Genomic DNA, 125,926 nt, shown 5'->3' with positions numbered 1-125,926 from the left:
GCTGCAGGACATAACAGAAGTCTATCGCAAAGCGCATCTAACCCAGGAAAGTTGCAGATGCATCGTTTTGAAAGAAGCCTTATCGGTGGCTCAGAACAGTAAGGTTTCATGTATATTTGCAGTTTTGGGGGGTGGTAAAACCCCATAGTTAAGAGGTTTTGTTACCACACCTGCCCCAACTGCAGCCCCCAAAGCAGGGATAAGAAACAAAGAGATCTTTAGTAAAAAGCAGCACACATTACACACTGTAAAGCCCCATACACAGAGATGTATAGTAACTAAGTAGAACTACTTCACTACTGTACTTAAGTCCCGAAAGGCGGTATCTGTACTTTCCTAGAGTATAATGTTTTTCTCCTACTTCCACTTTTACTTCACTACATTTTTTCGATGATTTCAATACTTCTACTCCGATATTTTTTTTTTGTGCTGCATAGTTACTAGTTACAATTATAAAAATTACCACTGCCAGAACAGTAGATGGCAGGTTTCATGAAGCTCAAAACATGTGTATTATCAGCGCATACGAAAATAAATGCTACTGTATGTATAAATAAAAGCTGCATTTGAAATAATAAAAAACAATATGATGTTCAAACTTTTGACTTCTTTCTTTAATAACTACATAACACAGTACTTGTACTTTTACTTTCAGTACTTGAGTAGCAATTTTTTTTTCAAAACTACTGGTACTTTTACTTTCAGTACTTGAGTAGCAAAATTTAAAAAAAAAAACTACTTGCAATACTTAAGTACAAAAAATGTTGAATACTTTAGTACTTCTACTCAAGTCACTTTTTGATTGAGCACTTCCACTTCTACTCAAGTCACTTTTTGATCGAGCACTTGTACTTTTACTCAAGTATGGGTTTCGAGTACTTTATACAACTCTGCCCGTACACACGCACAGATTGTTGGCCAACTGATCGGCCAACTTTTGTCCAGTGTTGTTTGTTGGTTGAAATGTGCTCTAGACTTGCACTGGACTTTTGTTGGCCAACAAAAACCAACTTCAGAAGTGATGTCATGTTCTGGTTGACTTTCAGTGTGTTTTTTCTTCTTTGAGCATGCCCAGTCTTGCTCATCTGATTTTTGTCTGCCGAAATCTGTACTGACTGAGGAACAATCAGCCGTTCTTTGTTGGCCAACAAAAATTTTATAGCATGCACACCAGATTATTTTCGGCCGAAAATTCGCAGTTGGTTGTCGGAAGCATCATACTAACAAGCCTACAATCGGCAGATCGGACGCTGGCCAACAATTTACGGCCAACAATCTGTGCGTGTGTACGGGGCTTTAGGCACACATTTAACCCCTTGCTCGCCCTAGATGTTAACCCCTTCCCAGCCAGTGTCATTAGAAAAGTGACAGTGTATAGTATTATCACAGTATTAGTCAATGGTGATGTCAGTGTCAGATTGCTTGCTGCACTATCACAGTCCTACTATATGTCGCTGATCACTGCCATTAGTACTATGTAAAAAAATAAATAAATAAATCCAATATATCTACAATAGTTTGATGATGCAATAGTAGACGCTTTCATGCATACCAATCAATATACACTTACTGGAATTTTTTTTACCGAATACATGTAGCAGTATTATCAAAAAAATTGTGTTGCGCTGTGAATGTACTCAAACAAACATGTATTCAAATAATCAAAATCATTTAGTGCTCATACACTAATGATGCTTTGTCCCAAAAGACGTTGTCACAGGGGCAATCATCTCCATTGTCCCTGTGGCAATGTCTATTGAGACTAAACGTACGTCGGGTTGGAGGACATAGCGGTGACATCAGAACGCCCACCGTGGCGCAGAATGATAATTTCTGAATGCCTGATGTATTTACCTTTTACTTGTGAGTAGAATACTGTTCTTTTAATACATTTCTTATGCTGGTAAATTGCGCAATGAGTGATTGTGTTCCTTTTTGCTTGGTTAATAAATTATGACAACTAACAAGCCGCATTATCGGGTGATCTTTTTGATGACACATCTAACATTAAGGTTCTGTAAAGGAAGTGTTACCTACATACCCACATTGGGGATTGTTGCCCACTAATGAGTTGCTAGACCTCGTTTGGGGTCTCCTCATGTGGTAAGCGTCTATTTATTATTATATATGTTGGAGTACAGACAAGGGATAACTTGGAGCACTTTTGGATTGTAATCAAGCACATGGGGAGCACCTGTGTCACCACCAGTATTTGGAATTGGGATTCCTTTGTCTATATCATTCACTAATTGTATGCCACATTTGAAAGTTTGTCATTTTGAATGAACATTATTTGAAGGTTTTTTTTTTTTTATACTTTGCACAGAATAAATTGTCACTTTAATTGAAAATATTCAATCTGTATACCTTACTTCGCATTTTATTGAATAACATAATTTATGAATGCACATGTTTACAGCTTTACATGTATATATGGATGAATTTTCTTTTTCGCATTTATAGCACTTTATTTTCATCAGTTTATGAGCACTACGTGATTTTAATTATTTGAATACATATTTGTTTGAGTATATTAACAGCACAACACCATTTTTTTTGATTGTTATATTTTAGTATTGGGGTGTACACTGAGTGCAGCTGTTTATTATGCCCCATACACACGTGCAGATTATCTGCAGACTTTTGTCTGCAGACTTACCTTTTCTATGTAGTGCAAGGGCCTGCCGGATTGCATACAAATTGAAAGTGTTTAGGTTTGACCTCATATTATATGGTTTTGGTAAGTCTGCAGACAAAAGTCTGCAGATAATCTGCACGTGTGTATGGGGCATTAATCATTAATCACTGATTCTAGAGCACGACACTTGGCACAGATTTTTTTTTTTTTGTTTAGTTTTGCATGTAACCGAATACATTTTGACCAAAATGTATGAAGACATTTGATTTTTTACATTTTTTTTTTTTTTTTTTATTATTGGATATGTTTTATAGCAGAAAGTAAAGAAAAATGTTTTTAATTTTTAGCCTTTTTCATTTATATAAAAAAACAGCGGTGATCAAATGCCACCAAAAGAAAGATTTACTTATGTGAAAAGAATTATATAAATTTTGTTTGGGTACAGCATTGTATGATTGCGCAAATACCAGTAAAGTAGCACAGTGCTAAGTAGCAAAAAATGGCCTGGTCATATGAAGTAGCGAAAACCTTCTGGAGCTGAAGTGGTTAATTGAACAAGCCTAAATTAGAAGCTGATTGTCTAACATGCACAGCTGCACCAGATCTTGCACTCTCCAGTTTTAGTAAAATCAACCCCACATTGTGGTTCTGGTATACATTTATTTAAATGTGATATGCCACAAAAGTGACTACTGTGGCATATCTCTACTGTACAGCAGCTGTCAGCAATGCAAACGACCAGTTTAACAAGGTGTGATGTATGCAAGTCCCTGGTCATTTTCTCGCTCCCTGCTTGCTTTTTGACCTCCGAGGGCCGATAGCAGTGAGAGAAGAGTAAGGGCTCTTTCACACGGTCCGCCTCCGTAGGCGGATCCGTGTTGCTCAGCGGGGATCGATCCGCGATCCCCGCTGAGCCGGCGGATGACAGCTCCGTCTCCGCTTGCAGAGCGAAGAGGGAGGTGTCTCAGCCCCCGCTGCCCTCGATGGGGGATCGGATGAGAGCGGACCGCTTGTCCGCTCTCATCAGATCCGATCCGATCCTATTACTGAATGGATGGAAAAATAGGGTTTCCATCTGTCCAGATTTCACGCACAGGATCGGATGCTGATGGCAGCGGGTGTCAGCGGAGGTGTCTCCGCTGCCCCATAGAGCTGCATGGAGGATCCGATCAGATCCACCTAAAAAACTGAGAGGCGGATCTGATCGGATCGCCCGTGTGAAAGAGCCCTAAAACAGCTGTGATGCGATGATAAAGCAGGTGTATTATGTACAGGTATATACAGAATGAATCCCCCTATTCTCACATTCCAGCCATTTCCCTCTTCTTCTAGTCATGTGATACAGATATATAAATCAAATCACAATTAACCAGCTCCCGACCGCTCGTCACCGATTTAGTGCGGCCCTCCTGCGCGAAACGACGTAGACCTACGCCGGTTGCACCTGCAGCTAGGGGACTCGGCAGCGGGGACTCCGATGCACGGGGCAGGCGGCTCCAATTGCCGCTTGACACCCGCAATCGCTCCCCGCTGAGAGAAGAACGGTCGGCTGTTGTAAACACAGCCGACCGTTCTTCTCTCTGGAATGATCACAGAGCTCCTGTGATCCTTCTATATAGGATCACAGGTCTCTATGATCATTTCACAAGCCATGCCCCCCCACAGTTAGAATCACTCCCCTAGGCTCACATTTAACCCCTTGATCACCCACAGTGTTAACCCCTTCCCTGCCAGTGTCACTATTACAGTAACAGTGCATATTTTTAGCACTGATTACTGTAGTAATGTCACTGGTCCCCCAAAAGTGTAAAAAATGTCAGTTAGGGGTCCGATCTGTCCGCCACAATGTCGCAGTCCCGCTAAAAATCGCAGATCGCCGCCATTACTAGTAAAAAAAAAAAAAACCCAATAAAAATGACATAAATCTTTCCCGTAGTTAGTAGACGCAATAACTTTTGCCCAAACCAATCAAAATACGCTTATTGCAATTTTTTTTTTTTTTTTTTTACCAAAAATATGTAGCAGAAAAAAAAATTGGCCTAAAATGTTAAAAAAAAATTAGATTTTAAAATGTTTGTTTTTTGAGAATGTTATATAGCAGAAAGTGAACAAATTTTATTATTTTTTTTTTTCAGAATTGTCGTGCTTTGTTAATAGCACAAAAAATAAAAATCGCAGAGGTGATCAAATACCACCAAAAAGAAAGCTCTATTTGTGGGAAAAAAGGACATCAATTTTATTTGGGTACAGCGTTGTATGACCGCGCAATTGTCCATTAAAGTAACGCAGTGCAGAATCCCAAAATATGGCCTGGTCATTAAGGGGGAAAATTTTCCGGTCCAGGTTTCCTGGTTAATGAATATAACATTAAAAAGTATAAAAAGTTTTTGGCACTAGTGGCAGCCAGTATAATATACAACAATCATATCCTTTTACGCCTACAGTTTTTCTAAGAAAAAAATGTCCGCATTAGTAGCGCTCTTCAGAAGAAATACAACCCCAGTGCATTTAAGAGTCCTTTACAACCCCATATGGGTGTCAGTGATGATTAAACATTTAAAAAGCAGGAGTGAACTCCAAACAAAATGCACTGGACCTGTCACCACACCTCGTGAGACCTCTCCCTAAAGCCCCGTACACACGTAGCGATTGTCGGCCGTAAATATTCGGCCGCCGAACGATCGGCCGATTGTCGGCTTGTTAGTATGATGCTTCCGACAACCGACAGCGACTTTTCGGCCGAACATAATCTGTTGTGCAGGCATTAAAATTTTTGTTGGCCAACACCAGAACGGCCGATTGCTCGCCAGTCAGTACAGAATTCGGCCGACAAACAGCCGATTAGCAAGACTGGGCATGCTCAGAAAAGAAAAAACACACGGAAAGTTAACCATCACATGACATCACTTCTGCAGTCGGCTGTTGTTGGCCGACAAAATTCATGTGCAGTCTTTTGCAGTTTTCAGCCGACAGGACAGCACCGGACAAAAGACGGCCGATCGTTCGGCCGACATTCGGTACGTGTGTACGGGGCTTTAGGCAGTCAATACTCACCAGAGCACTGATATAACAAAACCTTGAACTATCATCAAGATGGATCAGGAAGCCTTCTCTCTGCCTAAGATCTCTTATCACCACATTGGCTCCCACATGAAAACAAAAGGACTCAAAGCGTAATGTCGCAGTCCTGCTAAAATCACTGATCGCTGCCATTAATGTAAAAGCCTTCCTTGTGCTTTACCATCAAATTTTTTTAAGGTGGTGATACAGTCTCTTTAAAACCCCACATGGCATATGCAGTAGTATGCACCTAAATCTTTTCCCGAGGAGACAGATGTCGGTCACTTCTCCCCTTTTTCTCTTCTTAGCTCTATAGAGAGTGAAGTGTTCACTTCTTAGGCCTAAAAGTGAACACTTCACTGTCTATAAAACATTTGCTAGTAAAGCACACACAAGGAAGGCATTTACAGTAATGCTGGCGATCAGTGATTTTTAGCAGGACTGAGACATTACGCTTCGAGTCCTTTTGTTTTCATGTGGGAGCCAATGCGGTGAGAAGAGATTGTAAGCAGAAAGGAGGCTTCCTGATCCGTCTGGACGATAGTTCAAGGTTTTGTTTTATCAGTGCTCTGGTGAGTGTTGACTGCCTAAAGGAGAGGTCTCACAAGGTGTGGTGATGGGTTTGGTGCATTTCGCTTGGACTTCTGCTTTTTAAATTTTAAATCATCACTGACACCCATATGGGGTTGTAAAGGACTCTTAAAGGCACAGGAGGTGTTTTTCATCTGAAGAGCGCTGCTAATGCGGACATTTTTTTTTAAAAGTGTAGCCATAATAGGATATATATATATATTTACTATTTATATCAAAACATTTCTTGACACTTGTAACTGAGTGTATTTATGGTTATATACTGTAAATACATTCAGTTACAAGCATCATAGAGATGTCTTGCTATAAATAAAAACACAATTATTTATGAATGGCCCCACTCACATACAGTATTTCTTTTATTCACTTTCTTTTGTCATCTGTTATATTTTATTTTTCATTCAAGATTATTTAAGACCCTTTTCTTGCAACATGATGGGCTCAAATCTCACTGCTCCATCTGAAAAGAAAAAAAGGGAATAAAATACATAGTAAATGGTAGTGATGTGTAGAAGAGAAGTGAAAATGTTAATAACCTTCATGATGCCGCACCACTGACTGAAGAGTATCACTCTTATATGCGTAAGTGGTCTGGGATACCGGATCGACCCATCACATTACCCATGTGGAATAAAATTTGGACTTCTGCTTTTAAGTCTTCTAGATGTGTGGCGCAGAAAGAGACCGCCCTCAAGATTCTTTTGTTTTAATATAGGACTCCGGTCCGCCTTCCAAGATGAACCCATCCTGCTCCGCACTGTGCTGGCGTTGTGGGGTGGAGGGGGGTACCCTCTTCCACATTTTCTGGAAATGTTCCCTCATACAGCCTTTTTGGTCTATGGTCATGGACTTGCCTCTGTCAATTACGGGTCTACTCTTGCCGCTTGATTCCTTGCATTATTTGTTGGGCCTACCATTCCCTGGGATCTCCAGACCTGCGAACAAATTGATTTCATTTCTCCTGTTGGCAGCTAGGAGGGCTATTCCGCTTTGTTGGCTACAGCGTTCACCTCCTAATAAATCTCTTTTGTTGCGTCTGGTCTCGGACATTCGGGAGATGGAATCCCTGACGGCAACTGTACATGATGAACTTAATACATTTAATGCAGTTTGGGGTGACTGGGACTTACATGCTTCAGATTCTACCTGATCCCTGTTTTCTCTTGGATACATGCTCCTCTGTGTTGGGGTGTTGCTTTTTATCCACTTAAGCCCCGGAAGATTTTACCCCCTTCCTGACCAGGGCCTATTTTGCGATTCGGCACTGCGTGACTTTAACAGACAATTGCGCAGTCGTGCGACGCTGTACCTAAACTAATTTGACGTCCTTTTTTTCCCACAAACAGAGCTTTCTTTTGGTGCTATTTGATCACCTGTGCGATTTTTTGATCATGCGCTATAAACAAAAAAAGAGCGTCAATTTTGCAAAAATAACAATATTTTTCACATTTTTTTTATATGAAATTCTCCAAAAAAAATGTAAAAATTAAAATTTTTTAACATTTTCGGCCAATTTGTTTTATGCTACATATGTTTGGTAAAAAAAATCGCAGAAAGCGTATTTTGATTGGTTTGCGCAAAAGTTATCGCGTTTACTAACAAAGGGAAAGATTTTTGACATTTTTGTTGGTTTTTTTTTTTATCGCGTAATGGCGGCGATCTGCGGTTTTTTTTTGCGGTACTGCGACATTGTGGCGGACAGATCGGACCCTTGACTGACATTTTTGACACTTTTGGGGTTACCAGTGACATTTCTACAGTAATCAGTGCTATACATATGCACTATTACTGTAAAATTTCACTGGCAGTGAAGGGGTTAACTTTTTTTTGAGAGGGAGGGGTTATGTGTGTCCATAGGGGCGTGATTCTAACTGTGATTAGCTGTGGCTTGAGGTGTAGGAACAGTGATCAACGGTCCTAAATAGTAGAACCGTTTGATCACTATTTCTACACAGGGGAGAATGACAGGTGGCTTGTTTACATCAGCCGCCTGCCTTTCTCCCTCTCCACCGACGATTGTGAGTGACCGGCGGACGATCAGGTCCACCGGTCACACACGCGGGGGAGACCGTGACCGCGCGGGAGCGCGCCTCCAGCGGCGCGCGCTCGCTCCCGAGACCCTTACAGGCTAGCGACGTAGACCTACGTCGCTCTGCCTGTGAGTGGCTGACTGCCGTAGTAAATATACTGTGAGCAGTCGGCAAGCGGTTAAACGCTGTATTGCAGTTCTGTGCTTCATTGGACTCTGTTCTATGATGTTATCTAACTTCATACCTTTCTGTTCCCTCCGGGGGCACCATTCCCCTCAAATGCGTGTTATTGCATTGTTTGTTTCCTGTAATGTGTTCATAACGCAGCTTTCCTGGGCAGCATAGTGGCTAAGTGGTTAGCAATTCTGCCTAGTAGCATTAGGGTTGTCGGTTCAAATCCCAACCACGCCACTACCTGCTTGGAGTGTGCATGTTCTCCCTATGCAGGTTTCCTCTGGTTAATCCTGTTTCATTCCAAAGACATGGCGGTAGGTTAATTGGCTCCGATCTAATTTTGCCCTAGTATGTGTATGAATGTGAGTAAGGGATCTTAGATTGTAGGCTCCTTGAGGGCAGAGACTGATGTGAATGTACAATTTAATAAACATACACCTCAGTCTGAATCCAGACTGAACACTCGTATGAAAGGACTATAAAGTTAAAGCTTTGTTAAGCTAACAGGACAATAAAAAACTAGGTTGTTATACTTGGAAATTTTAGAAGCTTTCCATAAGCTTTGGTCAAAGAAATTTAATAAAAATAGGCAGCCCAGAGCACTCTATATAGTTAGCAACTTTTCAAAATAAACAGGGATACTTTTGTCATCTGTCAAGATTAATGTACTCCCATTCATGCGCAGGAATGACGTAATCTTGGCTGGCCAATCAAAATGATCAAATATGTCTGCACTGGTGAGGAAGTACTGGGACACCACATCACTTAAGTGGAGGTGACTATAGTTCTACAGGTACATCGCCTGGCCTGTAGCAGTTACCTGCCCACAGTAAAACTACTGTGGATGAGCGGAAAGTGGTTAAGAAGAAAGGGGTGAGTGACACTGTAAAATCTACCACCCACTTGAACCCATGGAGAAGTGACCAAATACAGATGTAGGCAAAAGCGGTAGATGCATCTTGGGGGTGTAGTACATACAATTACCACCCTTTTTCCATACATTTTTCTCTTTAGTGTACTCACAGACCCCTGTTGTGTCTAAAAAATAGCAAAGTATTGCACTGAATATTGGCCATAATTAAAGTGTACCTACAGTGGTGATCAAAAGTTTGGGCACCCCAGGTAAAAATTTGTATTAATGTGCATAAAGAAGCCAAAGAAAGATGGAAAAATCTCCAAAAGGCATCAAATTACAGATTAGACATTCTTATAATATGTCAACAAAAGTTAGATTTTATTTCCATCATTGACACTTTCAAAATTACAGAAAACAAAAAAATGGCGTCTGCAAATGTTTGGGCACCCTGCAGAATTTATAGCATGCACTGCCCCCTTTGCAAGGCTGAGACCTTCCAGTGTCATTGATTGTTCTCAATCATCGTCTAGGAAGACCAGGTGATGTCAATCTCAAAGGTTTTAAATGCCCACACTCATCTGACCTTGCCCCAACAATCAGCACCATGGGATCTTCTAAGCAGTTGTCTAGAAAACTGAAACTGAAAATAGTTTATGCTCACAGAGCTGGAGAAGGCTATAAGAAGATAGCAAAGCATTTTCAGATGTCAATATCCTCTGTTCGGAATGTAATTAAGAAATGGCAGTCATCAGGAACAGTGGAAGTTAAAGCAAGATCTGGAAGACCAAGAAAAATATCAGACAGAACAGCTCGCAGAAAAACAATTCAAAACCCACATTTGACTGCACAATCCCTCCAGACAGATCTGGCAGACACTGGAGTTGTGGCACACTATTCCACTATAAAGAGATACTTGTACAAATATGGTCTTCATGGAAGAGTCATCAGAAGAAAACCTCTTCTATGTCCTCACCACAAAAATCAGCGTTTGAACTTTGCAAATGAACATATAGACAAGCCTGATGCATTTTGGAAACAAGTTCTGTGGACCGATGAGGTTAAAATTGAACTTTTTGGCCGGAATGAGCAAAGGTACTTTGGAGAAGAAGGGGCACAGAATTTAATGAAAAGAACCTCTGTCCAACTGTCCAACTGTTAAGCATGGGGGTGGATCAATCATGATTTGGGGTTGTTTTTCAGCCAGTGGCACAGGGAACATCTCACGAGTAGAAGGAAAAATGGATTCAATAAAATTTCAGCAAATTTTGGATGGTAACTTGATGCCATCTGTGAAAAAGCTGAAGTTAAAGAGAGGATGGCTTCTACAAATGGAAAATGATCCTAAACACACCTCGAAATCCATTACATCAAGAGGCGTAAACTGAAGGTTTTGCCATGGCCTTCACAATCTCCTGAACTCAACATAATTGAAAATCTATGGATAGACCTTAAAAGAGCAGTGCGTGACAGACAGCCCAGAAATCTCAAAGAACTGGAAGACTTTTGTAAGGAAGAATGGGCAAAGATACCTCAAACAAGAATTGAAAGACTCTTGGCGGAGGTTCCGGCGCTCATGAGGCAGGAGTGAGCGAACCAGGCTCCCGCACCGCCCGTAGAAAAACCAGCTTATAAAGCCGCCCTGGGGGACTACGACAGCCGCTTCCATCACCCACTACATATGGGGAGAAGTGCCGATAGATGGACCACTTTGTAGAACGGACCCGCTCCCATAGTAGAGCCGCAGCCGCCGCCACAGCATCCACTGTTCGCTCCCTGGCGGATTCCAACATGGCCCCCAAATCACAGGCAGATGCAGCCATTCCAACATAGGAGAGAGAGGTGAGAGAACATGTGGTTATGCAACACCCTGCTCAGCCTAGCACTCCTGCGATCCCTCCAGATGATTCTTCCTATGGTCGGATAGCAGAGGCAGTAGCTGCATTATTGGCACCCACGATTAAACATGCAGTGAAATCGGCTATTATGCAGGGACTTGCACAAATACAAAAGGACATACAAACTCATAAACAACAGATACAGGAAGCAGAAATGAGAATTTCATACTTGGAAGACGAATTGTCAGATAACAATAGAGACATTTCTGCACATGATCGTGCTTTGCAGATGCTGCAGGATAAAATAGAGGACCTGGAAAATCATTCCAGACGGAACAATCTCCATATTATAGGGGTCCCAGAATCCTATCAACCTTAGGCGCTTTCCCATTTCTGCTCTGTAACAGTACCGAATGCACTGGGAATAACCTCCATATGCACAGTGGAACGGGCACATAGGATTGGCCGGCTTATGGAAGGCAGAAATAACCCCAGACCCGTCATAGTACGATATTTAAACTATGCGGACAAAAATCACATTCTCCTGCGATTTAGGCAACAGCGCCAGTTGCAGATTGATAGCTATTCCGTGCTTATATTTGCGGACTACTCAGCGGAAGTATCAAGGAAGCGTAAAGCATTCTCTACTATCTGCTCAACTTTGCACCATCAGAAGATTAAATTCACTCTGGCATATCCTGCGGTGCTGCATGTCACTTCGCCAGAGGGTGAACGCATATCCTTTCAATCTCCCGCTGATGCGTAATCGTATCTTCTTTCAATTAACTTACCTATGGAAGAAGGCCCATCATCAGCTAGAAAAGCTGCCCTGTCCAGGAAGGCTCAGATTACTCTTACTAAGGAGTCTATCAAAAAGGCCAAGTATGGTACAACCAGCTCCCATCGACTACCAACATGAGGGACCTTTAACTTTAATTTCCATCATATCATTCGCCCATGCTAAAGGCGATTGAGCAGCAGTTCCTATGTTAGTTATGCAGAAATTAATTTTGGTAACTAGGTACTAGTTTGAGCTCATTTATGGGCCCCCTTTTTTTTTTTTTTTCTGGCCCTGTTACCATGTTATTATATTGGTATATGTGGTGAGTCCTGCGCTGTCTGGAGAAATATGTAATTAAATGGGCCTATCTCAGATGCTGCATGTATCAGTACTGGAAACCATGCAGTGTGAAGCTAAAGATAAAGGGTGGGGGATACTGCGCTTCTGGGACGTGAGTAACTAGTTTTCTAATATACATATACTCAAAATCGAGTGTATAGAATGTGAATTAAATGATATAGATATATTAAAATATGCTACAAGTGGTAAAATATTAAATAATCTTAATACAATAATGTGTGTTCGTGTAAATAATTAAATAAATAAATAAATCAAGGTGCTATAATAGATGTATACAACCATCAAGCATAAATGAATAAAGTGTGGTCTATAGTAAAACAAAAGTAGTAAAATATACAACACCACTTAAAATGCCATAAATTCATTCAGTGACAGGTAAAAGTGCTCAGTGCATAAAAGAGTGCATAAGTTCATTCAAAAATAAGTAAAGTGTCCTGAGTGCTCCAAAAAATCACAAGGGATCAAGCAAATAGTCCAAAAGTGTATCCAAGTAGGGAGATCTCAAAGGTAATGGCCCTTCACCTAACACCGTGCTTAAATCGTGGGGTGCTTCTTCTATACCCCTGTGTGTGTGTGCTAGTATTAATCACCATCTAAAATGACTGAAGGCAGATGTGGCACTGCTGCAAGAAACACACTTAACGACAGATACATTTCATTTCATGAAAAAGCTATGGGTTGGTGACGTGGTGGGCTCGGCTGCGATTCATCGTAAGGCAGGTACGCTGATTCTTATAAGTAAGACTCTTCCATGCACTATTAATTCCATACACATTGATTCTTTGGGTAGGAAGGTATCAGTAGTTCTTCAATTTGTTGAGCACTCCCTTCAAATTTTGAACATTTATGCACCTAACTCCCCCACTAAGACTTTCTTTGCGGAGACAGCACCATGGCTCCTTCATGACCCAGCTACGTATTACATAGTAGGTGGGGATTTCAATTCAGTTATGTCTCCTCAAGAAGATCTCAAAACAGGGTCCTCCCCCTCTGTTCCCCCATTGCTGTCCCCCCACGGGCAACCTACTGCCCTTTCTGATATGACGGATTCCCTGAATTTAATTGACTATTGGCACATTAGTCATCCCATTGATAGGGAATACACTTTCTTTTCGCACCCCCACAATTCCATGGCCCGACTTGATTACTTATTCTGTACTCAAAATCTGGTCCCATATATTAACTCCTCGACCATTCATGACATAGCAATTTCTGATCACACCCCCATATCGCTTTCTCTAACTTTGACACATAACCAAAACCTACCTAGATTGTGGAAATTCCCAAATTACCTCCCTGACTACCTCTTATATAACGGGGACGAGGGCATTGACCCCGTTTTGTTGTGGGAAGCGGGCAAAACGGTTTTGCGGGGTAACATCATATCGTATACTACTCAATATAAAAATACCCTATTGTCCACCTACACAAAACTCAGTGATCAACTACGAGCTGCCCAACAAAACATGACAATTTCTAATACTCCAGAAAATATTAGGCAGTGGCACACGGCCAAACAACACTTGTGGGCTGAAAGGGTGGAACAAACAAAACGCTCATACTTAGATGCTAAACTCCATCGGTTTGGCAACAAATCTAGCAAGTTAATGTCGAGACTAATAAAGAGGCACACACTCCAACTCAAATAACCTCCCTTCGCGATCATCAAGGCCATGTCACTCACTCTCCTGCAGTCATTACTGCCATCCTGGAAAAATATTATACAGATTTATATGCCACGGGTCCTATAGATCTGGAAGCGTTGACTAAATTATTAAATAATTTAAATCTCCCTTCACTGTCGGAAGACCAACTGGCTCTTCATAATGCCCCCATATCCTAAGTCGAAATAATTAATTCCATCAAAACTTCGGTGAACCAAAAAGGCCCTGGACCCGACGGTTATATGAATGTCGGACAACCTGTTACTCTCCCTCACCTCCCTTTTTAACACGCTATGGATGAAGTGTATCTACCTTCCAACTGGTTACCAGGCTTACATTAAACTCATCACCAAAAAGGATAAGGATGTCTTGTTGCCTGGCTCATATCACCCAATCTCACTATTAAATATTGATGCCAAATTACTAGCTAAGCTGATAGCTACTAGATTTGCCACGATTTTACCATCCCTTATACATGAAACACAATCAGGTTTTGTCAAAGGCCGATCTGCAACTTTAAACATTCGCAAAGTCATTGCGGCCCTTGAATATGCGAAGGCAAATCCATCTAAACTTATTGCTATTGTCTCTCTCGATGCAGAAAAAGCCTTTGACAATATTAACTTGGATTGGCTTTTTCTCACCCTGGAGAGATTGGGCTTTACGGGCCACGCCCTAAGCTTCAGCCGAGCCATGTATGCTCGCCCAACAGCCAAAATTGTTTCCTCTGCGGGGATCTCTGCCTCTATTCCCCTTCACAAGGGTACGAGGCAGGGATGCCCGCTTTCCCCGATTCTTTTTAATCTTGCCCTGGAACCCCTGTCCAGGTTTTTCCTGGAACAAGCACCTATTCATGGCATTCAAATAGGGAAGGAAGAAATACGATCGGCATTGTTTGCCGACGATATGCTGCTTTTTACGTCTAACCCCTGTGCTGATTTAATAACTATACAACACACCCTAAATGACTTTAAAAAACTTACAGGCCTTAAGGTAAATCACCCCATCTACCATATCCGAATGGGACACATCCTCCCCTTTTCCCCTTGCACATTCACATATTACATATTTAGGTATTAAGATTAGTAGAAATCCGTCCTCATACACGTTAAATTTTACCCCACTGCTTGAAAAGATTAGGAAAGAATTGATTATGTGGCATAATTTACCCTTGTCATTCTACGGGAGATGCCATTTAATTAAGATGGTTAGCTTCCCTCACTTGCTTTATCCGTTACAAACCATACTGCTTCTATTGAAGCATAAAGACGTTCAACTTCTGAACCGTGCTTTTTCAAAATTCATCTGGCAAGGGAAACGCTCTCGCATTTTGCTGGCCAAGCTGCATCTCCCGAAGAACACAGGGGGGGCTGGTCTTCCGGATGTTAGATTGTATAATCTGGCCTGTTTATTGAGATATAGTCTGGATTGGCTCGCGGAAGGAAACCGCTATACTAACACCACCTTGGAGGAGCAAATAGCCGTCCTTTGAGTTTGGCGGGCATTCTGCACAGCAAGTTTCCATCCCTACCGAAAATAATTCAACAACACGCCCTCTTAAGAGACACATTCATAGCCTGGAGAGAAGTTCGTAAGAAATTACACCTACCACTTGGTATTTCCAAATACCTTCCTTTAGACAATGTAATAGAGCAGCACAAAATGCCAGCAGAATGCTTGGATGTATAGGGAGAGGTATAAGCAGTAGAAAGAGAGAAGTGCTTATGCCGCTGTACAGAACACTGGTGAGACCTCACTTGGAGTATTGTGCGCAGTACTGGAGGCCATATCTCCAGAAGGATATAGATACTCTAGAGAGAGTTCAGAGAAGAGCTACTAAACTAGTACATGGATTGCAGGAAAAAACTTACCAGGAAAGGTTAAAGGACCTTAACATGTATAGCTTGGAAGAAAGAAGAGACAGAGGGGATATGATAGAAACTTTTAAATACATAAAGGGAATAAACTCGGTAAAGGAGGAGAGCATATTTAAAAGAAGAAAAACTACCACAAGAGGACACAGTTTTAAATTAGAGGGGCAAAGGTTTAAAAGTAATATGAGGAAGTATTACTTTACTGAGAGAGTAGTGGATGCATGGAATAACCTTCCTGCAGAAGTGATAGCTGCAAATACAGTGAAGGAGTTTAAGCATGCATGGGATAGGCATAAGGCTATCCTTCATATAAGATGGGGCCAGGGACTATTCATAGGATTCAGATATATTGGGCAGACTAGATGGGCCAAATGGTTCTTATCTGCCGACACATTCTATGTTTCTATGTTTCTTTCCGTTGTTGGGTAATCCAATGTTCCTTCAGGCAATGGATCAATCTGCCTTTGACTATTGGAAATCCAAGGGCCTTGTTAAGGCATACTCTTTAATCCAAACGGACACCGAGTCCTTCAAACCCTTCCACGCCCTTGCTGCAGACTTTGACCTTCCTAAATCACACTTTATTGCCTACTACAAAGCAACTTCGTACATATCTTCATGTTCATCAAGCTTGTCGGAGGGCTTTCAACACTTAGTGCTAGACACTTTGGTGCAGCAACGGTCATATTCAATATCCCTGGTTTAAAAAACCTTACTAGGCGAGCTGCTTCCTTCTCTTACAGATAAACTCTTTGATAAATGGCATACGGATTTTCCCGGACCAGAACTCTCTCATCACATTCTACAAGGATATATGCATGTCAGGGCACTTACTGTGAATGAGCTATGGAGAGAAACTCAATTCAAATTTATCCACAAAGCCTACATCCCGGCTCTCTTTACTAGAGATACCAGAACTAAAGCAGTATGCCCTCTCTGTGCGTCAACTAACCCTATATTGGCCCACAGATTTTGGTTCTGCCCCAGAATGGTTCCATTTTGGCATAAGGTGGTTTATTATGCCAATACAGTCATGAATACTCGTTTACGGAAGTCGCCACACCTTATGCTCTTTGGAATCAACTTTGTGTACTCCCAGGGCCGGTGCTTCCACTAGGAAAACTAGGCAGCCGCCTAGGGCGCATTGCAACCTAGGGGCGCAGCCATGAGTCGGCACTCTCTGTCCATCATTAATGATCCTTGTGAGCTGAGGGGAGGGGGCCGCAGTAGGGGAGGAAGAATAAACAGTGGAACATGCCAGGTGTCTGGGACAGTGGCTGAAATACCAGGCCCTGGCTTTCCACCACTGTTGGGGGGGGGGCCCAAGAGGCAGGAAGGGAGCCCATAGGAGTGCTGCCTGCATGATGATCCTCTTCGGCTGGAGCTGAGGGGTGTAAACCCTGGGCAGGAAGTTACTCTCTGCACTGAGCTGGTGGGAAGCCGTTCATTTCCCTGGGTCGGTATTAAGCAGGGAGCAGAGGAGAGCTGAACCTGACCCCAAGCTTGGCACTGGAGGGCGGCACCTGTGGGGCGCGAGTAGCTGGTCTTGCCTAGGGCGTAAAATAGTCTAGCACCGGCCCTGTGTACTCCTTTGCTCAGGCGAGCCCTCCAGCCACAATCCCCCCCCTGGACACACTTGTGTTTCTTGGCAGCCAAGAAAGCCATCTTGAAATCTTGGATTCAATCTATCCCCCCTACTCTTTTTGCTCTCAAATCGGAATTAAAATCTTTATTGTATAAGGAGCGTATGGACACAGTTTTACAACATTACATCTCCACAAAGAGGTTTTTTGACAAATGGCGATCCTTTATAGAGCATGAACTCTCTGCTATGGATATCCAACGCTTCATGAAGCCCTTCAGCCATATGGACTGGTATCTAAAGGCAGATGTAGCACAAACTTTGGGCAAACTAAAAATAAATATTTTGCAGGCCCTTCCCTCCCCTTCCGACTTTGCCTTTATTTAGGCCTCATATCTTCAATAGTGACATGTCAATCTCTTAGGGTATAGATGAGAATAGTTCATATAGCTGCGATTGTTAGTTGGCGGACCAGCCCATGTTAGGTTGTTGAGAAATTGTGATTACCTCTGGTTACTTATTTTTTATTTTTTCTAGTCCTTAACAACCAGTTGACATGAGTAGATGTTATGCATATGATATTTTATGCTATTTTATCCCTTTTTTCAACTCCCTCCCCCTCTCCCCCCTTTCTTTCCTCCTCTATTTTCTCTCGCTCCCCTTCACTTTTTTTTTCTTCTTCAGCTAGTCGATTTTGACTATGTTGATATTGTGTTTGTTTTCTTGGATCTTTTTTTGTATGTCTTGTTATAAAATTCAATAAAAAAAAAGAAAGACTCTTGGCTGGCTACAAAAAGCGTTTAAATATCTGTCTGGTAAGTGGGCTGAATACTCGGTGACGGATTCCCCTCCCTGATCTTGCATGTGGACATTTATCTGCACTGAGCACCAAGCACCTTAAAAACCATCACTCAGAAATTTTTTGCTGCACTTTTTGCACCAGCACCTTCAAAAGTACAAGGACTATATATATATATATATATATATATATATATATATATATATATAAATTGTTGTCATTAAGCACAGACACCTTATAAGTTGAGCACTTTAAGGCTCCATTCACACCTGGGCGTTTTTGTTTCAGGCGTTTTTTCAGGCGTTTTTATGGGCGTTTTTGCAGGCGTTTTTTGTGCAGGCGTTTTTAGATGGACTAGAAACCAATAGAAAACACCTGAAATCTGCCCAAAAAGAAGCTCATGTACTTTTTTGAGCGTTGGGCGTTTTGCTTCCGGCGTTAAAAAAAAACGCTCAGATGTGAACAGGGGCCATTTAAATGAATGGGGTTTTACTTGTTGGGCGTTTTGGAAACCTTTTCTTTTGAGCGTTTTTGGAGCTAAAAACGCCCAGGTGTGAATGGAGCCTTAGGGTAACCCTCTGGTTCACCAGATAGTGGTTCTAGAGTATGTTCAACAAGTGATTTGTTATATTAAATCCCCATAAGTCATTTGTCACTATTACTAATATTTTCACTTAGAGTGTTTGTTTATTGATTCACATATTTAAATATATATATTTTTGAGCGCTGTCTCCCCTTTAATGCACCCAACAGGCTCACAGAGCTAAGGGCTTGGCTCCTTTGGAGGTGGCGACCGTCACTCGACCAGGAGTGTGTCTATATCTTGGGCGGCTTTGCAACATGTGTGTAAGAATTCCGGATCTCCTCTTCCTGGTTGCGTTCCACCTCTCGGTCAGGTGGAACGCATGTGGGCGTGGTGAAGCTTGATGACGCCGTGACGTCATTCTCGGGCACCGCTCACGGCGCCTATTTCAACTAGCGGTTTGCACGGACAGATTGTTTGTGCAACCGCTCATAGCAGTCGCCTTACCGGACGCTACTGTGCCTACCCTGCGACCCCGCACCGCTGACTACTGTCTCGACCGGAGCCTCTTCCATCAGCTTTCTGCCAGCCTATCCCTCCTGAACCCTGCTTGCCGCTGCCTCTGCAAGATTACAACCTGTGATAAGTACCCCACAGGGGATCCTCTCCAGATACAATTAATTCTAGCATTACTACACCTCTACCCTGCTTACATGCATTTTGCACTCAAGAAGGATACCTTCCCCTTGTAATGTCTGCTTGCTAATTGTGTGCATATCCACCATTACTACCAGTTACTCATACTGCTGTGTATTATCAACTATTGCTACCTGCTAATCACACTGCTGCATATTATCTACCATTGCTACCAGTTACTCATACTGCTGTGTATTATCAATTATTGCTACCTGCTGCTCACACTGCTACATACTTTCACTGTGCTGTGCTTCCGCTAGCATTTGTACTTGTGTGTCCCTAAACTGTTCCCAACCACTATGATGAGTAAAGAGAGTTAAGTCGGGTGATTTAACATAATCTCTGCAATACTACTGAGTGGTTTTCTGCAGCTGAAGATCCAACTGTAATTATAAATAGCAGAGCGTTACAGATTGCACGAACCTAAAATGGATCCAGCAGATATGGCCACTCATGTTATGCACTTAACTCAAAAAGTGGAGGCACTTGTACATACTGTTACTGAAGTACAAAAAGAGAACCAGACCCTAAGACAACTTGCCCGGGTTTCACAGCTTACTGCTGCTCAACCCCGTGAACCTAAAATAAATCCTCCTCAAGTGTTCACTGGTGATCGGAAGAAATTCCATGAATTTATAAATGCATGTCAGTTATTGTACAGCCTGAAACCCCGCACTTATAACACAGACCGCATTAAAGTCTGTACTACTATTTCTTACATGTCGGGTGAACCACGTGCTTGGGCAGACTCCTTCCTTGAAAATGATGATCCAGTACTTAATTCATACACTGCATTTTTAGCAGAATTTTCTCAGTTATATGAAGACCCTAATAAACAAAGTACTGCTGATAGTCATCTCAGAGCATTAAAACAGGGTAGGAGACCTGTTGAGGACTTTGTTGTGGAGTTCAAAAGATGGACCCTTGACTCAGGGTGGAACGACGCATCTTTACGAACCCAATTCAGGCTTGGATTGTCTGAGGCTGTTAAAGATGAGCTCTCCCGGACACCCTGGATGCATTAATTCAGCTTAGTATTAACATTGATAGACGATTGCGAGAAAGGAAGGCTGAAAAGACTGGGGTTTCACCACGTAATCCACCTCGCTATACAACATCTGAACCTACTCCTATGGAGGTTGGCATTATACGCTCTCCATTAACATCTACTGAACGGGCTAGGCGGAAGTCTTTAAATCTCTGCATGTATTGTGCCTCTGCTGAACACCTAATAACTGCCTGTCCCCTTGTCCGCAAAAAAGAGAGTGAGTCTTTACATACTTTGGTGGGGGGCTTAACGATTCCATCATCTAACCCATACCTTTTCGTTCATTTAACTTTGCAGTGGGACCAAAATAGGATCACAGCCAAGGCTATGATTGATTCCGGCTCTTGTGGAAATTATATTGATAGTAATTTTGTTTCTTTAAATAAAATACCTGTTACTGCAAAACCTACTCCAGTTTCTGTTAGTTTAATTACTGGAGTTCCATTATCCTCTGGTCCAATAACAAAACAGACCCAAGCACTCCTAATCACTGCAAACGACATTCATACTGAGACAAACACTTTTGATGTGCTCCCTTCACCACACTTTCCAATCATCCTAGGACTCCCTTGGTTACACCTGCAGCAACCCAAGATTGACCGGAACAAACAAACACTATCATTCCCTTCCCACTACTGTGAAACCACATGTAAATTCCAGTCTTATCCTAAAAACCTCTTTATGGTATCTAACCAAATTACACCACCCCCATGTTACCAAGATTTGTCTGAGGTCTTCCTAGAGAAAAATGCTCAGGTATTACCTCCACATAGAAATTATGATTGTGCTATTGATTTAATTCCAAACAGTAAATTACCATTTGGTCATGTGTACCCCCTGTCTCAGGATGAACTTTCTCATCTTAAACAATACTTGGAGGAAAACCTAGCAAAGGGTTTCATCAGACCCTCTACATCTCCAACAGCTGCAGGACTTTTCTTTGTCCGCAACAAGGATCAAAGCCTCAGGCCTATCATTGATTATAGGCAATTAAATAATATCACTGTGAAGGATCGTTATCCTTTACCCTTAATACCTGAATTAATTGAACAGGTGCGTGGAGCCAGCTACTTCTCCAAACTGTATTTAAAAGGTGCATATAATCTCATCCGTATTCGTAACGGGGATGAATGGAAGACGGCCATTAGAACCAGGTATGGGTTGTTTGAATATTTGGTAATGCCATTCGGATTGTGCAATGCCCCCGCAGCGTTCCAGCGATTCATTAATGATATTTTCAGAGATTTGTTGGATGTCTGTGTAGTGGTATATTTGGACGACATACTTATATATTCTCAATCCTTGCCTGAATATGTGAAACATGTACGCATAGTCCTTTTCAGATTACTGACTCACAACCTTTACGCAAAATTGGGGAAGTGCCTGTTCCATATGGAAGAAGTTCCATTTCTGGGATATATCATATCCAAAAATGGCATCAAGATGGATAAAAGTAAAATCTCCTGCATATTGGATTGGCCTACACCTACTACACGTAAAGCATTACAACGGTTCCTTGGCTTCTCAAATTTCTACAGGAAATTCATTAAACGACTTTTCTACCATAGTAAGACCATTACATCAACTTACTAGTATGAAGAAAACTTACAGCTGGACTGAAGAAGCTAATCGAGCTTTCTGCTTGTTAAAGTCAAGATTTACCTCTGCTCCCATACTGCGTCACCCTGACCCAGCTCTGCAATACATCTTGGAGGTGGATGCTTCTAACACGGCTGTTGTGGCAGTCCTCTCTCAAAGGCCAACAAGCACATCTCCTCTCCATCCAGTGGCATTCTTCTCTAAAGCACTAAGTGCTCCTGAGGTCAACTATCCAGTGGGTGAGAAAGAATTACTGGCCATAAAATTGGCCCTTGAAAATTGGCGACATCTACTTGAAGGTACTCAATTACCAGTGATTATATATACTGACCATAAAAATGTTCAATATCTACAAACCAACAAAACCCTTTCTCATCGTCAAGTTCGCTGGTCCTTGTTCTTCCTACGATTCAATTTCCTAGAAACATACAAACCAGCAGAGAAAAATAAAAAAGCTGATGCATTATCCCGTTTGGCTGAAAATAGCTGTGTAGATTTCCCTCCTCGGTCTATAATACCTCAAGATCGCATTGTTGGTGTCGTTCGATCTTTGAAGGAAGAAATCTTACACAGCCTAAAATTGGATTCACCACCACCTCAATTACACCCTGATTCAGAGGGGTTTCTTTATTTTGGTACTAAGCTCTACATACCCCCCAATGTTCGTACAAGAATTTTAGAGTTGACACATGATGTACCCATGGCAGGACATATGGGGATGACCAAGACATTAAACCTTCTCACCAGACAATTTTGGTGGCCTGGTATGAAAGCAACAGTGCAAAAGTTTGTTTCCTCTTGTGAAACCTGTGCTAGATCCAAGTCTGACACTACAAAACCATTCGGACTACTTTGTAGTCTACCCACACCTACGGTTCCATGGGAAGTATTATCCCTCGATTTTATAGTCGAGTTACCTCCTTCTAAAGGGTTCACTACAATATTAGTGTCTGTAGACCATTTAACCAAAATGGCACATTTTGTTCCTGTTTGGAGATTACCCTCCTCTTAGGAGACAGCCGAATTACTCGTAAAGCGTGTATTCAAATTACATGGTATTCCTAAGACTCTTATTTCAGATCGAGGGTCACAATTCATTTCAAAATTCTGGCAATCTTTATGTCGTATCTTACGCATTGAACGGAAATTAACTTCACCATACCATCCACAAACTAATGGCCAAACTGAGCGAGTTAACCAATGCATAGAACAGTATCTGCGTTGTTATACCTCATACTTACAAGATGATTGGGCAGATCTTCTCCCTTTGGCAGAATTTGCCTATAACAATGCAATTCATAGTACTACCAAACAAAGCCCTTTCTTCCTCAACTATGGTTTCCATCCAACGCTTCTCCCTCCTCGTATTCTACCTTCTAGTAATCAGGTAACCACTGATTACCTCACACAAATCAAAGTAGAAGACCTTCTCCTCAATATACAATTTGTGACCTTGTTTGGTTATCCACAAAAAATTTAAGATTACGAATTCCCAGTAAGAAACTTGGACCTTAATATTTGGGACCTTTTCCTATTGAGAAACTTATTGGAACATCTGCAGTCCGTCTTACCCTACCAACAGACTTAAAAATACATCCCATATTTCATGTATCATTACTGAAACCACATGTTCCAAATCAGGGTATTAGAAATACAACCATACCTCCACCACCTGTGCAGGTAGATGGAGGTGAAGAATATGAAGTACAAGAGATTTTAGACTCTCGAAATTAGAGAGGGAAATTACAATATTTACTAAGATGGAAAAATTATGGTCCCCAAGATGACACCTGGTTGGAAGCCTCGGAAGTTCATGCACCTAGGCTTATTCAGGGCTTATTCAGAGGTTCCATACCAAACACCCTGAGAAACCGAGCTTATAGGCCTTCTGGAGCCGGCCTTATGGGGGGGGGGGGGGTACTGTAAGAATTCCGGATCTCCTCTTCCTGGTTGCGTTCCACCTCTCGGTCAGGTGGAACGCATGTGGGCGTGGTGAAGCTTGACGACGCCATGATGTCATTCTCGGGCGCCGCTCACGGTGCCTATTTCAACTAGCGGTTTGCGTGGACAGATTGTTCGTGCAACCGCTCATAGCAGTCGCCTTACCGGACGCTACTGTGCCTACCCTGCGACCCCGCACCGCTGACTACTGTCTCGACCTGAGCCTCCTCCATCAGCTTTCTGCCAGCCTATCCCTCCTGAACCCTGCTTGCCGCTGCCGCTGCAAGATTACAACCTGTGATAAGTACCCCACAGGGGATCCTCTCCAGATGCAATTAATTCTAGCATTACTACACCTCTACCCTGCTTACATGCATTTTTCACTCAAGAAGGATACCTTCCCCTTGTAATGTCTGCTTGCTAATTGTGTGCATATCCACCATTACTACCAGTTACTCATACTGCTGTGTATTATCAACTATTGCTACCTGCTAATCACACTGCTGCATATTATCTACCATTGCTACCAGTTACTCATACTGCTGTGTATTATCAATTATTGCTACCTGCTGCTCACACTGCTACATACTTTCACTGTGCTGTGCTTCCGCTAGCATTTGTACTTGTGTGTCCCTAAACTGTTCCCAACCACTATGATGAGTAAAGAGAGTTAAGTCGGGTGATTTAACATAATCTCTGCAATACTACTGAGTGGTTTTCTGCAGCTGAAGATCCAACTGTAATTATAAATAGCAGAGCGTTACAATGTGATTCCCAATGTAATCTGTAGGGCGGCCTTGTGGTCCTTGATCAATATATTTCTCGGATGTTCATTGACGGACACATCTCCATATCTTCTTGACCCTTAGGTTTATGCTACCCCCTACAGGAGTAGGACACTAGGTGGAAAAAAGTTTGGCTATGCCTATAGGGCAGTCTCTGGAGGTATACTCCCACTTCCTGCTATAGGTCTTCAGTTTTGTAACCAGCAGTGTCAGAAGAACATATAACCCAACTCAAATCAGGGGTAAGACAAAAATCCAGTTTTCTCTTTCGTTCATTGACAGACACTGCTCCATATCTTCTTGACCCTTGGGACACCCCAAAGCAGTGTCAACATGAGGGATGGGAAGAACACAGCAATAAACATACTTCCCAAAGACTAAACGCAGCCAACCAGGTAAAACAGGAGCTCAACCAGCAACCAGCTCAACAACTGGAACTCACCTGACAAAAAAGTACACCCTCAAAGAGGACTAATCCTCTCCAACAGTGGCCTGCAGAACCTTCCGGCTAAAGGAAGCATCCACAGATGCCAACACATCCACCTTATAAAATATTGTGAAAGTCTGCACGGACGACCAGGTGGCCGTCTTGCAAACCTGCACCACTGAGGCTTGATGACGGAAGACCCAAGAGGCACTAAACGCCCTCGTAGAATGTGCCTAAACAGGGAAAGGAGGATCCTGACCCTTAATGGAATAGGCCTACACGCTCTGTCTGCCTGATCCATCTGGAAATGGTTGCAGGAGACCCCGGCAGTCCCTTACGGGGTCCATACATAAGGACAAACAGGGAATCTGATTGTCGGAACGACACATTTGCCACCAGGTACACCCTGATTGCCCAAACCACATCCAAAGTTGTAAGGTAATCTCTTCAGGGTGCTTAGGCTTAGGACACATGGAAGGCAACACAATGTCTTTATTTAAATGGAAACCAGAGACGACCTTAGGAAGTCAGGGATGAAGCACCACTTTATCTCTGTGAACCACCAAGTAGTAAAGTGAACGACAAGACAAGCTACCAACTCCGACAACCTCCGTGCAGAAGAAAAAGCCACCAAGAAGGCCACCTTCTGGGACAATGTAAGTGGAGGAAACTCACAAATATTTTCGGCGGTTACTGAAGAACTGACAGCACCAAGCGGAGATCCCACGAGGGCAATGGAGACTGCACTGGGGGAGCAAAATGGCAAACCCCCTGAACAAAGGTGCGAACCACAGAAAGCGTAGCCAAAAGATGAAGAAAGCAAACCACCAAGGCCGAACCGGACCCTTGATGGTACCCGAGGCCAGACGCTGCTCAACACCTTGTTGGAGGAAGCCAAACTCCGAGTCACTGAAAAGGAGCGGTGATGAACCCCAAGAGATTCACATCCGCAAAGTACGCTCTTCAGACGCAATGGTAAATCTACCTAGAAGTAGATTTACTAGCTTGCAGCAGCGTGGGAATCACTGATTCAGACAACCCTCTAGCCTTTAGCACCTGGCTTCCAATAGCCAAGCCATTAAAGCCAGCAACTATAAAGCAAGATGGAAGATTGGCCCTTGAGCCAACAGATCTCCTCTAAGAGGAAGTCTCCAAGGAGCATCGATGAGCAACCGTATCATATCTGCGTACCAAGACCGGCTAGGCCAGTCTGGAGCCACTAGGATGGCCATAATCCATTCTGCCTCTAGCCTACGCAGGAGTCTTGTCAGAAGTTCTAGAAGAGGAAAGACGTATATCAGATGATACCGGCCCCAAAGGAGCGACCAGTGTATCTGTGGCATCGGCTAGAGGATTCCAAGACCATGCCACAAACCCAAGCACCTTCCTGTTGAGACGAGAGGTCAACAAGACCAACTTGGGAGTTCCCCACTAGAGACAAAACTGATGAAACACCTCAGGAGGAAATGTCCGGTTTATAGATCGGTAGTCTGGATTCTTCTAGAGTGCAGACCCCCTAAACACAATCCATGCCAAAAATGGCCACCCCACTCAGACAGGCTGGCATCCGTGTCCAGTACAGGGGAAGGAAGATTTACTCTGTCGAAACCACCAAATCAGGGACCCTCTCGTACCCTGGCTCAACAGGATCAGATTGTCTAGAGACTGTGGATTCTTGCCCCACATGGCAAGAATCTCTCTTTGCAGAGGTCTTATTTGAAAATATTTTTGGAACATGTCCCATGGGAGGAACACCCTGGCTGAGGCAGAGTCCAGAACAGACCCAGAAGTCCAACTAGGTGGATAGAACCAGAGCAAATACCTGGAAATGTAATTTCCAACCGAGCTCCTGCACACAGAAATCTCCCGGTTGTCCGTCAGAGCAGTCGGAGACTCTGCTCGCAGAAGAAGATCATCCAGGTATTCCAGTAACGCAATCCCCCGCTGGCGCAACAATGCCAACACCGGGGCCAACACTTGTGAAAACCTGAGGGGCTGAGGTGAGACCTCTTGATAATGCTCCTTGCCCACAGCAAGTGGAGGGAGCGCAGATGACCGACAAAGAAGAATATAACAGAATATGTAAAAAGGAAATCAAGGACGCAAAAATTCAAAATGAACGACAGATTGCAAAAGATAGTAGGACAAACCCCAAAAAATTATTAAAATATATTAACAGTAAAAAGGTTAGGTCTGAGCATGCAGGCCCTTTACAAAATGATCAGGAGTGGGTGACTGGGGACAAAGAGAAGGCAAATGTATTAAATACTTTCTTCAGCTCTGTATATACAAAGGAGCATGGGGGAGCTCATGACCATAATGAGGATGGTATTGACACAGCCCCAAATGATCCACAATGGCTCAAAAGTGATATGATCCATAAAGATTTAGACAGAATAAGGGTGGATAAAGCACCTGGACCAGATGGCATCCACCCACGCATCCTAAAAGAATTGAGCGCTGTAATTTCAAAGCCTTTGTTTCTAATTTTTAGGGACTCATTAAGGACTGGAATAGTACCACTGGATTGGCGTAGGGCCAATGTGGTGTCTATATTTAAAAAGGGATCAAAGTCTTTGCCAAGTAACTATAGACCTGTTAGTTTAACTTCTATAGTCAGGAAGATACTGGAGAGTTTAATGAAAAGACCACATAGATGAGTTCTTGCTGGAAAAAAATATTTTAAGCAGCAGACAGCATGGATTCATGAAAGACAGAAGTTGTCAAACAAACCTGATTTCTTTTTATGAGGAGGTAAGTAAAACCTTGGACAGAGGGGTGGCTGTGGACGTAGTATACTTGGATTTTGCAAAAGCGTTTGACACAGTTCCCCACACACGGCTAATGTGTAAGGTAAAGTCTACCGGCTTGGAAATATCAGTTTGTAATTGGATAGAAAATTGGCTAAAAGATAGAATTCAGAGAGTAGTGGTTAATGATTCTTACTCTGAATGGTCTAAGGTTATCAGTGGTGTACCCCAAGGTTCAGTGTTGGGACCCTTACTTTTTAATATCTTTATAAATGATATAGGATCTGGGATTAAAAGTACCATTTCAGTCTTTGCAGTTGACGCCAAGCTTTGCAGTGGAATAACTTCCTTACAGGATGTCTCCAACTTATAAGCTGATCTCAATGCACTATTTCATCGGGCAACTGTGTGGCAAATGAGGTTTAATGTTGATAAATGTAAAGTTATGCACCTTGGGGCTTAGAATATGCATGCATCATACATACTAGGTGGAGTAGAACTGGGGGAATCCATAGCGGAGAAGGATCTTGGTGTTCTGGTAGATCATAAGCTTAATAATAGCATGCAATGCCAAGCTGCGGTTTCCAAAGCAAGCAAAATCCTTTCTTGTATTAACAGAGCCATGGACTCCAGAGAGTGAGATATAATTTTGCCCCTGTATAAATCATTAGTAAGACCTCATCTGGAATATGCAGTTCAGTTTTGGGAACCAGTTCTTAAAAAGGATATCGGGGAACTGGAGAAAGTGCAGAGAAGGGCAACCAAACTGATAAGAGGCATGGAGGATCTCAGCTATGAGAAAAGATTAGAGGAACTGAATTTATTCTCTCTTGAGAAGAGGAGATTAAGGGGGGGATATGATCAACATGTATAAATACATAAGGGGTCCATATAGTGAACTTGGTGTTGAGTTGTTCACTTTAAGGTCAACACAGAGGACAAGGGGGCACTCTTTATGTCTAGAGGAAAACAGATTTCGTCTCCAAATACGGAAAGGTTTCTTCACCATAAGAGCTGTGAAAATGCGGAATAGACTCCCTCCAGAGGTGGTTCTAGCTAGTTCACTAGATTGCTTTAAAAAAGGTCTGGGTTCTTTCCTGGGTGTACTTAATATACAGTAAGTGGATACCAAAAAAAAATTTTGGGCAAAGTTGATCCAGGGAATATCCGATTGCCTATCTGGGGATTAGGAAGGAATTTTTTTCCCCTCCTGTAGCAAATTGGATCATGCTTTGCTGATTTTTTCGCCTTCCTCTGGATCAACTGCAGGTATAGGATTGTGTATATAGGATTGTATGGTTAGGTTTTCAATACTGTTTTTTTTTCTTTTTGTTGGTTGAACCAGATGGACTTGTGTCTTTTTTCAACCTGACTAACTATGTAACTATATACACTACAGTACGAATGGACTCCATTCCAAACATCTGTACAAAGCGGTTATGACCTTAAGGTCCAAGATTGGACGTACCTCGCTTTCCTTCCTGCGACCTGCAAACATGTTTAAATAAAACCCATGAAACAAATGCTCAGATTCTGGGACCGAATCAATCACCCCTTGTAGTAGCAAATTTTGCACCGCCCCGAAAAGACCTCGCAGGTGGTCTGGGGATAAATGCCAGTTAGAAGGAAAGAACCCCTCTGGAGGAGAAGACCGAAAACTCAATCTTGTAGCCAGACAAAATCAGCTTGTCTTGAATCGGGGAGGTCCATGGGTCTGAAAGGAAGTGAAGAAGTCCCCCACCCCAAATACGAGTGATGACGCCCCTTCAGGCAGAAGAGGGCTTGTCTGCAGGTCTGGAAGGACCCGCTCTCCACATACCAGACCAGGTCCTCATGGAACCTCTGGAGAAGGTCCTTCCAGGGAGGCTCTGAACAGGCGATTCCCCACAAAGGGAAGATCACATAAGGCCTTCTGGAAAGTCTGGTCCACAGACCAGTATATTAGCCATATCAGGCAACAAAGGATCATTGCTGTTACGGAACAGAAAATAATATGGGAACAGAAAATAATAAAAGAAAAAAATTACATTTAAAAAGGAAAAAGAGAGATACCAGCAAGGAACTAGGTCCTTACTTACTTGACCTATAGCAGGAAGTGGAAGTATACCTCCTGGGACTGACCTATAGGCATAGTGAAACTTTTTTCCACCTAGTGTCCTTCTCCTGTAGGGGGCAGCATAAACCCAAAGGTCAAGAAGATAAGGAGCTGTGTCCGTCAATGAACGAAAGAGAAAAATGGGTAGCAGTCGAGCTCAATTCTTGAACGTCCAATAATCATCTTTTGATGGGTCAGTTGAGATGTGTGTAGCTCCTTACATTATAATTTGCTATTTTTTTTTTCAGAATCTTCATGTTGCTATGAGCAGTTTCTTATGCCATGAGTTAGCATTATTTAGTCTACGGATTTTTGAAAGCACATAGCTTACAGTGGTTGTAAAGGTTAAACTGGTCAGACGTGTTATCCACTAGCTCTAAAATACCTGGCCCTCTCTATCACATTTGGACTATCGAGACCTGGCCTGCTAACTATAATTACCCTTTGGGTGCCTTTATGTAGCACCCTCCTAGATAGGTGCTAGATGGGTAGCGTATTTTATTCTGCCTGCTTATCAGGAGAGTGACCAGTAAAACTTTGTGGCTCTTCTGCTTATCAGGGAGCAGGATTCATAGTTAGGCTTGTTGCATGTGTCCAGGGTGTGACCTGTTCGGAAACCCAGCCAGTGACACACAGCCTTTTGTGGCTGTCCCAGTGGGTTGGCACAAACAGTGGTGCATCCTGGGATAGGCTATAAAAGCCAAGGGCACATGTGACAGGGGGTCTTTGGGCAGGAAGCCAAGTCCCAGAAGGAGGGCAACGGCTGTCTCCTCTTCTGAAGGTATGGAGTGTGGTCACGAGCAGTTGGCCTCCTGGACCAGAAAGTGTGGCTGAACCCAGAGGTCCAGTGGAAGCTGACTGTGGAGGTGAAGGCAGAGCAACTCTGGAAAAACAGTGTCTGTGAGTACAGGGAAGCTTGCCAAGGGGTCTGCCCAGGAAGGGGACCACTCCAGTGGCTAGAGTCAGCGAACAGGTATCAGCGCACAGGCAGTGAGAGTAAGGAGGTGCCAAGTTATTAACCCTGAAGAGAGTATTCAAGCGTGAACACACTGAACAGTAATCTTATCTTCACTTCAGTGGCAAGGTGAAGCAGCGGCCTTGCCGCATTCTACAATCAGTTTTCCTCAGAATCGTGCATAGTTACTAGTTGGAGTATCCCACTCATCCCTTCTCCTATCCAAGTTCTAAATAAAATACAAAAAAAAACAAAATCCCCTGGATTGATTATTGACTGATCAAGAACTTTCAATGCCGTTTATCTGCTGTCAGTTGCTAAGGGTAACCCAGGGGAATCCAGAAAGTGTAATTCTCAGCAGTCCTCTAGGGGGCAGTGCTACATTTACATAATTTCAGCCATGTGCAGATTGTTTGAGCTTTAGCCCCCATTCACACCAGTGCGGGTTTTCATGCCATTTGATATGACAAGTTGCACCCTATTGTCAGCAATAGAACTGTTTTAAATCGGTGTGGTGCCACACAGATTTGACAAACGTTCCTGCACTATTTTTGGCGATTTTAGGTGCAACTTGCACAGATGTCAGCCAAGTCGCACTTACATGCAGCTTTGAAATTGTACGATTTCAAGTGAAGTCGCTTGATTTCAAAGTCAGATTCAGTGTGAATGGGGCTTTGCCTTGTATAGATTGCCTAGACAATAGCCCATATGTAGCTATGGCACTGCATCCTACTTGGAGCCTTATTTTATGCATTGATTTAAGGTAGGTTTGAATAGGACAGTCACATGGAGAGCCTCCACTTCGTAAATGCCATGCATACATAATCGATCAGAGAGTTGGTCTTGGTGATGAATAGTGGGATTCAAGAATAATCCTCCAGGACATACAGTGGGGAAAATTAATTATTTGATCCCCTGCAGATTTTGTAAGTTTGTCCACTTGCAAAGAAATGAAGGGTCTATAATTGTTATCATAGGTGTATTTTAAATGATAGAGACAGAATATCAACCAAAAATCCAGGAAAAAACACGATACATGTGTTATAAATTGAGTTGCAATTCAGTGAGTAAAATAAGTATTTGATCCCCCACCACCCAACAAAAATTCTTGCTCCCACAGACTGGCTACATTATGTGCTCATGTAGTACACAGATTAGCCCTGTCAATTTAAGAAGGTGCTCCTAACCACAACTTGTTATGTGTATAAAAGACACCTGTCCACAGAATCCTCTTCCATTCAAACCTCACCATCATGGGCAAGACTAAAGAGCTGTCAAAGGACGTCATGTACAAGATTGTAGACCTGCACAAGGCTGGAATGGGATACAAGGCCATCAGCAAGAAACTTGGTGAGAAGTAGACAACTGTTAGAGCAATTAATCGCAAATGGAAGAAATACAAAATAACCATCAATCGTCCTCGGTCAGGAGCTCCATGCAAGATTTTGCCTCATGGGGTAAGGGTGACCATGAGAAAAGTGAGGGATCAGCTCAGAACTACATTGGAGGAGCTTGTGATTATTCTCAAGGCAGTTGGGACCACAGTCTCCAAACAAACCATTAGTAACACAATACGCTACCATGAATTGAAATTCTGCAGCCCCCGCAACCGCAAGGTCCTCCTCCTTAAGAAGGCACATATACAGGCCCTCTGAAGTTTGACAATGAACATCTAAATGATTCAGATAAGGATTGGGAGAAAGTGCTATGGTAAGATGAGACCAAAATTGAGCTCGTTGCACATAACTCTCTGTGTTTGGAGGAAGAAAAAAGCTGACGAGGGCCGAACTGGCCTACCGGGATACCGGGAAATTTCCCGGTGGGCCGCCGACCCTGGGGCCGCTTTAAGATAGGGCCGCCCGCAGCCGCAGCGCCACTTTAAGCATTGGGGCCGGGCCGGCCGCTGTGAGGATGGCCGTGGCGCTACAGCCCCGGCCCCCTATCCCGCTGCGCTCCAGAGAGAGAGTGACTATGTGACGCTGTGAGCGGCATGATGTCACAACTGGCGGGGGCGGCTGCGCGCGGTGGATCAAGTCTGAGTGACTGGAGTGGCTGCCTGCAAGACTGTCACGTTGCCGACTCTGCATAACATGGCACATGGGATCATCATCAGGACTCGGAGGAAGGTATGTGAGCACCATACCGCTGGAGGGGGGCACGCAACTTACACTGCAACTGTACTGGGGAGTGAAGGTAGGGGGGCTTACTGAGGGGTCTCTACTCGAAGGGGGTCTGTACTGGGAGGGGGGCTTACTGAGGGGTCTGTACTGGCAGGGGGCTTACTGAGGGGTCTGTACTGGAAGGGGGTCTGTACTGGGAGGGGGGCTTACTGAGGGGTCTGTACTGGCAGGGGGGCTTACTGAGGGGTCTGTACTGGGAGGGGGCTTACTGAGGGGTCTGTACTGGAAGGGGGTCTGTACTGGGAGGGGGGCTTACTGAGGGGTCTGTACTGGGAGGGGGCTTACTGAGTGGTCTGCACTGGAAGGGGGGCTTACTGAGGGGTCTGTACTAGGTGGGGGGGGGCTTACTGACGGGTGGCGCTTGTATAATGACGCAATGCTATGGGGTTGGTATGTCATTTTTTCCAGGGCTGGTTTTCATACCCAGTCCGGCCCTGATGCTGACTATGACCCTAAGAACACCATCTCTACAGTCAAGCACCGAGGTGGAAACCTACCTAATACTTTGGGGCTGTTTCTCTGCTAAAGGTACAGGCCGACTTTGCCGCATTGAAGGGGCATGTATTGTAAAATTTTAAATGAGAACCTTCTTCTCTCAGCCAGAACACTGAATATGGGTCATGGATTGGTCTTCCAGCATGACAATGACCCAAAATACTGCCAAGGCCACAAAGGAGTGGCTCAAGAAGCAGCATAATAAGGTCATGGAGGAGTAGCCTATGAACATTGTTCATGGAGTAGCCTAGCCTGTCTCCAGACATTATTTCTATAGAAAATGTATGGAGGGAGCTAAAACTGCAAGTTGTCAAGCGACAGCCAAGTAACCTTAAGGATTTAGAGAAGATCTGGAAAGATTTGACCAAAATTGCTTCTGAGATGTGTGCAAACCTGGTAACCAATTACAAGAAACATCTTACCTCTGTGCTTGCCAACAAGGGTTTCTCCACCAAGTACTAACTCATGTTTTGCTTGGGGATCAAATACTTATTTTACTCACTGAACTGAAACTCAGTTTATAACATTTGTTTTGTATGATGTGTTTTTTCTGGATTTTTGGTTGATATGTTGTCTATATTATTTAAAATACACCTATGATAAAAATTATAGACCCTTAACTTATATGTAAGTGGGCAAACTTACAAAATCTGCAGGAGATCATATACCGTATTTTTCGCCGTATAAGACGCACTTTTCTTCCCCAAAACTGGGGGGGAAAAGTTGGTGCGTCTTATACGACAAATACACATTTTGCCTGCTGACGTCGCAATGGGGGCGGTGCCGGTGCGTGCGTCAGTCACGCACCATCACCGCCCGATCTCCTTCCCGCCGGACCGATCGGAAGACCGAGAGAACCGCCGTCAAAGAAGACAGAAGAGGACGAGAGGAGCAGCGCCGTGGACGGTTCCCGGAATCCCGCCGCCGTCAGAAGAAGAGGACGAGAGGAGAGGAGCAGCGCCGTGGACGTCTCGCAGGCAGCCCAGGAGAGCAGGTAAGTGATTGAAGCCGACCTGTGCCATGCCTGTACCATCACCTGTGCCATGCCTGTACCATCACCTGTGCCATGCCTATACCATCACCTGTGCCATGCCTATACCCTCACCTGTGCCATGCCTGTACCATCACCTGTGCCATGCCTATACCCTCACCTGTGCCATGCCTGTACCATGCCTATACCATCACCTGTGCCATGCCTATACCCTCACCTGTTGATGTAAAATATTTTACTGCAGTATTTGGTTCAGAATCTTTTTTTTCTAGATTTTCCTCCTTTAAAATTGGGTGCGTCTTATACGGCGAAAAATACGGTAATTATTTTCCCCACTGTAGATGCTTTTAATCATAATCTTAGATGAATGTGGCTTATATTTGTGAGGAAGCCAAGGTCCATTACCGTGTCAGCAGGCACATTACAGGCATGTGCACAATTCTACAAACTATGACAAGCTGTGGCTGGAGCCATTTGTTTTTCTGATAGCACCCTCCCTTTTGTATGTTGTCACACTTGTAGTATCTCTGGATACCATAATTTTTGGTACCATATTTTCCGGCGTATAAGATGACTTTTTAACCCCTGGAAATCTTCTCAAAAGTTTGGGGTCGTCTTATACGCCGAGTGTCGTCTTATATGCCGAAACTGAAGCTGAATATGCGGTGGGGGCTCAAAAACATCTGCGGTATGCCTGGGGTATGGAAAAAAGAGAGAGAGAGGCGATGTGATGGAACAAAATGCCTCTTTCACCCGTCTGGCCCGCCCTTGTATAGAGAAGAAGGTACGGTAATAGGATACAATGGTGGGCCAGACGGGGGAAGAGGCATGTTTTTCTGGTCACATCGCTGCTCTCTCTCTCTCTTTTCCATACCCCAGGCATACAGTATTTTTAATCATAGATAGCATCTAGGTGCTGGATCACACTAAATAAACGTGGAAGGGCTGGTGTGTACAGAAAGCAAAAAATCTTTGCATTACAGACAGGATGCTGAAATAGTTATAAAAACTGAAAATTAAAGTGACCCAGTATCGTCTATGTCAAACATGCATTTAAAAATTAAAAAAACACTGTCACTGAGATCAGTGGCCATTTTTTATTTTGTTTCCTGAGTTAAAACTTGCCCATTATATTATCCTCTAACTATTGGGTCATGGATTACCATATTGAAATCAAATGTGAGGTTTTTTTAAATTTTTATTTGGTGTGCAATGGAAGAGGAGTAGTATATCCCAAACTCTTTTAACTGGAAAAGTTGGGGGTCGTCTTATACGCCGGAAAATACGGTACATTGACATCTTTTTCTTTTCACAGTACCCAATGTGGCGCATGAAAAATTGTTCTGAATTTACCATTAAGTCTATTAATATGAAGCTATTTCAATAAATTGGGGATTATACAAGTTTGTTTTCAAATTGGGTATATATGAACATTTTGAGAGAAAGATAGTTATCTTTCAATAACTATGGGATAATGAAAATAAAACTATATAATGTATTTTTCAGGATACACAGCAGATATTAATTATGCATATCAAAGATTTCTGTGCTATATGGGGGGAAAAAACAGAAGGAATAAGAAAAACCAGTAAACTGGATCTGTCCAGAGAGGGACTTTAAATCTGTAAGGCTACATACACATTGTACATAGCTTTCACAGCTTTCTATCCACTACTTTTAATATATAAACAGTGCAGTGCTAGAAACAAACTGTGAAATACTGTATGATAAATGAAAAATTGTGCCTCCTGTTAAGGCCCCTATCACATTTGTGCGACCTAAAAGTTGCGTGATTTTTTGCTGCGATTTTGATTGGACTTGAAGAAATGCCTGTGTAATCTTGATGTCTATGGACCTCAAAACACATCAAAGTCAGACCAAAGTAGTGCAGGGACTACTTTGAAGTCGCACAGATATGAACGGTACTCATTTGAAATCATGGAGTAAGACTTGTCCTGCGTCTTGAGACTGCAAAGTCGCATGACAAGTCGCACAAGTGTGAAAGGGCCTTAAGTAGAAAGGTCCAGAGATTTCCAGGATCTGAATGGTTAAATGAAGCTGACAAACCCGCAAGCCATGCTTAATGATGAACGTCCTAAGGATGCCAAGGTGTCACCCACACAAAAGCTCCTATCGCGCTTACCAGAACACTTGGGAACCCCTTGCTAAGAACTGTCAGGTGCAATTTATTAAAACACCCAGGTCAGCCTCGCACACAACGCGAAACTCCTCCAGGCAGCTTAATGCTTTGGGGGGGATCAAACACCAGCGGTTTCTAAAACCCACTAAGGCTCAGGCATCTCGGCTTGATGGCAATCCATTATGAATGTCATAAAAACAAAACAATGCTCCACATAGTGTATTACCATTGATAAAAGCAGTTTAATTAAAGAAGATTGCACTCACATAGGTAGACCACAAACAGGTATAATAAAGCTAAAACAGTACTTCCTCCAATGACCAGGATGGCTAACGATCAATCGCGCATGCGTGGTTGCATGTGTGTAGGGCTCCCCTCTACGCGTTTCATCAAACATGACATCATCAGGGGCACGGCCACACACAAGCGCCACACTATTATATACAGTGGGTACGGAAAGTATTCAGACCCCCTTAAATTTTTCACTCTTTGTTATATTGCAGCCATTTGCTAAAATCATTTAAGTTCATTCTTCTTCTTAATGAATGTACACATAGTACCCCATACTGACAGAAAAACACAGAATTGTTGACATTGTTGCAGATTTATTAAAAAGAAAAACTGAAATATCACATGGTCCTAAGTATTCAGACCCTTTGCTCAGTATTTAGTAGAAGCCCCCTTTTGATCTAATACAGCCAGGAGTCTTTTTAAGAAAGATGCAACAAGTCTTTCACACCTGGATTTGGGGATCCTCTGCCATTCCTCCTTGCAGATCCTCTCCAGTTCTGTCAGGTTGGATGGTAAACGTTGGTGGACAGCCATTTTTAGGTCTCTCCAGAGATGCTCAATTGGGTTTAAGTCAGGGCTCTGGCTGGGCCATTCAAGAACAGTCACGGAGTTGTGAAGCCACTCCTTTGTCATTTTAGCTGTGTGCTTAGGGTCATTGTCTTGTTGGAAGGTAAACCTTCGGCCCAGTCTGAGGTCCAGAGCACTCTGGAGAAGGTTTTTGTCCAGGATATCCCTGTACTTGGCCACATTCATCTTTCCCTCGATTGCAACCAGTCGTCCTGTCCCTGCAGCTGAAAAACACCCCCACAGCATGATGCTGCCACCACCATGCTTCACTGTTGGGACTGTATTGGACAGGTGATGAGCAGTGCCTGGTTTTCTCCACACATACCGCTTAGAATTAAGGCCAAAAAGTTCTATTTTGGTCTCATCAGACCAGAGAATCTTATTTCTCACCATCTTGGAGTCCTTCAGGTGTTTTTTAGCAAACTCCATGTGGGCTTTCATGTGTCTTACACTGAGGAGAGGCTTCCGTCGGGCCACTCTGCCATAAAGCCCCGACTGGTGGAGGGCTGCAGTGATGGTTGACTTTCTACAACTTTCTCCCATCTCCTGACTGCATCTCTGGAGCTCAGCCACAGTGATCTGTGGGTTCTTCTTTACCTCTCTCACCAAGGCTCTTCTCCCCCGATAGCTCAGTTTGGCCGGACGGCCAGCTCTAGGAAGGGTTCTGGTCGTCCCAAACGTCTTCCATTTGAGGATTATGGAGGCCACTGTGCTCTTAGGAACCTTAAGTGCAGCAGAAATCTTTTTGTAACCTTGGCCAGATCTGTGCCTTGCCACAATTCTGTCTCTGAGCTCTTCAGGCAGTTCCTTTGACCTCATGATTCTCATTTGCTCTGACATGCATTGTGATCTGGAAGGTCTTATATAGACAGGTGTGTGGCTTTCCTAATCAAGTCCAATCAGTATAATCAAACACAGCTGGACTCAAATGAAGGTGTAGAACCATCTCAAGGATGATCAGAAGAAATGGAAAGCACCTGAGTTAAATATATGAGTGTCACAGCAAAGGGTCTGAATACTTAGGACCATGTGATATTTCAGTTTTACTTTTTTAATAAATCTGCAACAATGTCAACAATTCTGTGTTTTTCCGTCAATATGGGGTGCTATGTGTACATTCATGAGGAAGAAGAATGAACTTAAATGATTTTAGCAAATGGCTGCAATATAACAAAGAGTGAAAAATTTAAGGGGGTCTGAATACTTTCCGTACCCACTGTATACCTGAGGACTGAGGAATTGGTCAATGAAAAGCCAATTATTTGGGACACATGATTAACTCGCAAACCGAGCCGAGCAACCTCATTGTAGCCTTGTGTCACCTTAGCCGGACCATCTTGTGTTAAAAAATATATAGCATTAAAAAACGTATATCACTGTTTGCCAGGCTGAACTGTGTGTTTTAATAAAGTGCATCTGACTGCTCTTAGCAAGGGGGTCACAAGAGTTTCGGTAAGCACAATAGGAGCCTTTTTGTGGGTGACACCTTGGCTTTCTTAGGCCCTTCATCTTTAAGCATGGCTTGCGGGACTGTCCTGGAAATCTCTGAACTTTTATTTTTCTCTTTAGTAGGCGGCACAATTTTTCACTTATCACACAGTATTTCACCATTTGTTTCTATTATTTTAGCACTGCACTGTTTATATATTGTTTGTAATGTCAATTATCAGGGCATAGTGCACAGTAGCTTTCAGCAATTTGCACCTGAGCGCAGATTTCCTCTTTCTATATATCCACTACATTTTTTTTTGTTTAATATTTGTTTATTGAAACACAAAAAAGGAGGTTACAATCATAAACGTAATTCAAACATGAAAGAAAAAAAAAGACAATGAAAGGAACAAGTACCAGTCGGGGTAACAGATCAAAAGACAAACAACGCAGGGCCGCTGGCCAACTCTGGTACAATGGAATACATAAGTGCAAATTCACCGAAAATACAGTGTTCCAGTGTTATTTTGGTTGAAAATAGAGGGAAGAAGTAGAGAAAGAAGAAGGGGGAAAAGGAGATCAGAGAGGGGAAATGCAGGCTGCAGGTGTAACCGATGACAGAGAAAGAATAGGCGAGAGAGGAGAGGCGAGAAAGACACTCCCAGTGTCATATACAATACAACAATAGAACATATGACCATAGGTAGCTCATATTGTTAAATGCCAGAGGCAGCATCGTTATGACCCTGAGTACAGTTGCTTGTGTCACCAGTCACCACCTGACATAATGCTTCTGAAGCTAGGGGTGGATTTAAATTCAAGCCAGGGTCCATATCTTGTTGTGCTGGTTCAGGTTGTCTTTGGATATGAAAGAATGCGCCTGTAGTAGACAAATTTATTCAAGTTTTTGCAACCATTGCTTTATGGAAGGTACTGTTATCTTACCCCAAAAAAATAGGGATGAGGGCCTTTGCCGTATTCAAAAGGTGAGCGTCTGTATTGACCCACTGGTTTGGGGGTGCAATGCAGTAGGACAATTCAGGGGTCCAATGCAAGATTTTCCTCGGTAATCAGGCGTATGAGGTTCAGAACTTCCATCCATAATGGTCGTATCAAGGGGCAGTTCCATCAAATATGAGCATGAGAGGCAGCGTTCCCAAAACTCCTCCAGCATAATGGGGAGCTGGAAGGGAACATTTTGTGAAGCTTCAGTGGAGTATAGTACCATCTGGTTAACAACTTGTAATTAGACTCAGCCATTTTAGAGAAAATAGAAGATGTATGGGCAAGAGAGAGAATTTTGTCCTTCTGCTTGTCAGAAATGGGGGATTGAAGGTCAGACTCCCAATTTATTAAGAAATCCGGATATTGCTGTCCTTGTAGCATGATGATCGCTTTATAGAATTGAGAAATAATATGCAGAGGGGGGTCTTTGTGATTAAAAATGTCTTCAATGGGATTCAGGTCAGAAAGATCTCTCAGAGGTTGGGGCAGGGAGTGAAGAAATCTGGTTATGTGTCGATGCCTCCAATGGTCCATAGCTGAAATGGGTTAAGAACCCAGAATATGTTGCAGAGTTCGCGGAGCATTAGAGTGAACGACATGGTGCAGCAACAGTGGTCCTCCGGGGGACCAGGCCTGAAAACCAGCATCCAGGGAGCCAGGTACGAAATAATCATGATTCAGGAGAGGCATGAGAGGGAAGTTGAAATCACATGAGTGTTTTTTATGTAGCATGTCCCAAACATCCAGGGTAGAGATGGTCAGGGGTGAGGCAGAAGGGGGGAGAGCCCTGGCAATGCGAGGAATCCAAGGTACTGTAGAAAGGTCAGCGCTACAAAGTTGATATTCCAGTTGAACCCAGAATTTATTGGCAACTGAGTACTTCCAGTCAGAAAGGCGGGCTAAAATTATCGCATGAAAGTAGGCTTTATTATTCGGGAGTGCAAGCCTCCCCAGAGTGCTTTGACCGATAAAGCGTTGATCTGGCAATTCTGAGGCGCCTTCCCTGCCATACAAATTTAGATATCAAGGACTGCAATAAGGAAAAGAATCCTACAGGCACACCCATCGGCAACATCTGCATTACAAAGAGGATATGTGGAATATTCATTTTCACAATGTTAATCTTACCTAACCTGGAGTGGGGCAAAAAAGACCATTTGCGTAAGTCTGATTTAATATTGTTTAAGAGGGGGATGTAGTTGCATTTAAAAAGTAAACGTAAGCGGGGAGTAAGAGAGATACCTAGGTATTTTAATTTGTCAGATTTCCATTGAAAGGGGAACAAGGGCTGGAGTGATTCAGCCTCCGAGGGGGGTACATTGAGGTTTAGAATTTCAGATTTGGCAAGATTTATCTTACACTTTGACAACAGTTGGAATTCTTGGAAGGCCTTCATTAGGTTCGGGAGGGAGATACGTGGTTGCTGAATGAAAAATAAAATATTGTCCGCGTAGGCTGCATATTTATGATTTCTGTGTCCTACTGTAATACCGTGTACGTTAGGGTTGCGTTTGACGGTAGCGAGGAAGGGTTCCAGCAAGATGGCAAAAAGTAGAGGAGATAGGGGGTATCCCTGCCTCATATCAATGTGCAGCTTAAAGGAATCGCTTAGTATGTCATTGATGCGTATCCGAGCAGTTCATTCAGAGTAAAGCAAGGCGATTCGGTGGAGAGCCTTCGGACCGAGACCAAAAAATCAAAGGGTGGTCAGCAGGTAGTCCCAGTCCACCCTGTCAAAAGCCTTTTCAGCATTGGTAGACTGGAGCAGGGTGGGCTGGGAGTGAGTACGCACTAAATGAATCAGGGAGAGAGAACAAAAGGAATTATCCCTGGCCTCCCTCTCTACTTAGGGAGAAGGGGTAAAAGTCTATTGGCTAAAACCTTTGAATACAGCTTAACATCCACGTTCAGCAGGGAAATAGGACGGTAACTGCTACAGCATGTGGGATCTTTATCGGGTTTGGGTATCACAGAGATATGGGCGGAGAGGGATTCAGGACGGAAACCCATCGTTTTGGAGATGGAATTAGCATAAGCTGTTATTTGGGGGAGTTGCATCTCCCTGAATGTCTTATAGTAAAGGACAGTATAACCGTCTGGGCCCAGGGCCTTGCCCGATGGCATGGCTTTCAGAGCATTTTGAAATTTCGCCATAGAAAAACCCGCTTCCAATTTTCTAAGCGAGTGTCTAGAAAGCCTTGGGAGTTTAGCCTGTTTCAGGTAGGCCAAGATTCGTAGGCAAATTGCCGTAGGTGGCAACGAGTATAGATCCCCCTGAGCATTGAACACTTTCTTGTAGAAGTCACAGAAAGCCAAGGCAATTTGGGGGGATGCGTGTATTAGGTCACCCGTCAGGGATTTAATCTTTGAAATAAACGAGGCAGCCTTTTTTTCCCATAGGGACCTGGCTAGTAGCCCATCCCGCTTGTTACACCACTCATAGTGTTTATGGGAAATCAGGTGAAATTTGCGTTCAAAAGCGTGGTCTACGAGCAATTTCAATTCTTTCCTCGTCTGCGTCAATGCCTCTAAGTGTGCCTTGTGCAGTGACAGTTTATGGGTCCTTTTTAAAGTAGCGACCAGGCGCAATTGCTCGTTAATTAATTGACCGTGCTCTCTCTTTTTCTATTTTCATTGGAGTGTTTAGACCCCTAACATTGTAGGAGAGTATTGTTAAGGTAGCCATTGGGGTCATGTTACACCTCTCCTTCCTCTGATCTTACACTTGGGCCTGCAGAATAGGAAAGGGGGGGAAAAAAAGGAAGGAGAAAAGAGAGCGAAGAAGAGAAGAAGCTGAGCAAAACAGAGAGAAATGAAAATAAATATGACAACAAGCAATTGGGATATAAATGGTATGCACGTATTAAACTGCAGTGTTCCCTGAGGGAATGAGGAGGCCAGGTGGCTAGGCCGAACATGAAGGCAGGTTCAGGCCGAAAAGAGCAGGTGCCGTTAGCACTCCCCACACCTAGAAGGAAGGGGGGAAGCATAACAAGTAGATAAAACGTGGCAAAAAGCCTAACCAAGCTAGACAGCATAGGCCCGGTCTAGAAAATAGAATGGAATTAACCAATAAACTACATTAACCACTGGCAGAGGTAAAGTCAGTGATAGGCTCACATCCTAGAGAAGCAGACAGGCAAGGTAATAACATGGTGACTCAACTGAGTGCTGCAAGCAAGGGAGAAGCCCTGTGATGATAAGCAAGCCCCACCGGTTGTGGGATCACGGAGGAGCAGTCCCGGATTTCTGTGAAGAAGACGGTGTTGTTTGTAAATATGAAGTGGTGGCGCTGCTTATAAAGTGCAAACAGGTATATATAAATATATAAAATGAAACAAATATAATGTAGAAACACAGATGTGATTGAGGAATAAAAATATAAATATAAATGGTGGATATGTAAATAATACCACAATATAGTGAAATTCCAACATAAAATGGTATCGGGAATGAGTTAATATGAAATATATGAAAAAATATAAAAATATAATAATAAAATGAAGTAAAATATAAATAACCACCAGAGTGCGTAGTATAAAGAGCAAAGTACTAAAATATATATATCTCTTAGTATATACCTAAAATAATAATATCAGCATGTTGCAATAAAAATACATAGGCAATGGTATAATATAAAAAGTGTGCAAAAAGTGCAACAATTAAATTGGGTGTGCGGGAAACTTTTCCAGAAAAAATGAATAAAGTGCGGGAAACTATTTTTACAAAGTGCAACAAGAAGTGATGTGATCTAAATTCATGTGATAAATAGTCCGTATAATAATAAAGGTGCAAACAATATTATAGGCAAGCTCAATGTGCAAAGAAATATGAACTCCAAGGTAGAAATAAGAAATGGTATTAGATCAGATCAGCTATTAAGATAAGTCCATATATAGATGGTTGTGCCCCGAGGAGTGGTGAATGGATAAGTATCCAGCGGTGACCCCCAAGGTGGGTGACTGGCGAGTGGCGGGGAAACCTCTAGTAGAAAAACCTACTCACCAGATGTACCCACCCCACACAGGGGTATAGGGCAGGTACTGTAGTAATATCCTGTTGGTCCTGGCTCTGGGTAGTGGTTCCCTTCCTGGGGGAGATGTAGTATAGGGTCCGCAGGGATATCCTAAAGTGAGATCCTATCCGATAGTAGGATATCCAACGATCCGTGGGGTGAACTGATATGGCCACTCAAAGGTATGTGGATGGAGGGATCATATAAATGGAAAAGAACTCGATAGTGTAATAACGTTTTTAAAGTTTATTCCGTCCAGCAGTAACATAAAAATGGGTACTCACATAGATAAAATCAGTAAACAGCGAGGTAGTGGCGTCCCGGAACGCAATGCGTTCCAACTGGAGACCGGAACCGGAAGTGACGTGACGGCGCTGTACGCGTTTCGTCATGTGACGTCTTCTGCAGCGTCCAGTCACTTCCAGCGTAAGCCCTTTTGTATATGGTGGTTGCTAAGCGACGGGGTTCGTTTGTGAAATACAACGAGAAGTAACAGGTGTTCAATATAGACTGATGCCGTAGGTCAATTGCGAAAACGTGTGGTGCAACTAATAAGAAAATACGACCATGGCTTTCTTCTTGGCAATTGCAAACCAAGTATGTGTATATTTCAATCAATATCCTATGATAAATCCAATAACCCACGCCCGCTTGGTTGAACCACCATATATACATACAGGGAGGTATACAACATATATATATATAATAATAAAAAATACTAAACATTTTATTTATTAACAAATATTATAAAAACAGAGGATGAGTGTAGAATATAGAATCTTATATAGTATGTCGTCTGGTGGAAGAAAGTATATAGAGGAGACAAGGAATGTGATCATATATAATGCGCCATCTGGTGGACGGACATATATATGGTATTAACTATATGATGTATATACTAAAAGTGTGTATATAATATAATTTAAATAATTAAAATAATTATAAAGCATGATAGTGATTTATAAAAATTATTATAAAATTAATATGTGGTAATTGGTGAAAGGCAATGTGAATAAAGGTATAAAAATTATACAATTGATAATATTGAATATCAGTAATTTTAAGTGCTTATATAACATGAAGATGTGATATAAAATAAAAATATATATATAAAATTAATATATAAAAGTGATAATTGGTGAAAAGTAATGTGGATTAAAATATAAAATAAATATGTAGTATATTATGAAAGACAAAGTAAGGTGGAATACTACGGAGGAGGACATCTAGTGGATGGTCAATATACTACACCGAGAGTATATATATAAGATGCTAAATGGATGAAGTAAAAAGGATTGAGTGTAATATATTCAAATGATATGATTAGACTAATAAATATAGATGTATATGGGATGTAGATTAATGGCATTAGATAAGATATAGGAGTGGAGGTTATGTAAAATTAAAATACATTTTATAGTGATAAAATAGGATAGTGAGGAATATGAATATAGAAAATAAAAGATAAAAATATTGGGATAATGGAAAAATTAAAATAAAAAAGGGGAATTAAAAATTGGAAATAAAACAGTTGAGGTCTATGTCCAAATTGAGTCCCCTAGGCTGAAGTGTATTAAGCCGGTAAATCCAGCTAGTTTCGTTTTTAGAGATTTTGATTCTTTTATTTTCGCCTCTCCAGTGTCCAGTAATGGAGTCGATTCCCACAAAAGTAAGGCACCTTGGGTCCTTATTATGTACCTCTGCGAAGTGTCTGGAGAGACTATGTTTCGTAAACCCCTTTTTTATGTTCTTAACATGCTCTCTGATGCGTACAAACAAAGGCCTGGTGGTCCTGCCCACATATTGGAGCCGACAAGGGCACTCTACTAGATAAGTCACATGGGTGGTCTGACAAGTTATTAGTTTGTTAATCTTGAACTCTTCCCCACTCCATCTGGATTTGAAATGTAGTGTCTTTCTAGGTTGTTTGCTGGTTGATCTACAGGGTAAACATCTATTACATCGAAAAAACCCTTTTAAATCAGGGAACAATTTTACTGGTTTGGGGGGATCAACTGCATTGTGAACCAGTTGGTTGCGTAGGTTAGGGGCTTTTCTGTATATAAATCTCGGTTGTCTGGGTAGCATTTTGGACAAAGTTTTATCAGACTTCAGAATAGGCCAGTATTTCTTCACAATTTTCTCTGTTTGTCTGAAGTTTTGATGAAAACCGGTAATAAAAGCTAGCTCATTCGATTTTTGTTCCGGCACGTTAGTTTTATGTAGTAATTCTTCTCTATCCGTTCTCAATATTTTATTTCTGAGAACGGATAGAGAAGAATTACTACATAAAACTAACGTGCCGGAACAAAAATCGAATGAGCTAGCTTTTATTACCGGTTTTCATCAAAACTTCAGACAAACAGAGAAAATTGTGAAGAAATACTGGCCTATTCTGAAGTCTGATAAAACTTTGTCCAAAATGCTACCCAGACAACCGAGATTTATATACAGAAAAGCCCCTAACCTACGCAACCAACTGGTTCACAATGCAGTTGATCCCCCCAAACCAGTAAAATTGTTCCCTGATTTAAAAGGGTTTTTTCGATGTAATAGATGTTTACCCTGTAGATCAACCAGCAAACAACCTAGAAAGACACTACATTTCAAATCCAGATGGAGTGGGGAAGAGTTCAAGATTAACAAACTAATAACTTGTCAGACCACCCATGTGACTTATCTAGTAGAGTGCCCTTGTCGGCTCCAATATGTGGGCAGGACCACCAGGCCTTTGTTTGTACGCATCAGAGAGCATGTTAAGAACATAAAAAAGGGGTTTACGAAACATAGTCTCTCCAGACACTTCGCAGAGGTACATAATAAGGACCCAAGGTGCCTTACTTTTGTGGGAATCGACTCCATTACTGGACACTGGAGAGGCGAAAATAAAAGAATCAAAATCTCTAAAAACGAAACTAGCTGGATTTACCGGCTTAATACACTTCAGCCTAGGGGACTCAATTTGGACATAGACCTCAACTGTTTTATTTCCAATTTTTAATTCCCCTTTTTTATTTTAATTTTTCCATTATCCCAATATTTTTATCTTTTATTTTCTATATTCATATTCCTCACTATCCTATTTTATCACTATAAAATGTATTTTAATTTTACATAACCTCCACTCCTATATCTTATCTAATGCCATTAATCTACATCCCATATACATCTATATTTATTAGTCTAATCATATCATTTGAATATATTACACTCAATCCTTTTTACTTCATCCATTTAGCATCTTATATATATACTCTCGGTGTAGTATATTGACCATCCACTAGATGTCCTCCTCCGTAGTATTCCACCTTACTTTGTCTTTCATAATATACTACATATTTATTTTATATTTTAATCCACATTACTTTTCACCAATTATCACTTTTATATATTAATTTTATATATATATTTTTATTTTATATCACATCTTCATGTTATATAAGCACTTAAAATTACTGATATTCAATATTATCAATTGTATAATTTTTATACCTTTATTCACATTGCCTTTCACCAATTACCACATATTAATTTTATAATAATTTTTATAAATCACTATCATGCTTTATAATTATTTTAATTATTTAAATTATATTATATACACACTTTTAGTATATACATCATATAGTTAATACCATATATATGTCCGTCCACCAGATGGCGCATTATATATGATCACATTCCTTGTCTCCTCTATATACTTTCTTCCACCAGACGACATACTATATAAGATTCTATATTCTACACTCATCCTCTGTTTTTATAATATTTGTTAATAAATAAAATGTTTAGTATTTTTTATTATTATATATATATATGTTGTATACCTCCCTGTATGTATATATGGTGGTTCAACCAAGCGGGCGTGGGTTATTGGATTTATCATAGGATATTGATTGAAATATACACATACTTGGTTTGCAATTGCCAAGAAGAAAGCCATGGTCGTATTTTCTTATTAGTTGCACCACACGTTTTCGCAATTGACCTACGGCATCAGTCTATATTGAACACCTGTTACTTCTCGTTGTATTTCACAAACGAACCCCGTCGCTTAGCAACCACCATATACAAAAGGGCTTACGCTGGAAGTGACTGGACGCTGCAGAAGACGTCACATGACGAAACGCGTACAGCGCCGTCACGTCACTTCCGGTTCCGGTCTCCAGTTGGAACGCATTGCGTTCCGGGACGCCACTACCTCGCTGTTTACTGATTTTATCTATGTGAGTACCCATTTTTATGTTACTGCTGGACGGAATAAACTTTAAAAACGTTATTACACTATCGAGTTCTTTTCCATTTATATGATCCCTCCATCCACATACCTTTGAGTGGCCATATCAGTTCACCCCACGGATCGTTGGATATCCTACTATCGGATAGGATCTCACTTTAGGATATCCCTGCGGACCCTATACTACATCTCCCCCAGGAAGGGAACCACTACCCAGAGCCAGGACCAACAGGATATTACTACAGTACCTGCCCTATACCCCTGTGTGGGGTGGGTACATCTGGTGAGTAGGTTTTTCTACTAGAGGTTTCCCCGCCACTCGCCAGTCACCCACCTTGGGGGTCACCGCTGGATACTTATCCATTCACCACTCCTCGGGGCACAACCATCTATATATGGACTTATCTTAATAGCTGATCTGATCTAATACCATTTCTTATTTCTACCTTGGAGTTCATATTTCTTTGCACATTGAGCTTGCCTATAATATTGTTTGCACCTTTATTATTATACGGACTATTTATCACATGAATTTAGATCACATCACTTCTTGTTGCACTTTGTAAAAATAGTTTCCCGCACTTTATTCATTTTTTCTGGAAAAGTTTCCCGCACACCCAATTTAATTGTTGCACTTTTTGCACACTTTTTATATTATACCATTGCCTATGTATTTTTATTGCAACATGCTGATATTATTATTTTAGGTATATACTAAGAGATATATATATTTTAGTACTTTGCTCTTTATACTACGCACTCTGGTGGTTATTTATATTTTACTTCATTTTATTATTATATTTTTATATTTTTTCATATATTTCATATTAACTCATTCCCGATACCATTTTATGTTGGAATTTCACTATATTGTGGTATTATTTACATATCCACCATTTATATTTATATTTTTATTCCTCAATCACATCTGTGTTTCTACATTATATTTGTTTCATTTTATATATTTATATATACCTGTTTGCACTTTATAAGCAGCGCCACCACTTCATATTTACATACATATTTATATAGCCTTTTTTTGGCTATATTTTAAGTGAGGCTGCAGCTTACTTGTGCACGCATTTAATTTATCCTCTGACATCCTTAGCGCGGATTTATTTATATTCTAAGACGGTGTTGTTGTTCACCTCTTCTTAAATGGTGTTTTGCGTCATGGAGACTCTGGGGTAAATGAGAACGTGGGGATGTGATCATGCCATCCGGGGAGATCCAAGGGGGCAATTCCGACATCTTGGAGAAAACTGGGGAGATCCTCAGGAAATCTCAGAGTAGAGGAGCGGCCATTCTTGGTCGCAATAAGACAAGAAGGGAAACCCTATCTGTAGGTAGCACCATCAGCTCTTAATTGCTCCAAAAGAGGTTTCAGCGCCCAGCGGCATTCTAGGGTTTCCTTGGAAAGATCTGGAAATATATTGAGGGAAGCACCGTCAAAGTCTATAACCTGGGTACCCTGGAGCTTGGGGATGATGGCGTTCTTCTCCTCAAAATAGTGCAACCTACAGATTACATCTCTAGGGAGATCCATAGACAAATTGCGTGGACGGAGGGCTCGGTGAGTACGGTCATATCTCAGGGCCTCGGTACCTGGCCTACCCAATATGGAGTTAAATATGCCCCTGACCGTATCCTCCAGATCATTATCTCTGGTTGCCTCAGGTAACCCCCGTATATGAAGATTGTTTCTGCGGTTTCTATTTTGCAAATCCTCTAGTTTATAGAGAGCCGTACGGTGTGCAATAGCCAGCTGTGTTACCTTGTCCTGCAGCTCTTTAATGGCGGCTTCCTGTGCATCCTGGCGTTTCTCATTCTCCTCCACCCTGGTAAGCAGGTGGAACATGTCGGATCAGACCGCAGTAATCGCTTTCTTAATACATTCTTCCAAACTGCAAAACATGCTGCCGAATTCTTGTTTGAGATTGTACAGGAGGGAGGACATGTCCGAGCCGGTAGGGGAGGCAGGATCCTCCATGTGGTCTGAGCAGTAGGAGGAGGTCGGCGAACACTACCGGGGTGATGCTGCGTGCATGGAGGAGGATCTACCTGACCTTGAAGCTCCAGCCTGTCTGCCGCATGTGTTGGGGCTAGCGCTGCCCATGGAGAGAAAGCGCTTTATGGAGCCAGGAGCAGCTTTTTTGATCGCTGATCCACTCCCGGATCTCTTGCCCAACAAGGGGCGTAAATTAGGAGCTTTGGAAGGCATTGCCAGAGGGTATATTACGGGGTTGCTGTCGGAGCTCAGCTCATCAGTGCCATGCGGAAACCACACCATGCATATATCCACTACATAGTTAGTGAGATTGAAAAAAAGACACCAGTCTATCCAGTTCAACCTATGATGTGTGTGTTTGCTGTTAACCATTCATTGTATACCCCTTTATGTTGTGATCTTTAAAGGTGCCCATCTGATAGTTTTTTGAAACTATTGATGCTCCCTGCTGATACAACTGCTTGTGCAAGACAATTCCACATCCTTACCGCTCTGACAGTAAAAATAAAAACAAAAAGCAGAGCGCCTCTAAGTGTTATCAGTTTAATTAAAAGGGTAATGCAGGTACAGGAAAACTGCTCACATTTAAAACAGTATAAAATAGCTCATCTGTTAGGTGGTCTGCAGGAACACAGGGGTCCACGGCTGGATGTTAGTAGCTCCAAGAGATGGTGCAGGGGATGCTGAAGGAGGGAGATGTCTGGAGAGCCAAGAGACCAGATAGTAGGATGGTCAGCAGCTTCAGGAAGGTGTTCTGTTCCTCAGGGAGACACCTGGTGAGCCGAGAGACCGTTAGGTAGAATGGCTGTCGGCTTCAGAAGGGCGCCCTGCTCCTCAGTACATCCGGCACCAACAGCTAGGGGAGCCCAGCGTGACAGAACCATCTCTTGGAGCTACTAACATCCAGCCGTGGACCCCTGTGTTCCTGCAGACCACCTAACAGATGAGCTATTTTATACTGTTTTAAATGTGAGCAGTTTTCCTGTACCTGCATTACCCTTTTAATTAAACTGATAACACTTAGAGGCGCTCTGCTTTTTGTTTTTATTTTCACTTTCAGAGCTGACTTCTCTCTGCAGCTGAGCTGGCCCTGAGTGTCATCTATTTCAGCCATCAACTACACCAGATTAATGACTATACATGAACTGCATACCCCTTGATGCTATATAGGTATGTGTGATGCGCCAACTCTTATCCTGCTTGCTCTGACAGTAAAGAACCCTTTACGCAGTTTAGGGTTAAACTGTTTTTCTTCAAGTTTTAGTGAGTGCCCCCATGTCTTAATTGTATTCTCTTTCTCTGAAAAGTTTGTTCCCTATACTAGGGTCACCAGTTCAGTATTTGTATATTGATATCATATCCCTTCTCAAGCGTTTCTTCTCCAGAGAGAATAAGTTCAATGCTTGTAGTTATTCCTCATAGCTGATGTCCTCCATTTCCCTAATTATCTTGGTGGCCCTTCTCTGAACTCTCTCTAGTTCCAGCACATCCTTTCGGAGGACCGGTGCCCAGAACTGGACAGCATACTCAAGATGTGCCCGGACCAGAGTCTTGTAGAGTGGGAGAATAGTCATTTTATCTCTGGAGTGAATTCCTTTTTTTTTTTTTTTATACATGCCAGTATTCGGTTGGCTTTGCTTGCAGCAGCTTGGCATTGCATGCCATTGCCAAGCCTATTGTCTACTAGTACCCCTAGGTCATTTTCTAGCTTAGATTCACCCAGAGATTCACCCCCTAGCAAGTAACTTGCGTTCATATTTCTGACACCCAAGTGCATTACCTTGCATTTTTCAATATTAAACCTCATCTGCCATGTAGTTGCTCACCCCATTATTTTGTTTAGGTCTGCTTGTAAGGTTACCACTTCCTGTATAGAAGCTATTGGCCTGCTTAGCTTATTATCGTCCACAAATAATGAGATTGTGCTGGTTATCACATCCTCTAGGTCGTTTATGAATAAATTAAACAGGATTGGTCCCAGGACAGATTTCAACAAGTACTCCCCATTTATCACCACCTTCTGGCCTCACTCCTGGAGCCAGTTTTCAATCCAGGTACTCACCCTATAGTCCATACCTTAGTTTGTACAGTAAGCATTTTGGGGGAACTGTATCAAATGCCTTTGCAAAGTCCAGATACACCACATGCACAGGCCTTCCGTTATCTAGGTGGCAGCTTACTTCTTCATAGAAGGTTAATATGTTGGTCTGGCAAGAACGATTCTTCATGAATCCCCGCTGATTAATACTAAAGTCCCCTCCAGTATTTTGCAGACTACTGATGTTAGGCTAACGGGGACATATAGCTTCCCAGCCTTTTTTAAATATTGGTACCATGTTGGCTTTTTTTCCAATCTGCTGGAACCATGCCCATCAGTAGACTATCCAATAAAATTAGGAACAATGGTCTGGCTATCACCTTGCTGAGTTCTTTAAAGACTCTCAGATGTATACCATCTGGTCCTGGAGACTTATTTATGTTTTTCAAGTCTAGTGCTGAGTCTGTCAACCATGAGGGTGCTTCTTAGGATGTATTATTAATTTTAATATTACAAGCTTGGTTAGTGTAGCCCCCCCCCCCCCCAATTCTTTTGTGAAGACTGATGAGAAGAATTTATTTAGCACCTTCTCTCTGCCTTTTGTAGCCAGATTTCCTTCCTCGTCTTTTATGGGGCCATGCTGATACTGAATTGAAGTGGTCAGATTTAAAAATCAGATCATTTCAACAATGTGATCCTTAAAGGCAATCCCTAGTAAAGTAGTATGGAGGCTGATATTGCTGACCTGTACTTTTAAGAATACCTGTGGCTGTCAAGCTTAGCTAGAGGCTTTATTACTATCTCAAGCACTAATCCAGGGCACAGTTTATTTCCACTTCACTTTTGAACTGTATGCTTGCTTGGGTCAGTGACTAACAAAATAATAAATCCAGAGTAAGGATGGAGCCAAGGTTCAGGGTGAACCGAGTTGAGCACAAACCCACAAGAATATGTCAAACCAAAACATTCCAGCATGACTTCTCTGCCCATAAACCAAATGTTACAAAGAGGCTGTGATGTTGGTGACATCGTTGACCCTTAAAAGGTAGCTATGGTCCATATTTGGGAAAGCAAGTCCTAGTCTCTAGGAGCAGCTGGTTCACCTTACAACAAAATTACATTTGTCCCTGTGAAGCACCAGGTAAGGTGACTGACAGGACAACACAGCCAGTTACAACACCCTGCATGCAGGAGTAATAGTCACAATAAAAGCTACCTTCTCTGACAGTAAGCAGAGGAAGTTCAAATATTTTCAAAGGGCGGTTTTTGAAGAACCAACAGTACCAAAATTGAGGTCCCACAGAGGTACCAGAGACCTTATCGGAGGAGCCAAATAATGGTGAACCCCCTGAACAAAAAAAAAAGTGTAAACTAAAGAATTTGCAGCCAACGGCCTTTGGGGAAAAAAGAATAAAAAATTACCAAGGCAGAAATCTGGCTCTTGATGGTGCCCAGGGCCAAAACGCTGATCTACACCCTGTTGTAGAAATTCCAGCAGATGAGACACCAAACAGGAACAGGGAGAGGGAGAAACACAGAAGTCTCCACAGACGCTGTAGGGCAGGAAAAAGCGTAAGACGATACCAACCCCAAGGGGCCACTAGGGCATCGGTGGTGTCAGCCAAAGGATCCTGAGATCTTGCCACAAACCTTCTGGTTGAGATGAGAGGCTAACAGGTCCACATGAGCAGGAGTCTCCCCAAGGAAGATTGGCCACCTACTGGATCCCCGTAAAAAAAAAAAAGGACAAGGGGGGGGTCACCCTCCGAGCCCCTTAAATCACCTGGTATTTTCAGGCAGTTTCCCATCCAGGTACTAACCAGGGCTGACCATGCTAAGCATTAAAGATCAGAGGAGATTGGGCACATTCAGGAAATGTGGCCGCAGGCCGCCTAACAGGAAATAGCCCCCTTAAAAAGGGGTCCTCCCGCCATGACATGGGTGCGCAGGCAAGGTACCCTGATGGTCCCGCAGCACTAAAAAGGGGTAGGTGGCCTACACAATGGGGGCAAGGCTGTCCTCAAAATGCACCACCCCCCACAGCGCCACCCTTTCCAAGGGACGCACCAAGCTGACCACATGGCCCAGCAGGCCACAAGCTGCAGCCTAAATTTTGGTGGAGACCCAGCCACAAGTGCGTGGTTCCCAGTTCGGTAGATGCCCAAAGGAAAAGAGGAGGCTTTAGCTAAACTCACTGGGGCTGCACCCCCAACGGAAGCGCCCATTTTGCCGCAGCTTAAATATTTGTGGGTGCCCAGCTGCCTAGACGTGAGCTCCAGTGAAGCCAGCCACCCAGGGGTGGATGCCCCGCTTAAGAGCATGTGGCATAAGCCAGCTCATAACCTCACCGGGGGAGGGGAAGGGCGAGGCCCCCCCCCCCCAGGACCCATATGGCACTTTTCCACTGCAAGTACCAACTCGGCTCCACTCGGCCCTGCTTGACTCGGTTTGGTTTTCCACTGCATGGTAGCGCAAAAGCAAGCTGAACCGTTCGGTTCCATGCAGTGGAAAAGCACCAATAGTTACCACCAAACTTTTAGAGGGGCTGGGGGGGAAGGAGGGGAAACCAGCAGTTCCACTGACCCATGGAGGGGCCCATGTCCACCAAAAAAAAACCCTCCAGGAGTAGAGGGGACACCTACTTACCATACCATGAACAGAGTGGGCACCACTCCGGACAGACCACCGCTCCATCGGAATGAGAGTGCTGTCGGGCAGGAACGCTGTGACTGAGGCCGAGTCGTATGCTCCCTCGCGAGACATTTAACTCGCAGGCCGGCCCGTCCAGTGGGGCTATGTTGCGGCCGACCTAGCGCAGAGCTGAGGCCTGCGTGCGCTGGCCAGACTGGATAATCTAGATCCAGTGGGTTTCCCCAGTCAGTCAGGCAACTGATTGTATATTCTCACAGGAACAAAAATTGGATTTTTGTAAGATCTTACCGTAAAATCATTTTCTCTTAGCTCATTGACAGACGTAGTCCTCTGATTCTCATCAATAGGGTTATGCTGCCTCCGCAGGACTAGGCAGAAAGAAAAACGTTCTGGCTCCACCCTAGGGGCAGTCCCAGAGGGCATATCCTCCCTCTCTCTGCTACAGGGAATCAGTTCTGTTACAAAGCAGTGTCAGAGAATTTAACCCAACTCAATGATAGAGGGGCGGGTACTACGTCTGTCAATGAGCTAAGAGAAAAGGATTTTACGGTAAGATCTTACAAAAATCCAATTTTCTCTGTCGCTCATTGACAGACATAGTCCTCTTTGATTCTCATCAATAGGGACGTCCCAAAGCAGTGCCACAAATGAGGGGTGGGATTGACAGAAATCAAAATCCAATCTAGAAGGCCCAACCGGAGCCAACCAGAAGTATCAAAGGACTCATCGAGCAAACAGATGAGACCTACCCAACAAACCCTCGAGGTAGACCAACAGTCTCCTCAAACAGCGGCCTGCAGGAACCTTGCGGCCAGAAGAGGCATCTGACGATGCCCTCACATAAACCTTATACAATCTTGTAAAGGTATGAACCGACGACTAGGTAGTCGCCTTGAAAACCTGAACCACTGACGCCTGATGGTGGAAGGTCCAGGAAACTCTAAGCGCCCGAGTAGAATGCGCCTTAACAGGGAACGGGGGATCCCGACCCTTAGATAGAATAAGCCTATACCACCGTCTGTCTGATCCATCTAAAGATGGTCGCGGCAGAAACAGGCAACCCCCTCTTAGGGCCATCCGTGATCACAAACAGTGAATCCGTCTTACAAAATGAATCCGTAGTATACAAATATATCCTGATCGCCCGAACTACATCCAAGGAATGCAACGCAATTCGAGGATGATAGGGCTTAGGACATAGGAAAGACAATACAATGTCCTCATTCAAATGAAACTTTGAAACCACCTTAGGAAGGAAGGATGGATTCGGATGAAGAACAACCTTATCCCTATGAACCACCAGATCTGGGGAACAACAGGAAAATGCAGCCAGTTCTGACACCCTGCGTGCAGAAGTGATAGCCACCAAGAAGGCCACCTTCTGGGATAAAGTAAGCAAGGGAATCTCCCTGATATTTTCAAAGGGAGGTGTCTGAAGAACCGACAGCACCAAATTAAGATCCCAGGATGGTAACGGCGCGCGCACTGGCGGAGCCAGGTGTCGCACCCCCTGGATGAAATTCCGCACCAAGGAATGAGTAGCCAAAAACTTCTGAAAGAAGATAGTTAATGCTGAAAACAGACCCTTGATAACACTCAAGGCCAGCTTCTGCTCAACTCCCTGTTGCAGAAAAACCAATATTCGGGCCACCGAATAAGAACGTGGAGGGAACCCAAGGGATTCACACCACGCAATATAAGACTTCCATGTGCGATGATAAATCTTTCTGGAAGTCGCTTTCCTTGCTTTAACTAGAGCAGGAATAACTGAAGCTGACAATCCCTTGTCCTTCAGCACCTGGGTCTCAATAGCCAGGCTGTTAAAGCCAGCGATCGTAAAGCAGGATGGAAGATCGGTCCCTGCGAAAGCAGATCCTCCCTAAGAGGAAGTCGCCAAGGAACGTCTGCGACCAGCCTGACCAGGTCGGCGTACTAGACCTGACTAGGACAGTCCTGATCTACCAGGATAACTGGGATTCCCTCCACCTCTATCCTGCGAAGAAGCTTCGGCAGTAACTTGAGAGGAGGGAAGGCATACAGTAGCTGATACTGCCCCCCCCCGGGGCCATCAGCATGTCTGCGGTGTCTGCTAGAGGATCGTGGGAGCGAGCCACAAACCTCTGCACTTTCCTGTTGAGCTGAGATGCCAACAGCTCCCATTCGGGGTGCCCCAACGGAGGCACAGTTGGTGGAATATCCCTGGATGAAGAGATCATTCCCCTTGATCCAGAATCTGACGGCTGAGATAATCTGCCTGCCAATTCACCCCCGGAATAAATAACGGAGAGAGCTGGAACAATCGTTCCGCCCAACGAAGAATGCTGGCCACTTCTATGGCCGCCAGGACACTCCTGGTGCCCCTTTGATGATTGACATAAGCTACTGGTGTGGCATTGTCCGACTGGATCCGAACCGGGCTGCCCTGGAGCTGCTCGGTCCAGTGAGTCAGACAAAGTCTGATCGCTCTCAGTTTCAATACATTTATCGGTAACCTGGACTTTTCCAGGGACCCAAGCCCCCGAGTCGAGAATTTCTCCTCACCCGGATAGACTGGCATCCGTGGTGATAAGCGTCCAAATATTGGTAGGAATGACCTCCCCTGGCTGAGCATCGGAGACCGAAGCCACCAGACCAGGAACTCCCTGGTCCGCTTGCTCAGCCGGATCCGATAGTCCTGGAATCTGGATTCCGGTTACACTTGAGAAGAATCTCTCCTTGAAGGATTCGGATATGGGACTGGACAAATGGTACTGCTTCAAAGGAAGCCACCATCAAACCCAGGACCCTCATGCAAGCCTGGATGTGTCTAAAATTAGACCCAAATATTCCAGTCTCTTGGTGGGAACCGAAGATGACTTCTGCAGGTTCACCAGCCACCCGAACTCTTGTAAAAGAGGTCATGGTGATCTCCAAGTTTAGTAATAGAGCCGCACGGAGCAGAAGATTGTCTAGGTGACCTAGAATCGATATGTCTCGTTGTCGTAACAACATCAAGACTGGGGCCATCACCTTTGTGAAGACCCGGAGAGTCGAGGCGAGACCAAAGAGTAACGCCAAACTGATAATACTCTTTCTACGGAAAAACGCAGGGAACGCTGATGTCCTGCATAAATAAGAAAGTGAAGATAGGCATCCTAGATGTCTATGGACGCCAGAAAATCCCCCTGATGCCGGGAGGACGCTACTGTGCGAATGGACTCCATCTTGAATTTTTGTACCCTGACAAAAAAGATTAAGTGCTCTTAAGTCCAGAATTGGACACACTTTGCCCTCTTTTCTGGGTATTGTGAAAAGGTTTGAATAGAACCCTGAAATGCTCTGTCCAAGGAATGTGGACCACCACTCCTTGTTGCATTAAATCCGTGACTGCCCCCCGTAAGCTCTTAAGTGATCCGGGGATAGTCGAATATTGGAAAGGAGGAATCGCACTGGGAGAGATTGACATACAATCTTGTAACCTGACCGTATGACCTCGCGAACTATTTGTCCGAGATTCTGGAAAGCCATGGATCCGGAAACCGGCGAAGACGTCCCCCCACCCCAGTTATGGGTGGGGGCGCACCTTCAGGCTTTAGTAGTCTTATCTTCAGGTCTGGAAGAATCGGACTTTTGCTTGCCTGACCAGCGTCCCCTGAAACCTCCCGAAGGAGCTTTGGAGGACTTTGTTTTCTCACCCGTGGACGAAAAAAATTTCTTATGAGCGGAGAAAGAAGGCCCCCGTCTTTGACGAGGTCCTTTACCCTTAGTACTTTGTGGTAAAAAAGTGCTCTTTCCCCCAGTGAGATCCTTGATGATCTCATCTAAGTTGGCTCCGAATAGACGCTCTCCTAGAAAAAAGAAGATTAGCAAATGCTTTTTTGGAACCTTGGTCAGCTGACCAACATTTTAGCCACAGTATGCCTGAGGACCACTGCTGAAACTGATGCTCGCGCCAATAATGGAGTGGCGTCTAACGCTGCGTCACAAACAAACTGTAACCCTTGTATCATCTGTTCCAACAAATCTGATACCGCCTGAGGGACATCTTCTAAGTCCCGGCGTAACCACTTGGTCCATTCAGTTACAGTCTGCGAAACCAGCCCAATAGCAATTATTGGTCTGAAAGCTGATCCAATCAAGGAAAACTTGGCGCGAGACATAGCTTCTATCTTGCGATCCACCGGATCCTTAAAAGACGGAGCGTCTTCCAATGGAATGACCGTGGCTTTATTTAATCTAGAAATTGGTGAATCCACCACTGGTGGTTCTGTCCATTTCTTAATGAGGGCTTCCTCAAACGGATAACGCCTGCTAATGCGTTTGGAAATAGCAGAAGTGCGTTTTGGCAGACTCCATTCTTCTTTGATTGGATTGCCAAAACATTTGGGCAATGGAAATACCTTCCCCACTTTGATGCGTTTTTTAGTACCAAAGGGAATTTCAGTCTCAGCTACTTCCGACGGTGTACCCTGTAATCTTAAGGTTTCTTGAACAGATACAATTAGTGCGTTTACCAACGCTTCCTCTCGGGCTATGGCTGATGCCGAAACATCCTCCTCACTGTCTGAAGAGACAGTACCCGAGACGCCAATCCCAGATGAGGTACCTGCAACTGCAGGAATAGGCTCAGATTCTGAATCCGAAGTTTCAGATAAAATGGGGGTAGGCGGGGGTCGCTTTCTTGCGCCCTGTCCCTGACAAGCCACTTCCACCCGGGATACAAAGGTCTCCATAATAGCTGACAATGATTCAATAGTAAGCGGGGTGCTGGAGGATCCTGCAGACACCTCGAGGGGATCAGGTGGAGATACATGTGTGGCAGGGTCCATGTTAATCCAGGACATTTGCCAGAAAAAAGCTTTTTTTTTTTTATCTGTATCCCCCTAGCACAATAGCGCCCCTCAGTGTACCTGCTTCTTGACCCCCACAGAGAGAGAGGGACCCCAAAGGCTCACCACCCGATGCAGAGAAGTTTCCTATCAACTGCAGTCAGCGTTTGTCTTGTGCAGACTGGGAAGTACTGTGCTCGTTTTCCCGGGTAGAAGGAAGTGGCTCCGCCCCCTGTGTACGCCTTCCGGCGTTCCCAGCTGCTCCTCGAGGTTAGCTGGGCACTTCAAACATGGCCGCCCCCATGCAGGAGATAGTAGACTCCAAAAAAATGGCGGCCGGCGTGACCTGCGGACGCTCGTGTACCTGGTCTACAGCAAAATGGCGGCGGATTGCCGAAGTAGCGTTTTCCCAGCACAGCAACCTGCATGCCAAGCTAATGGCGGCTTATCGACCTGCGGGAGGTCCACTACAGTCAAGGTAGGCTTATACCTCCTATGTATGCTGTAATACTGCAGTCAGTCACAAACCAAGCCTGCTGGTTTAGAATGTTAGCTCCCAAACCAAGTCCGCTTGCCCACCGAGCACATTATCACTGAGGATATGTGAACTTTAACATTACAAGGGGGACTTTTAGTGTCAGAAAGAATCTGACCATGTATGGAGGGGCCCGTATCCCAAAACGCCTCAGAGAGGAAAGGGAAACATTTACTCACCATACCGAACCGACAGGCACCCTCTCTTCACAGTACCCTCTCCACCGAAGTGGGGGGCTGTTGACCAATCCGGACGCCTTGACTCTCTGGTTCCTGGCGTCCAAGCGAGACCTTTAACTCGCAAGGTCAGTCCCTCCAATGGGACTCTGTCGCGGCCGACCCAGCGCGGAGCTCTGGTCTGCACCCGCTCGTAGGCTGAACCGGGGTGACCACTGGATCTCAACATCCAGCCCGTCGCCCGGTCCCGCATACTTACTTGAATGTGTCGCGGCCGAACAAGCGTGATGCTATGGTCTGCGCGCGCTCGTAGGCCGGCTGGGGTGACCACTGGATCTCAACATCCAGCCCGTCGCCCAGATCCGGCGTAATTTGCTTGAAGATCTCACAGGAAAAAAAACTGGAGAAACTACCTAAAAAATATTTTTTCTAAAAAAAAATCTTGCCAGGACCAAAAGATCCCAGCAAGGAACTTAGGTCCTTACTCCTGACTAGACAGAAAAAAACTGATTCCCTGTAGCAGAGAGAGGGAGGATATGCCCTCTGGGACTGCCCCTAGGGTGGAGCCAGAACGTTTTTCTTTCTGCCTAGTCCTACTCCTGCGGAGGCAGCATAACCCTATTGATGAGAATCAAAGAGGACTACGTCTGTCAATGAGCGACAGAGAAATAACGATAGGAAAAAATAGCACATATAAAATAAAAAAAATCGCCAGGACCAGAGATCCCAGCAATGATCAAAGTCCTTACTCTGGACTAGGCAGAAAAATACTGAGTGCCTGTAGATGAGAGTGGGTGTATACACCTTGGGACTGCCTATAAGCATAGTCAAGCTTTTTCCTGCCTAGTGTCCTATTCCTATAAGGGGCAGTATAACCCAATGGTTAAGAATCAGGAGCGTTGTCCGTCAATGAACGAAAGAGAAATAGTAGTTTACAATGCAAGAGCCATATAGCCAACTTCACAGGTAGAGTACAAATAAACATGCATGTAAAACTACTTGAAGGGAAACGTTTGATCAAAATACAACACAAATGGCTTCAGCAGTATAGCTTACCTTAATTTAGGCTCCAATTAGGCTTGTGTATAGAAGCAGCACAGAAGGCTGCAGGGATACAAACCTAGGGATATCACTCTTTGGCAATGCAATGTGGCAGGGGTGAGTGACAAAATAAATGAAGCCAGATTAAAAATCATTATGATTTTATTATACAGCCAGATTAAAAATGCATGCATTTAAAAAAAGATTTAAAATAATAAAGATTTAAAATAAAATCGTACACATATTTTAAGTAAAAACTGCTGCATCTTCTGACAGACATTTTCAAAGACCGCAGTAGATTAAAACATAGCTGCCCAGGATATTTTCAAAGGCCGCAGTAGATTAAAATATAGCTGCCCAGGATATTTCTTTTGCAAATCCAAAGCCTAAAACAGAAAATAAAAATTAGTGGAAAAATACTTTAGCTTGAGGTTTCCATACTCCTCAGCAACCTAGTTGGGCTTTAGCGCAAACGATAGCGGTCAAATACTGCAATAGCAATATCCGTTGCTTTAAAATAACCAATGTAATGGAGGCCCAGTATGGTCTACCTGAGGCTTCTTGACATCAGTTAGGAAAAAAAAAAAAGCCCAAATTAATCCAAAACTCCATTGTAAACATATCTCCCATCCAGTCTATTTTGAAGAGTGCCATTCAGAACAGGAAAGGAAAATCCCCTAAAAAAGACACCACAATATATTTTCTAGATGATGGAGGGATTTTTGATGAGTATCACAACAGGGTGAAAAACCTCCTCTGAGCAGTTTCACATGGCCGTGCTTTGGTTTGTCCGCAGCATGGGTGCAACACCGGTAACTTGTGGTTTTCTTGCAGGTTACCTGTGGTGTCTCAGACTATTAGCTCACTATTGGCTAGTTTTTGTAGAGTTTTCTGAAAGCATAAAGAGCACTGTCCTATAGGGACACAACAGGGTTAAATTACTGAAACTAGACAGTGCAAAATCTGGTGCAACTGTGCATTTTAGCCAATCAGCTTCTAACTTCAGCTTGTTTAAATAAGCTTTGACAAAAACCTGGAAGCCGATTGGTTTCTATGCAGAGCTGCATCGGATTTTGTACTCTCCAGATTTAATAAATCAACCTCAGCATTTGATATAAAAAACTTCAGAGCAGCAAAAAGAAAAAGTTTGGGCTGCAGAGCTTTCATACATATACATTTTACACACCTCTGAAATGTTTTATTAAGACATATCGCAGCTGGCACTCAAGGCAGATATGCAGGCACTGCCCTGACTTATGAAAAGTATACAGTATTTCTGCCAAAAAGAAAAAACTTGCACATTTAGTTAGTGGAGTTTGTCACTAAACACCTCTGGTAGCAATGTATTTTAGGCAGGGTTGGATTTCTGTAATTGCCAACACAGGCCAGGCCCTAGTGCTGCACATACTCATACTATATTCTAACACTATTAGCAGCATTAGTGTGATTTACGTTGTAGTCAACAGTGCAGATTTTGGATGACACTCTTACTCCTCAGTTAGCAACACAATTTTATGTATAGCAAAAAAAATTCCAGGTTTGCCCACCAATGACATCTGACATGTTTCTCCAGAGTACACAAGTAATGCGGTGGAGATACAGTATACTATGAATTTACAATTCCAGCTAATCTAGTCCCATACACCTAGAAACTAGTTTGGAAAACTAGATTCTGTTAACCTGCTTCTCTTCTGGCTCTCCTGAAAAAAGCAACACTTTAAAAAAAAACAAAGGGTTTCCCTTACTGCGTTTTTAAAAACAAAGGGTTTCCCTTACTGCGTTTTTAAAAACTGTCTGAGTATAGACCATGGGTGTCCAACCTTTTGGCTTCTCTGGGCCATATTGAGTGTAGAGAAATTTTATCTGGCCGCATATAAAAAACATATACTATAGTTAATGTATTTAATAAAACGCTGCTGCGCCCTTCCCGCCCATCCAATGCAGTCTGCAATGGAGAGAGGAGAGCCGCTGGATTACACACAGAGCAGGGATCTCCCACTTACCCGGCGACTGCTGTCATACGAAGTCCTGCCTCCTAGACTGGCTCCTATGATAGTAGTCACCAATGTGCTGTCTAATATTGACAGAGGCTCCGAAGCAGCCTCTGCCTACAGTTAGTTGGAAGCCGCTGTAGCCTTTCCCCTCCGACTCGACTTCCTTCCTCCCCAGCAAAAAAAAAAAAAAAAAAATTGTCAGGGGGCAGTGGGCCTCATTGCCTGCGGTTCCGGGCCGCATGCAGCCCTCGGGCCACAGGTTGGACATGCCTGGTATAGACCCATTTGTCCCAAGCATTTGTGAATCCACTTACTGTTGACTGGCTCACTACCTCTGCTACAAGCATCAACTACTTTCAATAAAATATGCTAAAGATTAGTTTTGAACTTTCTTCCTTCTAATTTGAGGTCATATCCATATGTTCTGGATTTTGTTTTTATATTGAAAATACTGCCCTCAACCTTATTCACCCTGTTGATGTATGCAAAGGTTTCAGTCATGTCTCCCCTTTCCCTTCTTTCCGCCACACTGTACATAATAAGTTCAAAGTCTCTCCTAATAGGTTTTATCCCTTTCACCATTTTTGTTGCCAGTTTCTGGATCTATTCCGATTTATCAATATCTTTTTGTGAGATCTCTAGATCTGGACACAATCTATATTAGGTCCCACTAAATATATCTGTATAGGGCAATCATGACCTCCTCCCTCCTTCTGGTGACCCCTCTAGTGATTTAACCTAGACTTGTTTGCTTTTCCCGCTGCATGGCCACATGGTTTGCTCATTTTGCAGTTATCTGAAATAAGGACTTTCCTCTAGTTCGGACCACCATTGTACCCCCAATCAGTGGCGGAGCCAGAGGGTTAGCTGGGGTGGCAATTGACACCCCAGAAGAAGCCCTTGCCACCCCTGTTGCCACCCCAATCCTGGGCGGGTGGCCGGGTGCATGGCAGGGCAGCGGGAGAATCACAGGGGATCGCCGTATGGTACGGGCAGGAGCTGCAGAGGGAGGCGGATGGAGAGCAGGGAAGACTGGACTCCTGCGTGTCGGCGGGGGGGGGGGGGTGGCTGAACGGAGCTTCAGCCCCGAGTGTGCCCCCAAAAAGCCCCAGGTCTCGTTGTGGATCGTTAACCTCCTTCCTTCCTTCGGCTCTCAGCTGCAGCGCTGCAGCCAGAAGAAGACGGAGGGGGGTGGAGGCGGAGCCAATGCTAGGCGGCAAGGAGAGGAATTTGAAATCCTCCTCCTCTCGTCATGACAGCAGAAGAGGTTCTCGGAGCGGAGGAGGATTTCAAATTCCTCTCCTTGCCGCCTAGCATTGGCTCCGCCTCCACCCCCTCCGTCTTCTTCTGGCTGCAGCGCTGCTCTGAGAGCCGAATGTGAGTGCCCGAGGGGGGGGGGGAGAAGAATGTGAGAGCCCAAGGGGGGGGGAGAAGAATGTGAGAGCCCGAGGGGGGGGGGAGAAGAATGTGAGTGCCCGAGGGGGGGGTGGAAGAAGAATGTGAGTGCCCGAGGGGGGGGGGGAAAGAATGTGAGTGCCGGGGGGGAAGAAGAATGAGTGCCCGAGGGGGGGAGAAGAATGTGAGAGCCCGGGGGGGGGGAGAATAATGTGAGTGCCCGAGGGGTGGGGGGGTGGAAGAAGAATGTGAGTGCCCGAGGGGGGGGAGAAGAATGTGAGTGCCACTGCCCGAGGGGGGGTGGAAGAAGAATGTGAGTGCCCGAGGGGGGGGGAGAAGAATGTGAGTGCCCGAGGGGGGGGAAGAAGAATGTGAGTGCCCGAAGGGGGGGGGAAAGAAGAATGCGAGTGCCACTGCCCGAGGGGGGGGTAGAAGAAGAATGTGAGTGCCCGAGGGGGGGGAGAAGAATGTGAGTGCCCGAGGAGGGGGGAAAGAAGAATGTGAGTGCCCGAGGGGGGGGAGGGAGGACAAACCCCTTGCCATTTGCCACAAGACAAACCCCTTGCCATTAGCCGAGGAGGAGGTGGAAGGACTCGTGGAGACGCGCCGCCGGTCACCGGGACTGAGAAGAAGCCGCCCGCTATCGCTCCAGGTAGGTAAGGGGGCACGCACGCTGATCTCTGCATTGGGGGCATGTACGCTGGTCACTGCATTGGGGGCATGTACGCTGGTCACTGCATTGGGGGCATGTACGCTGGTCACTGCATTGGGGGCATGTATGCTGGTCTCTGCATTGGGGGCATGTATGCTGGTCACTGCATTGAAGGGGGCATATACACTGATCTCTGCATTGAAGGGGGCATGTACACTGGTCATTGCATTGAAGGGGGCATGTACGCTGGTCACTACATTGAAGGGGGCATGCACGCTGGTCACTGCATTGAAGGGGGCATGCACGCTGGTCACTGCATTGAAGGGGGCATGCACGCTGGTCACTGCATTGAAGGGGGCATGCACGCTGGTCTCTGCATTGAAGGGGGCATGCACGCTGATCTCTGCATTGAAGGGGGCATGTACGCTGATCTCTGCATTGAAGGGGGCATGTACGCTGATCTCTGCATTGAAGGGGGCATGTACGCTGATCTCTGCATTGAAGGGGGCATGTACGCTGATCTCTGCATTGAAGGCGGCATGTACGCTGATCTCTGCATTGAAGGCGGCATGTACGCTGATCTCTGCATTGAAGGCGGCATGTACGCTGATCTCTGCATTGAAGGCGGCATGTATGCTGATCACTGCATTGAAGGGGGCATATACACTGGTCACTGCATTGAAGGGGGCATGTACGCTGATCTCTGCATTGAAGGGGGCATGTACGCTGATCTCTGCATTGAAGGGGGCATGTATGCTGATCTCTGCATTGAAGGGGGCATATACGCTGATCTCTGCATTGAAGGGGGCATGTACACTGGTCATTGCATTGAAGGGGGCATGTACACTGGTCACTGCATTGAAGGGGGCATGTACACTGGTCACTGCATTGAAGGGGGCATGTACACTGGTCACTGCATTGAAGGGGGCATGTACGCTGGTCATTGCATTGAAAGGGGGCACGCTGTGGTCTCTCTGCATTGAAAGGGGGCACACTATACCTTAATTACTGAAGGCCCCTTTCACACTTTTGCGACCTCAAAGTCACGCAATTTTTTACAGCATTTTTTGCCGCAAAGCAATGCCTATTACATTTTTCTGTTTGCGCCCCCCCAAAAATTGTGAGCACCAGCCGCCACTGTCCCCAATATACCTAGAATAATGTGCACATATTAATCTGCAAATGTTCACAGATATTTATAGGTAAGAGTGTTTAACTGACAAAGAATGATGTGCCATAGAACTGCTGATGTTGATGTATTTTTCTTCTCTGTATCTAATAAATGCATACTTTACACCCCCCCCCCTTTCCAGTACCCCCAGAGCTCTTCAGGCCCCCCCCCACCATTGCTCTTTAGTCCCCCCTCCCCCAGGGCTCTTCAGCTCCCCACAGTGCTTTACAGCTCCCCCCTATTTTCATAAATTTAGGCTAATATGTATTCTGCCACATTTTTTGTAAAAGTGTATTTTGATTGGTTTTCAAAAAAGTTATTACATCTACAAACTATGGAACGTTTTATTTTTTAATTGTTTTTACTAGTAATGGCAGCGATCAGCGATTATTAGAGGGACTGCGACATTGCGGTGGACAAATCTGACACTAAATGACACTTTATATATTGACCCCCCAAAATAATACCTTGCCACCCCTTTGCCACCCCTGTTTTAAAAGTCTAGCTCCGCCACTGCCCCCAATATTGTATTCTATCAAGTAACTTTTCCCTAGGTGCATTATTTTACATTTACAAAACTTTGAACTGCAGTTTCCACTGCTTTGACCATCCCAAAAATTACATTTTGAAAGGGGACACTCAGGTGATTTTCTTTCCACAATGTTTTGTACAGAAACATGCTGTATTGAAGTGGATAAGATGTACTTAACCTTTAGAAGTTGCCTACGGAAGCCAAGTGCAACTCTTCAGTTATTAGCAAAAGTCTCCTGGAGAATGAAAATTACATTCCACTGAAAGTGCATTGTGTGAAAATCCAAAAGGTTTTAAAATCACTCCAAAAGAATCTCACAATTATTAGTGGGCAGTGGCATTCTAAAAAACATCCACCCTCCATCAGTGGTCTCAAAACCTCAAACAATTGCACATTAGTGATCAGTGGGATTTTTAACCTTCCAAAGTCCAAATCACTGGTGGCCAGCAGCATTTTTAGACCCCCGACCACTCCCCATAAATCTGATTAGCACATTCAAAAAAAAAAACCCATTACAGCAATATTGGAGGACAGTGGTCCTTTAAACCCAACCTCCCCTCCCCCATCTAAAAGGACAGTGGGAGCAACAATGTGCCTGCCTGGGCACATACAAAGCTAAAAAAAATAGTTTTTAAACAGTGTCAGAATAACTGACTGTTTTACTAAAATGGCCAGTAGGCAGGTGATAAGGGAAAACACTTTGTCTAGCGTAATTTAACAGAATTTATAAATGCATACATTACACTTTGCTATTAAAAAGAATTGAAAATTACTTTTGGGCTTACAGGTGCCAATAGATGCAAAAATTGCAACTGTTACAATCGCAAAGTCGGTCAAAACTTACCTCTCAAATGCCCACATTCATTTCTTTTGTCTACGCTCCTTCACACTCAGATTTTCAAGTCTAAGCAGAACAAAAACCATGAAGGATTGTGATCGTTGTAAAGATTTTATTTTGACACAATTGTTTCCAAGACAGCAAGATTACTAAACTGCAGGCATTGTGTGCCTGAAATTCTCCAAATCCATTCTTGTGTCTCTGTACTCCCCCCCCCCCCCCCCCCCCGGCATTCTAGGTGCACCATGGCTGTACAGGAGTTTCAACTTCTACCAAAGGCAAGATTAAAGCAGAACTAGACCTAAACATGAAATATATTGTAGCTTAATTGTTGCATGTGGTGGCTGCAAAAGTTCTCTTCCCACCGCCCCAGCTTTGATTTGTTTTATTTTCATCTGGTGATTGGCCAGTAATGCACCTCCTGTTTTAGGGTGGCTATAATATACTCTCCACTGCATCTATGGAGGAAAAACATTTACCATTGGACAGCATTGAGTTGCATGGGTAGTGTTAGTCCATCTCTAGTCCATCTCACAAGTTAAAGTTGAATTCCAGCCATCACTAATTAAGCAGTTACAACAGGCTTTTTTTCCACTTTGGGATAAAGGTTCTACATAAAATGACAAAGCTGACCATTGTAAGCTTTTATCTGCAACATTTGGTGGGCAGGTTGGGCTGTAAGGGTTGAAAAACAGGCTTACTGACTGGATCACCAGGTAATAAAACAGTTTTTGGGGGTGGGCTCAGAAAAAACAGACCGTGTAAAAAGGCAGTGGGAGACATCATGCATGTCATTTTTGATTTTGGTCATAGTTACACAAAGTTACACTTTAAGCCCTCCCGCCTCCTGATACTGAGCCCTTCACTTTTCCTCTGTCAAAACATCGGTAGTAGAGGTTGTAGTACATGACGGTTGACAGTCAAGGGATAGGGGTTTAAAGTAGAAGTGAGCTATACTTTAAATCTATGGCCCTTGTGCCTCACCGGTTTTACATTCCGGTTTTCAGCCATCTTCATTAGCTGGCACAGGATAGCATCACTCCTGCACATGCAGTTTACATGCTGGGGAATGCTTATAGCAGGCAGGTAGGAGCATATTATAGAAGGGACATCGCATGTCTTTTCTGCAATAAAGAGAAGGCTTGCAGCAAACAGCAGCAGAACTTTAGTTCCGCTTTAAAGCGGAACTAAAAGGCAGTTTACTTACCTCCTCTGTAATGGTCCAGGTCCCTCGCTTGCATCCTCTCCCCAGGTGTTAGTCTTCGGCATCTTCACTGGCCAATGTGGGAGGACGCAACTCCTGCACATAATCTCCCGCACTGCTCAAAACCCTATATGATGAAAGTGGCTGCTGCTGTGAAAAGTTTCATTTTAATAAAGTTACAAGGAAAAGAGAACCTCCTTAATGTGAATCTGCTTACCATCTTTGAGATGTGAGAAAGGTAGACATTGGTGAACAAAGTATGTACTTCGCACCAGAAATACATTCCCCAGGAGAGCCATTAAGCACGGTATGGTTCTCTACTTGTTGTCACAAGGAGCCCTTGTATCTGGTGAATTGTAGTAAGGCAAAGATGGGGATATGTAGATCGATATCTCGCATGTCTGATGCCAGAAATTCCCCTTGTCTGAGAGAAGCAATGACAGGTCGTCTCCCTGTCTGGCCACCTCTCTGTGGCAGTGTCTGGCAGAGGCCGCATAGCAGACGGGAGACCGCAGTCCGTGAGTGACATGTTGCTGGCCCACCGAGCCGGGGAAGTGGATTGCTGCCAGTTGTTGGTCAGTGTGTTGGGCAAAGTTACAGGATGGGTCACTACCGTATTAGGAAAGGCAGGGCAGCCTCTTGTAGTACAGCATTTACTTTTGAGGTGAGTACTACAAAAGCCTAACTCCAGGTACATAAGCACAAATTAATCCAGCAACATATTTAAAAACACCACTAAATGTATTTTTAACCACTTTAGCTCCGGAAAATTTGCCCTCTCTCATGACAGGCCATTTTTTGCGATGCGGCACTGCACTATTTTAACTAACAATTGCGCGGTCGTGAGACGCTGTACTCAAAATTCGATTTTTTCCCCCCAAAAAATAGAGCTATCTTGATGGTATTTGATCACCTTTGCAGTTTTTATTTTTTGCGCTATAAACAAAAAAGCCTGACAATTTTGAAAAAAACAAAAAAAAAAACACTTATTTTCTGCTATAAAACATTTTCAATGTAGCACCGCCTCCTTAAGGGGTGCTAGTTAACAGATGTTCCTCTGCACTCACCTGACTCTGAAAATTATCCAACCCACTGGACACTTCAGGTTCCAACATATCAAACATAATCGCCAATAACACACTGACAATGAAAAAACGGAATTTTTGTAAAATCTTACCTGTAAAATTCCTTTCTCTGAGTCCTCCGACAGTCGCCGCCTCTTCATATTCGTCACATATGGGGTATTAGACTTTGCTCCGAAGGAGTAGCTAGGCAACAGAATATGTTAACAATAAAGCTTTTAACATATCCCACCCTCAAGGGGTGGTCCCCTCAGTCAATACCCTCCTACTTCCTGCAACCATATCTCAGTTTTAGTGGAATAGCAGTAGAGTATACAATCAAACCCCAAAAGAGGGGCGGGGGCGGCGACTGTCGGAGGACTCAGAGAAAGGAATTTTACAGGTAAGATTTTACAAAAATTCCGTTTTCTCTTACGTCCTCCGACAGTCGCCGCCTCTTCATATTCGTCACATATGGGGACGTCCCAAAGCAGTGCAAACATGAGGGGTGGGAAACGCATCCGCGCCGAAAGGCAACGCAGTCTCCGCATCAAAGAAAGGAACCTTACCAAAGGAAGGAAACCAGCTGGGCAACAGCAAAAAACAAGTGCTCAACAGGAGCAACAACCCAGGAAAAGACAAAAAACCAGGGGATACAAAACTTATCCCAACAGCCAGGAGTCTCCAACAAGGGACCCTAGGGAACAGCCGCACTAAGAACCTTGCGGCCAAAGGAAGCATCTGCCGATGCCTGAACATCTACTTTGTAGAATTTTGTGAGCTACTTTGTAGAATTTTGTGAAAGTGTGCACGGTCGACCAAGTCGCCGCCTTACACACCTGGGCTACAGAAGCCCCATGACGACAGGCCCAAGACGTACTCAGAGATCTAGTAGAGTGCGCCTTCACAGGCACAGGGGGAACCTTCCCCTGCAAAGCATAGGCCTGTTCAATGGTCTGCCTGATCCATTTGGCGATGGTAGAGGCCGAAGCCGCCATGCCCTTCCGAGGACCCTCTGGAAGAACAAACAAGTAGTCCGTCTTTCGAAAAGACTCAGTCGATTTAAGGTAAACCCTTATCGCCCGAACAACATCCAGAGAATGCAATCTCACCTCCTTTGGATGTTTAGGCTTCGCGCACAACGAAGGCAAGACAATATCCTCATTAAGATGGAATTCCGAAACTCGTTTCGGAAGGAACAAAGGATTAGGTCGCAAGACCACCTTATCCAAATGAATAACCAGGTACGGAGACTTGCAGGACAAAGCCGCCAGCTCCGACACTCTGCGAGCCGAAGTGATCGCCACCAAAAAGGCGACCTTTTTGGACAACATAGACAACGAGATCTCCCTGATCTGTTCAAAAGGAGCACGTTGTAACACAGATAGAACGAGATTCAAGTCCCAAGGGGGCAGAGGATCCCGCCTAGGGGGGACCAGATGCCGCACACCCTGAACAAAGGTGCCAACCAAGGAATTGAAAGCCACGGGACGTTGAAACAGAACGGCCAGTGCAGACACCTGACCCTTTATCGTAGCCAGCGCCAAACGCTGATCAACACCCGTTTGAAGGAAAGACAGCACACGGGAAACCGAGTACGTGCGGGGTGAAAACCCCCTGGACTCACACCAGGCAAAATAGGCCTTCCAAGTACGGTAATAAACCTTCCCTGAGGAAGACTTCCTCGCATTGATCAAAGTATGAACGACCTCTGGAGAGAGACCCCTCTCCTTCAGGACCTCGGTCTCAACAGCCAGGCCGTCTCACATGGCGTGGGGGACCCGCACAGGCGAACAAACCGCTGCACATGAGGCAGGGAGAGTCGCATTCAAGACGCACACAATGGGGGTTAAGAAACCGCACAGCGTCCAGTGAGGTAGCCACCTCACCAATCATCCCTGCACCGAACAGGGATGGGTCGTTTACTGTGCCAGGAGCGTTACCTGGCTGAACGCTCAATGGCAGACTGGGAAGCCACTGACCCACGACCTGCGACCAGGGGGATCAGCCCGAGACCCAGTCCGCATGATCCTCTTCATCCGAAGAACTAACGCTGACAAAATAACAGCTAAGTAAAGGTAGAGAGAAAACTCAAACAAAATTGTAAAAAGAAGAAAGTCTGGGACAGAAAGTCCCAGCACAGAGAGAGCCAGCCACTCCTGACAAGCTAGACATTAAAACTGAGATATGGTTGCAGGAAGTAGGAGGGTATTGACTGAGGGGACCACCCCTTGAGGGTGGGATATGTTAAAAGCTTTATTGTTAACATATTCTGTTGCCTAGCTACTCCTTCGGAGCAAAGTCTAATACCCCATATGTGACGAATATGAAGAGGCGGCGACTGTCGGAGGACGTAAGAGAAATACTGTTTTATTTGAAAGATAAATCAGTATAACTTATTGATAACAAATATGACCTAGTAGTAACAGTGTAGCAATATCAGTCAGCTGAGCCCCAGGCTCAATGGACTGACACCATTAATGTGAATACGTAGCAAAAGGTATTGGCATTACATAGATAATGCAAACCAACTATATCAGCTATACCTGTAAATGTTATTGCTAGATTTGTTCTCCTCAGTTAGTGTCATAAGTCAGGATATGTTGCAATAACTAATCCTTGCTAATAATGACTCAAATTATTGTAGCAGGTCCCCTTTAAGACAGCTGGTGCTGAAGTCCCTCTCCTAGCAAGACCTTGCTAAGTCTTCGCCGGCAGTTGGAGCTCCCTTTTCACTATTCAGCATGATATTTGTAATCCCAAGGTAATAGTGTATGTGTAATCCTATCTGCAGTCAGTGTGTCATGGATGGAGATTTATACTTGCGATTAGGATTCCACCAGGCACTCTTCCGTTTGTTAGTGTCCACTTGTGATTCTGCAACCCGGGCGACGTGCTCCCCCCACACTCCTGCGTCACTGGGAGTGATCAATAGTCAGCTGTCCCGATCAGTCAGTTCAGCTTCACCCACTATCTACTCAGCTCCACTGGATCTATCACCGCTGTGTGATTATCAGCATCTGCACCGCTGAGGATGGGCTCCGCTCTCACTAAGCGGCACGCACTAGGCCTCCATCACCAACAGTGTCCCTCCACACCTCTGACTGGTTTGTCCTCGCCGAGTCCCGGAAGCAAGAGAGCACGCACTCTGTAGATAGGTATACAAGCTCACCCATGGCTCCCTGGGAGAATAGTTCCTCCGGCAATCCAAGGAACAGTCTGCCTATATATATATGATAGTAGTCTAGTCTTGGCTACATGAATAAAAATGTATAAATTCATCAATTTAGGCCAATATGTATTCTGCCACATTTTTGGTAAACAAAAATCCCAATAGGCATATATTGATTGCTTTGCGCAAAAGTTATAGCATCTACAAACGATGGGATTTAAAAAAAATATATTTTTACTAGTAATGGTGGAGATCGACATAGGACTGCAATATTGCAGCGGATGAATTGGACACTGACTTTTGTAGGAAACTGACACTAATAGCGACCAGTGCTAAAAATATACACTTACTGTACTAATGACACTGGCAGGGAAAGGGTTAAACAGAGGCAATCAAAGGGTTAAATGTGTGCCTAGCAAGTGCTTACTGACTGTGGGGTGGAATGCTTGTACCTTGTACTAAGGGAAGACAGATCCGTGTTCCTGCTTTGTCACCTGTTTTACAGAATACATGGAGAGAGGGGGAAGAAGAGAAAAAAAAAAAATAGAACAAGTGCGTGATCTATTAAAAAAAAGGGATGAGGAGAGAGCAAGGAATAATGGAATAAAAAGAAAGATAGATCAGGACAGAGGGATTGCTAAAGTCCACGGGTTAGGGGACACAAATTACTTGCCTTGCCCCGGGCACTGACAACCCATGCTACGCCACAGATTCCATTAGTCCATTATTGAGGAGATGCCCTCATTTGGTTTTGAGACAGTGTATATAGGTTTTATCAGAAACCCGAACATTCTTCTGAAGGAACAGGCTCAACCAATCCTTGTTCATGAAGTTTGTGCAAGGCATTCATTAAAGTGGTTGTAAAGGCAGAAGGTTATCGTCCTGCATTCTATGCATGAAGATAAAAAGCCTTCTGCATGCAGCAGCCCTCCCCAGCCCCCCCCTCCAATACTTACCTGAGCCCTACCTATCAAGCTATGTCCACGGGTGCCTCAGCCATCTAGGTCTCCCTCCCGATTGGCTGAGACACAGCAAAAGCACCATTGGCTCCTGCTGCTGTAAAGTTAGCCAATCAGGGGAGAGAGCGTGGGCAGGGCTGAACCACGGGTCCGTGTCCGAGTGGATACACGGAGCAGAAGCTCGGCCGCCACCATAGCAAGCTGCGTGCTTAGGGGGCACTCAACAGGAGGAAGGGGACAAGAGCTCCAGCCAGGGACTCGAGAAGAGGATCTGGGCTGCTCAGTGCAAAACCACTGCACAGATAAGGGTAAGTAGAACACATCGTTAGTTTGAAAAAAAAGACACGTCATCTGGCTCAACCAAAAAAAAAAAAAATAAAATAAACAGTATTGAAAACCCAACCATACAATCCCATATACGGTGCCTTGCGAAAGTATTCAACCCCCTTGAACTTTGCGACATTTCAGGCTTCAAACAAAGATAAAACAAATTTTTTTGTGAAGAATCAACAACAAGTGGGACACAATCATGAAGTGGAACGAAATTTATTGGATATTTCAAACTTTGTTTACAAATAAAAAATTGGGCGTGCAAAATTATTCAGCACCTTTACTTTCAGTGCAGCAAACTCTCTCCAGAAGTTCAGTGAGGATCTCTGAATGATCCAATGTTGACCTAAATGACTGATAAATAGAATCCACCTGTGTGTAATCAAGTCTCCGTATAAATGCACCTGCACTGTGATGGTCTCAGAGGTCCGTTTAAAGCACAGAGAGCATCATGAAGAACAAGGAACACACCAGGCAGGTCCGAGATACTGTTGTGGAGAAGTTTAAAGCCGGATTTGGATACAAAAAGATTTCCCAAGCTTTAAACATCCCAAGGAGCACTGTGCAAGCGATATTGAAATGGGAGTATCAGACCACTGCAAATCTACGAAGACCTGGCCGTCCCTCTAAATTTTCAGCTCATACAAGGAGAAGGCTGATCAGAGATGCAGCCAAGAAGCCCATGATCACTCTGGATTACCTGCAGAGATCTACAGCTGAGGTGGGAGACTCTGTCCATAGGACAACAATCAGTCGTATACTGCACAAATCTGGCCTTTATGGAAGAGTGGCAAGAAAGCCATTTCTTAAAGATATCCATAAAAGTGTAATTTAAAGTTTGCCACAAGCCACCTGGGAGACACCAAACATGTGGAAGAAAGTGCTCTGGTCAGATGAAACCAAAATCAAACTTTTTGGCAATAAAAAACTTTGTTTGGCGTAAAAGCAACACAGCTCATCACCCTGAACACACCATCCCCACTGTCAAACATGGTGGTGGCAGCATCATGGCTTGGGCCTGCTTTTCTTCAGCAGGGACAGGGAAGATGGTTAAAATTGATGGGAAGATGGATGGAGCCAAATACAGGACCATTCTGGAAGAAAACCTGATGGAGTCTGCAGAAGACCTGAGACTGGGACAGAGATTTGTCTTCCAACAAGACAATGATCCAAAACAAAGCAAAATCTACAATGGAATGGTTCACAAACATATCCAGGTGTTAGAACGGCCAAGTCAAAGTCCAGACCTGAATCCAATCGAGAATCTGTGGAAAGAACTGAAAACTGCTGTTCACAAATGCTCTCCATCCAACCTCACTGAGCTCGAGCTGTTTTGCAAGGAGGAATGGGCAAAAATTCTCTCGATGTGCAAAACTGAGAGACATACCCCAAGCGACTTACAACTGTAATCGCAGCAAAAGGTGGCGCTACAAAGTATTAACTTAAGGGGGCTGAATAATTTTTCAGTTTATTTGTTAAAAAAGTTTGAAATATCCAATAAATTTCGTTCCACTTCATGATTGTGTCCCACTTGTTGATTCTTCACAAAAAATTAGTTTTATATCTATTTTTGAAGCCTGAAATGTGGCAAAAGGTCGAAAAGTTCAAGGGGGCCGAATACTTTCGCAAGGCACTGTACACAATCCTATACCCGCAGTTGATCGAGGAAGGCGAAAAAACCCTGCAAAGCATGATCCAATTTGCTACAGCAGGGGAAAAAATTATGTATTTATGCCTGTTGATCATATCCCCCCCTTAATCTCCTCTTCTCAAGAGAATAAATTCAGTTCCTCTAATCTTTTCTCATAGCTGAGGTCCTCCATGCCTCTTATCAGTTTGGTTGCCCTTCTCGGCACTTTCTCCAGTTCCCCGATATGCATTTTAAGAACCTAGTGCCCAAAACTGAACTGCACATTCCAGATGGAGGTCTTATTAAGGATTTGTACAGGGGCAAAATTATATCTCGCTCTGAAGTCCATGCCTCTTAATGCAAGAAAGGACTTTGCTTTGGAAACCGCAGCTTGGCATTGCATGCTATTAAGCTTGCGATCTACCAGAACACCCAGATCCTTCTCCGCTATGGATTCCCCCAGTTCTACTCCACCCAGTATGTATGATGCATGCATATTCTTAGCCCCCAAGTGCATAACTTTACATTTATCAACATTAAACCTCATTTGCCACAGTTGCCCAATGAAACGGTGCATTGAGATCAGCTTGTAAGTTGGAGACATCCTGTAAAGAAGTTATTCCACTGCAAAGCTTGGTGTCATCTGCAAAGACTGAAATGGTACTTTTAATCCAAGACCCTATATCATTGATAAAGATATTAAAAAAGTATCCCAACACTGAACCTTGGGGTACACCACTGATTACCTTAGACCATTCAGAGTAAGAATCATTAACCACTCAATTTTCTATCCAATTACAAACCGATCTTTCCAAACCAGTCGACTTTACCTTACACATTAGCCGTGTGTGGGGAACTGTCAAACCCTTTTGGAAAATCCAAGTATATACAAAACACGTTTGTTGTACAAAAAAAAAAAAAAAAAAAGAAGACTTTACAATCACTTTAAAAATCAGCCCATTTTGTTTTGAGGCTGAAGACTGGAAGGGGCTTATAAATTCTGTACCCCTAAGTGATAGATTGTGTCAAATGGACATCTTGGATCCAGACTGGCACAAGTGACAGACAAATTTTTCCACTCTACATGGTCTGGGCGCCCCTTTGTTGCAAGTCAGGCTTCTGGGCAGGCTTGGGAGCCCAGGGCTTGCCATGAAAGGCGGTGTTAAGCCTGCATGGAACAGCCATTGGAGTAAGATGCTTGGGCTTTTTGTGGAGTAGGAGCATTTTCTTTCCACAGTGACTTAATTTAAGGGATTTTTCAAATAGGCAGTCACTGTCAAGAGGCATGCATAGACTCTTTACAAGCAGGTTTAGCAGACCAAGCATTTTGACAAAATCCTGCACATATGCACAGAGATCAGGGACATCCTAGAGACTTGGCAAATTACATTCTCCAGATTGCCAACACAATTAGACTAAGGGCATCAGCTGCAATTGTTCTAAAGTATAGGTTCTTCAAAGACAGGTTCCTGGTCTCTATTCAGAAATGTGGACATTTGGTGAGTGGGACTTTTAAGGCACAAAATACTGAATTCCAGTCAGAACTACAGTATCAAAGTATCAGGAATTTTTATTCAAATCATTTAACAAAAATACACACTTGCTGCAACATAATTTAATATTTATTTCAAGTTTTTTTAAATAGAAGGTATTATTGGACCCATATATTTTTCAGGGCGGGACCCTTCATGGTTTACTTTTGGTGGCTTGTTTTGGTCCCTTTAAAGTGGTTGTAAACCGCATGCATGAAATATTAACAAAGCACATCCCTCTAGTCTATACTGTGTACTTTGTTTTAAATAAAAGCAATAAGTGCATGCTGCTTTGTTCCTCTGAGAAGTGACTCATGCTGAAAGCAATTTTTTCTGACACCGAGAAAATGACAGGGGAGGGACCTCCAGCAGATTGGCAGCCTCAGCTTTGTTCCTGTGAACTGTGTGGAGGAGGGGTGTGTCACTTCCCTCCAATTAGCTCTTCCACCCCTCCCACTGAGTTCTGCAGCATAACATTAGCTCTCTGCACCCTTTATGAACTCAGACAAGCTTTATAAAGTCAGCACAGATAGAGAAGGGAAGACTATAGGACAGATAAAACTTATGTAGGAGGATTTTTTTCATCTGGATTATCACCTGAGGATAGTCCCTTCACTGGGTATATGTATGGGTTTACAACCACTAACACGTGCTGCCCTAGTGGGAGGGGTGTGGCTGCCAAGGTAATTTGCTTGGTCTCCATTCCCCTCTATGCAGCATTGTGGGACACTCATGTTGGCACTGCTTTGTTGGATGTGAGGACCTCACCAGTGTCTTCAGTGACAAATAGGACATCATCCCAGCCCGGAAGTGGCAGGGATGCGATATCTATGATTAAGCCCTGGTGGGTGGAGCCAAACCTTTCAGGTGGCATGGCCTGAGAAGCAGAATTAACTGAGGCTTCCACATGTATACATTCATACTAGGATCAGCTATGGTGAGCAGAGCTTTCAAGCTAAAACCATTTACGCCTAGGGGTTACACCAATTGGTAATGGACTCCGGAATGTTGGCAAATTGCAGCATTGAATAATCTTTTCAGCTTGGATATGTCCTGATCTCCATTTATCTTGTCCAGTTAGCAATAGTCTGCTAGACATAGCAGTAATTGCTGGCTGTAGGGCTGAACCTGCAAGGGCAAAAGAGCCCTTTGAAATGGCTTTCAGATGCCTACCAACAATCCTTAAAGGAAAATCAATAGGTGCGGTAAGGGGTTTGAGAAATGAAACGGCAGTGTCCACCATCAGAATGCCCAATTAAAAAATTTTCATAGGATAGATCTCAGCAAAATACTTTGGATACTAGACTAAGCAGATTGGTCCAGTCCTCAAAAGTGCACAACCTGTGTGTATGTTTAGGCTGTGAAAAATCAGGTGCAGGTGCTGCTGGGCGAAGACTAGTGCATCAATTTGTTTCCACAGTAGAGAGGCATTTGGAATGAAGCCATAACTTGTACCTTAAAATGTAAGGGATGGAAAACTGGTCTCCACTGAAAAGTCAAGGTTTTCAATACTTCTCCTTGATATTTTCAAGGACGTACCGATTCTTTTATAGGGCGAGGGGGAATAGATGTGTAGCATTTCTGGTCCAAAGAAACAACCGAAGCACTAAGAATTTTCCAAAATACTTGGCATTTGTCAGACTCCTAAGGAGGAGTCCGAAAACGGCACGGCAAAATAAGACATTTCTCAGGTCTAGGGAATAGCCATCACCCTGAGCAGTGGTTTGAGTTTCCAGTAGGCTGTCTGCAGAATGCATGCTATGTGGCCCTTATCACAGCTCTTGCACCGGTTATACCTTAGTAACAAAAAGGAATGGTGGCGGTTGAAACATATCAGGTTTATGAGTGTCTTGATACAGCAGTCACTATAACCCATGTGCTGAATGTGCTGTGTGTCCCTGTAGAGATCAGCAGGAGTGCTGCAATGTGCCGTGTTTTCTCTGCAGAGGTGGGTGGGACGGTGTCATCCAGAAGGCATGATGTAGTTACCTCATCCTGCAGAGACTAAAAAACCCTCCAAATTTAAAATTTGCACCAAGAACTGTTCATGACCCCCATCTTACCTTATGCACGACACTAAGCCTACACCAGGATCCAGGATTTGATGGTCAAAGTGGGCATACCCCCAAGAGATGTCTTTGGATTCTGGGAACTATAGAAATAGACCACAGCCCTGGACCTGTTTAGCACCCTGTTTCTAACTACACATGTTGCACTGTGCCAAGGTGAGCACCTAACACAGGAGAGACCAGATAAACAGGCCAGCCCCAAAAGGTACACATCAAGGTGAACAGATTTGAAAGTTGCTAGACAGGCCAGGACAATAAGCAGCTAGATCTTGATATAGAACAGATCATCCAAAGACATTAGCAAAAAACTGGAGTCCCACCGAGTGGGTGAGGTTGTACGCGTACACTCCAGGGGCAGAACTTCAAATTTTTGCTATCTTCAATCACCTGAAGGTAGCCTGCATATAACCCATGGTCTAGAAATAAAAGTCCCATGTACTGTTGTGTAAAATTGATATATACGCAATGTAAAGCCTTTTGTTATGTCTGTTTAATACTTGTTGATCCTGCCAGAATTCCAGTGGGTTCATGGCTTATAATGCGCTCTGCCTTTGCTGCGCTGTTATCAGTTAACATTGTTCCCAGATCTCTGAACAAGTCCCCTATCCCATCAAAGAAAAAGGTGTTCTGTAGTCTTAATACTTCCTATCCTAGGGTGACAATGCTGCTCTATACAGTACAGCGAATGACCGTTCTCATTCTAGGACAGAAAACATTACTGGCAGAAACACAGAACAAAAAGGCCAGGGGAGAAAAACCCAAATGCAGCCAACACATCTACGGACTGGTAAGCTGCACTATATTATAATTGAACAGACAAGGACTCACTGCTCGAGGTGGGGTAATTGCCTGATGACTCACACAGGTGCATGCCCCGGCTTGCCTCCGTGAAAACTTGATAAAGGAAAAGGAATTGGCAGCACTCCGGGTTGAGTCAAAATCCAGATTTATTGACTGGACATCCAAATAATGACAATTGTGACAAGGTAGACGCGTTTCACACACTGTGTGCTTAATCATTACCATTAGTATGGATGTCCAGTCAATAAATCTGGATTTTGACTCAACCCGGAGTGCTGCCAATTCCTTTTCCTTTATCATGCACTATATTATAGTTTTGTGCTTTAGAATAGGGATCTGAATGGCAACTTAAAGTTCATCAAAACAAATTGGATTTTAAATCCATGCTCCCGATCAGAAAACTGCAGCATAAAAGCAAAATATTGTAATTTTTCTTACCTTGGCCACTCATTTTCATATGAACCCCCAGGCTCCGAGTAAAAAGCAGCACTTGCCCCTTAAGTAAAAAAAAAAAAGAAAAATTTAGACGTTTAAGCGAATCGTTAAGGGATTAAATGTTTTAGTTATTGATAGATGATAGTGGGCTTATCAACTCATGTTAAATAAGTTCAGGAATATCAAAAAAACAATCGTACTCGCCTAGATGGCAGCAGCACTGATCCCAGCTGCAGCTGTCTCCCGAAGGTTCTACGTGGAGAGCTGACAGATCAAAGGCCACTGACCCTGATAAAGTATTTTTAAATAAACCCCATGTCCCCTGATGTAAATCCATTGTTAACCACTTCACGCCAGGATGTCTATGGACATCCTTAAGGTTCAGTGGTTCTACCGGGATGATGCCTGCAGGCATCCTTGTATGGATCTTTTTCACCTTGTAATTCCGGCTAATTAGCCATTATCACTTCTGCGGGCAGCAAAAGGGGGAGCAATGCGGCTGGCGGAGATTGCTGCCCTGAACAGAGGAACTGAGGTGGTACCTCTAAGCCCGGAAACTAGGAGCAGCGAGTTATTCACTTCCAGTTCAACCTCACTTTACCTAGCCGCTCTGCATCTGATCAGCTGCATGAAAAGGATAGAGGAGAAATTTAGGGTCTAGGTCTAAGACCCCCAGATCTCCATAACGAGAACCTTTCTGGGCCCATGCGGATCACAGAAGCCCCGTCTGAAAAAAATATAGGTTTAAAGAAAAAACACCCCTCAAGAGGTAATCGCATATAGGTTTAAAGAAAAAACACCCCTCAAGAGGGAATAGCTCCTCTTAACAGCAGCCTCCAAAACTTGCGGCCAAAATCAGCATCTGCAGATGCCAAAGTATCTATCTGATAGAATTTTGTAAAGGTATGCACAGACGACCAGGTGGCCGCATTTCAAACTTGCGATATTGAAGCCTGATGACAGAAGGCCCAAGAAGCGCCCGAGTAGAATGTGCCGTGACAGGGAAAGGTGGGACCTGACCTTTAACGGAACAGGCCTGAGTCACCGCCTGTCTGATCTGGAGATGGTAGCCGAAGAAGAGGCCAGCCCTTTTCTTGGTTCGTCTGTAACCACAAAAAGCGAGTCGGACCTCCAAAAAGACTTCGTAGCTGCCAGATATACAGGAACCAAGGTATGCAAAGCAAATTCATTGGGATGAGCCGGCTTGGGACACAAGAAAAAACAATGTCCTCATTCAAATGGAAGTCAGAAACAACTTTGGGCAGGAACGATGGACAGGGACGAACCACCACTTTATCCCTATGGACCACCAAATGGACTGCGACCAAATTAATGTGCCAACGTCGATACCATGCGGGCCGAGGTAATGTCCACCAAGATAGCCACCTTCTAGGCAAGGGAATCTCCCGAATATTCTCAAATAGAGGTTTCTGGAAAACCAAAAGTACTAAATTTAAATCCCATGGCGGAAAGAGAGACCGCCCAGGTGAGCCACATGTCAAACCCCCTGAATGAAGGTACGAACTAAAAGTGCGTGGCGGGGGGGGGGGGGTCAGTGAAATATTGCCAAGGCAGACACCTGGCCCTTGTTGGTACTTGGGGCCAACCTCTGATCAACGCCCCATTGAAGGTTAAGATCCGAGCCACAGAAAAGGATCGAGGATGAGCTCCAATCGACTCACACCAAGAAATGTACACTTTCCACATACAATATTTTATCTTGCTGGAAGATGACTTCCTCGCCTTCCCCATAGTAGGGATCACTGAGCCAGACAAACATATCCCTCAGTACCTGGCTTTCTATAGCAAAGCCATTAAAACCAGCGACTGTAGCAGGATGGTAGATTAGCCCTTGGGACAACTGGTCTTCTCTTAGAGGAAGCCCCCAAGAGACGTTTACAGCCACCAGGATGATTGGAGAATCCTTGCTCTTGATTCCTCACAGGGACTGCGAAAGAAGCCTGAGCCGAGGATGATGCTGGCTTTACTGAGTCCCTTGGACACCTACGGCGTCTGCCAGAGGAACCTGTGATCATGCCACGAACCTCGGTATCCTCCTGTGGAGCTGAACCTGCTGAAGGAGCTGCATTGTAGGAATGTGCAAACAGAACTGTCTTGAAGGTGGATACCACCAGACTCCGAACCTGTATTCAAATTGGGAGGCAGCAGCCGGGGAATCACATCCTCTGGTTCCTGAAATTTGTCCAGAGGAAGGACCACTCTGGTCAGAATTAAAATCAGACCTAGGTAATTCAATGCCCTGGATAGGGGGAGCCTTAGACAGTCGGACATCACCTGCACCTTTGGTGAGCGTCAAGGAGATCCGTGAAATCCTGCAAAGAAGTCCACAGGGCCGGAAACCAGAGATGTCCCCCCCACCCCATTAATGGGTGAGGGCAGAGCTTCATGCAGAAGGGGTCTTGTCTGCGGGTCCGGCGAAGCTAGCTCTAGGCTTACCAGACAGGTTGCTTAGAACCTCCCGGGGAAGATTTGAAAGATCCATTTCCCTTATTCTCCGTCCCAGAAGCACAAAATTTCCTGTGCTGAGAAGGAGGACCCCTGTCTGCAACAAGGCTCCTTCCCTTTCCTGGATTGTGGAAGGAAGGTACCAGTGGCGGCCGGTTCATAGGGGGTGCAGGGGCGCCGCCCCCCCAATCTGCCAAAGAAAACTAAAAAATGTTAACATTTGCAGCCCACTAGGGGCGTCGGACCTACTATGGTCTATTGGGGGGGGGGGGTTTGCACCCCACGTGCGCCAGGCAGAGGCGCCCATTGGCGACCTTCTGGGGGTCATCGGGGCGCAGAGCAATGTGCCCCGACACTCCCCACTGTAGTGCTGTCCTGGCTGTGATTGGTCCAGACTCCAGCCTGGACCAATCATACAGGAGGACATCCCGGGGGACGTCGCGTGGGGGCGGTGCGTGCGCAGTCACTCACCATCCTGGCGTCACCTCATCACCTTCCCGCCTGCCGTCAGACGGACTCACAGGAGGAGCAGCGGGCCGGCGGGCGTGATGTACAATGTAATTGGCCTGGCATGCACTGTCTTATATTGTGTACACTGCTAAGCAGGCTGCTGGCCTGGCACTATATATTTATTAATAGTAAATGGCACACAGCAGCCTGGTATAAGATGGTTCCCAACTTCTGAACCATCTTATACCAGGCCACTGTGTGCCATTTACCATTAATATATAGTGCCAGGCCAGCAGCCTGCTTAGCAGTGTACACAATATAAGAGTGCAGGCCAGGCCAATTACACTGTACACAGGCAACGTGCTATGATATGCCATGCCCTTACCATGACCTGTGTCATGCCTATACCATCTCCTATACCATGACCTGTGCCATGCCCTTACCATCTCCTGTGCCATGACCTGTACCATCTCCTGTGCCATGCCTATACCATCATCTGTGCCATGCCTATACCATGACCTCAAACTCACGCACTTTACCACGTTTTTGTCACGAAGCAATACCTATTACATTTTTCTTTTTGCGCCCCCCCCCCCCCCCAAAAAATTTTGAGCACCAGTCGCCACTGGAAGGTACTCCCCCCCCCCCCCCCCATGATACGATCAATTAGGTCATCCAGGGTAGCCCCAAACAGGCGATGGCCTTGAAAGGGCAGAGGAGCGCTTTCTTAGAGGCTTGGTTTGGGGACCAATCATCAAGTCACAGCACATGCCTAATCACCACCACTGAAACAAAGTTTGGACAGCACAGGGACTGTAGCCAAAGCTGCATCACAAACAGCAGCCCATGGACCAACTGGTCCGCTAAATCAACATAAGCGGCGGGGACCTGCTCACACCTAGGCCCTGGCACAAAAGCTTGGCCCATTCAGTTAGGATCTGAGACACCAGGGCTGAGGCAAAAACTGGCCACAATGCCGAACTAGCCATAGTAAACATGCTGCGTGCCACAGCCTCTTTCTTGTCAGCCAGGTCCTTAAAGAATGGGGATTCCTCTGCTGGGATCATGGTTGCTTTATTCAACCTGGAAACAGGAGGGTCCACCACTGGTGGACTAGGCCACTTCTTTAAAAGGGGCTCTTCAAAAGGGTAACATACAGCAAAACGTTTGGGGACCACAAACTGCAATTTTGCCTGTTCCCATTCCTTACAGGAAAACATGTCAAAATAAGGCACATAAGGAACACCTTTGGAGTGCGAGGTGACTTATGCGCACCAAACGACATAGCCACATGTCTGGCTACATCAGCCGTATCCTCCATTTTTAAAGTCTCACGCACTGCAGTGATAAGTGCATCGATCAGCCCTTTTTCATTTGCTGCTGCGACCATAGAGGAATCATCCTCCCTATCGCATGATCTGGGGGTGTGATCTCCACGAGGCCTCAGTCCTCCAGCATCCCCAGCAATAAGGGAGGTTTGGGACTTTAAATGAGATGAAAAATCTTCTCCATCCCGATTCAATATACATGAGGGGGGAAGGTTGAGACTTTGAATGAGACGCGTGACAAAGGCCATAGTAGTTAAAATATAAAATTTATTACTTATTATTTATTTTATTATTTACTGTAGGTAAAATGAAAAAGTAATGAATCTGAGCTGGAGTACATGCATCAAATTTGCAGAATACATCAGTCATAATTGGATGAAATAGTGTATAAAAGGTAACCCATAATATTGGTAATGATCCACATCAAAAAGGCTCAACATGTTTTATGTGATGCAAGTCTAAGAAATATATGTATAGAAGTATTTTGCAAAGAATGCAAAATGGTAAATGGAAAAAAATAAAACAAACAAAAATAGAAATAGAAAAAATTCCACCCAGATCTACTCACAGGGCAGCTCAAATCGTAGCAAGTCATATGGGTACATGGTGCTGGAGACGGCCGACCAACCAGTCTTACCGGGAGCTATGAGGACTTAAAAGAAGGGGCAGAACAGGCATGAAACATGGCGCATAAGAATGGAAAGAGAAAGAAAAGGACAAGAGAAGGAGAAAAGAAAAGGGTAGAACAGTGAAAAAGGTAGGTGGCATCAGGACGTACCTAAGGACTGAAAGAGTGCAGAGCAATGTGCAGCTAAATAGCATAAGGTCCAGCATCCCCATGACATCTGCTACACAAACATGGCAGCCAACCGGAGATCAGCTAGACTAAAGGAAAATGGCCCCCCCATCAGCTACAATGACGCATGCTGCCAGGATCCTTCCTGTACCCTCTGCAGCGCTGCACCCTCTGCAAGGGGACCCACCCCGAAGGTAGGACACATGTTTAGGGGACACACTGCTGTGCACTCTGCACTGATCTCTGCACTGGGACCCCCCTGCACTATACCCACACTGCAAATAGCAGGGCATGCACCTAGGGGTCTCCTACACTTGGGACCCCTCCAGACTACCAGGGAGGGACACACTATCCCAGGACCCTTACAGAGTGGGGATAGCGGGGGGAGACCCCAGGGTCTCTTCTGCATTCTTTGCCCTTGGACCCCCACCAGACTCCAGGTCCAGACAGTGGGGAAAGAGTGGGGGGAAGCCCAGCTCAGTGAGGGATTTAGGGATGGGAGGAGGGTTACCCGTGTCCCCCCCAAAGAAAAAGGGGAGGGGGGGACTGTACTAGCCCTTCCATGGTGCAGGTAACGCTCCAGACAGAACTCCTTGCCACCGAAGTAGGGGATCGGTTGGCCAAGGGACCGCTGCGACTCAGACCCAAGCCCGTTCGTATGCGACCCTGCGAGACGTTTAACTCGTGGGCCAGCCTCTGAGGCTAAGTCGCGGCCGACCTAGCGCGTAGCTGCAGTCTGCACGCACTCGCTGGCTGGTATGGGGGGGGGGGGAACACTGAATCTAGATTATACAGCCCGTCGCCCAGTACAGCAGTTGATTGTAGATCTTCCGAGAGAAAAAAAAAAAAAAAAACCACAAAGAAGATGTATGGAAGGAGAAAGTTGCTAGGACCAGAGATTCCAGCCATTCCAGCCAGGAGCCCAGAGATTCCAGCCGGGAGATTATAATTACCTAGAGCAGAGGGGGGGTTATATACCAGCTGAGGACGGCCCATGGGCATAGCCAGGTTTTGTTCTGCCTAGTCCTACTCCTGGAGGTGGCAATATAACCCACTAGTTATGATTTGTTGGAGCACTGTGTCAGTTTATGAATGAAAAAGAAAAAAAAAGGAAAATTTTGCCTGGCAGGTCAGGAAAGGGGACAAGCGAGCCCCCTCCCCCATCCTGGACTTTACCAAGCTGCATGCCCTCAACATAAGTGGTGCTTTGGGGGGGGGGGGGCTCTGCTTATTGGATTTAGGAAGCGCCCTTTAACAAGGGGGCCTCCAGATTCTACCCCCTCCATGTGAATGAGCATTGTACTCATTCACCAGAAAAAAAAAAAAAAGTCTCAAAACAATGACCGTTTGACAATTCCTTTTAAAAAACAAAAACAACGCACCCTGAAGTAAACCCAGCCCTAATCACTATGAATGTGAAAAGCACCAATTCTGAGTTTCGGGAGTTTGGCTTCAGGAGACTTCGGTAGAGATGTGAACTATAGATTCTATCCTACAGTGTTTTGGAGCTTTGAGCTACATAACACTAAGGTGTGAATGGGGCCTTACACTGAGTGCAGGGCAGCAAGTCCATGAGACCCTGTACTCAATGTACTTTTTAAAGCGGTAGTATACTCTAATAAAAAAAAACCTGCAAGACAAAGGCATAATGAGCTAGTATGCATCGCATACTAGCTCATTATTAATTACTTACCTTAGAACGAAGCCCCGACGCGGACCCCCCGGACACCGCTGTGGGAGGGGACATGATCCCACAGCGTCTCTTCCCGGTTCCGTGGCTCCGGCGCTGTGAGTGGCCAGAGCCGCGATTACGTCACTCCCGCTCATGCGGGCGGGAGTAATTTTCCGGCAATTCTCGTCAAGGAACTCTGAAGGTCCGCCGGACCTTCAGAGTGCATGCGCCGCACTCGTCAGCAGCTGCATGCAGTGGTAATCTCCTAAACCATGCAGGTTTAGGAGATATTAATTGTACCTACAGGTAAGCCTTATTAACGGCTTACCTGTAGTTAAAAGTAAAAAAAAGCGGTATACTACCACTTTAAAGTGTTAGATCTCAGTCTGAGTTATGGCACTGTAGTGCCTGGACACCAGTCAAAATTTACCAATGGGCTAGTTTGACTAAAGAAAATTATGACAAATATACAGCCATCAAGACCACTTTACGGCATTTTACAGTTCCCAATACTGCCTAGGACACAATTATATGCCAGTTATACCTACTTTGATAGGTGCCCCAAGGATGTTTTGTCACTGTAGGATTGCCACCGTTGGTGTATCCTCCTTGACTTGGCTTTTCTGCAGGTCTGTTGGTGTATCCTCCTTGACTTGGCATTTCTGCAGGTCTGTTGGTGTACCCTTGACTTGGCATTTCTGCAGGTCTGTTGGTGTATCCCCCTTGGCTTGGCTTTGCTGTAGTTCCAAGGTTGGTGTATCCTCCTTGACCTAGATTTGCTGCAAGATTTCCACTCTTCGTATATCTACCTTGACTTGACCTCGCTGTATGTTTTTCACTATTTCTGTACCCTCCTTGACTTTGCGTTGAATTTTCAAAGTCAGTGTCTCCTCTTTGACTTGGCTTTGCTGTAGGATTTCCACTTTTGGTGGATCCTACTCGACTTGGCTTTGCTGTAGCACTATGGTATTAAAGCAGAAAAATTTGCAAGGAATATAAAATGAAAAGCCATTTTTAAAAGGTAACTATGTTCAAATGATGTGGGAATTAAAATTAAATGCAGCAACCAAATCCTTCAATTCTGCCTCCAGAAATAGATTACAATTTATGATTTGGAAGACCAATATCTATAAACTACATTAACAGTAAAGTCAGTATTCCATGCTATCCACCATATACACAGACCCTTCCACTGAATATAGAATGCAGTTACAATGCTATTTACAATAGAGCAAATGTCAGCAATGTTTTTTCCAGGGTCCAGTTGGGGTTGCTCCACGCACTACAGTTTGACAGATTGCATCTCCCCAACCAAGGTATTTTCCTTATTTTAAAAGTTCAATGGTAAGGAAGGGGGTGGGGAAAAAGGAAGTGGACTTGGTATACACCTAGTTCCTGCGCATGGTAGCTGAAGGTGGGGGGAAGGGGGGGGATTAAATATTGAGGGGATTAAATATTGAGATATAGCTGAACTGCAGTTATTCTTTATAGAGATACCACGGAGATCAGATTATATTATACACACATGCAATGCTTCATAGGCCTAGCCAGAAAAAAAAAAAACAAGTTAGTCAGAAGTTAGTCTTGTTAGATCTAATCAGCTCTTTCAAACCAAAAGCCATAAGTCCATGCTCTGAGAATCCTTTCAGTGAGGCAAATGTATGCATCACCTTAGTTAATAAAACATCAGTTCTAAACCTTAAAAAGGAGAGCTTCATGGTCTTAAAAACTTGTGGAATGCGAAGTTTACCCATCTAGATGTATTTGATACACATGCTTCTATTCATTTGATGTTATGCGAGTGTAATGTTTGAAGGGATAAGGGGAATATTTAATTAAAAGGATTTCAAGCAATACTGCTCTATGAGTCCCCTTTTGTATTGCATGTATAATAGCACAAATTGGAGCACTGGATCTTATCCGTTGGACACACTGACCATTAAGTGTGGTGTGGCGGAACCAGTGATAGGGAATATTAAAAGGGTGCAATAAGTCTAGCTGGTGAGTGAGCATTACCTAGGGAGCGGCACATGAGGTGTGAAGGCACATGCTTTGGATTACCTAGTACACCGGTGGGGAAAAAAAAAAAAAAGACTGTTTTCATCAAAGACTATTTAAGTGTTTAATTTAATGTTTGTGGGATTGAGAATTCTCTTCGGAGATAAGGATTTTAATCAGCACTGCTAATTGGTTTGCTCTTCAGGAGGATCAGTTACTGACACCTGCCCCTGACTACCTGTTAACTTGATTTCCAGGACAGCCTAATGAGAAAGGCTCCTCTCACCTAGCACAGGAACAACAATCCACATTAGTTTAAATATAGGTGTGAATCCCTCAGTAATAAAAAAATAACCGAAGGCACAGCTAATTTTATACCTACAACCCATGCTACATGTATAAGGGCGAGAAGCAGTGCCGTCCTGGAAGATTCCTGGAAATCAAGTTACAACTTCATTTTTATTCTAGTCATCTTTCAGGATGGCTTAATGAGAGCGACATAGAAACCATACCTGCTGGGGAGTGACCACAGCCTGAAGCACTTCTCCCAAAAGCCTGGTCGTTAAAGGATAAGCAATCCAGATGGTAATGCTTAACAAATGTCTGGAAACTCAAGCAGGTGACTGCTTTGCAGATTTGAATCGGAGTAGCTTCTGCCCTTTCAGCCTAGGACGTAGACAGGGCCCTGGTGGAATGGGCTTTAAGATTTTGGGGAGCTTGGAGCCCGGCAGTTGCATAGGCCTCTGACTTCAGCCTTCGGCTTCATCTAGCGATGGTAGTTTTAGAAGCAGCTGAACCTTTATAGGAATTCTGGACTTTTCTCCATTCTTGGTTGCACGCGATGTAACAGCACCATCTTACATCAATTTTATGTAAATCTTTCCCCTTAGGGTTACTGGCTTGACCACAGAACAATGGGATAAAGATTTCCTGCGATCGATGAAAGCCAGAGATAGAATTATCTTATCTGCCAGAATGGAGCAGTATGGATCTGCTATGGACAGCCTGTAATTCGCCAACTCTTCTGGCTGTGACCAGAGCCACTAAAAGCACTGTCTTGTAGGTTATTTTTTAAACATACTTTCCTTCAATGGCTTAAAAGGCTGTTTTGAGAAACTTTGAAGGACCATCAACAAATCCCACGGGGGAAACTTATTGGACCGCAGAGCTCTACTTCTAGAGACGGCCTTGATTAATCTTATTAGCATGTGTTCGCCAATCTATCTAGAAAATTGGACAATGCTGCCACCTGCACTCTCAAAGTATTGGAAACTAAACCTACTGTAGGTTAGATCCATTTTTCAGAAAATCCAATGCTGCAGCAATAGGTCCAGAAATCCTGTTCTTGTCCTTCCACCAAAAGCAGAATTTCTTCCAAACATTATAAATTCAATTTGATGATTTCTTCCTACTGTTTTAAGATCGTGTCAATCACTTTCTGACAATCCTTTGTTCTTTAACAGTATCCACTCAAGAGCCAAGCAGTCAGAGAAAGACAGCTCACCTGCGGGTTGCAAATCTCCCTGGGCCAGCAAATCTATCCTCTGGCAGCCTCCAGGGCATTGCCATTGACAGTTACTGTAGCGCGTCATACCCTGACCTTTTTGGCCAAGTCATTTTTGCTCTTGAGGTTTTGACTTTCTGAATCCCCTTTGGTATGAGACTGAATGGAGGGAAAGTGTACAAGAGATCCTCTGACCATGGGAAGGCAAATTAATCCAGATCCAGACTGAGGGTCCGTGTAAATTGAGAAAAGTTTTCTACTTTTGCATTTTTGGATGAGGCAAACAGGTCTATTGGTGGTTGGCCCCACATCGGAGATTGCCTCTAACACTTCCTGACTCGAGTTCCATTCTGTATGGCAAATCTCTCTGCTCAAGAAGTCTGCCAGAGAATTCAAGAATGGCTGCCAGAGGGTGTTTTCTTCTGCCCATTTAAGGATCAGTTTTGCCACCTCCATGAGGGAGGGAGCCCGTGTACCCCCTTGTTTGTTTATGTAGGATACTGCCGCCACATCGTCCAACAGAACCAATACAGGTCTTTCTTGTTGGGTCCAAAAGGAGACATGAGCTTTCCATACTTCCCTTTAGCTCCCTTACAATGGAAGACCAGATGGCCTCTATTCTCTCCCATTTTCTCCGAGTAGCCCGATGTTCCATGCGGGCTCCCCAACCCCATGCACTCGCATCCGTAGTTATCCGGACTGGATTTTCCTGCGTCCAAGATCTTCCTTTTGACAAGTGGTTTTCCTGCAGCTACCAATACAAAGACTTACTTGATCTGGCAGGGTTACTCGATCGTTCAGAGTACTCTGTTGTCCATTCCATACTGACAGGGGAAATTCTGTAGCGTTCTCATGTGTGCCTGAGCCCAGGAGATTGCTGGGATTGATTCCATCAGACCCAAAAGCCTCATCTCCCTGGTGGATACTGCCTGCCTCAGTAGGAGACTGGAAGTTTATCAACAGATCTTTCTTCCAGTAAATATATTTTTGCTTCCACCTGTCAGGGTTATTTGGGGAAGTTAATTTCACAAATAGAAATGAAATGTCATATTTTGATCTGTATAGAATTAGCAATCCATTTTTGTCAGGTTACTAAATGGTTAAAGTTTCCTTTAACAAAAAGTGCCTATGCAGGAAAAGTGGCTATTCAACAGGTTTATCCCAGACAGGCTGTATAAATAGTCTGTTTGACTTACTTTAAGATAAAGTCCAGCTGACAATAGTCTGTTGACTTTCTTTAGACAAAGACTAGCTGACGCTATACCAGGATAATCTTGTCTATGTGGTAATCATAAAACACTGGTCAGGTATTCTGTGTTTAAATTCATTTAAAAATAGAATTTACAGATATGTTATAATCTTATATGTAACATAATATTAACACTGAAATATATATATATATATATAGAGAGAGAGAGAGATAGAGATATCTCTCTCTCTCTCTCTATATATATATATATATATATATATATATATATATATATATATATATATATATATATATATATATATATATATCTCCATCTCTATATATATATATATATATATCTCCATCTCTATATATATATATATATATATATATATATATATATATATATATATATATATATATATATATATATAACTAGCATACATAAATATGTAGGAAAGCGTTATACATTATAATGTTTCATATTTTGCTAACTTCTAATCTTACTGATGTTGATGACTCATCTCTGTATGTCGAGAGGCTTCAGTAAACATTTGTAAATTGTAAGTCGTAGAAAGCATCATAAACTTTTCTGGCCTTGCCAGGTGTTTAATTTAGAAGGTCTGGTTGTAAGCTATGGGTCAATATAAAGGTTCGAAGTTTATTTGAAGATAAATAATGCTGTCATACTGAACCTAAGTGCAATGCAATATTGCCATTTTGCTGACTACGGTAATTGAAGTCTTGGGTTAAAAAGTAAAATCCAATATATTTTAAATAAGATATATTAAATATGAGAATGGTGTTATCCAGATTAATCTTTATTCAGATACCTGGTGGATTAAATGGACATTTAGTAGATGAAAGCATGGTTACATTTTTGTTGTGTTATAATAGTCTTAAATGGAGAAATCTATTTAATTTTAAAATACTGGTTGACCAAAAGGTGTCACCCTACGACATCTCCAGTTAATGGTTAAGATGTTCTAGCCAATGATGATCATGTAACTCCCTCTGGGTTTAACTTATGGTAATTTTAATAATCCTTTGTTCTATACCATATAAAAGCCCATATGAGAGAGACATGAGACATCACATCTTGCCCAATATACATCACACTTACAACATACACACTACTAACAGCTATGCACAGACTCATCTACACAGACTTCCTTTCAATCTGCCATGTATCTGAACCTTTGAGGGACGCCAAACGAAGCTCCTCCCTAATTGGCCACCATCTTGGAAAAGCAGCCATCTTAAGGAACCTGGTAACTACTATTCTAAGCTAGCGGCCATTTAAATATGGTAACTATGCCTTGCCATTTATTTGATTATTATTCAATATTGTTTATGTACTGCCTTAAATGTTTTACATTTCATATTCAAGGGTAACGAGAGTACAATCCCAGCCGTATAAACCATATGTAGATTTTTCTCTAATGAGATGATTTTTGTTTTTATAACATTTTTATTAATATCAGATTAAGCGCATTATTTGCGATTTTAAGTCTTCCGTTTTGCATGGCTTATTCTCACTTCATCTGCAGTGAGGCGATTATAAGGTTTTGCATTGCGCAGACAATTGTGGTCTGATTGTATAGTATACTTAAATATGGTTACTACATCTGGGGAAATGGTAATCTTGCCTTCGTTTCACTTTAACTTTGTTTCAGTTTCACTTTCATTATTGAGCTACACATCACATTGCATTTATTGTTTGAAGTTGGTATTTTTGTAAAGTTTTTTTGGTGTCATCTCAAGTTTGATCATTTATGGTGATTACATGTCTCGTGAATAAAACTTTTATATATTCCATACTATAGACTGTTTTCACTAAGATTGGTATATGCTTTTAAAAAGAAATTATTCAATAAAAAGAACTCGCTACATATTGATTTATGGAATAAGTGGAGAATCTCCTACATCATAGATCTTTGCTTATTATTAACCATAAATAGACACTGTATATTCAGAGCAGTATAAACATTCTGACATAATGGAGGCACAGCGAGATATTAATTATTATTAATTATTAATTATTAATTCTGACACACCGAATCCAGTATGTAACCTAGGAAGACCACTTTCTGTGATGGTCTCAAATGTGACTTTTCCAAGTTCACAATCCACCCAAGTGCTTTCAGGTGGTTTATTGTGTAGACTAGGTTTCTCTCCAGCTCTGGAGGACTCTGCAAATCCTAGCATATTGTCCAGGTAGAGTATTTGGATACCTGCGGTTCTTAACTCCTTTAAGGCTTCTGCCACGACCTTTGTGAAGATCCTGGGAGCAGACCCCAACCCGAACGGGAGGGCGTCGAGTTGAAAACAGATTGTCTGGCCTGGACCTCTCACTGCAAACCTAAGGAAAGGTTTGGAACAGCCTCTGATCAGAATATGCAGGTATGCATCTTTTAGGTCGATCGTTGCCATGAATGCTCCTCTGAATGAAAGCTCCCTTCGTGAAAATCGTGTCCATCTTAACTTTTTTGTAAACCCTTTTGTTGACTTCCTATAAACTCCGGATCAACCTGTACTTCTGAAGGTTTTCTGCTGATGAACACATGGGAATAGAACCTCCCGTACCCTTGCTTTCAAGGGATGGGGGAAAGGACTACCTGATCCCAAAACTTCTAGATTTGATTCGTCATGGCAGCTGCCATGTCAGTCCTTAGGCAGGGGAGTCACCAAAAAAAAGACTTTGGGTATACGATAAAATTCTAACCCATATCCACTGACAATTATATCTAGGATGAACCCGTTGGTTGTCAACCTTTGCCAAGAGGGCAGGAAGGCCCCCAGTCTCCCTCCTACCTTGCAAAGGGATTCATTGGCTTTTGTCTTTGGTTTGGGAGGGATTAAACTGAAATCCCCCTCTACCTTTACCCTTCCTTTGTAGCCAGGGTCTATTTGGTCCTCTTTACCAGAGTCCTTCTGACCAGATTTCCTGAAAGGACAACGTTTTTTTGGACTGTTTCTACGGTATTGGAAAGACTATCTGCAGATCTCTCCAACACCAAATCTTCACTGAATATTAAACCACCCTTGAATGGGAATGAGCTTACTTTCACTTTAGAAGCCACATCCCCTGCCCAGGCTTTGAGCCAGATCGCCCGTCTAGCCTCGTTTATGAGGGCTGTACATCTAGCCGAAAATCTGACGGCCTCTGCGGAAGCATCCGCAATATAAGAAACAGCTTTGTTGAGAATGGGGAGCGAATCCAAAATTTCTTTAGGGGTGTCCTGGTCGACCTGCTTCAAGCAGAGATCCAGGTGTTCTGGCTACACAGGTGGATGCAATGGCTAGCTGAAAGTTAGCAGCTCCTGCATCAAATGTCTTTAAATAACCTTCAGCCTATCTATTCATGGCATCTTCGCGCCCCTGCTTCTTCAAAAGATAGGTCTGATTTTCTACCCACTTTGGAAAGAGCTGCATCCAGCTTTGGACATTTCTCGCATAATGCCACAACTTCTTCCTTAAAGGAAACCTTTTCAAACTTCTGGGGAGAAAGACCTTTTCCGGCTCCCTCACTTCCTGCAGTATGGGGTCTTTCAATGTGGCATGTACGGGGAACGTTCTTGCCTTTTTTGATTGTAAACCTGCATAGAGCTTATGTACTGACAAACTGACTTTTCATCCAACTCCAAAGTATCGCATCTAATTTTCAGTAAATCGTCTTTCATTTGAAGGGAACAAAATTTTTTGCACCCGGCTCATTTTTTTACTTCAGCGCTAGAATCTTCACTGGAGTTGTCCTTCGGCTGTTCTATCACCCCCTGTTCCTCTATGACCGGTCCGGATGCATGGACCTGAAGTGCTGTGCTAGCATATGAAGTACTGGGAAGAGTTTCCGAAGGTCCTGGTTCTTGCAGAGATCTAAATGACTTAAAGCGAAAGTACAGCCTAATGCCTTAAACTCTCCCCTGCAATCATTAATGTGAGCGGAGTTCAGCCTTGTGTCAATGAAAAAAATCCATGTTTTCTACCTGAATTCTGCACTTTTCAGTGCTGTCACATGATTTCAGTCCTGCCTCCTGCTGAGTCCAAGAGAAGCAAGTGGGTGTGGTTACTGAAAGTGGATGACCTCACTTCTAGGGAGGGGCAATGTTCCTGTGTAGCCAGTGGGTGTATACAGAATGGGAGGAGCTGACCATAGGTTCCCACCCAGTGTTCTCATCAGTAAGGATGCATTGTACACCCTAATGCATGACAGAATGAAGAAATAATTCACACAGAAGGCACATATACAGTATAGCTGTGCGGGGGGCACATACAGTATAGCTGTGCTGGGCTGTGAATGAAGACCATAGGAGAATAGAGCTGGAAGTGCTCTGGGGTCTCAGCTCAGTCTACAATGATCATAGTGCAGGCAACCACACTAAGTCCACGTTTCTACTGCTATTGATTTCAATGGCACCCATTCCCATCTATGCGACTTAGAAAATCAGCGACCTTGAAAAGGTACCTGCACTACTTTGATGCAACTTTTGATGAGACTGATCCAGAGAGTGTAAAGTTGGATCAAAAATCGCATCAAAGACAATGAATTGCAATAGTGGAAATGTAGAGTAACGCTCAGTTTCCACCAGTGTGTCTCGTCATGCGACACAAAGTAGCATGAAAAGTCACCGTCCATATAATATTTGACCTACAGTGTTATAGACGCCCTGGGACTCGAAGAATGGGACATTAATGTCTATAACAACTGTTAAAGGGATATGGTGTATGAATGTATGTATTGAGACATCTACAATTTATTTTTGTGCATCTAGGGTCTAGGCAGTGTTATGGTCATTTTTCCATGAAAGGTCTTGCTTGCTTCATGTGTAGAGATGGGTAGCCTTTTGGTATGAATACAAGGAACTGTGTTCATACACCTGTGCTGATACACACTTACTTGGAGGAACATTTTTTCCCCCAAATACACCAAGACCTCGTTAGTTCTATTTTTGCATTTTATTACTTTCAATTTTATTTTTATATTTATTCACTTTTGTTTATTTTTATTTTCATCATCCTATTTTTTTTCCACTTTCACTTCATTTTTGCATTAGCATTTGCATTTTACTTTCATATTTATTTATTTATTTTATTCCATTTCTATTTTATTTCCATTTTCATCATTCTTCACCTATTTCTATTTTTATTGCCCAGGTTTTTCTTCCTTTTGTCACTTTATGAACTGTTTAATTGGGGCTGTCTCTAAAAAGGTTTTTTGGTTTGACTTTCGGGACGCCTGTATGGTTTGAAGTCCATGCTAATTTTATCAGTTGGGAACCTTCCCCCCCCCCCCCTTTATTTATTTTTTTTAATTGGGGAGTCAGGGGTTTCTCTGTAACCACCGGAAGTCTCTCTCCTCTCTAAATAGTCTGAGCCTGATTTCAATCCCAGTTGACTGAGGGGGGGGGGGGGGGGGGACGCATCGGGTGGAGCCAGCCGCGTCATCAACACGCATGGACCGCACTGCAGATGGCCATGCTCTTGTTATGCTGCTATTGTCAAGATTTTCTGCAAGTGCTACTTTTTTTTTCCAAATTTTTTTTTTTTTTTTCCCAAAGCAAGTGCTACTTTTTAAATACATTTTCTTTTAATAAGAGTTAATGCACTATCAGCTTCTCTTTTCAATACAGAGCTGAAATCTCTGGAGTGTCGGGGTGTGGGTATGATCTATCCAGCCCCCTGGGGGTCGAGCATTCCGATCGGTGGATTGTCAGATCCACAGGGATTCTATTGTTTGTTGGGACGAGTGACATCCTAAGAGCCTACACTGCATTTTATCTTGAGACTGTCTCTGGTAAGCAGTCACCCATTTTTCTTTTGCTCACGTCGGGGTTGCATGCAGCACTTGGAATTTTTTTGGCAAAGTTTTTTTTAGCTTCCATTCATTTAAGAGTCTGGTTTGTTGAACATTTTCATTTTAGTTATATTAATGCTTATGGGACTTCTATGTGAACGTTTTTCTGCTTTTTTCACCATTGGAATCACGTTTGTGCATGTTTTATGTAACGTCACATTGTTATACAGAACACATAAAATGTACATGTGTAGATTTTTCACATCTTTAGTGTATGATTTTTCCCATTGTGTAATTTTTAATGTCACAATTGTGTTAATCATTTTGTTTAGATAGCACACTTTTTTTCTTATTCACATTTATTTTTCCAGGTTTCAGGGAGCTCTAGGTGCTGCCACCTACCAGTTAGGCTAGCGCATCCTTTACACATTTTAGACTTTGAAAAGGTGCCTGCATTACTTTGATGCAACTTTGATCCAGAGAGTGTACAGTTGCATTAAAGTCGCACTCTAAATCGCAATAGTGGAAATGTAGACTAAAGCTCCATTTCCACTAGTGTGACTTGTCATGCGACTTTGGATACAGTCGCATGAAAAGTCACAGCCCATTGATTCAATGGCACCCGTTCCCATCTTCGCGACTCAGAAAATCAGCGACCTTAAAAAAAAAGGACCTGCACTACGTTGATGCAACTTTTGATGCAATTGATCCAGAGAGTGTAAAGTTGGATCAAAGTTGCACTCCAAAGTCACACTCTAGCCTAGTTGCTATGTTTCCACTAGTGCGACTCTTAGGTTGTGCGATTTAAAGTCCAACTTTGAGTGTAGCTTTGATCCAACTTTACACTCTGAATCAAAGTCACATCAAGGTAGTGCAAGCACCTTTTCAAAGTAGCCGATTTTAAAAGTGGCATAGATGGGAACGGTGCCATTGGAACCAATGGGCTGTGACTTGTTATGCGACTTTGTGTCCAAAGTTGCATGACAAGTCGCACTAGTGGAAAAGGAGCCCAAAACTCGTTACTCCCATGTAATGAATAGAAATGGATCTGTATCCTTCCAAACTTTCACAAAATGTTCCTTTGTACCTTATTTCTTTCATATAAAGTGCCGGTCCCGTGACCGCCCCCCCCCCCTAGTTTAGACTAGAAGCTGCTAGTAAAAACTAGGCTATGAAGATGAGATCATGGTGAAGGATAGGAGGGATGGGGTGAGGCTGGGCAGGTCTACGCATGTCTAAGAGACCGTGAGATACAGCTTAGCAGATTTCAGGTAACAGGAAAAGTTGGCGGTGAAGAACAGGAAGAAGCTGTTTGTCCAGCTTAGATAAGACTTTCTAAGCTACACAAGCAGCTAGGTAGAAAAGGATCAAAGATAGATATTTATCATATTAATAGGTAAAACAGTCCATTAGACTTATCGGTAATGGTGTTTCTATGAACCTTCCAGGACAGCAAACACAGGAAACAATCAGTTCACAGCTGTTAAAAGGCCCCAGCCTTGCCCTTTTCTCTCAGTTGTAAAAAAAGTAGTTCTCCAACCATTCCACGAGGGATGTACAATCACTTAGGCACTTACCACCTATTGTATACATTCTTTCCTCACCCTTTTAACAGAGTGGGAAGTAGGCCTGCCCACCGTTACCGGTAAGTTTAATGGACGGTTTTCTCCTCTCACCTTGCAGGACGGCAAACACAAGTGGATAATAAAGTAAACACAGGCCTACCTTAGGGTGGGACCACCGCCTGTAGTACCTTTCGGCCAAAGGCTAGGTCTTGCTGAGATAGCACCTCCACTCGGTAGTGCTACAGAAAAGGGTCATGGATGGACCAGGTGTCTGCACTGCGAATTTGCATCAGGTGTATGCACCCGCATGCGGATTTCGTGCATGTCATGTGGCAGTGCCCGGTCATTGCGCGGTATTGGTGGAGGGTGACAGGTTCTCTCCTTGGGGGCGACCAACCTTCTCCACCTTTTCCCTTGGAAGGAAAAGACTTTGTACCCATGAGTCTATCCAGTACCCTAAATAGGTCTGAACCTGGGCAGGCTCAAGGGAGGACTTTTCCCTGCTGATCAACCAGCCTAGCGTCTGTAGGACTATTAACACCTTCTGGGTGTTTGATCTCACTTGGTCCACTGATGGACCAAAAATCAGCAGATCGTCCAGGTAAGGAATCAATGCTTTTCCGTGGGGATGAAGATAAGCCACCGCCTCTGCCAGGATCTTGGTAAAAATCCTTGGACTGGCTGCTAGACCAAAGGGGAGTGCTCTGAACTGCCAATGGGCAGTCCATTCCTTGGTGACCACAGCAAATCTCAGAAAGGCCTGGTGTTCCGGATGAATTGGAACATGCAGGTATGCATCCCTGAGATCCATTGGAACATGCAGGTATGCATACCCGAGATCCAGAGTAGTCAAACATCATTCAACAGGTTTTTGCAGACTGTAAAAATACCTTCCATTAAAAACCTCTTGTACTCTAGGAACTTAAGTTTCTGAGGTTTATGATAAGGCGGTGTTTTCCCGAGGGCTTGGGTACCACAAACACGTGAAAGTAAAGCTGGTTTTCTGGCACGGGAACTATCACTAGTTCTGCCAGTTCTTGATTACCATACAAAAGGGCTCTTTTTAGTACATCCATTGGAGGATGAGTCAAAGTCACTTCTAGTGGGGGTATGGATGAAAATTCAAGGCGGTAGCCTTCCTGAATAAGGTGATGTATTGACTGAAATTTCCTCCCATTGGGAAACTAAAGACAGTCTGCCCCCCCACTTTGACTCTGGCGTCACTTAGTATCTTTGGCGCTATAGTGGATAAGTAGGCATCCCAGGCTCTAACAGATTCTGACTTCCAGTCCATGGCATCTTTTATATTCCCCGTGTCCTCAAAAGAGAGGTCAGACATCTTAGTCACTTGAGACAGGGAGGAATCCAATTTTGGACTCTTTAGGAATTTTTGTACCTCTTCCTCCTTAAAGGGGAATCTCCTTTTCCATGTCTTTGGTCTAGCCAGACCTCTTTCAGGAAACTGCTATTCTTGAATTAAATCTTTCAAGGATTGGTTAAGCAAAACCTTGGATTGTTTTTTTTTTTTTTTTTTAACTTTTTATTAAAAAGGAGAAAAAGCACAAAGTACATACAACAAGGCACTCAACAGGAATGCCAACGTATCAGATAAAAAATAAACAGAAACGGTACATCAACTTATGTAAGCATACAGTAAAGATAGTTTCCATGGTATACATTGTATCTCAATCATGTGAACTTGGAAATCAGACAGTACATTGCAGTCCAACACGGCATAAAGTAAAACCATCAGACATAACATGAGAGCAATGTGGAGAAAGGCACATGCAAAAGGGGACCAACTCCACACAGTCAAAGTTAGACAGCAGAGTTGGTAAGATCAGAGGCGCACCACGCCCCCCAGACCTTATACCTAGCCAGACATCCTCTATGTTCAAACACCAGTTTTTCATATGGCAACACTTGATTAACCAATTGCAACCACATACGCACCGAAGGAGGAGCAGGTTGAATCCACTTAAGGGCAACGGCCTTACGTGCCATAAACAGGGACTCTTGTAACAGTGTCCTAGCATGTCTTGGCCACTGCTCCTCGTCCAGCACCCCCAACAGGCACACCAGAGGCGTGCACAGCACCATTGCAGACAGGACCAAGGAGAGAACCTCAGTCACCCTCCGCCAATACCACGCAATGACCGGGCACTGCCACATGACATGCACGAAATCCGCATGCGGGTGCGTACACCTGGTGCACGCAGAAGTTGGAAGTCTATGCATGGCATGCAACCTGACCGGGGTCAAGTAAGATTGGTGTAGCATGTAGAGATGGATCAACCTGTTATTAACAGCCGGAGAAACAGAGAGGTGCGTCTGACACACCTCCTCCCAATCTTCATCCGACAAATCATGGATAAGTTGCTGCCACTTAGTGCGTACAACCAGCGGACTACCATTAACTGTGGCCAATAACAGATTTAAATAAAGCGTGGAAATAAGGCCCCTAGGAACAGGATACAAATTACTGGATAATCAGAGAGGACAACCTCATTAGAGCCAAACTGGGAATGGAGTGCATGGCGAAGTTGTAGATAACTATAGAAGGCACCACGGGGGAGATCGCATTTGTCCCACAGCGACTGAAAGGAAGCAATCACATTTCCCACATAGACATCTCCCAAGGTAGAGATTCCCCTGCACTCCCAGAACCTACTATCCAGAAAGGCTTGGAGGCCGGGAAACATTGGATTATGCCAAATAGGTAGAGCTGCTGCAATGTCGCCGGCCTCAGTAATCTTCTTAGCCTCTCGCCACACTGCCCTGGCCAGTGTAAGAATCGGGATCGAACGCCCTTCCAGAGTCCTTGCCAGGGCTTCCAGAGCTACCAGAAAGTGCTCCAGCCCCAACACCCTAGCAAGATAATATTCGACAACAGGTGGAGTAGTCGGCAGCAACCAGTCAGTCAAATGGCGTAACTATCCCGCCAATAGTAATACAGATTGGGCAGCGCCATATCTGTCTCCATTTTGGGCGTTGTAGCGTGGACAATTTAAGCTTACATCCATTATTAGTCCATATAAAAGACACAAAAAGTGAGTCCAGGGATTTAAAAAATGATTTAGGAACTGGGACAGGTACGTGAGAAGTCACATAGAGACACTTAGGTAACAAGATCATCTTAATGAGGTTTATTCTACCCGCCATCGATAAGTGCATCCTTTGGATTGATTTTTTAACCAGTCTTTTTTTACATCTTATCCTGTGCCGAGGACTCCTTGGGGGGTTATGGGATTTCTTCTGTAGCCTAAACAGCTTGAAGGAGTCCAGATTTTCCTGACCAAACCGATTTCTGTTCAATTTGGTCTCTTCTACCTCAACCTCCTCCCCAGAGTCAAGCTGAGACTTAGCCTGACTGTTCCCTAGGTCTTCCTCTTCCATTGTTTGAAGGGGGGGGGGGGACCCTGCGAACAGGGCAGAAAAGCCGATGGGCCTGCCTTAAAGTAAACTGAGAAGAGAGGCCCACTTTAGGGGTTTAGCCCATCCGGTTTGGTTACCTGTGGGGAAGCTACAGAGGTGCGGAAGGACTGGATAGTGGCTAGCATTTCCTCATGCATAGACTTAAGGAAATCTTTCATCAACCCTGAGGCCTCCTTACCAGCCAGTTTGTTAATCCACCTATAACAAAAGGGCTTGGTGGGAGACCTGGGCAGTCTCTCCCCGCAATTACCACATTTTTTTAGAGAAACTAATGCCAGTGGATAAAGGGTGCTTTATCAGAGGCCTCCTGGGTTCTACCTGGCGATTCTGTAAGAGAAGAGATAAGCAGATCACTCTTCCTGCCCATAGTAACTTACAGGCCCCCCACTGAGGGAGAGCATGGGAACTACCAGGGACTAATACGGATACTGGGATCAGCCCCAATCGGAAAAGAAGCGCACTTACCGGGTTCCGATATGCTTTTGCCTGTAGTCACCTAAGCTGAACTTCCCCCTCCTTCTCCATGAGGTGGGTTGCGGCAGGTTTCATATCTTTGGCAGTTTTCTGGCTTCTTTTGGCCGGAGAGTGCCTTACCACTGCCATGTGGGTCCGGCGTCTCCTCCGTACTGGCTTCCCTCTTCCAGGTCGCGCTGCGCATGCTCCGCCTTTCCTGCAGAAACCAGAAGTTCCAGTTTCAGAGCGAGGCTTGGAGTGCGCTGTCCGGCGTTTTTTTTTTTTAAATTGCTGCCGAATGCAAAATCCAGCTGAATGGACGGGAGGACCGGAAGAGACCCCTGCTGAAAAGCAGGCCACAGGCTCTGGAGGGAACACTACCGCGACTGACTGCCTGTATCCTTGGGCAACCTGTGAGAAGCCTAGAAGGCGTGCAGGAAGAGTGAAGACTTCACCGGCGTTGCTGAGCCTGCCTCACAGGGGGACCATCCAACAGAGTCTTCAGATCAGAGAAAAAAATAAATAAATGTTTTGCTGTAGGAGAAACAATACTGAGAGAAAAGGGGAAGGGTAGGGTGGAGCCTCTCATCTCGTGTTTGCCGTCATGGTAGGTGAGGAGAAAAATTTATTTTTGACTGGAGTTTCACTTTAAAGATTTTAACCATCTCTCTAAGGTAATGCATCTATGCAGTGTTGGCAAAGCACTTTTCAGTTAGATGAATTGTTTGCACGAGGCCCATTTTTTGGCAACTCCCCCCCCCCCCCCCCCCCGGGACCGCTCCATCTTTTGCTTTGCGGCTCTTGCTCTGCAAGGCACAAGTGAACACAGCAGTAAAGAAATTGTCAAGCGCAAAGCTGTAAAAACAAGGGAGAGGAAGACCCCCACACCTTGCAAGCGAGGCAGTGTACATAACCACACCTACCACTAGTACCCTTCCACCAGTGTCAGATAACAGCTGATGACTCTCCATCACTCGCTTACCTTAGGGCAAGTATCCGCATGTGTCTCCCGATCCACTCCCTCTGCGGCAGCCACCCATTGATGGGCTTGCAGCATCCTTTAAGTGCCTGGAACGTCCAACTGGCACCCCCTTTGTCCATCACTGTTGGTCCCAGACCAGCCCTGTGGATTGGGGAGCCGACCGATCCAATGCTGCAGCATCTGTCACCACTTTGTGGCCAGTTTCCCCCAGCCACCAGGTTTCCCAAACGCCGGCGACCCATAACCAAAATGGTCATGAAATTTCCCCCGCATCATTTCCGCCCAAAACCTCGAGGCCAGAAAGGAAGCGGCTCCAGTGTGAACCTCCATGCTGCCAGCACCTGAGAACATGACCTGAGCACAGAAAACATGCCACTGCACAGAATGTGCAATCCTCTGCAACCCTCCAGGGACCGGGTAAGCCTCCACTGTGGCTCCCCATGAAGACACTGCCCCAGTTTAGGAGAGGCCAGGGTCAGGAGGCCCCTGCCACCTAGGACAGATGCCTGACCGCATGAAGCTTTAAGATTTCTTGAAGTGATCCTGTCTGGCTGAGGAAGCAATACTGAGGGATTCTGTCTCGCACCTGTATTTAAACGCATGTAGATTGTGTTTCCTGTGCTAGGTGGGAGAAGCCCATCATTAGGCCATCCTGGAAGATGACTGGGGAGATTTCACTTGGATATAATGTCGCAATCATTCAAAATGTGGACACTGAAAGCTGAAGAATTGTTCTGGACGGGAAGGGGGTGAAACTGCCCAGTATAGAAGTGGTTAAGTATGCATGTGTGAGCAAGGTCTTAAAAAAAAAAAAAAAAACACAACCTTACTAGAAAGCAAATAAACCTATTCGTCTATGAAAACTAAAATTATAGAGCGGAGACAGACCATGCATAAGTACAAAAAACAGCTAACCTGGGTGTACACTTGTCAAAAGTGGTTTCGTGAGAACTGTAAGGACAGTAGTTCCCATATTCTTGCAAAACAAAGGTAGACCTTTCAGCTTCAGATTCTTAAAGAAAAACACATACATTAATAAAAATAAAAAAAAATAAATAAAAAAGCACACTCCCCTCGTCATTAGACAAAAGAAATACAAATAAGCTCACAAAAGTCCAGTCTTTTTAAAAAAAAAAAAAGATTTTAAGGGAGGGGGGGCGCTCACATTCCCATATCTTTGGTGCTGTGAATGTGCCCAGTTTGTTTAGGGTCCAAGAAAGCAGTGCTACATAAACCAATTTTGCAGATTTTTAAATATTTTTTTTTACTGCAGCCAGGTTATGATTTTCTAAAAGTTCCAAAGTGATAGCTGAAAGTTATATACAGATCCTCTACCCAGATATACAAGCAGGAAATTAGATAATATCTAAAGCTGGCCATACATGGGGTGGAATTCCGAAATAATTTTCTTACAAAAACTAAGAATTTTATTTTGAATTTCGCACCAATTGCAGGCTGCAGCAGCAGTCGATTTTCGTGCGGCCATCGAATTTGAGTAATCGGGCATGTTGGAAATTTTTTTAAAAAAACGATTTTCTAATCCATGATAGAATAGTGTAAGAACTAATTTAAAAAGAAATGTGCATGAGTGCAAAAGAAAAGAATTCTCCAGAAAGAAAAGATTGCTGGATACGAAAATGCTTTTCTATAGCAACATGAGGTGAAATTAACCTTAACAATCGAGTGGCAAGGAATGTATTACTTCCTGGCGTATTAGGCCCAACAATCTCCAAATGTCCTCTTTGATCACTGGTTCCCACTTTCTGCTTCTTGAAAACCTCCAATGCAGAGTAGCCAATTGTTGCTCTTTGTACCCGTTTGTCTCAGTAACTATTTTTTTCAATAACCTCTTTGATCAGAAATAATTGTAAGTATGCCCAGGGGATTGTCGTGTTCCAACGTCTTGCATACCAGGTGCTGCAGTAAATGGGAATCTTGGGGGACACCGACTGATCTGTACCGCAGTCAATAAAGCACCAAGTTCACACATCACTGAGCTTCGTCGCAGAATCGTCGCTTTCAGTGTTCGATGACTAATTCCCTCACAGATCACTATCGCGCAATTATTCAAGTAACTCCAATTCACGATTGCTGTTTTCTAGCTGGTCTAAAACAGCTTTTGACCTAAACGCTTTTTGGACGCCATGGACGTTCAAGTTTCCAGGCAGAAAACACTTAAGTGCAGGGAGGGCACTGGACAAATCACTAGGGACAAAACTGAGGTGAAATGGTTTCACGCAGTAATGTAATCATGATAGATTACAATGTGTATGTGTGCTTTAGTTTTTTTTTTTCAAATTCCCGTCGGCATCGGCCAGGACATAGCGGAAGGACATCAGGGGATCTCGGGGGACAAGGTACGTATCACTACAGGGTAATCCCTAGTGTGGCTCGGGGTTACCGTTTTGGTACTGAAAGTTAACCCCCAAGCCACACTCAGGATTACTGCCAGGGAGGTTAAGTGGGAGAATTCTTCGGGTCCAGAAGTGGTTAAGATAACCCCTTTCTCATTTAATGCTGTCAGCAATGGCACCACATGGAAGAGAAAGGTCAAGGCCTGAGAAAAAAAAAAAAAAATTTTACAAAAGGGGGAAGGCTACAAGATGATCAGCAAAGCTTTACTTAATCAGAATACTGTAGCAAAAGTGATACAAATATTTAACAAAGAGGGAACTGAAACCATCTCTCAGATGTCTACGAAGTTTACACGATGGGAGCATCTTCTGATAAGGGTTAAACAAAATCACCATGCAAGTTTACTGCAGTTAGCTAGCTAAAGTAGTAGAAAGCCAAACTGGGGTGATTGTTTCCCAAGACAAGACAGCGTACACTGCAGAGTATGGCATGCATGGGTGTCATCCATGAAGGAAGCTTCTCCTAAAGCCCATTAAAAAATGGCTTCAAATCTGTTTGGCATTGCAAAGGTGAGTATCAAAAATGCATGGTGCCTACTAGGGATGAACTTCCAGTCGAGCCTATGTTTGACTCGAAAATCGGTTGTTCGATAGTTCGTTGAATGACGAACAAATGTGCTTCTTTGCGGGAATTAAGCGTTTCCCATAATGCACGGCGCGTGCAGCGCGTTGCGATTGGCCAAAGCATGCATCTAAACCTCATGCTTTGGCCAATCAAATGATCTCTGCCATGATTGGACTAAAGGCAGGCTGCCTTTAGCCAATCATGGCTCAGGGGCCAATTACACGACACACTACATAAAGGCTGCTTGCGCAGCCGCAGCGTGTAGTGTCATTGTGCGGGCGATGAGACAGGGACAGGCTTACGATTAAGACAGGGGGAGAGTAGTTTTTTTTTTGAGTCAGACAGTGCAGAGAGACATTCCTTGCAGTGTAGGGAGGGCCAGGTTCCTGTGTGAGGTAGGGAGAGCTTTCTTTACATCAGATACCAGTCAGTATTGTTATTGGTCAGTTTCTGCAACATTCGATAATATTCACAGACCTATAGGAGACACTTCAGATATCAGCCAGAGTAACCATTGCTCAGTTGTGGAACATTCTATAGGCATCACCGATCATCCATCTATAGGATTATAGATTACAGATATCAGTGAGAGTATTGATAACTCGGTCACTTGCGTACATCTATAACCACCACAGCTCATCTATAGTGCTATCAATTGCATATCAGGTCATTATCTATTGGTCAGTTGCGTAAACCCTATATTCTGTAACATGTCCAAAAGGAGAGGCCGACGCTCACAGGCCACGAAAAGAGGGCAAGCAACCTATGACCATTGTGAAAAGTGGTGGTCACAGTCAACATACTGCATCCTCTGCAGGCAGGGCACGCCCACCCTTTATTTCCGGTGCTGCCCGCGCTATTCATCCACAACATGTGGAAGAATTGGTGGAGTGGATGCAGGACAGGGTTCAGTGTTGCAGCTTGTTTTGCCACCACGCCGCCAAAAAGCTGGTGCTAGTTCTGCCACATCTGGCTACTCCACCCACCTCCATGTCCTCTTCTGCTCAATTCTCCTCTGCAGCAGCAGTGCTACCAAAGCGTTCAAGGGGCTACGCAGTCAGGCTAAAAGATGCCATGCTGTGCTTCAGTTGGTGTGTCTAGGGGATAGGAGTCACACCAGTGTAGAGATTGTCAGCTCTGCAGGGGCAGGCTCAGAGATGGTTGACGCCGCTTGTGCCAGGAATGGTTGTATGCGACAATGGCACCAACCTTCTCTCCACCCTCCGACAGGGACACTTGACACATGTTCAATGCTTGGCACATGTTCTGAATCTGGTGGTGCAGCATTTCTTGACCAGATACCCGGGCTTCCAAGATCTGAGGCAGGCCAGAAATGTCTGTGGCCATTTCCGCTGTTCCTCAATGCCAGTGCTCGCGTATCTGTCATTCAAAGGGAATTCAACCTGCCCACCAACCGCCTCATTTGTGACATGCCCACCAGGTGGAACTTCATTGTTGGCAATGCTGCAGCGGCTTTACACGCAGCAGAGGGCCATCAATGAGTACCTGTGTGAGTATGGCACAAGGACAGGGTCAGGGGAGCTTGGCTTTCTTTTGCCACGCCAGTGGCTTTTGATTAAGGATGCATGAGGAGGCCACAAGGATGGTGAGCCGGGATGATGCATGCATCAATTACACTATCCCGCTAGTTTACCTGCTGGAGCACACGTTGCGTGGAATCATGGACAGGGCACTTGAGGCAGAACAGCGGCAGGAAGAGTAGGATTTCCTTTCCTCACAAGGCCCCCTTTATGCAGATATCATTCCTGCAGGGCCACAAAACACAAAGGAGGGAGGAGGAGGATGAGGATTTTGGCAGCATGGATGTAGAGGAAGAGGGTAGCATACAGCAGTCTTCAAGGGATGGTTTTGATTCCCCAGAAACCCCAGGAGTTGTACGTGGTTGGGGGGGGTTGCTCCTGCTGACAAGGTCATCCTTAGTGACCCAGAAGCTCATGCCTCCTCCAACTTATGTTGCATGGGCTCCCTGATTCTGCAAAGCCTGCGAAAGGACCCAAGGATTTGGGCTATCAAGGAGAGGGATAATTACTGGTTGGCTACCCTTCTTGATCCACGTGACAAGGGTAAAGTTTCAGAGCTCATCCTGCCTTTGCAGAGGGAGCAGAGGATGAAATATCTTGGAGGCCTTGAAAAAAAAAAATTGTGTAACGCCTTTCCAGACACTGGGAGGTCAACATACTCTGGGTGTGTTTCTAAAGCATCGTTCAGCCAAAGGAGGAGCGGTGGAGAAGGCGGCCGGCTGACTGATGGCTTTAAACAGTTCTTTTGTCCTCAGCAGCACCCAGGGCTGTTGGGTTTAAGCAACCATCGCCAGCGTCTCCATTATATGGTGCATGATTACCTAGGCGCAAGAGCAGACTTGGAGACCTTTCCAGCTGCACAGCCACTGGCTTACTGGGTCTTGAGGATGGACCACTGGCCAGAACTTGCTCAATATGAAATGGAGCTACTGGCCTGTCCTGCTTCCAGCGTCGTTTCCGAACGGACGTTCAGTGTTGCTGGAGGTTTTGTGACAGACAAAAGAGTGCGTCTGTCCACAGACTGTTGACCAGTTGACTTCATCAAAATTAACCAGTCCTGGATCAACAAGAGATATCAGGCCCCTGATGCTGATGTAACAGATTGAATTTTCTAGGGGTCTGCCATCCCTTGAAGACTGCATATGCTGCCTATCCTATTCCTCTACCTTGATTCTGCTAGCTTCCAACAATGTTTTTGGTTTAGGTCACTACCAACCCCCAAGGCCTAATTTTTCTGCACTTGTATGACAGGTGCATACAATTTAAATGTCGTATGTCATTTTTAACAGCAGGCCCTGTCTCTGTGCCCTGCCAACTGAGGGTTTACGGTGTTCAGGCACCTCCAACACCAAAGGCCCAATTTTTGGCACCTTTGTAGTACATGCAATTTCAAATTTGTATGCAATTCTTACCAGCAGGTCCTGTTCCTGCTCCCAGCAAGAGTAACTGCGAGGGCTTGGTTACAGTGTTCAGGCACCACCTACGGCAAAGGCCCAATTTCAGTTTCAGTTCCTGCCGATACTAACCTTCCAGGTCCCCATCACTCCAGCCAGTTTGCATTGCCACCACCCAACCTTTGCCAGGTCAGATGACAGCAAAGTGCCCCCACTAGATCGCTGATAACACATACAACACTTGATCTTTTCCAATTTCAAATAAGTATGGAATTTTTACCAGCAGGGCCCGTTCATGCGCCCAGCAAGAGTAACTGCCAGGAGTTGCAGTGTTCAAGCTCCACTAACACCCAAGGCACAATTTTTCTGCACCTCTATGACATGTACATGTGATTTCAAATTTGTATGGAATTCTTACCAGCAAGTCCCATTCCTGTGCCCAGCAAGAGTAACTGAAGGGTTGGTTACAGTGTTCAGTCACCACCAACAGCAAAGGCCCAATTTTTGGAACCTTTATTACAAGTACATGCGATTTCAAATTTGTATGGATTTTTTAGTAGCAGGGCCCGTTCCTGCACCCAGCAAGAGTACATGCGAGGGGTTACGGTGTTCAGGCACCACCAACAACCAAGGCCCAATTTTTCTGCACCTGTATGACAAGTACATGCAATTTGAAATTTGTATGTATATTTGTACATGACATTTTTGCTTTACAAATGTCAGTATTGCTGCAGCAGGCTACATACATTGTAGAGATGCACTACTTTACAGGCACATTCAGGGGACCCCCCCCCCAGGCACAATATTTGAAGGAATTTTTCATTTTTATAGTTTCACTTTAAGCGTCATTAAAATCAGTGCTCTTTTAAAAAAAGATTGTTTTTAAAAACTTTTTCCATTGCTACATGTTTCCCAGGTCAGGACCCAGATCCCCATACACTTTTTTGGGGCAATAACTTGCATTTAAGCCTTCAAAATGAGGCCGTTTGATTTTCGAGGTTCGAGTCCCATAGACTTCAATGGGGTTCGTTCGAACAAACTTTCTCTGTTCGCGGTGTTCTGGTGCGTACCATCACTAGTGCCTACTACAGTGAAACATGGTGGTGGAAATGTCCTGTTGGGCTGCATAAGTGCTGCTGGTATTGGCGAGCTGCATTTCATTGATGGTATCATGAATTCACAGATTTACTGCTGCTGTATTTTGAAGGATGTAGCATCACTCCGTACAGTCATACAAAATACTAGATGTATTTTTTAGTTGTGGGGTGTATTTTTGCATCAATCTGAGTAAAACTGAAGATTTTGTAATCCAAGTTATATTAACCACTTAAGGACCAAACCTATTCTAAAATACGTTTCAAGTTAAAAATCAATATTTTTTTCTAGAAAATTACTTTGAACCCTCAAACGTATTTTTTTTACCAGACACTGGAGAATAAAATGGCGGTCATTACAATATTTTTTCACGTGGTATTTGCGCAGCAGTCTTTTAAAAACGCAATTTTGGAAAAAATAAATTCACTGAATTTAAAAAATATAACCAGTAAAGTTAGCCCAATTTTTGGTATATTGTGAAAGATGTCACGCAGAGTAAATAGATACCCAATAGGTTACAGTTTAAAATTGCACACATTCGTGGAATGGTGACAAACTATGGTACTTAAAAATCTCCATAGGTGACGCTATTAACAGTTACCAGTTTAGTGTTACAGAAGTCTTTTGCTAGAATTATTGCTCTCGCTCTGGTGATCGCAGCGATATCTCACATGTATTATTTGAACACCGTTTTTTTCCCGATTTTATTTTTAACACAGTAAAAATCCAATTACATTCCTTGTGACAGCAATAAAAATAAACATCCCATGTGAAAAAACGAGGAAAAATGCATTTCTGAATACTGACTTTTTTTAAATTGGCGCCCCCGGCAGCCGAGTAAACCAGAAGGGACGACGTGACGTCGCTTTCAGGTTACATAATCGGAGACCCAATCAAAGCAGAATACGGCTTTGTTCGGGACTAACCAGCAAGGGGATGTGCCGGCTTGTTGCTCGGTTCTCCCAGGTGGGACGGGAGACCCGGTCAGAGCGGCAGAAGTTGGGGCGTCATATCAGTGCATCTTAAAATTAGAATATCAAAAAGTTAAACTCCCATTTTATATAGATGCGTTACACACGGAGTAATACATTTCAAGGATTTCTCTTAATTTTGATGATTATGGCTTACAGCTAGTGAAAACATGAAATTCAGAAATTAAGACCAATAAAAGAAAGGATTTTTGATACAGAAATGTTGGCTTACTGAAAAGTATGTAAATGAACAGTATAGTATGAACTCAATACTTGTGGTCGGGACTCCTTTTGCATGAATTACTGCATTAATGCAGCATGGCATGGAGGCGATCAACCTGTGGCACTGCTGAGGTGATATGGAAGCCCAGGTTACTTTGATAGCAGCCTTTAGCGCGTCTACATTGTTGGGTCTGGTGTCATTACTCCTAATATGCCACAGATTCTCTATGGGGTTTATTTCAGGTGAGTTTGCTGGCCAATCAAGCACAGTGATACCATGATCATTAAACCAGGTATTGGTACTTTTGGCAGAGTGGGCAGGTGCCAAGCTCTGCTGGAAAATGAAATTAGCATCTCAATAAAGCTGGTCAGCAGAGGGAAGCATGAAGTACTCGAGTTTCCTGGTACAGGGCTGTGCTGGCTTTGGACTTGATAAAACACAGTGGACCAACACAAGCAGATGACATGGCTCCCCTAATCACTGACTGGAAGCTTCACACTGGACCGCATGCAACTTGGATTCTGTGCCACTCTTCCGCCAGACTCTGGGACCACGATACAGTCTTGTACACAATCTAGCTTTATACAGGCAACACACTTTACCTTCTTCCCAGCTCTCCTTACATGGAGGGCACTGCCATGTTGAAAGATTCCCCGCTTTGTGCTTTACTTCAGCTTCATAGTTTACCATTCCAAATGCTAAAAAAATAAAAAACCTCTTAGTTTAACATGCACTGGCATAATTCTCTGAAAGACTGCACATTAAATGCAAACAAAACTGGATAATCTTTGCCTAAACATTATATTCTACTTGTAAACCAAGTGGAAGTAGCCTGGCTTTGCAAAATCCAGATCTGTAAAGACTGGTGTCTGGGTAAGGCAGGTAAGGCAGCCAATTACTTTTATTACTAACTAGTTACATGTAGAACCTCAGTAGCAATGGCTCTAACAGTTCTTTCCCTGCACAGGCCCTTCAAATATACTGGCTGTTAAATACACACTTCATCCAACAGGGTGAATAACCACATTGCTAAATCTTACTTTGAGTGAAAAAAGGAACTTTTGTAGATCACCAACAAGACTGCTGCTCCCAAATCTCATGTGACCTAATGAGCAGGTGACATGGCCTCCAGTTACACAAGATGCGCGAGTCATTAACTGCACAGGGTATTTTCAGTAAAAATCTGCAAGGCAAACATTTTGCAGCACTGCCAAGCAAGAGGTAGAACCAACATTGTTTAATGAGCAGATATAATTATCCCTGTGAATGTATATACAATTAAATTGAAGCTCCAGACCCCCACCAAAAAATAATGTAGCTGCAGACTTTTTAGGACACTACCTGTCCAGGGATCCTGCGATGTCCGCACCCCCCGCCGATTTTCCAATCAGCTCTCGGGTGCTGCCGCCTGTTGTGGAAATTGCATATTACATATTTCCTTATTAATAAAGTGGCTCACTGCATTCTAAGACTCAAGAAGCCATTTAAGATCATATGTATAGCTTATACCTTTCTGATGTAACGCTTGAGGAATGCAGTATGACCAAGCCCACCCTTCCCCCTTAAAAGGTGAAGTCCCTGTCCAAACAATGGATAAGCGAGCCCTTTCTCCTCAGGAATGTGACAAGGGTGTTGGCTTGGGGATGGTATATTCCTTATACACAAGTACCACTACCCAAGTTGTTAAGAGCAGTCTCACCCAGAACATCCATGAAGCAAGTGTCTGGTCCCGATTACCTGTGCCATGTTGCATAACAGCAAACGGGACTCCATGGCGGGAAACATCTTTAGTTAAGTATTCTTGATATATATTTTCTTTATCTTTGTATCTGCCACTCTTGTATTATGTTCCTAATGTTGCAATAGTTTTGTATGTACAGATTATTTTGTATAGTAAAAGCACATTTATACACTGCAGAGGTCTGAGCTTCCTTCCAAGTGTCTGGTCCCGATTACCTGTGCCATGTTGCATAACAGCAAACGGGACTCCATGGTGGGAAACATCTTTAGTTAAGTATTCTTGATATATATTTTCTTTATCTTTGTATCTGCCACTCTTGTATTATGTTCCTAATGTTGCAATAGTTTTGTATGTACAGATTATTTTGTATAGTAAAAGCACATTTATACACTGCAGAGGTCTGAGCTTCCTTGATTATACCGCAAATAAACCTTGCTAGATAGACGCAAGCAAAACATTTGGGGGCTCAAGCCAGGATTGTGGTATGAATGCAACTGAAGCAGACCTTTTTCTGTGATGTATTGTGTAGTTTGTGCTAAGCAACAATGCTGCGTTAGATGTTTAGGAAAAGCAAGGCTGCAGAGGTTTCTGGTGTCCAGAAGGGAGTGTGCAGCTTACCTATCTGGGCCAGAGACAATGAGTGAGAGCCTCTTGCTAAAGTATTTGCAAAGTATGCTTCTCCCTTGAATAAGACTTGGGGTGATAGTCTCAGATCATTTTGTAGATTTTAGCCTTAAAGGGTTGGATTTAAGTAAAGCAGAGAAGAGGACAGTGTCCACAGTGGGTGGATACTTTCTTCATGCTCTCTATACAGAATCACAGAAGGGAGAAGGCAGAGGCAGAAGTTAAGGTATTAAATGGCCAGCTAGCAGTTGCTTCAGAGTGTGTGCGTTCCCACTGCTAGTCAGGCTGATGATTTGCAAGAGCGGTGTGCAGCCCTCATGACCAAATCCATTAATGCCTTAAGGAAGAGGGCTGTAAATCCGTTAGTAAAGCCAGGGGACGTGTCATTGTCACATCCCAAAACTGGGATTGTGAGGAGGTGCTCTCCTCCAATGATAGTGAGGATGAGGTGATAGAGTTTGAGGTTTCTGATGATCATCCAATGGGAAAGAAAAAGTGTGCCAGACCGCTCATTACTAAGCATAGGAAAAGGCAACATGATAGAGAGGATATGGCAGATGGGGAGGTGCGATATCACAACCCCAGAGATGTTGAATTTGAAGTAGTAAGGGCGTTTACACAAACAACTCCATGAGCTGGCAAAATACAAACAGAGGTCCAGGGAACCCCTATTGAGTTGGCTCTTACGTTTGTGGGATGAAGGGGCGGACAGTGTTTTGTCAGGCAAGGAAGCAGTGGCTTTGGGAGCATTAACCCATGATCCACAATTGCGTCAGGCCATGCAAAAAGCCAGAGAGTTTAGTGTGAATTTTTCACTTAGACCTCGTGAGAGATGGTATAGTCCGAGTATACGCTAGTCCTAGTGACCTGGAAAATACCTACTCCTGGAGAATAGGAGAGGGTATTTGGGTATTTCCAGGTTACGTGAGATGGGTTGTATAAACTGATTAAATACATTTCCAGAATGGATGGGTCCAGATATGGAACCCTTCACGTCTGCTCTGCGCTCTAAGCTAATGAAGTCTGCAACACTTAATCTCAGGGCTCCTTTATTGTCCTTGCTGGGAGGCCTGGATTTAAACAGCAAGATTCACGAACAACCCTTTTAAGCCAGTTGGAGGAGCTAGGAGACAAACAAAACCTGTCAGGGCAGTAGATAAGGTCAAGGTCAGACAGGAAGAGAACAGGCTGAAAAGAACTTTTAAAAGGAGAAGAAAGGGAATATGGGAGAGAAAACAGGAGGCAAAGAGAAAATCAGGCTAGTTATCTCTAGGAAACAAATAGGGGTGGGCCTATTAAAGGCAGAAGTACCTAAAGATGACAAAGGGGATCTCTACTGCAGAAATGTTGATGTGGAAACATTTAGTGGAGAAAACGGTCAGGGTTTAGTGAAGATATCAGCATAGATTTAGAGAAAACAGAACAGACCCCTCCTGTTAGCCCCAAAACCATTCCCAAAAACTGCACATGAACCCAAACCCAAATCCCTTTATCCTAGGGAGGAGTTGGAGAGAATCAGAAAAGGGGATTGGGAGGTTCCTTATTCTTTGTGAAGGGAAGGTGGGTCTCCTGTAATAGCAGTAAGGACAGTGACATAAGGAGACCGATGCCCATATGCACCTGTCACTATGGTGGGGGAAGTCTTCTACACATGTCATGGCTTTAGTGGATACTGGAGCTGAAGTTACACTTTTGCAAGGAGATCCTTCCCATCACAAAGGAGAAGTGATTTATGTAGAAGGTTTGGGAGGGCAAACCACACCAGCAGTTAGGACACAGGTGAAATTGGCTATTGGCAAGGGACCAGGATTTTGGAAAAATGTTTTGGTAACAGTTACCTGAAAATATTCTTGGGATGGATGTACTTCAAGGTCAATCTATTCAGACTTAACAAGATACATTCACATTCCGGTATCCTGATAAAACGTATGTGGTTAGGGCAGTGAAGGCTGTGGTCAGAGGTCATGCAAAATAGATCCCCTGTCTTTATTCCTCCACCAGAGAAGCCAGTCTGTCTCAAGCAATTCAGACTTCTTGGAGGCCACAAATTGGGGAGACTATTCAAGAACTTGTTGAGTAGGGATCCTTAGACCTGCTGTAAGTCAATTCTCTTCTCTGGTGTTCCCAGTACAGAGGTCTAAACAAAGTGGCACCTCCATTAAAGTCAGCTGTACCTGATATGATCTCAATCATTGAGAAAATTGCCAAAGAGGCAGGAGAAAATCATGCTGTGAGACCTGGCTAATGCTTTCTTCTCAATTTTGATAGAACCAGAGTGTCAGGACCAGTTTTCCTTTGCGTGGGATGGCCGCCAGTACTCACTGTCCTTCCTCAAGGCTACCTTCATTCTCCAACGATTTGTCATGGACTGATTGCCAGAGACAGTTGTGCAAACTATCCAGGCAATGTGGCCTCTTACTACCAAAAAGGAGGCGCAGAAGTTTATTGGAGTTGTGGGATTCTGTAGATCGTCATCCCACATCTTTGACTGATTCTGAGGCCTATATACAATGTCACAAGAAAAAAAACTGAGTTCACATAGGGTTCAGAGCAGCGGACCACATTCCTGGCTGCTAAAGAAGCCATTTTGCAGCATCAAGGATTGGGACCCATGAGACAAGGAGTACCATTTCAGGTGGATGTAGTTGAGCAGGATGGTACAATATCTTGGAGTCTGTGACAGCCAAATGAAAAGAGGGCACTGAGCAATACCCATTGGATTTTGGCCCAAACAACCGACAGGGGCACAGAAGAGATACACGCCCCTAGAGAAGTACCTGTTTGGGGCCTACACAGCCCTCGCCTCGGCCTAAATGGACAGCAGCAGCCTACAACCCAAGTACAGACAGTCCTGCAGGAGACCGGAATTGGAGGGTCCAGTCAGTATGCAGAGGAGTTGAAAGCTGTAGTGATGACTCTTCAAGAGGGTCTTTCTTCCCATGTCACTATCTACACTGACAGCTGGGCGGTTTTTAAAGGACTGACAACTTGGATGCCCACGTGGAAGTCCAATGAATGGTTGATTCATGGAAAGGTGGTGTGGGGAGGCAAGGAAGTATGGGACTACATCTGGAAGGAAGCTCCCTCCCGCACCATAAAAGTGGGGCATGTTGATGCACATGTGCCCCTGGTCCCAGACTTTGAGAACTATAACAGAGTGGCAGACAAAACTGCCAAGGTGAATGCAGTTGTGCCAATTGATCCTGTCTTAATGAACTTGGCCAACTGGGCCCACAAGCAATCTGGAATTTTGGGGCAGAAAGCAACATATGAATGGGCACAGCACAGAGGATTGCCCATATCAATGGACATAAGTACTGTAATAGGGAACTGTACAGTGTGTGGAGAAGTGCGACAATGGCCATTGCAAAAGTACTCCACCGGATCGATTAAGAGGGGCGAGAGGCCTGCAGAGATTTGGCAGATTGACTTCTTCGGTCCCCTGCCCCAGGGAAACAATGGGCTGAGGTATTGTTGCACTGCAGTGGACACCTATTCAGGACGTTTGTTCATCCTTGCAAACATGCAGATCAAGCCACAACGCTTCAACTGCTACAGAAAATTGGTTGTTGCTTATAGCTGTCCCAAACAAGTCCAAAGTGATAACAGCTCACACTTCACCGGATCAACAGTACAGCAATGGGCCAAAGATTCTGGAGTGTACTGGTTGTGCCACATCCCATACCATCCACAGGCAGCTGATTTGATTGAAAGATACAATGGGCTATTGAAGGACCAGATACGCAAACTTACACCCACAAGTATACTAAGGGGATGGGTTCGGGTCCTCACACAGACAGTCATGTTACATTCTAGGCCACTAGCCAAAAGCACACCATATGAAAGGATGGTTGGGGCTGGGGTGCAGATTCCACTAGAGTGCAGAGTTCAGTATTTACACAAGGTTCCTGAAAACAGGTTTTAACAGGTACCAAGTTACTGCTTCCCATGACAGAGTGACGTATCTGAAGCTGAAGCCTATCTAGGAATGAAAGGGAATCTAGCAGGAAGGTTTGAAGCTATATTTGCATTGGCAGATGAGCTTCAAGACAGTGGCTGGGACACTGGTTAGTGGATACTTCTCCGCAAGAGTGGAACGTGAGGCTCTAAAATATCAAACCTTCCAAAATAAACAGCAGTGATCTTCTAGGAAATATCAGTATATTTCCTCTCCTCCCTGTTGATGTTCTTTGGGAGGGTCAGAAGTGGATACAGGCAGGTGGAAAAGTGTTGGTCAGAGATCCAGGCAAGAAGTCAGTTAGAGGAGAGATTGTAGCTGAAGGGCCGGAGGTCTACTGTATATGTATTAGAAGCAACAGATAATCCACTTTGTTTACCACTCCACAGGCTGTCTCCGATTTGATCCATAGGAAGACCAGAGAAAGTGGTTACATGATGGACAGAATGATGGAAGACCGCAAGAGCTATGGAGAGGAAGGCCTTTGATGTATTACAAGCCCGGACTGGTTTCTAAAGAACGTTAGATTGGACTTTTCTAATGAACGTTTAGCCAAAGACTGAAACACGTTCTCAGTTCTAGGAGGGGGTTGTATTCAAGGCAAATTGTTTAGTTTTTTATTTAAGATAAACCAGGGGGTGGGAGAATTATTCTTTTTTGTTTACATTTATCAGGGGCTTTCTGACATGCTGCCTTTATGTAAAGTTGGAGGCATTCTATGAGGGTGAGGGGTGGAGTGTTGTGGAAATTGCATAGTATATATTTCCTTAAAAATAAAGTGGCTCACTGCATTCTAAGCCTCAATAAGCCATATAAGGTCTTATGTATAGCTTATACCTTTATGATGTAAGGCTTGAGGATTGCAGTATTACCAAGCCCACCCTTCCCCTTCAAAAGGTGAAGTCACTGTCCAAACAATGGATAAGCGAGCCCTTTTTCCTCAGGAATGTGAAAAGGATGTTGAGCAGTGGTACTTTTGTATAAGGAATATACCATCCCCCAAGCCAAGTTGTTAAGAGCAGCCTCACCCAGAACATCCAAGAAGCAAATGTCTGGTCCCGATTACCTGTGCCATGTTGCATAATAGCAACGGGACTCCATGGCGGGAAACCTCTTTAGTTAAATGTATATCAAGAATACTTATCTGTATCTGCCAGTCTTGTATTATGTTCCTAATATTGCAATCGTTTTGTATGTACAGATTGTTTTGTATAGTAAAAGCACATTTATTCACTGATTATAACACACTGATTATACTGCAAAGTAACCTTGCTAGATAGACGCAAGCAAAACCCCGCCGCCATTCCTTGTAAGGGAAACCAGTAGTGAACAGTTGGTACCCTACTTCACATGCGAGAAGCACGCTGCACTTTGTGAATGGCCCGGCAGTAGGGGAAGGAGGTCGCTGCGAGGTCCCCCAGAAGTGGAGACAAGCATTTGTCAAAAACCGGTACCCGTCCCCAAAAAGGTGCCAAATGGGGCAGCAGAAGGAGGAGAAGGCAAACCAGTGGAACGCTGCTTTAAGTACAGATTTTTTTTTTTTTTTTTTTACTTTTTCATGTGATAATGTAGTTTAGCTTCATGTATATCTCCACATTTTATGAATTCCACAGGGAAACTGACACATGATCTCTTTGACCCCTGCAGCCTTCATGGTTCCTCCTGCTGACCTCCACATGTCACAGGACAAACATAATGTGGTGGTCAGCAGGAGGAACCAGTAAGAACTGCAGTGGTACCAGGAGATCAACAGGTATGGCTTTGTTTAAACTACAATGTCACTTAGGTTTGCTGCAATAAGGATGTTGAGGGATTTACTATGATAATGCTTACAGCTAGCCCTAATCACGCAATCTTTTCTCTGACATTGTGTGCCCTGGCCCAATTTATATTTATGGGTAAGCCATCCTCCTGAGGGACTACTAAAGGTCTGTCATGAGTATGGCTACCTATAAAAATGAAAAGCCCCAGCATGCATGCACGGTATAAAGAAGCACCAGCCAAGACTTCATTAGGTAAAGTTTTTACTATAATTTAATATTGTGACAGGGTCACTTAAAAAAAAAAAAAAAAGTTTTGACACTGATCCATCTAAGCAAAAAGTTTCCATGTACTTCAGATTACCTAGAGGAATAGGTCTGATTTTAAAGAAAAATGTGATCCCATAAATTTCATTTTAAAAGGATAAATCATTTAATACCCTTTTTTCTGGGTAAACAGGTTAGATGTGTAGTATGCAAAGACACTGGAAACGCCTGCATCACATTTGTTGGAGATCTTCTGTCTGTTGTACTTGAAATGCCAGCAGAAAAGCAAAAAATATTGCGCTTTGAATTACTTTACCAGGAAGAGGCTCCAGGGGACATTTGTTCTCACAGGTCTGCATATGCAACTCAAGTTCTTTTTTGGGTACTCTGTGGCGAGCATTGAATGGACAAGTGGCCAGTCCTTTTGCTACAGCTTTATTGTTCTAGAACATAGAAATTGGGACATAAAAGTTTACTTTAGTGTTTACATCACAAACTCAGATCCATAAAAGTTGATTGAAATACATCCAAGACAGCCATATATGTTAAAACAGAACTTAAAGCAGGGTAAAAATAGCCATTTGAAAGAAAATAAAAGGCAGCTTTTGTTGCAATATTTGTTTTCAATTGAAATCACTCCCCTTTAGTGCTTAGAACTACACGCTGCTATTAGTCGAATATCCAGCATCATACCCACGCTGTTCTGCACCCACCCCAACCTGTGACTGGACAGTGAAAACCTAGAGACTAGAGTTCAGCTTTATAGCAGGGGGGGGGGGGGGGGGGTACCGCGCTTCTAAAGTGCTTCTGTGTTAAACTAATACTGTTGGTCTAATTAAAATAAATCGTATAAATCTTATATGTAAAGTGCCTAAGTGCTTCAGTGATTCATATAGTGATTCATATAGTGTAGGTAATGACTCTTCTACATATAAATACCATTCATGTGTACATCAAATATAAATTAAATAAATTATTGTGCTCTTAAATCAACAATAAAATCTCAATAGGTGGTATAAACACAAATATATAAAAGTGCATAAGTGTCCTTTAAACTTATTGAACTGTGCTCAAACAAATCTTCCTCTCAAAATTGCATGCAGGTGCTCTTCAGTGCAGTGACCACTAGGTGTCCTAAGCGCTCACCTCCATTCCTTCCATAATACACCTTATACTGTGTGTCTTTGAGATGTGTTCCTTGCTCCTCTATGCCGCTTGAAAAGCTGCTGATTACCAAATTTTCTCCTTATATGGGGACCGGTTTGCCAGGAAATATATGGAGGACCTTTAGATCTCCAAAATAAATGGGCCAATATAGTGAAGTATAGCAAGTACTTTATTAAAAAATACAGAGTAACACTCACATTGATTTCGTCTTTCTCAATTGCATAGCATATATGGGTCAAAGGATGCCGATACGTCACTTCCGGTGCTCCATCCTACGCGTTACGCTGCGTGCCGACGCAGCTTCTTCCAGGGATAACCCGCCCACTGCTGTGACGCCCTTTTTATAGCACTAGAGCCGGAAGCGGATACTCCGCCATTTTCTTTGTGTAATACTTTGTTTACTTTAGACCGGAAACAGTTTCTCGGCCATTTTTCTGCAGTTCTGTATTTGCCAATTCCTGTGGCCGAGAAACAGTTTCCGGTCTAAAGTAAACATCGCATACACAAAGAAAATGGCGGAGTATCCGCTTCCGGTTCTAGTGCTATAAAAAGGGCGTCACAGCGGTGGGCGGGTTATCCCTGGAAGAAGCTGCGTCGGCACGCAGCGTAACACGTAGGATAGAGCACCGGAAGTGATGTATCGGCATCCTTTGACCCATATCTGCTATGCTATGCAATTGAGAAAGACGAAATCAATGTGAGTGTTACTCTGTATTTTTTAATAAAGTACTGGCTATACTTCACTATATTGGCCCATTTATTTTGGAGATCTAAAGGTCCTCCATACATTTCCTGGCAAACCGATCCCCATATAAGGAGAAAATTCGGTAATCAGCAGCTTTTCAAGCGGCATAGAGGAGCAAGGAACACATCTCAGACACACAGTATAAGGTGTATTATGGAAGGAATGGAGGTGAGCGCTTAGGACACCTAGTGGTCACTGCACTGAAGAGCACCTGCATGCAATTTTGAGAGGAAGATTTGTTTGAGCACAGTTCAATAAGTTTAAAGGACACTTATGCACTTTTATATATTTATGTATTTATACCACCTATTGAGATTTTATTGTTGCTTTAAGAGCACAATCATTTATTTATTTATTAATTTATATTTGATGTACACATGAATGGTATTTATATGTAGAAGTGTCATTACATACACTATATGAATCACTGAAGCACTTAGGCACTTTACATATAAGATTTATACGATTTATTTTAATTAGACCAACACAGTATTAGTTTAACACAGAAGCACCTTTGAAGCGTGGTACTCCCCCCTGCTATATGTATCAGAATTGTGAAGGTTACCAATAACAGTACCTGCAGCATTGAAGGATTTAGGTGGATACAACTACTAGACAGCGCGAGAATTACACAACCCCCCTTTTTGCATAGAGTTCAGCTTTATTTTTCCAAATGCAGCCATGCATATATTGTGCTTTTAAAGCTGTATGTTTTTCTTAAAATACCTTCTGTGCCTAATATTCATAGGCACTGATCTGTGAGTTCCAACACCACTAATACTTCAGATGCTTCTCTTGCCCACAAGGAGACCTGGCATTGTGTGCTGCTGTCTATGGAGTGCATTCTACATAAAGAACCTGGTGGAGATCTACTATTACAATTTCCCAGGAGGCTCCAGACAGGCTTTACTGGCATTACAAGTGCCTAGGCTAGAAGGTTTGAAGTGAGTAAAGTGAGGTGTTGGTTGGGGCTACCCCTGCCTGTAATTAGCCACAGAAGTTCTGTTGCCAGATGACAGCCAGGGTCATTTTCAAAGACTGAAAGTACCCTAGTTTAGTTTCAGTCTAAGACTATGCCCTCAACTTTCAATGAAGGGGGGGCCCATTTCCCCCCACTCACACCAATGAAGAGGGTTGATTCACTCTGGCACTATATAACAGGGCATCATCTCTCACAGAATATCCATTAGGGGCATTTTACTGACCACCAATGTAGCCATTTTGCCACCAATGAAGGCATTTATGTCAACCACTAATTAAGAAGGAAAATATTCAGTAAACAGTTATAGTCAGGTTGAAAAAAGACAAGTCTATCTAGTTCAATCAATTAAAAATATAAATACAATCCCATATACAAAATCCTATATCCACAGTTGATCCAGAGGAAGGCGAAAGACCCCTGCAAAGCATGATGCAATTTGCTACAGCAGAAGAAAAAAAACCCTTAAATATTTTACAATTCGATGTGTTATAAATGCATGGGTCACAAGCCAATGATCAATATTTGTAGCCACGTGAATTAGTCTTCAGCTCTCACTGGCCCTTATAGCTGAAAATTGTTCTAAGCCTACTCGGATGGGGGGCTGGCAGAGAGCAGTAAAACATTTCTGCACAGGGACCCTTGCTGACTGGATGATTCGTACCTACCCATTTTCCCCACTGATAAGTTTTCAATTAAAATCAGTGGAAATGCATCAAAACACTCGTCCATGCACATTGCAATCTAATTGGTACTGAGGTCAAACATCATAATGTACGTCAAGGCAATCAAATGCAAACGGTGGAATCTAGCCTGTCTGCTACTAGATGACATTCTGTTTTAAGCTACTTTAACATTCTGTTCTTCGTGTAAATGTAAGACACTCACCTCTTCGCACTTTACAAGATGTTGCTGAAAGCGGCTAACACGAATCATGTGGTGTTTGTCATATGGACACTGGAGGAGATCTTCTGAATCCATTTGGCTAAAAAGACTTCAGGGGAGAAGGTTAAAATGAGTTGAACTCCATAACCGAGTGGTAAACCATTTTCAAACCTTGAATAAAAGCAGCACAGACCATGAAAGTGTTGCATAACTGAAGCAGATGAAAAAAATCACAGAACTGTCAGGGCAAGTGTAAATTAAAAGGGTTACTTAAAATATAAAGCCAAAACTTCTGACAGGTGGAGGAGGGGTGACCCCAGTGAAAGATCCAAAATGCTTTATTGTAAATCCATAAAATCCAAGGTGCACAGACAAGCTCAGAACAATTGAGGAATGACCTTTACCTATTTCACGCAGGAATGCGCTTACAGCAGGGAAGATTTAAAACCCCTGCATTTTTAGCTATGCAGTAGCCAAAAGGGAGAGGAAATCTAAGTACTGGTATATCCAACAGTTG

The 125,926-nt window shown here is 43.8% G+C and overlaps 1 protein-coding gene across 1 annotated transcript; it reads right to left on the bottom strand.

The window, feature by feature from the left end:
* Positions 1-68,269: 68,269 nt before the first annotated feature.
* On the bottom strand, positions 68,270-125,509 carry LOC309546157 (uncharacterized protein). Its single transcript, XM_082245697.1, has 7 exons — positions 125,413-125,509; positions 121,950-122,076; positions 113,886-113,981; positions 105,996-106,092; positions 88,709-89,121; positions 81,452-81,509; positions 68,270-68,321 (listed from the first exon to the last, which is right to left on the bottom strand). The coding sequence occupies exons 1-7, from the start codon at positions 125,503-125,505 to the stop codon at positions 68,279-68,281; spliced, it is 927 nt and encodes a 308-aa protein (XP_082101823.1). The 5' UTR covers positions 125,506-125,509; the 3' UTR covers positions 68,270-68,278.
* Between the last annotated feature and the right edge of the window lie 417 nt (positions 125,510-125,926).

The sequence above is a fragment of the Pelophylax lessonae genome (assembly GCF_965119305.1).
Source record: "Pelophylax lessonae genome assembly, chromosome: 2".
Lineage (NCBI taxonomy): Eukaryota > Metazoa > Chordata > Amphibia > Anura > Ranidae > Pelophylax > Pelophylax lessonae.
Note: the sequence above shows the minus strand (reverse complement) of the source record. Positions and strands in the feature narration are given on the sequence as shown.

Bases quoted from the DNA above. Each gene is read 5' to 3' on its own strand.
- LOC309546157 (XM_082245697.1), bottom strand. From the start codon at position 125,505: ATGGATTCAGAAGATCTCCTCCAGTGTCCATATGACAAACACCACATG. The intron at 106,093-113,885 runs GTAAAGTGTGTT...TTTTTCTTTAAG, and splicing joins TAAGGAGAGCTGGGAAGAAG to AATCTGAAGCTGAAAGGTCT. The intron at 68,322-81,451 runs GTAAGAAAAATT...TGTTCTGCTTAG, and splicing joins TATGAAAATGAGTGGCCAAG to ACTTGAAAATCTGAGTGTGA.